The 108,612-nt window shown below is 40.9% G+C and overlaps 1 protein-coding gene across 6 annotated transcripts; it reads left to right on the forward strand.

Moving 5' to 3' along the window:
- Nucleotides 1-548: 548 nt before the first annotated feature.
- CCDC88C (coiled-coil domain containing 88C) lies at nucleotides 549-98,715 on the forward strand. 6 transcript variants are annotated; one of them, XM_050337030.1, is made up of 31 exons: nucleotides 551-892; nucleotides 999-1,099; nucleotides 9,113-9,221; nucleotides 40,389-40,458; nucleotides 50,245-50,303; nucleotides 51,897-51,980; nucleotides 53,262-53,402; nucleotides 54,102-54,286; nucleotides 54,858-54,939; nucleotides 55,357-55,515; nucleotides 61,836-61,982; nucleotides 63,251-63,395; nucleotides 66,532-66,713; nucleotides 70,229-70,366; nucleotides 71,791-72,861; nucleotides 75,077-75,204; nucleotides 76,080-76,221; nucleotides 76,827-77,015; nucleotides 77,388-77,549; nucleotides 78,431-78,708; nucleotides 83,215-83,358; nucleotides 84,719-84,905; nucleotides 85,129-85,274; nucleotides 86,473-86,562; nucleotides 87,330-87,571; nucleotides 91,522-91,704; nucleotides 92,077-92,145; nucleotides 92,918-92,986; nucleotides 93,749-94,050; nucleotides 95,020-95,235; nucleotides 96,433-98,715. In XM_050337030.1, the coding sequence occupies exons 1-31, from the start codon at nucleotides 833-835 to the stop codon at nucleotides 97,444-97,446; spliced, it is 6,294 nt and encodes a 2,097-aa protein (XP_050192987.1). In that variant the 5' UTR covers nucleotides 551-832; the 3' UTR covers nucleotides 97,447-98,715. The 6 variants fall into 6 exon arrangements, 5 of the variants coding, with proteins under 5 accessions (XP_050192992.1, XP_050192991.1, XP_050192987.1 ...); XM_050337033.1 differs by having other exon boundaries at nucleotides 95,128-95,235; XM_050337034.1 differs by lacking the exon at nucleotides 95,020-95,235 and having other exon boundaries at nucleotides 550-892.
- Nucleotides 98,716-108,612: the final 9,897 nt, after the last annotated feature.

The raw sequence follows: 108,612 nt of genomic DNA on the forward strand, positions 1-108,612 counted from the left end.
CAGCGGAGGAGGGCAGGGCGCCGGGCGGCTCCCGGCAGGTACCGCCGCCCCCGGCGCGGCCTGGCCTCGCCACGGGGCCCCGCATCGCCCCGGTAACAGCGGGGGAACGAGGCGCAGCCGCGGGGGGTGCGGGGCCTGGCCCGACCCCGCCGGGGCGGGCAGAGGCCGCGGGCCGCTCTCGCTGCCGCGGGCAGGGGACGCCGCTCCTGGGTCCGCCACGGGCGGGGGACAGCGGGGCGGGCAGCGCGCCCCGGCCCCACACCGCGCCCCGCCCCGCGGCCGCCCGGGGCCGCCGCCCATTGGGCGGCCCTGGCCCCCTCCGCCCCTGCCATTGGTGGCGGGCCGTGCCCGTCACGGCCGTGCCGCCGCCCGGGTGTGATTGCCGGGCCGAGGGCGCGCCCGCCGCAGGTACCGCTGCGGCCGGAGCGGAGCCGGGGGAGCGGCTGCGGCACCGCTCGGAGCCGTCCTGAGGGAGCTCCGCGCCTCTGCTCCCGGCCACGGGGCGTTCGCCGCGGACGGCTCAGCCCTTTCGCCCGGCTCTCGCGGCGCGGCTCGCTCCTGCCCGGCGAGCCCCTCTCGCAGCCGCGGGGCGAGCTCGGCGGGGCAGACCGAGCCTGTTGCCGCTGGGAGGAGGCACCGCGGCGGCGGCAGCGACCGGCCCCGCGTCCCCCCGGCGCGGGGACGGGGGAGCGATGAGCCGCGCATTGTTTGCCCTGTAGGCAGCGCCCGGCGGGCAGCGGGGCGGCGAGCCATGGGCTCCGCGCCTTTGTCTCCCGAGTGAGCCGACCCCGCGCCCGCAGCCTCCCACCGCCACCGCCCCAGCCCCGGCGACATGGACGTGACCGTCTCCGAGCTCCTGGAGCTCTTCCTGCAGAGCCCCTTGGTGACCTGGGTGAGCAGAGCGGGGAGCGGGGGATGCCGCCGGGGCAGCCCCGTCCTGCCGGGGGGTGGATGGGTCCGCCCGCCATCCCCCAACCCCGCTGTGCTTCCTCTGGCAGGTGAAAACCTTCGGGGACCTGGGGAGCGGGGACCAGGACAACCTCGGCGTCTACATGGACCTGGTGGATGGCGTCGTCCTGAACAAAATCATGCTTCAAATGTGAGTGGGCTCGGGAGGGGGATGCGAGCCGGCCCCTCTCCCCCGGGCGGCGGGGGCAGAGTTGCCCCTTCCGACGGGCGAGCGGGGCTCCGGACCGGGAATCTTCCGCAGCCGGACGGCTGGAAGGGCGGCGTGGGGCCAGAGCGACCTTCCTTTTGGTTGCTCCTCGAAATTAACAAAAGGGGGGGGGGGAAGCCCGAACTAATCCAGTTCCATAAAATATTATTTAGCTTTTTTTCCTAGGTTTTTTCTTTTTTGGTTGTTCGTGTGGTTTTGGTCTTTTCTTTTTTTTCTTTTTTTTTTTTTCCTTCTTTTCTCACCCCCGAAACAGTTACAGTTTCTCAGTTGTTCACACGTGCTGCAATGGAAGGTGTGTGGCAGTACAAAGAAGGAAATGAAAGTACCGTGTCATATAAATCTTTACTGGAGAGATTCATCTGAACTTTGTCTGCTCTTGCGTAACTTAGATACTAAATACATAATTTAGAAAAAACTTCTCAACTTAATGATACTTCTTTACGCAGCACTGGAACGCCATGTGTTGAGGGAACTTAGAAATTGGTTTAAAGATGAAGTGCTAAAATACTATAATGTCGAAGTGAATTGCTGTTAGGGCTTGTACTGTGTTTTTAACCACATCCTTTCCTGTTGCTGATCTGCTGCATGTATATCCTGACTGTGTTCTCTTTGTGTATTTGCTTTTAAATATCCTGAAACATATCTGAGAGAGAATTTGTAGGGAGAAGTATTTGACTTTCAGATTAGGAGACTTTGCAAATCACTCAGTTTTGGTACTGTACTCTTCTAAGTGACGGAAATCAACTGAAGCTCGACCAATGATTTGGAGTGTTAGGCCAAGCATTTAAATGAAGAACTCATATTAGAATCTTTTAAATTATTGAAAAATAACTTAGTCTGACAACCCATGCCTCACCCACTCAATTTGCCAAGTTTTGTTATCTTCTGGTACCTGGCTGCTCCATGTGAGAAAGTAATGAAGTTTGCTTTTGGTTTGATGTTACCAACAGTGAAAAAATTGAACTGGAACTGAATCCAGATCAGCCAGCTCACAGGGAGATAACAAACTAGTGGTGCAAAATGTTAGCTGGGATGAAAACCTGTTGTAAAGATATGGCATAATCTCCAGCATTTCTTAAGGAAAAATGACACTTTAAAAAGATAACTTTCTGCAAATTAGAGCCTCGAGTATAAATGTTTAGATCCAGGCTTGTAGCTTTCCAAGTTGTGGGAAATTAAATTTTGATTTGTGACCACTTTGTTTGGCACAGAGATGACCAACCAAACTATCAAGGAACAGCAGTTGAGTCTGCTACAGGTTTATTAATTAATTATTATCTAATACATTTATCTGATTACATGTGCAACAGTGTTCTTATTTCAAAACAAGGAAAAATTAACTTAGTCGCTCATAAATTCATGAAGTTACATGGCTTTTGAGTGACTGTGGCATTCGTATGAGAAATATACTTTAGAAGAGCTTTGTCAGGTGGTGTGGGCAAACTTGAGTATTTTGTAATTGGCCATTGAAATATGTCTAAAGAGATACAGAGTCGTTAAAGTCTAAGGAGCAACTGAACAATGCTCTGGGGACAAGGAGTGAATGATAAGATCTCATGGAAACGGCAGATAAGCATATAGGCTGGCTGAGTGCAGTGACACTAGCTGGCATTTGGTCTGATCTCAGGCGTATGATGAGAAATGCCCTGGCATATTTACTTGTTTTAAGCAGTCCGGTAAATAAGTTGGTGGGGTTTTGGGTTTTTTTTTGTCTGGTGGTTAGTTTTTTTCTCTGGAAAACATCTCTGCCAGTAGCGTCTCAGAAAGTGAAGTGTGGGAAGCACAAGTGGTGTGGAATAGGAAACTGTCCCGTTATACACAATTGGGCCTTTTCCCCCCATTTTTAGCAGCTTTGGCAGTGCTTCTAGTGGTGTCTGAGGAGTTTGAAACCAAAAGCTTTGTACTGAGAGCCCAGGACTCTTTAATTTAGGAAGGATTGCAAATTTATTTATGTATCCCGACTCAGAAAAGTGTTCAGAAGAGGTGGTGACTGACCTTTACTTTTCCCTGATTTCACGTTTAGAAACTGCAGTGTAATTACTGCTTGCCTGTAAGTCAGGAAAGCCTTGCAAGGCGTGCTTCTGCCCCACAGAGCTTTCAGAATACAAAATTAATGTGTTCTTAGAAATGCTTGCTCATCAGTTTTGTGTTTTTTTTTTTTTTTAAGTCCTGGTCCTGAAGATGGCTTTCAGTGCTTGGCTGGAGATTTCTTCCTGCTGAAATTTTATCACTGAGGGAGGGTCTTTAGTAAATACGCCAGAATTTGATATGCCATGCCATGATAGTGTTGATTGCTTGAAAGCACAGATGCAGGCATGCACAACATGTAGATAGCAGGGGGTAGCAGGGTGAAAGAGTTGGTCTCCTGAGGTGGATAGCTGTCTCATCACTCGTGTGTTATTTCATTTTTACTTTTTTTTTTTTTTTTATCCAGCTTGCCCGATTACTGGAACAGAAATAACAGGGGCACGTGAGCTTGCATTTAAACACCAGGTGTGATGTGGTGCTTTGCTGCAAGTCAGCATGTTTCTTCAAAGGTTTTGGAAGCCAGATTCTTGGGAAATTCATTACTAAAAATACAACACTTTTGTTCTGCAGCTAAGCAGATTTTAAGTTTAATTCAGGGTAAAAAAAGGTGGATGTGTGAAGAAATCCAGATATACCTGTTGAGTGGAGATTGCTGAGTAAAAGTAAGGCTTTAGCTGTTTGAGGTGTGGGTGGGCTGTAGGAGTTCAGTCAGCCTCTAATTTCTGTTGTAATAGTTTGGATTTTCCCCAAGTGCTGTCTGGCAACTTTGGGTGGAGAAGATCCCAGCTGCTTAAAGTTACAGCCAATGTGTTTTAGGCGGTGGATTCGTTTCAGTGGCTGTGTCACTAGAGAGATGGGTGACATCTATCACTTTTCCTGCCTGCCAGGTCCCTGCTGGCTCTATGAGAGGAGGTGAAAATAGGACTGTGTCTTTATTTCATCCTTTTCAGAAATGAACTGCCCCCAGGAATGCCAGCCCTGAATAAAACGTAGTTTGCTCAGGAGTGCCAAATGTAGCCATGGTGCAAGAGTAGGGGAAGGGAACCTTGCCTGGGCTTAGGCAGATTGTGGTCGGTAGGTAACCAGCTGTTGGGCTTTGCTGGTGATCCCTTTGCTTCCTGGTGACCTCTAAAGAAAGCAAGAATGTTTTTAAGAGAATTGGGGATTGCTTGGTTCCCAGTAGGGGTGCCTAGCTGTTCAGTGAGTTAACTTTAATAGCAAGAGACAGCAGTGTTTGGTTTCCCCACTCTAGATTTTAAAATGAGGCATACAGTTTTTCAAATTATTTTGCTGTAAATGAGGGGTTTCCTTTTCCTGTGTCCTGTTCAAGTGTATATCCCAACCTAATCATGCATGAGGGACACGTTGATTTTTGCAGACTCACAATACTGACTGAAAACTCTGCATACAAAAATATTTGTTAATCTTCAAAGTGGAACTGCTGTGTTTCAAGCTTCCCGGTTGCCGGTACCAGGTTAATGAGCTTCTCTGCAGACTTTCTTTAGAGAACTTTTTTCAGATGTCTGTGTGTCACTTCCTGGTACGAAATTAGCACGTGGCGACACTGCATAGACTGCCTTCAGTGCTACACTTGCAGCTGTGGCATAATACCTACAAGCATAAGCAAATATTTGCCCCATATACTTCCCAAATAAAACTTTCTATAAGAAATCGTGGGGGTTTACACACACAGGCACATAAGTGTTTTCACATTGGCTTGTTCTAATTCTTTTAATTGATAGTAAACCCTGCTTTTCTGTCAAAACATTTAGCAAACAGGAATGTGTGTTAGGAATACAGCTGATAAAGCCACTTGTGTTGAAGCCCCATTATAAAAATGCACAATAATAGGTTTTTCCATTTCAATCGCAGCTGTCATGGTTTGTGGTGCTGTTGATCTGTCTTCTTTAATTTAGACCATGTGACAGGAACACAAGTGCCCGCTTCTTGTGGTTTGCAGCAAGTGGCATGAATACCAGAAGGCTAGAGATGTGCATCTGTTTAAATTAAAATCTTATTTAGAGGTGCATTTTTCTACCATTTTCTAGGCAATTTAGAAACCCTGCCAGCCTTAGTGACATTGTTGCACTTGATGATAGAGGAAGAGGTTGGATGATAGGAGAGTCAGAGTGGTCCAAGACTGGTGTATTTCTGGCTAGCACAAAGTGCCACAGGAGACTGGGCATGCCTGTTCCTTCTGGTATCTCAGAACCCTTGGGCCAGAACTGTGGGCCTTCCCCCTTGCTCATCAAAATGACTTGTCAGAAGTGGTAGGAATAGGATTGTCATTTTGAATTTTTAAATTTAAATAATTTTCTTGTTGTTTGTTTTATTAATTGGTGACATAAGGGGTTGCATCTTCATGCACTTGTGCTGCTGGCCCCACATGTGCTGAACTTGTCACTTACCTCTGTCTCCTGACCATTACTTTCATCTCTCCTTCTGTGAGAGTCATGAATGTGTACAGACCAGAGGACTTCTTTAAAATGTTCGGGTATATAGTGAGGTTTGAGAGTTTTTGTATATTTGGCTTGGGTGGTTTTTAACTGGTTTGTGGAGTACCTCCTGTAGTCACACCTCAGCCATGCTGTCTCAGTCTTATTTAGATAACTGTTTTGATCTGAGGAGTAGGTGGTTTTCAAAAAAAGAGAAATTTAGTTTTCAGTATATTTGTAAGGGAAAGACCAAACATCAAAGGACTGAAAAGGCATCTGAGGTTCTATGCAAGGTTTTTTCAATACACTCAGAGAGGAATTTGTTTGGGTTACCAGGTTAGTGTTGCAAAATAATCTCTTTCATTTTCAGTGTGATGGAAAGAGTTTCTTTGTATAAAATTCTTCATAAACAAGTTTCACCAACCAGGCAGGTGCTATAATGTGCAGAGTGTGCTACCAACAGCTCTTTTTTCTTTAAGATAGACACGTCTTTAAGCACTGAATTTGCTTCTTACTGTGTAATTTTATTTGGTTGCTTTTTTTCCTCTTGAGGACTGTGCTTCCCCTTCCTGCATTTCTCTGCTGCAGATCAGGCTGTTCCAGTTGTAGTGTTTGGAGTACCTCGATCTAGCTAGCTTTTTAGCCTTTTTCTTTCATTTCTCCTGAGATGGCTTAGGTTGTGTGGCTGTGGGTTTTCAGGGAGCTCGCTCCTCCCCAGAGTACGGCTCACCTCAGGATGTTGCCCCATTCCCCGTTGGAAAGGCCTGCCTGCCCTGGGCTGCTCTCTGCTCCCTCTGCAGGAATGCAGCAGGTGGGTCTGGGGCTGCTCCTGCACCAGGTGGGTGGCTTGCTGGCTCCCCTGGCTCCTCCATCTCACCCCTTCCACATCCCACTCCGGGTGAGTGTCCTGGAGGAGGGAACATCAGCGGGAGGGATCCAGCTGACCTCAGTGGATTCATTCAAGGCAGGAAGTCTGATGCGGAGAATGTTTGAAAAATGCAACAGATATATTCTTTCTGAGTAAACACATGCATCAAACCTTTGGAAAGAACAAATATATATGTTTTGGAGGGTGAGAGGGGAATCCTCCCAGTCCTTCCAAGAACAACTTTCTGTTGTTGGAAGTTCTTGTCTGTGGAACAAAATCAGCTGTAGTCAGTATTTGAGCTTACCTGATCCAGGATTAAGAAAAAAATATGGTAACAAATGAAGAAGAGATGAGATGTTGCTTGTTGGGAAGGAATTGTTTAGTTTTCCCTGGGGAACGCAATAAGCCCTGTGGTAGTTTAAAGTGTAGGCTGTGCTGGCCTTTCGTATCTTGTGCAGAGGGTGCTCTCTGAAGTGAGCTGAGGTGATGTGTGAAGCTGTTACACAATATCTCCATCCAGGAAACATAACCGTTGGGTTTTTGAGCTACATTCTATTTTCAGGGAAGCTTTTAACTTTATGGTGAAGAGGTGGCAGGAGTGCCAGAGTGACGCTGTGTGCTGCGGCTTGGCTGCAGGTTAAGAGGGCCCTGAGGTCAGTGGCATTAAGGGCTCTTGGGGCAATCAATTACCCTTAACGAAGTTGATGGGATAAAAGCTCTGGAATTGCTTCTGAGGGCGTGGTTCTGCCAGTGCTTATGTTCTTGTAACACTATCTCCTCTGTGCAAAGATTTGCAGGTCCTGTCTGGGAAGGAAGAATTGTTCTGTGTCTTAACCTCATCCAAGTGCTGCAGTTCCACTGCCTACAGCTTTTAAAGACATAACGTCTTCCTTCCTGTGGCTGGGGGGTGTATTTTGTGGATTTTTGACCCATTTTGTGCCGTTCTAGACAGTGTTGTGGAGTAGTGCTCTCCTGTACAGTCAAAGCTTTCACTTCTGGCTGTAGGCTTGGGACACTGCCAGAGCGTGGCATGGCAGCGTGCTGCCTACATGAGCTTTCACATGGAAACTGAAGAACTGGGAACTGCAGCCTGAACCTCCTGTTTGGCCAGTTTCTCTCTACTGAATGTTTCTTCTCTTTTGGCTTCACAGTTTGTTGTCATGACCTTGCCTCAAAAGGGCAAATGTGTCCAGCTTCCTTCAGGGTCCAGCGTCTGCTCAGAGTACTGAAGGCAGGGTGCTGTCTGAGCTCAAGCCCAGGTGGCATTTATGCTCCTCCCAACTTGCAGTGTTGCTGAGGACCCATACTGTCAAACTGTCGTGGGTATGGCTTCTGCACTGCTGTATCTGAACATCAGTAAAATAGAATACTTATTACAGATTTTACTTTAAAAGCTTGTTGCAGTTGTCTCTTTTTGTTCTTTCTTTCATAATTTATTACAGTGCCAATCAGTATACAAAGTGCTTTGCTCCTGTGAAGGCTGTGTAGTGTCTTGCTAGTTTATGCCAGTGGCAGTATTGGTCTTTTGTACTTCATATTGCCTGAGTCCTAGTACATTAATACTGTATCTGAGGCAGCTTTCCCTCATCTCCAGAAATCTGTGTGTTTTTTCATACTTATAGCACTGCTTTCACTCAAAAGGTGCTCTGGAATGGTTGTGCATTTAAGAAAAAAAAAAAAAGGTCTTTGACATACTTATGTAAATGTTGGCAGATATATTTTAAAAGTAAATATTGGATCAGTTCCTTTTTTATTTCCTTGTCAACGCCCGAATTCGATATTTGGCCCTGGAAGAGCTGTGAATGGCTTAATTAACAGCCAGAGCAGAGCTCTGGGAGGCAGGTGTTTGGATTGTGTAGGAGTCTGCTGATAAGAGCCATTATTAGAGGGGAAACACAAAGCTTTGATCTATGCTATTGGCAGATAAAGATTTTCAGGTTCTTTTTTTGTAACATGTTAGGGTGTACATAGAGTATCTGAAGGTATATACTCACGTTAAAATATTTGCAGCTTTTCCCCTATGTCTTATTTTTTATTTTAGAAATAAAATTGCTCCAGGTACAATTTTATTTTATTTCCTTTAAAATCGAACAAAAACACAGCGGGTATATGAGAGAGCTAGTTAGATGATATGGGTGTAATAAGTGCAGTATTCTTTTTTCCCTTCATTTTGTAATACATTTGTTTTTTGCAGTTTTCACAGTGATCACTGATCAAGTGTTAATACCCTCCTCTTGTCATAAAACTCTAAAGCCAAGGAAAGCATGGTAGTATTTCCCAGGCTTCCTTTATTTGAATAAGGAAAACCCCTTATTATCAGAGACTGTGCATGCTGGATCAAAGCAAACTAGATATGATCTTTTTTAGGGGACATATGGCTAAGGAGGAAAGCTACTCTGAAGTGGTATGTGAGTTAAAGTAGTGTACTTTGTAACATGGAGCAATATTTCCAATTAATACGTAGGTGCAAAACTCATTCTATCATTAATGTTTATATATACCCTGTAATTTGTATCAGTTTTCCTATTGGTGCATTATTGAGATGTTAAATCTTAACACCAGGTAAACTAGTAATATTTGATTTTTCTCTTTCCTCTTCAATAGAGATCCTCGACCAACCAACCAACGCGTCAACAAGCACGTAAATAATGACACCTATCTTCGGGTTCAAAACCTGACTATCTTAGTCAGAAACATTAAGACTTACTATCAGGTGAGATTTCTGCTATCTGTTGTTGATCTGTGGTGATTGCTATACTGTTTTAGCCAGTGCAGTGGCTGGGGGCTCGAAAGAAGCTTGCTGTAGGAAATGGAGAGGAAACTGTAAAAGTACCGTCAGCCATACTTATGAAAATGGCAATACAGTTATCTTCTCTATCTATTCCTCCTGGCCAGAGGCTGTTTCCCTGCTTTCTCTTTTTTGAGGAACAGTTTGTGCTCAAAGACTGTGATAGAGGTTTGAGGTGCATGTAGTAAAAAGACTCTTCTGTGGTAGGACTGTGGGTTGTGTACGTGAAGAGGTTTGGTGAGATTGAAATAGTGTTTCTAGATATAAAATTTGTTTAAAACAAGTAACCTTCTTTTAAAGGGGCTGCTAGAAAATAAAATGCTGATGAAGAAATGTTTTTAACGCTAGAATATAAACCTTAAATGGATAGGAAAAATAAATCTGCTTAGCTTCAAGGTAGACTTCTTACACTCTGTACCTGTTCCTGGTGTTAAAGCAGTTGTTTGTTTAGAACTCCTCCACAAAGTGAGTGCAGGAACGACTGCAGACTCACAAATAGTGCATTTGTTAGGTGACATCCTTGAACTGACTGTCAGTGTTCCTCTACTGTAACAGTGCTGCTCTGAAACCACAGTGGTGACAGCTGAGCATTTTTTTAGACTTACATGCATGTTGGCTGCTGCTGGAAAGCTGTAGCAGTGAATTCACTTACTCTAAATAGAATTTCTGTATACACACAGTTGGGTATATTTAGACTTCTTTAGCAAGGAGGTAGCTGTTCTGCTGTTTCCTTCCACACATCTTCTGCCAGATTTGAGTGCTGTTCAGTATAAACCAGACTGTAAACTCTGAGGACTGTTAAAATGCTCTCTGCATATGTGTCTCAATCATATAATGAACAAGCCAGCTATACTCTAGGAGTGGATGTCAGTGTGCTCAGAAAACTTTGTTTTCTGTATGTATAGAAGAGCCTGTGTATTTGTTGCCTTCTGATGCCGTTCTCTTCCTAAGCTTGCCTACCACTGTTCTGTGTTATTGTCACAACTCTGTTCCTGGACTTGCTTAGGGAAGCCTGAAAGAGGGACTTGTGAAAAGTGACAAATTCTGATGGGGTGTATGAGTCATCCGTGTGAGTTTCAGCAGCCTGCTAGAAAAGTGAAGTGTGTAACTCAGGTTTGAGATGGTGTAGGAGGGTATCAGGCATTTCTGAAGACAGCTGACCTGTGTGTCTGTTGTTAAGAAGTGTAGATGCCGATGCAATGTGGTGTCATTCCTGAGACTTATGATTTCTAAGGGGAAATTCCATTTGATCATAACTAGAGGATGAAGTTGGGGGTTGGGGAGGTGTGTTTTTTGTTTTGTTTTTTGTTGTTTGTTTCTCTGTTACTTAGTAAATAGTCTATATGAAGTCTACAAGAAAGAAGGATAAGACTAGTCTTTTTCCCTTTCTTCTCAACCCCACAAGATTTATAGTCTCAAGAGTCTGGTCCTTCAGGAGTTGAAACTCTTTTTCCTTCACATGCTTCTTTTGTCTTGAAGTTGATACTTTGACCTCTTCAGAGTACCTGAAGAGAGATCAGAGTCAGGAAAAAAGAAAAGAGACTCAGAGTCGTGTTATGTTGCTTGTTGACCTGGCTGTTGAGCTGTGTAGTCGTAATCCCATAAAGCCAGCAACAACTAAAATAGGTTAAGACATGGAGCTTTCAATGGGAAACACTAGTTGAGGCTTTCAGTAGCAGGCTTAACAGTGATGTTCCTATTGAGTCCATAAAATTGTCTACTGAATCCTGTCTGAGGACTAGATATACTGTATGTAAACAAAGCAGTCATGGGAGTTTGTCATTCTTTGCTTTTAGTCCTGAAAATGTAATTACAACAAAGTTTAAAAATATTTAATTTTTTTTTTATTGATAAGACTATATAAGAAACTTATTTGTCCTTGCCACAGTCATATCTTCATCCATATCATAGAATCCAAGGTCTTGATGCTAATCTGAGATTGCCTTTCATGTGGTGGTGTGCAGCCTTCAACTCTCCATAGTCTGGGGGGAGTTAAGGCCATCTATGCTGTAACCAAGCCCTGCGTGTGATTGGTGCCAAGTATAACATTACATCTGTACTTGTGTCTCTGTTAGATGTTTGGAAGGTTTCTTGTTAAGGATATGATTTAAGTAGCTTTTACTGGCGTTTTTTTCAACATGCAACCAAACAGGTGCTTTGGAATATTAAATATTCATAATAATTAAATATTGTTAGGCTACTTCTGAATATTAGAGATGTTTCTAAATAGGCTGAAGTTGTGGGCATTGTTTGATGAAGTAGTATTAATACATTAGCTTAAGTTAAAATGAGGATACTGTCTTACTGACTGAAAACATGGTTGCAGACTGGAAGTGGGAGGGAAAAGTTCCTGACAATCAATAGGAACACAAATATTCTGCTTCCTCAAGAGAAACAAAGCTCTAAAAATACAGTATTCGCCTGACATTTTACATTCTTTTTTGCTTAATGGACCCAAGTCAGGTTTGCAGCATAATTACTGAATTTGGTAGACCAGGTAACCTAGAATGAGGAAAATGTCACTTCATTCTTTATTGAAGGACATTGATAAGTATGAAAGAATACTTCTCTGTACTGGGCAAGAGCAATCAAGAATGTGACATAAATTCATGGTACTGTAAACTGTATCTGAGGAAGGTGACATAAGTGCCTACTAAAATTAACACTGATATTCAGAAGGTAGTTGACATTTCAGATCATGTCATTGTCTAGTCTGTCTGTATCTAATGTCAGGTTTCTCATATATCTGTGTAGCTGTTAAAGCAAAATTCTCATTAATACAGATAATATTACTTCAGAAAACAAGGACAGGTCTGATCTAGAAGCATGAATCCAGGTGTTACAGTGTTGGAACTTTCCTGATCTCATAAGCTGAGGGTCTGTGCTGGAAATGGCTATGAACAAACCACATTACTGGTGGAATTCAGCTTTGATTTGAACTATAAAGATCAGCTCCTATCTGTGCTTCAACAGGCATAATTTTGGAGGGGTAAATGCAGTGAAGGAGCCGTTTTTCAATTTGAATAACCTTGTTCAGAAATTTGTTAACTGAGTTTGTTCATTAGCAATTTTCTGAAGAGTTGCCATCTTGCAACTTCCGGCTGCATAAAACTGGATTGCTGATGGCTGCTAAGAAAAACAGTGTCAAGACTCTTAAAATGGGGGACAGTATTGGTTGCTGCAGGCTTTGGTGTTTTCTAAATTTGTTTATTGGCTATGTAGTATTTGTAACTAGTGGTAGCATGCAACATCTCTGCATTTGCTGCTCTCTCAGCAGTTCTATCTTTGCAGATCTTCTATTGACTTGAGAGGCACCTCCTTTGAAACTGAGCAAATGACTCATTTTGCTGTGGGATTTCATAAGAATTTAATATATCATTAATTGCATTTAATAACTGTCACACTACTGCTTCACTGAAGGAACAGCTGGTCATAAAACTTCTGGAAGTGGTGCCATATCTTGGAAAAGGGCTGAGTACAGCAGAATGTTTTCATTACTCATAGTGTGAGTTTTATGTGGCTCTTCTTGCTCTAACTGAATTCTGACACTTGGCTATCTTTAAACTGGAATTCAAAATGGTTTTGTAGGGAATAGGACAGAAAGTTATGGGTTACTGTCTGTTACTGCAGTGAGGATGTTGATTGAAGGGTTCAGTAGAGAACTGACTATGTTGGAGAAGAGATGCTCATCCACTTCTCACTGGTGCAGGTGCTGTGTGTCCTGGTGAAAGGGTGAAGTCTTTACCACATGCTGCAGCTCACCCGTGCATCTGGAACAGCCTGGCTTCCAGCTGTCATCTGATGCCTTGTGTTGATGACATAGTTTGGTCCTTAAGCTGACACTGCCTAGCCCAATGCAGCAAAGGTGAAATTATCTTGCCATTCCTGAGCTCTACCTTCACTTTGAAATGCTCTATTGTGAGCTCTGCGGAGGCTTTTCTACTGGTCTGGTTAAATGGGCTTGAAAAGAGTTTAGGTGTGAGTAGTTGAGGCTGAAGGATCTTTGGCTTCAGTAAAAAAGCACTCTTGACAGTGAGCAGTTATAGCCTTAATTCCCTGTGGCCTTGTGCTTCTTTTCTAAATGGTGGTTAATCCCAGCAGTGGCAGCTGTCTTCATGGTGCTGTTTCAGTGTCCCTGCTTCTGTAAGAGAAGAGACAATGTTTAGAAAAACCCGAAGTCAAACTCCTTGAGCTGCAACAAGCTGTGGAAGGGTTGATTGGTTAAATCCTGTAGGTGCTGCTACTTGAAGTTTCCACATAAGAGCGGCTGTCTGGTATCTGCAACACTGGGTAACATGCTCACAACCTATGGAATTTTGAAAGAAACCTAAGCCAGGCTGACAGGGGAAGCTTGAAGTGGCTTTGTTGTGCTTACTCTGTCAGTGGGTCAATCTTTGAGTTTATTGTTTTTTTCTAAGGAACAAAAAAAACCCCCACTTTGATAGCAGTTTATAAAAAAAGGAATTTCGTAAAAGGGCCTGTTTTGATGTCAGGTAGCTTCCCAACCTTCAAAAAATGCCAGTAATCACTCCCAACAGGATATACTGCGCTCTCAAGCAAAAAACCCTACCATTTACATGAAAAACTTCAGACTGACAGAGAGAATGTCATCCCTTGGCTGCTTCCTGGATGGGTATTATGGTCACATCTGGAGTATGTGGATGAGAAATGCTGTTGGAAGAAACGCTGCAATGTGGTCACGGCTGTATTTTTGTTGCTTCTGTTCCCTACAGTTGTGGCCACTAAATACCTAGCAGATTACTTCATATTTCTAAAAAGGTTGGAAATATCTTTCAATTAAAAAAAAATTGTACTGAGACAAAGTTCTGAAACCAAGTTCTGTGACTGTGTGGCGTGTGCAGCGTCAACAAGAAACTCAGAATAAGCCCTAGTGTTCTTATTAAAGTGACATTGGTGGGAGTGTAAAGATGAAACAATTGCATTTTTACAGACTGTATCACCACAAATCCTATTCTTCCCACCTAAATCAGTTTGCTTGCTCACTTCATGGTGAGCAAGGATACCTTACTTTCTAAGGCATGTTTCTTCAGACCTGTGTCCTCTTGGCTGCTCTATAATTGTGTAAAACAAGTAAAAGCAGCTGAGTTTTTATCAGGTGTGTTAAGGGATGTTAGCTACCTGTGAGTTTGGCTGTTGTGAGTGATTTGGTGTTGGTGCTGAGGCTGTTTCTAACCTCTGGAAAAGAGAACTTTGTTTTCAGGCTGGGGCAAATACTGGTTCTCCCTGTGGGTCAGCAAAGGTCTTGGCAAAACCAGTAGTTTCTAGAGCAGTAAACAACTCCCACTTCAGTAGCTGAAGCATTTAGTCAGGTTTAGAGCTCTTGACTGGACTGCAAAGAGGAATTCAGACTTGGAGCTCCAGATTTGGGTACAATTTATGGACTGGCAACTGTACTGAAGCTATAAATAAAGTTTTGGAAGGAGCAATGTCCTCTTATATGAGCTGGAATCTTTCCCTACTAGGCAGGCTAGTTCTAGTGGGCTAGTAATCCAGTCTTTAGCAGAGTAAACACCAAAATGCTAGAAATGCACATAAATGCACACACCCACAAGTCAAAAAGCATTCCTCTGTTCTGAGGGGGAAAGTTTGTACACACAATGGCCTACTGAATTAGGTAAAACTAATAGTTTTTTTGCTAGCTGTGTCAATTTGGTGTCTTAAACTGCAGTATGCCTGAGTGACTGACTGCTTTCATTTGATTCCTGTTCCTTAGAGATCTTAATTTTGGCTCAAGGGTAAACTTTTGTTATCTTGAGCTTTCAGTTTCAAGATTATTAACTGAGAATGTCAGCTTTCTCAAGAACAAGGTATCAGAAGCTTCAACAGATAAGCTCTTTCTGATTCAAATACTTTGCTGATCTCAAGCACTAAAGTGCAGTTCTCTCCCTTTTTTGTGCAGTTGAGTGGGCTGTGTACATACAGTCTCCCAAATTGTTTCTGTGTTGGAAATTGTATTGTTGCACCTACCAAAGGTAGTGTGCATGTTCTTGTGGCCGTAAGTTACAGCTGCACAAAGGAAAAACAATGAGCAGCCACTGAGCCTTTTTCACAAGTCTACAATAAATAAGCTAGTATGACAAGTAAGTTACTAGTAAGGCACTGTTGTGGAGATGCTCTGTGTTTCAGTAAGGCAGTGGGCCTTCAGGACTGGGGAGATTCTGCCACTGGCACAACCTGGAGTAGGACCTTATTAGCTGTGTATTTGTTTCCGCTTCTATTCTCATTTGACTTCCAGTTAGTTTGAACTTGCTACAGGCACAGACTGTCTGTATGTATTTATGCAGTACTTAGCTTAACAAGGCTTTCTTGGTTCTGCAGTGATAAAAATGTTTTGAGTTAGGCTCTGTGTTCTGCAGTTAGCACGATCACGAAACATGTAAGACTCTATTGTGAAGATATTCACAGAGGTGGGTGCAGGTCAAGGGAATGGCTGACCTTGGTGCAGACGTTCTGGGAAGTGTACAACCACTGATGTTAGTCTTTGATTTAGCTCTTCACCTGAAAACAGCGGTACCACTCTGCTGCAGTGGAACAATCACAAAAATACTGACCATTTGTATAGGTCCTGCTATCAAGTGTTTCAGTGAGGAAGACTGAGACAGGTGACTCATCACTAACAGCCAGACTGTCTGATGCTTTGTCAGTGAAAATGCTCTTGATCATTTCCAGAAGAACTAGACAAACATTTCTGCCTGAGAGTTGAAATAAGTTTCTGCAGACATCAGTTTTAAGTGTTCCCAGGTTGGTTAGAGCTGCCGTTCCAGATGATGAGTAGCATGCTGTCGGACACCTGATTGAGATTACTGGCTGTGATACTGGGATGCATTTTGGCTGATATATTGAATTCTGTCTGGAAGTTTGAGAGGAGTGATCTTAGAAACATGTTTTTTTTCCCTTGAGGCTCTATGTGCATTTTAATGCAGAATGAAATAGTGACCTGAAACAGATGGAAGAGAATGGGTTGAGTTTTAAGCTACTTTTAATTTCCTGGAGCTAGAATATAGGAAAGGGCAGTACTAGTAGGCTGACATGTGTCTGTATTCTTGTCTTTGTTTTGCTTAATAAGCTAGAGGGGTGTGAAATCTTTGTGCAGACAAATAAAGAAACTGAGCCAAGAAAAGAGAGAAGCAGTGTCCTAAAATACAGAGGCAAATGGAAGTGACCTGTAAAAATTTTACAGTATGAAATAGCTGTTTGGTTCCCACACAGCAGCATTTACTTAACCTCTGACATGTTAATTGAAAGCAATTCTTGGGACGTCTGAATTTGTAGAACACATCCACAGTATCCTTTATATGGCTTAAAAAAGAGTAATGTGAGAGTGTGTGACTTTCCTTAATGAAAGCCAAGGCCTAATGTTAATCTCCTAGACTGTTGCTGTGATTACCAATGCTAAAGCCACAGACTATTTCAGTCCTCTACTACTTGTATTTTTGGTTATTAGGTTTAAGATGTAAATTACTGTTCAGACAGGCTCATCAGACAGCACCATGTTCATGCTGCCTGAATTTCAGGCAAATGTCCTATTTTTGTCAGCCGAAGCTTTGCAAAGGAGGGAATTAAGTTTTGTAGAGCCTACCAATTTTGGGTAAGTTAGAAAACAGCCTGCATGCCGCTTGTAGCTGAAAATAGCTTTGAGGTTTACTTTTTGCTAAAAGATAATAAAAAAAGAAAGTTAAAGATTGCTTTATTGCTTATGTTTCTGTAATGTATTCCATGTCATTTAGTACTTTTCATGAAAAGTCTTTAAAGAGAAAAGAAGATGAATTCCACAAATGCATAAAGTGTGATTGTCAGATAATCCCCCAAATTGCATACCAGTTCCCAAAGCAAGTAACGTATGCTTTTTAATGGCAGGTAGTAAATGAAAGTTATTTATGTTCTTCTTTTATTGGCATGTTCTATCTCTGAAGGTGTTATTTAACTTGTGATGACTCTTATTGAGGTTATTGTTGCATACTGTATTGTGACACATGGGGTTCAGTCCACAGTCTTGCTTTTACACAGCTCTGACTCTGGATTAAGGTTTGGTGTCAAGCCTTGTTCCTGTCAGTTCCAGTGGCATCTGTGACCCTGTGGTGCAGAGAGTGAGTGTCTCTTTGTGCATGCCTGGAACTCAGCTGGCCTTGGCTTTCCACTCCATCAGCATCCTAGTTAGCTTTTGTTACAGAGCTCTGTAATGAACTCTCACCTTTTTGCACACTGCTTTTTTTAGTGACTTGTTAGACCTGTAGGCAGTTCTTCCACAGTGTGTTTTCATCTGAGACAGGTATTTGAGATGTCTTTTCAAGTGGTGCTTCTCTGTCATTTAGAGGGAGTAAGTATCAGTTTCAGGAATCTGTGGGAGTTCTCAGACAGTGCACTGAATCTAATGCAGAGTTGTATTTAATTCTGGAAACTGTGGTTTGCATTGTAAAAGTCTGCTTGAGCTTACGTTGACCTCCAGGACTTTTGGCAAATGTGAGTGCTCTTGGGCCAAGAAATGGGCATGAAGGTTGTGGAGATACCTATGCTGGTTAACAATGATGGGATTTATCCTGCTGAACAGGCCTCTGGACCCGAGAAAGTAACAGACCTGGGAACAGGAGGGAGCTTTAATGTGCTAGTTTCTTTGCTGAAGACAATTCACAGGAAAGGGTGTATTTCCTACTTTACATGGTGTATGGACTTTGCACCAGCACAAATTAAGGCACCTGCTCATGAGTGCTCAGAAATTTAAATGCTGTCATTTGCTCATGCATGCATCTCCCATCTGCACACATGTTGGTTTATAAAGGGAAGGATTTATGAAATGATCAAATAAGACAGCAATTTAAAGTGTGTGCACGTTGTACTTTAGGTAAGCAGAACACCTTTTTTTTTTAATAGCTGTTTAGATGGGCTGTTGGAATATAAACTGTGTGTGAGCTGGTGCCTCTCCTGTTTCCCATTTTGATTGAGAGAGAGTTGAAGGAAAGTTAAGTGTTTAAATTCTGCTGGGTCCTCATATGGCCAGTAAAAGTGCCTAAATAAAAATCTACTCAGCAGACAGAAGTGGCCCCTGTGGAGCTGTCACTGTCTGTTCTTTCATAATTAGCTTTATTAAAATATCTAGATGTTTATTTAATTTTTTTTTTTAGACATGGTTAGTGTGTCTTAGGTGATCAAGATAACAGTGAAAGACATCTGCTCCTCAAGGAAGCATTGGGAAAGGCTTGTCTTTGCACAGAAAAAAAATACTGTGTGAATTCCACTTAATCATTTTCACAGGACGGGAAGGTATTTATTTAGTGGGATAGTAATATTTTAAAACTACAATAGGCAATCCTCTTTCTCTAGAAAAGTCACTTTTATTTACCTTATATTAACGAACTGGCTTCAAAAACATCATAAGTTGTTTGCTGTAAGGTTGAGAAGCAAAGGAAGAAAGGTAAGTTCCCTGTGAAACCTTAAAATTCCTGGGTGTTATGGTTTTATCTTCTTATTTTTAATGGTGATTCTGTCTGTAATATGTCCACTGAAAAGATATTTGTAAGGGAGTGCAGTGTCAAATTTGTATCACAGAAAGACCTGTTAGGTGTGCAGTGTGTGTTAAAAGAGGGGAGGGTGGTACTGAGGTTAATGTCTGGTTTATTTTGGAGCAACTGTGTTACAGTAAAACTAAGTGAGCAGAGTCCCAGGGGAGGCATGAGCATTTGCTGCTAGAAACTGGAAGGAGGTGAATTTCTTTTTAAATTTTGATATTTAATGCAGAATTACTATATATGTCAAAAGGCTCATTTGTTTCAAAGGAACACCATCAGTCCCATAGTTACCCTAAGAGTAAAGCATGCTTCACTTAAAAAAACAACCAACCAAACAAAAAAAGCCCATGCAGATTAACAAAAAACCCACAAAAAGCTGCACTCACCAAAAAAACCCCTACAAGCAAACCCCTTCTAATTTGACTAGTTACCTGTCTGAGTTATTTAGAGTCTGTCAAGACTGTGTAGTTACTTCAAAACAAAGCAACAAGTAAACTACAAGGAGTTGTCCTTTAGTGTAATAAATGTCTCAAGGTCACTTCTTCAATCTTGATATTTAAAAAAAGTGAAAGAAAAACCCCAATAACTAAACCAAAAAAGGCCCACTCTGGGTGTTCTGTGTTTTCCTGAATATGCAAAAGCTGTTTGTCAGGATCGAAGGCTTTGTCTTTGTTTTCCCAGTTTGTGGCAAGTGCTTATCTGAACAGCATGAGGATGTATCTTTACAGTTTTACATGCAGGAGGAATGATTCTGTAGTAGAGGACCACAAAAGCTGCCATTATTAGAAGCCTTGCTTACACTTCAGTGCTCTGGCACTTAATGTAGCTCCCAGCTTCCAGTCATGCAGAAGAAACTAAAGTAGAGAGCTCTAATTCTCAAACTTGGTTGAGCTGTCTCGCATTTCTTCCAGTATGCATTTCCTTTGTAGCCTGAGCCAAAATGTTGATTGGAAAGGTGATTTTGATCTCCCTTTTTTCACCGAGCTCATTCTCTTTATAAATTACTGGGTCCATATTTGGTGCAATCAAGGGATTCAGATTTCAAATAACTTGTTATTGCTTGAAGACTTGTCTCCCTAAGACGCAGTTTGGCCTTTTCTTTCCTAAAATATCTCAATTAACTTGCGATTGTGCTTTCTTTGTATTGCATAGGACTTGATTTTAAGTGTCACTGACATTCTCAGACTGACTTAATACAACTAGAGATGCTGAGCATCCTGCATGGCAGAGTCCTTAAGCAGTTTTGCTTTGATACCCTTGGATATTGTGAGACCAGCACTGTCTGCCAGATCGTGATTTGTTTTGGCTCTTTTCCTTGGCAGCACATTGCAGCTTTTACCAGTGTCAAGGTATTTATCACACTTTATCAGTACTTAGAGGTTTTGCAGTGTTTATGGCAACTGCTTGAATATCTGCAGAAGATACACTGGCTTGCTTTCCCAGTCTTGAGCTTAGCAGCACACCTTGTTTTGGAGGCTTTGAGCACTCTGCCAAACCTGCTGGAAGAGAGACACACATACCCAGATGAGAGAGCTGAGTTGGCATGTCAGTAAAAAGCAGTTGTTTTTATAACACACGGAACTGCTGTGCTCTTTAGCACACTGACTTTGCAGTCAGGCTTGGACTGTCACCCATTTATAAAGGACAGATCGCTTAAAGTTTCTTTACAGTATGTCTATAAACAAATAGAAATACACTTATAACCAAGTTAGATATAGACTTACAACCAATAACTCTTGAGACGCTAAAGGAATGATCTTAAATATCAAATACATTAAAAAACCCAACCCACGAGCCACCTTGACTTTTAATGATATCCACACAAGTCTCTCTCATCAGGTGGCATTAATCTTAATACTTCAAAGTGTTTTGTAAGTTAGGAAAGTTAATAGTGAAGAGTGATTTAGTTTTAGTTGGCTAAATGCCGCAGGATGGTAACTTAAAGTACAAACAAATTCCTGATTACTTTTTCTTTCTGCAACAGGTAACCTACTATTCCCAGTTTAAAACTTACCAGTAACTTAAGTATTGGCTGCTTACACCAGCCATTCTAATATGCAAAGGAGGTGAAAAGCAGATTGACATTCAGCACATTTGTTTTAAATAAGCTTTTCTGTGTGATACTTTGAAACTGAATCTGGGATTCTAAAGCAGCTGCCTGAGCAGCATGCAGAGGAGGCTACTGGGTTAAATTTTGCTTTTTCTGTTGTGTTTTTAATATATAGTGTTGCAGTTTAGGAGTTTTGTGTTTGTGTAACTGGTACAGAGGTGCTGAAAGGTACATCTGCCTAAGCAGAGAAAAGGCTGGAAAATACTCGATCCTTGCGTTTTTCATCCCCAAAACAAAGCCTTATTAAAAACCTAAACAAAGATAAACAAAAAAAACTACCCCCAGCACCAAAAACCAAACCAAAACATAAAATCACACACACAACCCCCCCTCATAAATTTGCATCAAAGACTAACCTTTTGAACTGTAGGTTTCATTTCATTTGTGTGGTAGTTTTTGGGGTGGTGGTTGTTTTGTTTGTTTTTTCTTAAAGAGTAAATGCACTCTGCAGGTATTTGCTGTTACCTTGCAGTTGGTTCCCTGTTTATCTTCCTTGTCTGCTGGTGCCAGTGATGAGTAGGGTTTGACTATCACAGTATTCTTTTGTTGGGGTATGTACAACCATTGTTTCTTAGCTGGGATGATTAGGAATGAGTCCTGCCTAACATGGTACCAAGAAATTGTGAAAGGGACAAATGTACAAGTCTGGAGATAGATACCTAGAACTCCTTTCTCACCATGGAGATTTCGTGTACTGTCAAGTTAGTCTGGGAGTTATAATGAAGGGCATTTGAGCATAAAGGAGGAGAGATGGAACTGCAAACAAATACTGCTAAATATTTCATACTGGTCAGTTTAGATATAAAATGTTTGACATGTTTAATGCAACACTTGTTTAATAGTTCAAACATCAGTTTGATTCTACAGTAACAAGAATCACATATGAATACCTAGGATGGATTTTTAAACTATTTTTATGTAGTGTGATAGTTTTAATTGTTGCCTTATAACACTTTCAACTAGGGCTTTGATTTTTTTTTTTTTTTTTTTTAAATAAAAGAAGTCCTCCTTTCCCTTCCCTACCTTCCCAGCCACTAGGTGAAGTGTTTAACTTGCCCAAAGGAAAGAATTAAGGCCATTTGTAAGAAAAACAGAAAAGCTACTTTTACAAAATGAGAAAAAGCGATATCAAAGTACATCTTTGTGTCTTATATGAGATAGATTAAGAATATGAAGTAAATGGAACAGTTGTCAGAGGAAATGACTGTGAATGCCCTGACTCCTGAATACCTGCACTCTAGATGTTGATAGATTTACTTGGGAGAAGAGGAAAATCTCAGAGATGATCTTGTTGGTTGGATTTCTGGCAGTTATGGCACTGACAACTTCGAAATCTCTGCTTTATTGCCAGACAGATCTGCTGACTTACCTAAAGCATGAATCCATACAGACTGAAAAGTGTGGCTTCCCAGATTGCCAAACCTTGCAGCACAAGCCTTCTGTCAGATGAGTGCCGGGCTCTAAGAACTGTCTCTCTCCATCTGTAAGGTGTGTTGTGACTGTGATGGGCACGAAGCCTTTCCAGGCAGGGCATATGACCTAAGGCAGCAGGGAATGCGGCCGCAGGAGCCCTGACCCCTGGGGAGGTTCAGTGAGCTCAGTTTGGATGTGTTCCCCTGGGAGTTGCCTCCAGAAACCCGAGCTTTGCTGAGGGTGTTTGCCATCTATCCTGGCATCTTGCAATACAAAAGGAAGTTCCCGTTGAATAAACTTTCCTCTTGCACTTAATGGCTTGAATTTTTCCACAGTTAACAGGGCCATCCACAGTGACAGAAGCGATTTTTTTTTTTTTTCCCCTCATGTACAGCGTGGGGGTTGGGAACTGTAGCCATGGTCAGCTGCTTGAACAAGGCAGTTCCTCCGCACCGTATCACAAGCCTCAGAGTTTCTTAATATGCACCGTATTTAGCTGGCTGGCATTAGTCATGTCATGTAATTACTGTGTGTATGTGAAGGAGTGTTCAGGTGTTGTGCTGGAAGGGCAATGCTTTTTGCTGGGTGCTCTGAGAAGTCTCCTAGAACGGTGTTCTGGGCTCCTTCTGCTGGTCTTAAATGAGGAAAGTACGTGAAAGGTTTCTGTATGCTGTGTTGCAAATCTCAGGGCCTCGGGGAAACTGTGTTCATAAACAGGCGGAATTTGGCTCTTAACGTTAACTGAGATCATCCCACTGCACTTACTGGAGGGGTGTCGGGGGGGTCAGGGAGAGAGGTTTTTGTGTCAGTTTAAGCACTCCCAGTTTGTTTAATCATCATTTGCTCTGTGTCATAGGGCCCTTTTTAGTTCCACATATTTGGCACACACTGCTGCTGTATCAGAGAAATTATGAATGGAGTGAACCAATTTCCTGGCACTTGGGAAGCCATCAAAGTTTGTGCTTAACCGAACAACCGTGCTGACTAATGTAATACAATATTAAATATGCAGCAGCCTAAAATCACTTCTGTTTTCGGAGACAAGCCTTTTTTTGTTTATTTTTTTAGCATATCATCTAAACAATCATTAAAAGGGAAAAATAACATTTAAAAAAATTATTGTCCTTCTAAGGAACTAACTCGAAGAGAGTAGAGTTTAACTACCACTTCTCACCTTTTTAATGACAATTCATTATTTTTTCTTTGATATTCAGAGCAAGTCTGTTCCAGTTCCCAAGACATATGCTGTATGCCCTTGAGGGGTAAAGCAATTAAGAATTACAAGGAGTATTATGCATCGTAGAAATAATCAACCTGCTGAAATAATAACCAGCCATGTGCTCCTAAGCCTCTCTGTATGAATCAGGGCATTAAAGTGGTGACTGATATATGAGGAATATGTCATCTTTGAGATTAATAAGACAGCTGCACTGGAGAGAGGAGGAATACATTTATTTTTGCGTTCTGTAACACTGACCTTCTTTGATTCAAGAAGATTCTGACTTGAGTAACTGCTTAAACTGTTGCCGCAATCTGTGAGATAATGTGGCGCTTCTGCTGAGACAGAGCAAGGTACTTGTTTAGCTGAACATACTTTATTACACTGTAGCCCTTATAGCACAAAGTCTCACTTCCTGACTGTATTAGCTGCCTGATATTTGTTTCTGAGACTTCCTCCATTACAGAAATAGTCCACTTAAACTCAGTCTTGCTTTCTTGGGTAACTGTTCTGTGTAATGATTTCTCTAGCTTTCTCTCAGTTGGATAAGTAACCCTGGTGAAACGGTTCTTATGAAGTTTTAATACGCTGTGGTAAAGCAGTACCTCCTGCTATGGAGTAAATGTCTCATTCTTGGCCACTTGATTTCATGCAGACCAGTTTGGGAAGAGCTTGGGAACGCAATAATTCACTTTGAAGAATGGCTGTGGATCTGTTTCATGTCTGTCTGGACTCTGGAATTCAAACGCTGTCTTCTGCATTAACCAATTGACTGCTGTCTTCCTCAGTTAATTATATATATATGAAGAACAGAACACTTGATGAAGTAGATGCACTGGAAACACACATCAAAGTTTAAAACACACATCAACATTTAATTACAAATTTACCTAGTGAAAAAAGGTAGTGTTAATTAAAGAGTACTGAGAATTCAGAATTTAAAAGTTCATGTTTTTTGGCTGCTAAATCTTACAAAAAAATTCTATGAGATGTCCAAAGAGCAGGAGCTTACACATCTAACTCTGTCTGAAATATTTTTAATCCATAATGAGGAGCGGTGTGTTACAAAGCAGTGGAAACCACTTTACATTATGTGCATTCATAAAGAGATGCTCATTAAAAATGCATTTTTAGTCACCACCTGTTATTTGTTTAATTTGGTGCTTTACTGCAGTGTTGTATTATTTTTGTCATTCTTCTTTTCCAAAGTGCATTATTCATCACTTTGAACCATATGGGCAGCAATGTATTCTGAACATCTGATTTCTGCACTGGCCATTCCCTGAGGAAAGACCCTAATGTCCATGTTTATGACCAACCAGTGAAGCCTTTCATGTCATCTTTTCAAGAACATTTCTTACCTTCTGCATACCAAGGATGCAATTAGGAGAGTCACAGCTGTGATGCTACAAGGCAACAAGGGGCTGAACTTGATTAGGCAGCAAAGGCCTCTGCTCAAATTCATAAATGAAAAACAAGTATTATGGGAACAGGGGAAAGCTTTCTGTGGATCCTGTGTCCTCCACCTACCTTGCTGTTTTCCCATGGCTTGCACATGGCTGTAGGCACATGCTGAGGTGTGCGTGGAGCGAGGTGTGTACTGACATGGCTGCTGCCTGCTATTGTAGCCTCTGCTCTTTCCTTGCCAGGGCTGATACCCAAGGGATTTTCTGTCAAAATTTCACAGAAACTTGTTAAAGTTTGATTTCTCTGGTTCCATCTCATGAAAATGAGGCTGAAAGATGCCTGTTGAGTTACTTTCATTCTCTTTCCTTGACTGCTCTGAATCTTCTGCAATGTGCAAGTGTAACTGGGAATAGAACCCGACTAAATGTTGCCACAGCGCTGCATTTCAGCCACTCTGATTTTATTGACTGTGCATATCTCCTCTGTTTGGTGACAGAATGTTTGCGTTGTGCTGTTTCCCTTATCCTTCATGGTAGTGGTGTGTCCAGTAACGCTTGCATGGGTTGTACATGGAGTATGTGTACAATGTACTACAGGGTATTGTCACTTTAATGGGGGGCAAGGGCCCATTATATTATATAAATAGATGGCAAAGTGTCCTTTTCTTTCAGTGTGGTGTGAAATCTTTTATTTAACATGACTAGTGGGCAGGTTTCATTCTTATTTTTCTGCCGTGTGCACATATCAAAAACCTGCCATGCAACCTGGTGTAATCAGCAGTCTGCTCACAGGAGGCCCCGAGTGTGAAACAGCAGGAGTTTTGCAGCGTGGAGCTGAATGGTGTTGGCAGAGCTGTTTGAAGAAGTTTACTTAGTTCCTGCCTCCATTGTGCTGAGTCAATTCCAAAGGGGCTGTTGCCTCTACCTCGTGAGAATGACTTACAATCAAAATTCACAAGGAATCATGTATCTACTAGTCTGAAATGCAGCAAATGCTCTTTTTATTTTCAGTTTTGGTTGTGCCTGTTTCTGTATTGCTTCTTAGAAAGCAACATTGGTGACTGCAGATTTTTAGTTTGGGGGAAATTCTGTTCTTTACTACTGTGTGTTTATGTTCAGTAGCAAATTTTGGAGACTGAGCATATCTTATATTGACAGTGCGTATTTACAATGTCAATAGAAATTGCTTAGTTTGGAGATTCAAATTAAAATGCCTGCTTTTAGCACCTTATATTTACCATATGTCTTAATGTTGTGGAAATGCAAACATTAGCTTATGCTGAGATTTAGAGGAAAGGTGGATTTGGGTACTGCTACTGAGGTGCCAGGGAACTTAGAATTATGTTAAGATACTGTATTATAATTGCTGGCTTTTCTCTGATTACTTCCTCCAGAAAATAAGCATCTATTTCTCTCTTTAAAGTTTGTGGGAGCTGTGTGACTTATGATCACCAAGAAGTAAGATCATTAGCTTGGATTTCCAGCTTCAAAATGCAGCCTGCTTCTATAGATCTGAAGAGCACAATTTGTTTTACTGTAACATTCTTCTGGTGAGTGTGCCAATTCCCATAGAGCTCCAGTTTCTCATTGGCCATTCATCACTCAGATAATTCATGATGCTCTGAGCAAGAAACAGGTTTGTCGAAGTAATTCAATGCCTCCACCTGAGTATGTTTGAACAATGATGCAGAGCCATTTTAGTAAGTTACATGAAAAGCTGTGTGTAAACCAAAGGAGATGGTCCTTACTCCAACACTTAACATCACTGACATTCTGGAGTTTGCAGTGGACCTTGCATTGCGTCTTCTCCTGTTTTACAGCTGAATCTCCTTGCCAAGGTTTTGTGCGTGACTGAGGTGAAGGGTGTAAGAACTCTGTCTGCTGATAAAATACTGCTTGTGCTACCTTCCTCTAATTGTAGTGTCCCTTAAAATTTCATCTGAGGCTGCTTCTAGGAGTCAGACTTCATCCAGACCACCAAGGAGGTTCGGCATGCTTTAAGAGATACTAGGCTTAGATCTGGTGCTCAGTAGATGCAACAACAGTATAAACTTCTGGGCAACCTGTATCTTTTAGAATTCTAATAATCTTTATTTTTACAGAGCAACACAGCCCAAATGTGCTAGATGTGGGAGGCCTTGCTGCTCCCTGCAGCCTGAGGCTTGAATTTCACTTGCCTGGAGCAATCTTTCTGGGGATTTACCCTCCCTTCCTCTGCTTCCAGCTCCCTGAGAGGCCAGCCCATCACGCTTGCACTGCTGTTGTTTTGTGATCTGGTTGATAGGGAGCTCAAAGTCACTTGATACTTCATATTAGGTTTCCCTCCATTATGTTGCTTAAATAATAAACCTGAGCTGTGCTGATGGAGGTAAGGGATATGAGCCACATGTGAGGCAGTTTGGAAATTGCAAAGATACAAACGTGCCTGCCACCTTCATGTGCTGTGAAAGGGCACTGAAGATTAAATATAATTGAAAAATGACACAAAAGGGTAATGATAGTGTGCGTGGTTCTGCTTTTTCTGCCTGTAGCCAGGGCAGCTCCTTGTGTTTGGGGGCTCTTGCTGATTTTGAATAATTTATGACCATTTTTAAGGTTTTCCTCAATAAATACAAGGACTTGAAAGTTGCTTTTTATTTCACCTATGGATGAGCTCATGATAGATGACATTTGCTTTCAGGAAAGCACTAAACGTCACAGCTTAAAAGGAAATTGTGTTTTGTTGACAGAAAATCCAGTGGTCAGAATCCTTAAAACTGGCATAGTAGTATTAGAAGTTAATCTTTCCTGAATGTTAATAATGTCATAGTGACAGAGCTTACTTCTGTTTCTCTCACAGATGGCATAAAGAAAGGATTTTCTAGGATGTAACAACACCCTTCACATTCTTTCTTGTATCATGGCTATTTCCAGTGTGTTGTATGCATTAAGTGCTGTGACTACTGGTCAGTACTGATGAAGAGAGGGATACAATATACAGAAAAGTCTTCTCTGAAAATGCATAATTATTTAACTGAGTTTTCTACATCAGAAGCTGGCCATTGCTGCTTAACTCTGCCTCAGCCATCTGCTAAGGCTGTCGTGAAGGAGAACTCCTAAATTGAGGGCTGTGGTATGAGGCCAGTGGGGGAGCAAGAAGGGTAAAGCTCTGCTGAGTTAATTAATGTTAGCAGTTATGAGTTATCTGCAAGATTCACAGTAGATTACACAGATTGTATTAAGCAGGGTTAATCAGTCCTTTCAGATACTTAAAGGAGCACTGTTAAGAACTGGCAAGACTGAAAATTCTTCTTGAGAGAGTGTTTGCATGTGCAAGTATGCATATGTGTATAAATGCATAGCCTGGATTACCATTGATAAGTAAATTTTACCTGGCAGCTACACACAGAATTATGTTGACGTAGAAAATCCTGTGGTCAGAAGCCTTTAAAACTCGTAGAGTAGTATTTAGAAGGGTTATTGGCTATTTCCTTTCTGTGTAGAGGTGAAATTTGGCAGTTGTTGGAAGGGACTTTTTTCCTTTTATCTATTTTTTTTTTTGGGTCATAACGCTTTTTGAACATGAAATATTTCCCTTGCTGTGCAGTTGCAACCGTAAGGAGATCTTTGTTATCCTGTGATGTTAACTGAATTAATAATACTTGATATCAAATATATTAACTGTGTTATTACTTGGTATTAAGTGTGATATTACTTGAATTGTGGACTTAGTATTGCTTTGTAGGTTTTCACCCTTAATTTTTAATGGCTTTCTCTTGCACGTGTGCCACAGAATGTGGAAGGTGATTGGGATTTTTAAATGTGTAAAGGATGAGTCTGTCATAAGGGTGAATTTGATGACTGTATATGTAAAATCTTAATGGACTACAGTACCTTGTGTTGTTATTTTCCTTATTTGTTCAAAATGTTTGAATTTTTCTGCTGAAGTGTTATAGCAACTACTTTTTGGTGTAAATTCTCAGACTAAAAAACCCTGTGAATAATGGAACTTACCTGACCCTGAAAGACTAACCTTAAATTTTATCAAGTATATAACATGTGACTGTTTTTATGTATCACTTTTGCAGACTTTTCATTATTGTGTGTTTAAGAAACCATCTTGTTGTTGTGTGGTGTGAGATGAAACCCCTCATGCTGTTGCTGCTGAGTCACGGGGATTCCAAATGCTTGAATGTGGGACAGTCTTATGTATAGCAAATCTGATGGTGTTTCCAGAAGGATTTTGCTTGTCCCAGGTTTGAGCAGGTACAGTAATCCCAGAGTAATAGTGGGGGAAATAACACAAACATATACACGTGAGTCTGTATGTGAATATGCATTTCTTCTTAGAGTGCAGTATTTGTGTTACTGTGTGATGTCCAGAAGGCAGGGACAATAAGTGAACTTGGCTGAGATGGGGATGGCACAGGATGGGTCCTGAGCCCCAGTGTCCTGGGGCTTCTGCCCCAAGTCCCCTCCTGGATCCGCTTACTTTGTGTGGGTGCTGAATGGTAAGCATCATGAAACACCATCCCTTTTTGTCCTAGTAGCTCCAGATTGGCAATTTACAAAGGAATCAGATGCCAGTGAAAGGCCTCCTTGGAACGGGACTGAGCAGGAGGCTCTTCTGTCACCTCCTCGGTGGCAACAAGTTAGGAAAATCAGGGAGGCAGTTCTTGGCAGTTTGAGCTGGTAATTTCCTGGGGATTACTGGCTGACCTGCCTTTGCTGAGGTGCAAATTATTGACAGTAAACTCTCTGAATAGCTGAGTGTCAACATCACTGTGTCTTCTCCCTATAGATAACTCTTGGAGGGGGATGCAGTAACTCTCCAGATAGAAAGATTGTTGGCTATTGAAAACGAATGAGCGTAGAAAATCCAAAAAGGGAAGGATGAGAGGCCCAGAGGCTATTTTGAGGGCACGGCCCCCATTTCCTTTTCCTTCCCTCTCATTTTATTCACTAATAGTTTTTACCACTGCTAGATTCTGTGGTCGTCCTTTTTCTTCTTCTCTTCTGTTGTGACTGCAGCTCAGCACTAATGGTAAAACTGGTGACTGACACAGGAAATGCTGGGAGTGTTTTTTTTTCCCAAAGCTGTTTGGATTACCTTGGAAAAGTCACATGAAATTTACTGCAGCTTCTCCACCTGTACAGTGCAAGAAGGGTTGACTGCCTTCAAAATTCCCTGCACGTTACCTGCTTGGGGCAATCTGCTGGCTAGGAAGAGAAACACTGCTGCAGATTTGTGTGTGGAAGAGCTATCTGGTCTGACTCAAAGCCTCTCCCTTTACCCACCTTAAGAAAAAATTTACAGAGTGTTGCTACAGTGGCAGATCTCCTGGCTAAGGACTGCCTGTGCGTTTGTTGAACTGGTTGATATTGGGTAAATTAGATGATAGTGATAATGCAGTGATATATTGAAGTAATGAAGTTGGATACAAGTTCTGCTTGAGAATAATTGGAAAGCTCATAACATTAATCTGCAATGATGCCCTGTAGAGTTTTCTGTGAGTGTTTGAGAGGGGCATGCTTGAACTGCAAGGACTCTCACTGCATTACTGGTATTTGAGATTTTAGTGCCTCTGGTAACAGGAGTTTTAGTGCCCTGCTTGGTAACAGGAGTTTGCCTATAAGAGAGGGCTCCAATGATGAGAAGGTCAGGTTGTTGCAGGAGAAAGCAGCTAACATAAACAGATGAGTAGCGTGTATGAGCTCCTTTGGTTTTGTTTCAACCTACTGACCTTATAAATAAAACCTTTCCTTCCCTGTACTTCCCCCAGCCACCCCATTTGTCCTGTAGCACTGTACTGTCTGATCAGCCATCCTTGCAGGGTGGGATAGCATCTCCCTGTACCCTCTCCTCTTCAGACCAGCTGAAAGCTTCCCTCTTCTATAAATCCAACATGGATTTTTGCATGGTTGTCTGCAAATGCCTCAAGGACCTCTCTCACCCACGCTTTGTCCTCTGTTGCAGTTAGATAATAAGCCGATGGCATAGTGACTGTGTGTGCTTTCTGAAACACTAATTTGCTGTCCAATACTAGGCTGCCTGTAAGCTGCCCAAGCACAAGTTTTAGTCCTGTTGGAAACTCATGGTTAAAAATCTTTAACCTTTTGGAAATTAATCTAATTTAAACTTAATTGGTGTCCCCCCCCCCCCCTTCAGATTTATAAACATGTTAGGGGGGCAGGGAGAAAGTAAGGATGAGTGCTAACAGACCAGTTGTTCAGTTCTCTCACTGGTGTTCCTCAAGCATTATCACAACCATTTCCTCACTAGGAGGAAAAAATTGTCTTGCTGTTACTGTTTTTCCAGTGTTAGAGATAAAGATTGTTGTGCGTTTCAAAGCAAACAATGGTAACCAATAACATATGTGTTTATCCCATAAAATTCCTGTTGGTCATCACCACCTGCATAACTGCCCATGTATTTACAGTTCTTTAGTTTCTATGTGTCATTCTCTTTGTTTCTCCAGTACTATCCCTTTGAGTTTCTCTAAGTGGTTTACCAGTGTAATGTGAATTAAGTCTTGTTTATTCAGGGAGTGTTATCCTAGAAAGACTGAACACGTTTGTGATGGTTTCTAGGTATTTAACTACCTTATATTTGAGCAATTCTGAGGATGTTGTTTGGATGTAGTGAAGGTGAAGCATGGCACCTTTTGCCAACAAGAAGTACTTTTCTCTGTGAGCTGACCCCATGGCAGTCAAGAGGGCTGAGACAGTAAGGTATTACTCAGCATTAGTAAGAGTAGCACAGTAAAGCAGCTTGTTTCTTTTGGGGACTGAAAGGTAAATTGAAAGTTTTTAGTGAGTTCCTGCTTTGATCAGGACATGAGTATCACATTGGTAACAGCAAACCTAAATGTTTGGTTTACTTCTGTTACCCTTAATCACTGATGAAATTTGACTTATAAATTGGCATTAAACTCGATTGCATCTGTTAGGCCTTCTGTTAGCTACTAAAATATTTTTTCATAACAAGGAATACCTTTGAAATCCTGAAAATATCCTGGTTTTCTGTGTCCTCTCTTTGCTTTATTAATTTTTTTCTAGTTTAACAGATTTGTTTTCATATTTAAACTTTGGCTTTGATTTGGCTTTTCAATATTTGTACTAGAGAACCTCAAAATGATTCCTGTCACACATGTCCCTGTGCCCTCCTTTGACTGTTTGTTTTACAGAGCTTTCCCCAAGAAAATGAGTCATTCTCTTTAAAGCAACATTTATACTAATACATTACTTGATACTGTTAAAAATGCAAAATGTGTACATTTATATCACTTAGCTTCTGCTTATTATTCATCTTTGGAAAAGAAGTATTAGCCGTGATGTATAACTGGTATTCCTAAATCTTCCCAACTCCAACTCCTTTGTTCCTGTACTTTTGACTGCTGCTTCTTCGGAGTTTTGGCACTTTTTCAGAGCCTGGAACTCTATTGCAGTGTTGAAGTTGCAATGCAGATCTGTAGGTTTGAACCTCTAAGTAAGCCCCATAACTGCCATACACCTACCTCAGGTTAATTAATATTGCTCTTCATGGTAGTATAGAAATTGTGTTAACACATTCTTTGTGTTTTATGTGAACTGGTATCATGTGCCCAGTTAGGTGTCTATTGTGTGTGTTCTGTATAAACACATAAACCTGCCAAGTTTTAGAAATACTTGTAATAGGATAAATGGCGAAAAACAGACCTTACACGTAGTCTTCCTTAGAGAAGCTTTTATTAGATTGGTCTTTGTTTCTTGATGTCAAGCTGTATTTTAATATTGTAAATTTTTTCACTCCAGTGGTCAAGGGCAGTGGAGCAGAGTTTGTACCTTGGAGCTCTGCATGGCTAATCCATTTTGGTATCAGGCTTCAGTGTTAAGCTGAAATATAGTTGCTCAGTTTTAGAGTTTGATGTGAATTTTTTTTACTTTATTATCCTAGCAAAATATACTCATTTTATGGGGAAAACTGACTTCTTTTTAAAACAAATGAGTGTGCTTGGTGCTGAATTTCAGGGAATTCAGTAGTGCTTCAAGTCTGTTTTGATGGCCTGTGGTGTTTTTTTTACTGTGTGTTAAGGTAAATTGTTATGGTCCTTCGAGACCACCATAGATTAGCTGGAAGTGTGTTCAACAGATGGATTGCATTTTAGCTGGTTATATTTGTAATGTCAAGTGACAGGCCTTTAGCACAGCACGTTTCATGTTCCCTGTTACTGCATAAACCACCCCAGGACAAATATAATGTGAAATAAAATAGAAGTCGAGAGTAATTTGTCTGGATCCTATTATAAACATGTGTAGTCACTTGTACATGATATGAAGAGAGAAGTTGAGGATAAATCAATAGGCTTTTTATTTGCAGCAGAAGTAGGTAAATTAGTCAGAGGTGCTGCTGGCGATAAAAGCAGGAGAACACAGTGCTCCACAATTGGATTTTCTCCTCTCTGGGTCAAATCAATATTGCCACTAGGCACAACCACAGAGCTGTATGTTTTATTAACATAAGTGATTCATCATGGACTTAGTGAAACTAGGATAAAAAAATCTGCTGCTGTACAGCCATTGAACATTTCATGTTATAGTTCAGAAGTAAATGTGCACTTATGTATTTAGTTTGATTAAAAAATAAAGTTCCTCTCCAACTGATGTGTTGGCTTTTCCATTATTTAATCCACTGGGCTGGAAGTAAAACTATTTGTTTCCTAGAAGGCTTTTTACATATATAAAAGTACCTTTACTTAAATACATATAGAATATTTATGTGATGTAAACAGTGTGCATTGTGAACAGTTTCATCTTAAAGTAAATGTGTTTATCAGGACTTGCCTTGCTTGCCGTGCCCTGTGATGTGTGGAGTGACTTAGTTCTGTCCAGCCTGGAGGATTTGATGTAACCAGTTCATAAAGCAGCAAGAGTGCACACAATGGATCATATTATAACCACGGAATCCTATTTTCATTTCCTTCCTCCATTGCTTGTTACTATTTTTTCATCAGCCTACTGATGCCTTGGGTATATATGACAAGCTCTTTGTTGCAGGGATGCCTCACTATGTGTTTGTACAGCTCCAGCGGACGAGGTTTTGCTCCTGGCTGGGACCTCTGCACTACTCTAATACAAATAACAAAACCTGAGCCATAACAATGAATTGGGTGGATAATTGTGGTTGTGCCTGGGTCCTTCTAGTTGATTTTTTTTTTTGTATGATGCTCTATTATGTGCCATCCAAATTTCATTTGTCTATTTTTTTTTTAATAAAACCTGATCTTACATAGTGTACTTCTATGTGGTTTATGTTTCTGTCATTTAGAGGGTTATCTGCACCCTGTCCAGGCTGGCCATGGTTAAGACTAGGTATGATTCCTTCACATCCCCTCCCACTGAGATTCCAGTCTACGATTGTCAGAACTGATTATTTTCAGCAGATGAGGCAACAGTTATTTTACTGGCTTTTGGGTTTCCACTTGAAGGGTCTTTAGAAGTGTGCTTTGTAATTTGCTGGTTTTCAGAAGACAAAAAATAATCCCTTTAAAGACAGCTAATCCTGTAGTTGGTCACATAACAAGTACAATTGTTACATAGATGAGCGAAGTTCTTAATCAAATTTTGTCATGTATATAATGTGTTGGCAGGGAAACAGTGAATACTGAGTCACACACATGGTGTCATCAGGCGTGCTTGCATGGTAAGATGTACATGGAAAACATGTCAATAGAAGATCTGTTTGTGTTTCACTCTCTTGTCATTCCCCTGCAACAACTTGTTTCGTCTTGTCTAATCTTTTGTGAGACCCTGTCATACAGTTCACAGATTCTTGCTCTAAGTTATTTCCCTGACAGCATTAATAACTCCTCAGATAATTATAGCAAAACCCCCAACCTTTACGAAGTTTATACTTATTGGAAGACAAATATATTTTTCTTTTAAAACATAACCTCCTTGTATGCTGCAAAATAGTTTGTTTTCATTATTTTATTAATACAAAACTGGAAACTTTGAAAAAAACATATTTAAAAAACAACCCTTGTGCCCCATTTTGCTGTTAAAAATGTTTGAATTATAAAGCTTTTTCATTTGCCTCAGTATTTGCTTTTCCTTAGAGTTCTGATTCCAGAAAAGCTTGCTTTCAGTTGTCCCTTGGACTTGGAGTGCTCCTTGTCTGGGAAATGCAGCTCCAGCCTGTCTCTGTGGTAGCATCCAAAGGGACCTTAAGATGTGTAGGGGCAAAGCTGTCACCCCATCCTGCTGCTGGGAGGCTTTGGGCTGGTGCAGATGGCCACTGATTCCTGCTGAGACCTTATCTAAGCATTCAGTGTCTCACCAAATGTTTCCCACTCCAAGGATGATTGTGAGATCAGATCCATATTGAGGTTATCGGGAATAAGATGTTGGCTGCACAGATAGGACTCTGCTGAACTTTTCTTACTCTGTTGGCCTGAGATGCAGCTAAACCTGGCTGGGTACTGTTTGTTTTTGCTGGCATAAATAAAGCTGATGATGGTTTTTCCTCATGGGCATTTTAAGCAGGAAAGCACCATTTGGCTTCCAGTCAGCTGGGCAATTAGCATTTTATAGCTAAGCAATATACTTAAATGGAATTGCTTGGCTTGAGCATTGAATTACAATGACCGGTAGACTGCCTCTCTCCTTACATAATTTATTTAGTACTCTTGTTTAGGATTCAGGCAGAGGTTAATTTAATTCTGCATGAGAAGCTAGTACTTACTCTACTTTAATGCTGTGCTGTATGGCAGTGCAGGGAAAGGTTTTTGTGTAAAGCTTGTATTTGCCTGGTCTCTCAGCCGTGGAAAGGACAATTTTACCTACTCCTTTCCTAGCAACATGTACTTCATAAGAGCTGTTGACACACTTAAATGACACTAAAAAAGTACATCCAAGAATAATACCTTAAGACCATTTTATTCCATTCTGTCGCACACGTAGTTTTAAGAAGTAAATGTGCATTGAAGGGGACTTTGTTCCTGCAAAATTACAAGGGACCCATTTACCCTGTCACAGGTAAATAAAACGTTAATATGTGACCATGGTGACTCGAGAGGGAGAGCTTCCACTGCATCTCTTCTGATGATCTGAGGCAAAGAGCAAACGTCCGGTGTGTGTGATCTTGGAGGGATAAAAAGAGGAGATAAAAAGTGCCTTGGCACTCCAGAAATGATTAGAAACTTTCAGATGGAGGGAATGAATATGTTTGCTCATGCTTTTAATAAGCCTAAGTGCTTAACTCGGTGCTTAGAATTTTATCCTGAATCTTGTATGTCTTGATTTTTCCTAAAACCCTTGACTGCTAGAATCTTTGTGGGGAAATTTTGGCTTTATTTTGTCTTAAGCTTCTTTCTTTAAAAAGTGATTTCAAAAAGCTTGCAAACGTGAAGCAAGTGCACAACAAGGGCTTAGACACCAGAAGGCTGCTAATGAGAACACAGCATTTATTTATTTATTTATTTATTTATTTATTTATTTATTTATTTATATTTAACCAAGTGATTTCTAGGTAATTTAGTGATGTTTTTGAATCCTTGATATACCAGTCCTGGAGTGCCTAGTAGCTTTCAGCAAAACTTGCCTTTGGCTTAGGAGGTATCCTTGTTGTTTGGGTCTGCCCATTGTCCCAGCCTCCCTCAGACTCCATGTCTCTGGGGGCAAGGGCAGCAGAGGGAGTGACCTTCACTTGAAAAGCCCTCCCTGCCAATATGGGCTCATGCGACTGCTCACTGAAACTTGTGTGGGCTTCGTCTACTGAGTTTGGGGGTCTGGCTCAAGCAGTGTAAGACTTGGCTGCTGATCTTTATATTTTGTGAAAGTGGTGTTGATGTGCTATGTAGAAGCATCTGTTCTTGAAACAATTACTTCTGTCAAAAGATTTCTCACAAATCTCTTCAAGCTTAAAACATCCTGATCTTTGGCAGAGGAGCATTTCACAAACCTACAGGCACTGCACTAAGGCCTGTACTAAGGGGATTTGTTTTGATTCCTTAAATAACACTTCTGATACCAATATTATTTTTTTTTCATGGCAATCTTATTAGCAACAAGAAAATAAATAGAAAAGGCAAATTGTAGTCTGAGGGAGGTACTTGCTGACCTACAGTAGCTGGCTTCTGAATTGGTTAATGGTCTAGCTGTAAAGCTGGCAACTCAGACCCTAATGGTTCTAATAATCTGGGAAATTGTAACCATATGCTGTTGCTGTAACCTTTACTGTTTGAACCAAGCTTTAGTTATGCTGTAAAAATTATTAAAAGGTTTCTCACAGGAGGCATTTAGATTTTTTTGCTTGTACAGTTGCTCTCCAGGGTACTGTGGATTGTTGTAAGCTATTTAAAATGTTTGAAAACCCTGTTTTGCTCTCCAGCAGCTCCTGCCTGGATGTGTTGCCTCCAGCCATGCTGGTTGCCTGAGGGGGAAGGACACACACACACCATCTCTGCCTCTGCTGCTGTGTCTCACTGCTGTGTTTGAATCTGAGCATAACAGCAGCCTTTTATATAATGCAATAACATAACTTGCTGTCCCTGGGGGGAAATGTTGCATTTTATCTACCATTTCTTTTGCTGTCTGGGCTTCAGTGGTGTGTCCAGGTTAGCCCCCGTGTCCAGTGTAGCTGCAGGCTGAGAGATGGTTGGGCCTGTGGAGCTGTTTGGTCCTCAGTGCCAGTTCACAGGCTGGAACAGCACAGTTCCCTGCCTGAAGCCTAAGTTTGACTTTGTAGGGTCTTCAGGGAGGAGTGGTAAGATGTGAGGGAAGCCAAGAGGCTGGGCTGAGGCAACACTTTGCTTGTTAACCTGTGTTATTGCTGCTTTAGAGAAGGAAAACCAGAAAATGTTGATAATTGATAAAAGTTGAAAGTGATAAAAGAAGAATTCCTGATTTGCTCTTAAGAGAAGGGGGGACATTAATTGTACTTCCAGATGTGAGATTTTAAGCAATGGATTTGAGACATGGACTCATTATCACAGCTCCTGAGTGTGACACTGGGTGTCTGCTGAGCCTCACTAACTTTCCATGGTTTCAGCCCAGCCAAAATGTGAGCTGAATTCATCCATGTATGAACTTTCCCTTAACACATTTTATCTCACACTTGCAGCTGTGTGAGTGGCACGTTGGTTCACAGAGAATAGTTTATTAAACTGAAGTAACTCTGTTTCTTTGACTCTCTTTCCTTAACTTGAAAAAGAAGGGCAGTGACATTGACCTTCCTTTATAAAGTGCTGAGATCTGCCAGTGAGCTGCACTGCATAACAGCCAGGTGTCATCATCACAAGGACTAATCTGAAGGTGAAGGCTTTTAGAACAATAGAGTTATCTGTTTAAATATTTTATTTTAAATATAAAAAGGTCAGAGTATCACCTCTTGAAAGAGTTGTAATCTTTCAGTCTGAATTAACAAATCATTCGTCCAGGCTTGGGGCTGGTTCAGCTTTTATTCAGTGACTGTCAGATTCTTGCCAGAAAATACTGAGCTCAAGCAGTTTTGTGGGCATTCAGTCATGGTTATGTTGGATTGTATACTCAAATAATTTTGCAGAAGGAGCTCATGGGAATGTTAACATCATAAAGGTTAGCTCTAATGTCTTTTGTGTCTGACAGTTAAATAGCTAGTGATCTGATGATTACACAAAGACAACGAAAATTCCTTATGCATTCCTGCCTCAGTGCTGCTCCACATGCTGGGTGACTGGAAGCACAATTCTTTCTCCTTTTCTTTGCCATGGAAATTGCTGGTTAAAGCTCACTACTTCAGTATACATAAAGTCTGATTTTCTTTGTTTAAAGCCTCAGTGCCATGCTGTATTGTCATAGCACATACTGCAGTCAAGCCAGGTGCTGTTAAATCCAATAGGTTTTGCACCTGTTTTGGTAACAGATGCAAACAAACTTTATTTAATTCATCTCAAATGCCCAAAATGTAAAATCCATTTGGCTAATGAGTCAATAAATGTTTGGTCTGCATGAGCTAAGCTTCACATTACGTAGAGGTCTGTAGAGCCTTTTTTTCTTAACAGCACCAGAAACCCCATCAGCTGTGACACAGATATTTCTGCTTTACCCAAAAGAGGAACTGTGGAGGAGTATGTTTTGGTATGGATCAGAGGAAAAAAATGAAATGTGTTACGTCCAAAACATTTTTTTAGAATATCCACTCTGATTGCTTATCAAATGCTGCAGGCTCTCTGGATTGTTTCCTCTTTCAATCAGGCTTAATTTTCTTCCTGTGGTGTAACTTTGAAAGCAGAGAAATAACAATGGGTAGCTTGGAGAGGAAGTGTTTGGGTGAATGGGTGATTGTTTCAGGAAGTGTGTTTCTGTGCTGGGCTGTGGTGCTTTTTCCCCTGGCTGTGAATGCTCTGCAAGTATCAATGCGTGTGCCCTTCCAGTGGCCTAGGGGTGGGTTGGGAAGTGGAGACAAGCTGGGAAAAGGCACCTGCCAAACATTTGGTAGAGTTGTATCTGTGAACCTTTGTTTCCTGAATCCCAGCACAGCGTTTCATTCGCACAGCCGTTTTCCTCCCAGGCTTCTTATGTGAAATAAATACTTGCCTGCAAAATGTCTTATTCAGATCGTAACAAGTGAGTGCTGGTAACTGCAGGTCAAAGCTAACAACTGTACTCCCGTGCTCTGTGTGTTTCTGGGGTGCATGGCTGATCATATGATTGTGCAGAGTCCCCAAGGTATTTATTTCTCCAACTTTAAGCATTTTACCTGCACTAGGGCTTGTAGCCTTTCTTCTCCCTTAAGCCATTCTGTCACTTCAGAGCTTCTTCAGGCAGCTGCCATTTAAATGTTGAACCTGATGCACCTCCCTTCTGTCACCTCCTCCAAAATAAAATGACCTTTAAGTGAGGTTCATGACCTACTTAAATCTGTTTTACTCCCCATCAAAAACAATGCAAACAAATGTAGAACTTTATATCCAGTGCCAGATGCTCGGTCAAGAGCTTTTCCTTTGCACTTACTTCCCCAGCCCATCATTAAATTCTCAGACCCATGAAATAATTTGACCAATTATTTGACCAAACTTCACAGAATGGCTTAGGTACCTTTGATGAACCAGCTGCACTTATACGCCCTGAAACATGACATCAGCTGTATGTTACACGTCAGATGGATACAGGTCATACCTGGGGTAAAGGCATGAATGATTGCTGTGCCTGGCATGGTCAGGCATTTATTCTGATTAGTGCCATGGGACCCTTTAAGTTCCATATTAGCTGTAGTGAAAAGAGGTGATTAGTGTATGTTAGCTGTGCAGCCTGATGCTATCTTCAAATAAGGATTTCGCTCTTAAGTGGGGCTTCCTCTTGTGACCTCTGACCTGCCAGTATGTTAAAAGCTTTGTAATTGATGGAGCTTTGTATTCTTTGTGGTGTGATTGATTTGGATTCCTTCACACTGAACTTTGCCTGTTGTTCTCTTTTGTTTAGGAGGTCCTGCAGCAGCTGATTGTGATGAATTTACCAAATGTTTTAATGATTGGCAAAGATCCTCTTTCTGGTGAGTAGTTTGTTTGGTTCTTCATCCCTCTCCTCTGTAATGCTAAATAAAATGTCTTTTGTTTCTAAAGAGTTCTGTAATTCTATTCTAGTTTAGGTTGGAAAACACCTTTAAGAGTCCAACCCTTAACCCAGCACTGCCGAGTCCACCATTAAACCATGTCCCTAAGCACCACATCTGTGTCCTTTAAATACTTCCAGGGATGGTGACTCAACCCCTTCCCTGGGCAGCCTGTTTCAATGCTTGACCAACCTTTTAGTGAAGAAATTTTTTCTAATATCCAAAAAAAAATTCCTAAACTTCCCCTGGTGCAACCTGAGGCTATTTTCTCTTGACCTAGTGCTTGTTATTTGGGAGAAAAGACCAACCCCTACCTCGCTACAACCTCCTTTCAGGTAGTTGCAGAGAACAATAAAGTTCCCAGAGCTTCCTTTCCTCTAGGCTAAACAACCCCAGCTCCCTCAAGCTGCTCCTCATAAGAATTACTCTCCAGACCCTTCACCCGCAATGTTGCCCCTCTCTGGACATGCTCCAGCACCTCAATGTCTGTCTTGAATTGAGGGGCCCAGAACTGGACACTGGGTTCAAGGTGTGGCCTCACCAGGTCTAGCACAGGGGGACAATAACTGCCCTGGTCCTGCTGGCCATACTATTTCTGGTACAGGACAGGATTCCGTTAGCCTTCTTGGTCACCTGGGCACACTGCTGCCAGCTGTTGAACAGCACTCCCAGGTCCTTTGCTGCTGGTCTGTTTTCCAGATGCTCTTCCCCCAGCCTATAGCATTGCACAGGGTTATTGTTACCCAAGGGCAGGACCTTTACTGCTTTGAACCTTGTACAACTGGCTTCAACCCATCAATCCTGTCTGTGCAGATCCCCCCATGGAGCATTCTGACCCTCCAGCAGATCAGTGCCCCTGCCCAACTTGGTGTCATCCTCAAATTCACTGAGAGTGCACTCAGTGCCCTTGCCCAGATCACTGATAAAGATATTAAACAGGGCTGGTCTCAATACTGAGCCCTGAGGAACACTACTTCTGATCAGCCAGTAGCTGGATTTAACTCCATTTGCCACCACTGTTTGGGCTGAGAGTTGCTCTTAAGGAACTCTGGCAAACAAGTCTCCTAAACAGGCCATATTACAAATATACTTTTTAATAAAATACATGTATTTGTAGGCAAACTAGAAATATTTGGTCACCTCTGAATCTCACAACTTTGTCTCTAGAATATAACACTGATGTATTTATATACCTGTACATATAAATATATATGATACGTGTGTGTTTGCAGGGCATACACATACATGTGTGATAAATGAGTGAGCTCTTGTCAAAGCTGGAAGAGCAACCGGTTTGTTGGAAGTTGTCTCTTCAGCCACTGCTGCAACTCGCGTGAGGAGGGACTGAGGTCACTTGGTCTGTTCGGTCTGGAGAAGAGGAGGCTGAGGGGAGACCTCATTGCAGTTACAACTTCCTCATGAGGGGAAGAGGAGGGGCAGGCACTGATCTCTTCTCTGTGGTGATTAGTGACAGAACCTGAGGGAATGGCCTGAAGTTGTGTCAGGGTTGGTTTAGGTTGGATATTAGAGAAAGGTTCTTCACCCAGACAGTGAAGAGCCAAACAGGCTCCCCAGGGAAGTGGTCACAGCACCAAGCCTGACAGAGTTCAAGAAGCATTTGGATGATACTCTAAGGCACATGGTGTGGCTTTTGGGGATGGTCCTGTGCAGGGCCAGGAGTTGGACTTGATGATCCCTGTGGGTCCCTTCCATCTCAGCATATTCTGTGGGTTTGTGAAGTGACCCAGGATGCAGTGTGCTATAGGACAATCATGTGTTGTCCTCCACGTTTTCTGTCCTGTGTGCCTGTTTAATGAGTTTAGTTCTGGCAGTATGTGCACACCCAGAGTGTTGCAAAATTACCATAAGGTGTGAAGTAACTGTTGCAAATGAAATGTGGGAAGAAAATGGAGGACGAAGAGAAAAATACGTGTATGAAAATATAAGGAAAAATGTGGAAGAGAATGGACAAAGAGGAGAACATTTGTCTAGATAACATGGCCAGTCAAAACCCATCTCATGAGGCATCACATCAAAAGTAAGGTGGAAGCACATGAGCTCTTGTCTGGAGTCCAGTGCATTCGGTGAGACAAAATGAAAACTGTTTAGCCTGAAAATGAAGTTGACTTCTTTGAACCACGTTTCTGAAATGAAAAGTTTTGTTGCTGGTTGGTTTGTTTTTTGGGGTTTTTTTGCATGCCTGTTGTATCTCTGCCTTAGCCCTATGCTAGTGCAAAGAACAATGTATTTGGTTTTACCAAAGAAGGTAAACTGAATGAACACTGTCAGCAGTGATGGGGAGTGACATGGTAGTCAGCATCTCCAGAACAAACAAATGGCAAAAACCTTGGCAGAAGATTTTATTTTGCTGCTCTTAGCAGCAGTAGAGCGCATATGTACTAAAAAGGATTTGTCAGAAAAGAATATTAGCAGATGTTGGATCACTGAAACTCATAGTCTTGGCACTTTTGCATTAAAATCAAGCTGAGAGTAAGGAATTCGCTTCTTCAGCAAGCAGATTTAAGACCAGAAGTCTTAACTCTGCTGTACAGGCTGCAGTTATGGGCAAAGAATGTCGAAATACAAGAGCTGTTGCTTTTCTTGGTCATATGGGCAGTGGGCTGCTAGCATCAAGAATGCTGCTGAATAGAAGTGTCTGGGCCAGCACGGCAGTATCTCTGCTGGCTAAGTGTCAATGGAAAAGGCTGGCTGGTTGTCACAGCCATTCCTGAGCGACAGCTGGCAGGAGACTTACAATGTGGTAACTGCAGCTTTGGTTCCTGGGAAAGCTGCACACTCAAAAGCTGTCCTGTATTGAGCCATAATTTCCAATCGTTGTCCTGCTGGTTTTTGTCAGCACTTCAGATCTCTTTCTTTGAAGAAAGTATACCTGTGTCTTTTGTAGGAAAGATACTGATCATGCATACGTTTAACTCTTCTAGCTTCTTTAATTACAACCAGAAAATTTGCTTCTCTCTCTGACATCTTTTAAAATGTGGTGGCTTGGGCTTTTTTGTTTATTCTCTCCTTTTTTTTTTTAATGTCTTTTTAAATTTGTTTTCTTTATTGCTGAGTTTGGCATTATTCAGAACATGTGAAGAAAGGATAAAGAATGTAAAAATGTAACCTCTGGATGACTAAAGTTGATGGGGTATGTGTGTATAAAAAAATACAAATTTCGCCCTATTATATAATGACTTTTGAGGACCAGTCCCAGCTTAGATGCTACAGAGAAAGGCAGTGAGCAGAGAAAGACACAAGATGTGTTTGCTTTAAAGAATGTATTCACAGAAGAGAGTGTCTAAGGGATAGGATTTCAAGAGGAGCTCACCTTAATTGTAGATGATCACTGGTAAGATGTGCTGAAAAGATGGTCAGAGAAGTGGAGAACCAGAACTTACTTCAGGAAGGAAATCCTGTCTGAGGGCTGGTAGGAAGCTCAGAAGGAGGAAACAGGGAGGAGAAGGCTGAGGAGAAGTTAGTAAAACCAGTACAAAAAGCTGAATGAAGGAAAAAGCTGTGATGAGCAGTGTGAGGGAATGATGACCAGGTGATGATGTCTTTGTTGCTGTCTTGCAGAGAGGAGTCAGAGAAAGGCAGGAGCACTTGGGAGGGGAAAACCAAGCAAAATAAAGATATTCTCTCTCTGACAGTAAGAGAGAGCTAAAGAAGGGCTGCAGATGAAGTGGAAATGTGAGGACTAAGTAATTATCTCTACCAGAGAGGTAGAGACAGACTGAGAAGGAAGGAGGAGAGTCTTGGAGAGGACACCTGCAAAGACAGTGCTGGGCAGTGGGGGAGCAGTAGCAGCTGGAGACCAAGGTGCAGGTGGTCTGCAGGGCTGGGCTGGAGAGGCAGTGATGAAATCCCAGCCTGATTTGATGAAACCCCCCTCCTGTAGGTAAGTTACCTGAATAAAAGGTCCCTCTTGATCAGAGGAAGAAAAATCAATCCCATTATCACATTCCTGGAACAAATCCAGTGTTGCTTTGTACTGTTTGAGCTGGGAAGGCTCCTAATGACTGTATTGACTCTATGGGTCCAAGACCAGAGAGCTGTTAGATCATTCAATCTGATTCACTGTGTACAATTTCAGTGGTTTATTCCTTGTAATAAACCCACGTGATGTTTTACTATGCAAGTTTTTCGGAGCTGTGTGTTCACCAGTGGTATCTGCAGATTTTATGTTTTCCTTCTAAAACACAGCCAAAAAGTGCTGTGCATGCATTAAATTATAAACTGGACAGCTCTTAGGCTGTGAATGCTGTTCTTGCTATTTAGCTTCCATTTGGCACTCATCATTTGGGACTACTGAGGGCTTCTGCAGCTCTGCTTTGAACATGAGATTATTGGAAAAACAGAGCTGCCACTGCTAAAAGAGCAGTTGGGCTTTTGCATAGGAAAAGACACAGGTCTGCTGGGTTTAGAACCTTTACTTGGTTTCATGTCCTCTCAATAGTTTTGTACCAGGCCAAGGGCAATTTTGCTTCCTTCAGTTCATTCAGCCCTGAGCATAAAAATACGAAAAACATTTGTAAGGAGATGAAGGCTTGACTGTTTTCTAGAATACAGGGAGCTGAAAATAAACTTCAAAGTTTAATTAAAGGAATTAGAAAATTTTCCCAGGAATTTGACTTGCAGAACAATGCAGCTGATACTACAGGATTTGTTCTCTTTGCTGCACCGTATGGTAGACAGCTACTACCATTAAACTTCCTCTTTGGTTTTGTCTTTTTTTTTTTTTTTTGGTTGAACAGTTATTTCAATTCATTACTGCACCACAAATTCCCCTGTGCTCAATAAGAGAATCATCAGCCTATTCATCATCTATGACATTGCTGTAATCACCTTTTCATATTACCTCTGGTTTTAGTGTGCCTTATAAATGGCCACCCATTCATGTGGCCTCACAGGGAATATCAGTTTACAGTACTGGTCACGAACTCTATTTAGATGTGTTATTTAATTTCTTAGTTTCCAGACATTCTTAGTTTAACACTGCTAGTGAGCATGCTTGGAAACTGTTGGCAATTAATCTTTTGAAACAGTCATTGTGGGGGAGATTTTGACATTTTTTAGATCAAGAATGGAAATGAGGTTTTACTTGCCTAAAGTAGGCTCATTTCTGCCTCCTCAAAAAACTTTGCTAGTTAGATTCGCTTTTCAAATTATATGTTCAGTTTGAGAATGAGAGAGCTCAAAGTCCCTGCTAACAAGTGTCTAGAGAAACTGTTTTCCATTAAAATTGTAAAAGATGTCTACTCTCACTGGGGTATTTTTCATGTCTGGTTTCCTTCCTCGTTTTGTTTCACAGTCCTCCAGAGGCAGAAAGGTTCATAAAATGTACAGTTAATAACAAAACCCTGCCTCAATAGTGTAGATTTAGCATTCAAGCTTTTCTCACTCAGGATGTTGCTACAGTTGGGAGAAATTGCACTGGTGCATTTCACCCCTTCTCACCTTCCCTGCACACCCACCAGTTGCTCCGTGTGGCACTGCACGTGCAGGCACTCCCTCTCCTGTGCTGGAGTAACATCAGAGTAGAAATATGGAGAGAGAGGCAACAAAAGCTCAAGATTGCACATGCTTGGACCCTCTCGTTCCCACTTCCTCTGACATTTTTTCCATCCCCCTCTCATTTTTTTCATTGTCTGTGTTCTCTCTGTACCTTGATCTTCTTTTTTTTTTGTTGTTGTTGTTGTGTCTCCTAATCCCTCTGCCCGCCTTCGCACTGAGTCCTGCCATCTGTTTCCCACCCTCCATCCCTTGTGAGAGCAGAGGGCTCTCCTGGCTCTGGCACAGGGAGGTTCCCAGGATGCACAGGTGGTGCCCGGGCTTTCCCTCCCTTTATTTTCCAGAAAACCTGCTGGCCCTCTCTCATGGTTGGGAGCAGATGGGCTTTCTGCAAATCCCCCAGGTGTCTGGCTCCCTTGCAGGCACAAACACATGGCCTGAGAGCAACTGCCCTGGAATTTAAAAAAAAAAAAGGTAAAAGAAAAGAGTTTGTTTTTCAATTAGCACCTTTCTGTTTAAGTGCTAATTTGAATCCTGTTCATTCAGCTTGTGGGTACCTCTGGCAGGAACTGCCTCAAATCACAATGTTTGCATCCTAGGTCATAGCAGAACACTGTCTTGGTAAGATCAACTAATAAGCCTGAGTAGACCCAGTAGACTTCCTTCCCAGGTGTTTGGGAAGGACTTGTCATCCCAATGAGCCATCCTAGAGGAGCGGGCACAAGGAACTTTACCATCTTATTAAATTAGCACAAGTCAAGGCTTTTGAAAAACACCACAAAATCATTCAGTGTTTAGAAGGCACGGTTGAATCGGGCATAAGGATTGCTTGCATGCAGTGCAGGATAGATGCACTGTCCTGAGTGCAGAACTCAGCTGCTGCACTGTGTAATAATCCTGCAAGTGCTTCTGATTCACTTTGTCACCCTGGGCACTCCACTTAAGTGTGTGATAGCTCTCCTGTGGGTGAGATGAAAGGGAAGTGGGATAATTAATCCATTCCTGGGTTGTTCTGAGGTTTAATTGAAAACTCTCTCTAAAGCACTTTAGACTGGTAGAGAGGTTTTTTCATACTCATACGCTATTTCTTCTAAAAATCTTCTGTAAATGTTGTTAATCTACAAGGCTTTAAAATGTAACTCAAACCTATCTTGAGTATGAGTGATCTGGAAGTGCCTTAATGTCAACAAACTGTCTCTCCTCACGGGAAACAGCTTCTGAATGAAAGCCTAAGGAATTGAACTCTTTAAAGTCACACGTGATCTTCTGAAACACTTGTGTAGCTGGTAGATCTGCTAAGTGGACCTTTCAACTTAAGAAGTGCTTCTAGTGGGTAGTACAATCTCATTTTCTTCACATGTCTGCAAGGATAAAATAATTTATTAAAAAAGAAACCTTGGAAAAATACTGACAGCTAAATTTTCAGTGCAAGCTGCCAGTGGGGAGACCAGACTGCCAAATATTATGTTTAAAACAATAACAAACTAAAAGTCTCATTATTACCATGAGTCTTAATTTCTCACTCCTTTCTGTAAGCTCTAGCTTGTCTTTCCCTGCCATGACTTGCCATGTCTGTCTCAGCTTCTCTTCCTCATGGGAGGACTGGGGTGGGGGTAAGGTCTCAAAGTGTTGTTTCCAGGCAAGGTCAGTCCCTGTTGGGAGACCAGGGTTGACCTTGGTAAGTTACTTTGCAGTAATAGCTGAAGGTATTTGACCTCACAGGGGTCATGCAGCATCACCCATGCCCATCTGTTATCTAGAGAATGGGAGAGAATAGCAAAGCTTTTGATGCAGAGAGGTAGAGTGTGGTTTGAATGGCTTGAGTAGCTCACACACCTTTAGGATGGTATAGATGCTGTCACTGTTGGGAAGTATTCCTGGTATTTCCTAAAATGAGTGATTTCAAGCCACTAGGCCCACTCTGAGGGATAGCTGTGATGCCATGGTGCATGAATTGGAATTTATGGTCAACAGATGAAGGTGACCAGAGCACACAAGGGTTAGAGCATTTGTCTGGTATGATCTAGAGCAGCAGCCTGGTGGCTACTCCTTCAGTCTCTCATGGAGATGTTCTGCCCTGAGTAAGTTTGGGAGACATACTCGAGTCACTAGTTCTCCTTAATAACTTAACTTGCTCTTGTGTCCTACAGGCATGCTCTGCATTTAATACCTGGTCTGGATCTGCTTTGAAGCTGATGCAGACCGAAACCTAATGCTGAAACTCTAATGAGAATTTAGTTTCTTGAAAATATACCTTCTGACCAAAGTAATTGTTCCTAGTAGTGCCCTCAAAGGAACTGTTCATGCAGTAACAGATTTTTTGGGGTTTTTTTTTTGCTGTTGCTGAAGGGGCTTTTTTTGTGTTGCTGTCTAGGCTTCAGATCATGTTACTGAGATTCATACAGAACAATCAGACTTTCACAGACCGAAATGTAATTTGTATATTAAATTGTAACTTTTCAGGAAAGAGCAAGCCTTATATGCTGCTAGATACAGGAAGAAAAATAAGAATGATTGTGCATCTTTCAAAACCGGTTTTTAAATATTCTGGAAGGAAATGAGCTACATTGTATATACAGTGTGAAGTCTGAACTAGCATGTTTTAAATATGGCTGTTTCTGTTGAAGAGAAGATTTTCTCCTTGTAAAATCTTAATGGTTACTAATGTGAAACTTTGATACTGAGAGCTGTGGTGTTCATTTGTGCAGACTACTGATAATTTCTGTCGGGTATTCTTGAGACATTTTGAAGATGAACATTCCCAGAAGTTGTTAAAAAAATTGTTTAATAACTAAGGTACGTTTATAGACTGGTTCAGGGCATTTGTGTGCCCTGAAATCAGGAAATTGGAAAACAAGTTACTTCCTTAGCTGCCTGCACGTGGCCGTGCTGGCTGCAAGGTTCTGTGAATGGCAGGAACCCCCGCGGTAATTTAGGTCAGTGTGTCTTTGTGTGGCTGTGGGGCTGCGGCAGCTTAACTGATGAGTCAGATTAACTCCCGTTCCCTGGCCTTGGGTCCTGCACATGCCTCTGACTTGCTGCCAGTGCAGCCTTACAAGGGCATGGTGTTGGTGGAGGAGTATGATTGCACTCAGAAATTAGTATCTATTTAGTGATAGGAGCAATTGAACACCCAAGTAAAGCAGGGTGTATGAAATGAAAGCGTTAATCCTGCAGTTTCACACCCCGTGTCAGGAAGCATGCAGATGTATAGGGATGAGAGAAAACTCTATATGACCTGATTTGTTTCTCTTTTCTCATCTTCCACTGGTGTGGATGAGGACAGGCTTTTCCTGAACCTAACTCTATAAAGATGTTGTATTTCCTCATTGAAGCTCCTTGCCTCCCATCTCCCTTTGCCTAACTTGGATATGCATAAACTTTCTTTATTACCCAACAATCCACATTCACTTTGTTGAAACAAGCTCTGAAGTTGGCTCAGAGCTGCACCAGTTCTTCTTGTGAGCCTCTTTCCTCACCTTAAGCTGCTGGATTCCCTGCAGTGACAACTGGGATGTGTCCTCTTCCCCCAGGGCTCCCCAGCATATGGTCAGCTCCACAGTAGCCCTTCTACATCGGTCATTCTCTGTCCCTCTTAGCACATGGGGTTTACGCTTCAAAGTGTGAGCAGGCTTTGATGCAGAACAGAGGCAGAATTTATATGCTAAAACATCTCTCAGAGAGAATTTATGTGCACAGAATGGTATTCAGCTTTGGGAAGTCTGAGTGGCAACTGTTTACAGAAAGGGAATTTAGGGCAAATTCTTCCTTTGAGAGTAACCCTCATTTGCTCTGCCCAGGATGTTTTTCTTTTATTTTGGTGGTGGTTTTTGGCAAGAGGAAAGAGGTGTTAGTGGTTTGGTGGGATTTTTGCACCCTTGTTAATCACAACACTAGAGACAAGCATTGGTCATATGCACTGAATTATTTAAAGGAATTTTATTTTGATGTATGATCAGAAAAGCCTTATTAAATAATTGGTGAGGGTAACACATCAAGGAAAAAACATCCTGCTTGATTTGGGATTTTTAAACTAATCCATAAGACCTGTATTGTTATTTGTAAAATATGATAACTTTATAATTGACATGTATGTATTTCAACCACTTGTTCAAAGGTCGTATTTCTCTTTTCAGGCTTATACTTTGGAGAGAGTCACTTGCAAGTACTTTATCTGTCACACGTGTACTGATTACCTTTTTTCCTCTCTAGGTAAAAGTATGGATGAAATTAAGAAGCTGCTGTTGTTGGTTCTGGGCTGTGCCGTGCAGGTGAACGTTCATGAAAAATAAGCTTTCTTTGAATCTGTGCTGTATGAGCAAATCTCGAGTTCAAGACCACTTGTGAGCTAAATTGTGAGAAACACAATAGGTGAAGGGAAGAAATGCAGGGGAGAGGAAGCACACTGTGTGATAGCAGTACCCTCAATTTGTTGCCAATGCTTAATCATCCACAGGATGTGTACTTTTGCAACTAAGTAATGCACTTGGATAACACAGTGGGAAGAGATAAGCTTTGAACAGTGTTCTTGATATCAAGATCGTTGTTGGTTTATTTTCTTACTGTTTTAAAATAAAAGGGAGAACAGCACGTGTTAGTGCCAAACAAATAGATAGTCTTAACAAGTCTAAACATTTGTTTAATGAATCCTGATTTTGCTTGCATAATGTTTTGATTTAGTATTCTGTGTAGAAAATACAAAATTAATAGATACTTTGTATGTTATTGTGGGGATCTTTGTGTGGCATTTGTTAAACTGAGAGGCAATGTATATGGGAGACTGCAGAAATGCACAGCAGTTACTGGATAAAGAAATCAGTGTTCTGCCCACCAAACCTCTGAGGCCGCAAACAATGGCCGCGTTGCGGGCAGGCCTTTGCTGATAATTGACCTTGTTTGTAGGTCTGTCTAGTGTTTTTGTCATGCCTTAGGATACTTACCCTGCTCGGCTATGTCAGCTCAATTATGTCAGGGTAAAGCTGTCTGTGTATGGCCACTCTGAACTACGTTAGTGTTGCATTGCAGCACAAAGAATTGTTTTGGCAAGCTGCTGTGCATCCTCAGTCCCATTTACTAGTTCTTCCCAGTGAAAGAAATGGTTGAGATTCAGAACCAGGCTCCAAAAGGACACTGTAAATGAGTTTAAAAAAAGCCTTTAAGTAATGCTTAACTTATCCACAATGCAGCGTTGTTACGAGGAGGCAATAATGTTAGTGCACCATCACAGATATACAGATAGCAGATGTCTGCCTCTTCTAAAGCCTTAAGTAAAAGATTTACTAAAATCTGTTTGTCTGAAATGTCACTCATTTTTATCCAGAATGTTTCGTGTTTTTTATCTAAAGCATATGTTGATTTAGTCCAAGAAGCAACGTTGTGCATTAATGTGAATAGTACCTAAGGTGATGCATCTCTTTTCATTGCCAAAATTAAGCAAAATGCAAACAGCAAAGCAGGCAGGTTAAATGATGCAATGTAAATGTAGGTTTACATTTGTGCAGCTCCATTAATGAAGCCGTGATGATTTCCTCCGACTGTTGCCCCATCTCTTGATCTCATTGCATGTTGAACTTGTTTTTAAAGAGCAAAACCAGCCATTTAACTAGGCCTTAATTGTACTGACTGTAAAAAATTTAAATAATTTAATGCATAATTTGGTTCATGTTCCATATGGAGCAATGAAGCGTTATACCTTCCAGTGTGACAAAGAGTAGATCTTGAACAGTCTGTTGTTAGCAGTGTGGGTTGTTTGAGGTTTTGTTTTGTTTGAGTTTGGGTTGGTTTTTATTTTTAATTTCAATGAAAATGATGCAGTAAGTTTTAGGGTATGTAGTGCTATTTCAGGGTATGCTTTCTTTTAACAGTGTGAAAGAAAAGAAGAATTTATTGAAAGAATAAAACAACTGGATATTGAAACCCAAGCTGCCATTGTGTCACACATACAAGAGGTGGGATTCTTTGTATTGTCTGTCTTGTATCTTTCCCTTCCTTGACTTAACAGGATTTTTTTGCTGTAAAACATTAACGCTTGGAATTTCATAATGGATTAATGAACATTACAAAAAAGGAAGATGGACTGTGTTACTGCACTCAGACTATAAGAAGAAGATGATAAGTGCTGGGAACATTGCTTAGCTCAGTGGTCTTTTAAAGAGATGCAGTGGTAAATGAAATGCCTTGTTTGCCACTTACAGGCTATGTAGAAGGAATTGTTGTAAGGATACATGTGTAATATTTACAAAACCCATGTATGTCTTAGGAGCTGCAGTGCCCCTTGCACGATGGTGTAAGCACTTGGTCCTCAAGCCCTGTGGTAGGTGAGACACAGGCTCCCCAGTGACTTGCTTCAGACAGTGACTTCGGAGCTTAGATGGTCTTGACAAGTGTACTCTGCAGCTGAAAGTGGATATACACTCTTTTTAAAAAGAAGCTTGATCCAATGACAAACATTCTTGGACTTCCAAGGTTTCTGTAGAAGGAAAAGAATATGAGTAGGTGTTAGGAGCCATCTTACTTTGGAGAGCCTAAGGACAGCCATGTGGAAGCACCCCCTCACTGGGAACAGGCACTGACTGCGACCAGGTGTCAGTGCATGCAGGAACTTTTTTCTTAGTACTTGAAAAAATAGTTCATTAAAAAAAATCATGATGAACTAAGCACATGGTTATGACAAAAGCCGGAACAGTCTTTAACTGAGCTTGATAGACTTGCCTGATGCTTCTGCTAAATGATTCAGAGGAAATCAGTGTGGGTAAGGTAGCAGTTGAAAGGTACACTGCTAGCAGCAGAGACATTTCTGCTAAAGGCAGCTCTTGCCAGCTGTATCAGCTGCAAACTGCAAATTTATTGAAAGCAGGTGTTCTACTGAGTGAGACATCAGCCTAACTGTTCAGTGTGAGATCAGTCCCTTCCCTGTGGTGACCACCTCAAGGTCAGTAAGACAGTTGCATACTTCTCATATGCAAGCACACATGCTATTGATCATAATATTTGTCTGATCACTTTTAAAAATCAGAATTAATAATTACAAAAAAAAATCTAAATACCAAAAATTACTGGGCAGTGTTACAGTTAGGGTAGTTGCATGTGTTATTTGCAGCCTGGGTATGGTGAAATGTGATATGATTTTTAATTTATCGGTAGAAGAACCTGAGGGATGCAGTATATACAGCAAACAAATTTACAAATCAACCAGTGAAAAGACACACTTTTTTGTTCCTCCTTCCTAGGTGACTCACAACCAGGAGAATGTCTTTGACTTGCAGTGGCTGGAGCTCCCAGATATGGCCCCAGAAGAACTAGAGTCTCTCTCCAGGAATATGGTTTTCCACCTCAAGAGGCTCATTGATGAGAGGGATGAATGCACAGAAGTACGATGGCTTATCTTTCCCATATAGAGCCCATGAGAAGCAGCAGATTCCAATCTTTTGTGTCTTGTTTGTGCAGGTTTCTATTTCTTCTGAACCTTTCTACTACATCTTTGAAAATCTGTAGAAGTGTTTTCACTTTTCCATTAATTCTTGTGTAAACACTGAGATGTGGTGAAATGATTGGTGAAGAGGAGCAGCGCAGTCTCTCCATGAAGTGGAGAGACCAAATATCTCTGCATGTCTGTTCTGTCACTCATCTTCTAGTGCTTGTTAGTCTCTCCGTTGGTATCTATCTATCATCATGGGCTCCACTGTCTTCTCTAGGTTTTTTGATTCATCAATTCCTTTTCCTTCAGATTTCTGGATGAGCCTTCTTCCCTTCCTTTAGCCTTCTAATTTTCTGTCATGCTTTTGACTGTGATTTTGTTAGTTAAAACTGTTAGTTGTTGCAGATTTTTATGAATCCTTCAAGAAAAGCAGACTTATTTTGACTTACTTTGAGCATTGGAAGGGGGGAATTTTTTAGTGGTCTGAGTATAGTGGAGATTCCTTCTCTCCTTCACTCCTGGCTATCACTTGAAAACTGTATAATGCCAGACTAATAATATTCTAAATTTATAAATAATTTTTAGATATTTTTAAAACAATGTATTAATATACTGTTATCTCTTGACAGTACATAATCTTCTCTATTTTCAGGTCATTGTAGATCTCACTCAAGAGAGAGATTATCTGCAGTCTCAGCAACCACCAAGCCCTCTGAAAGCACCAAGTCCAGAGTCTTCACCAAACCCAGCTAACCCTCTTTCCAATGAAGACAAGCAGCACCTCACAGTTGAGCTGGCAGACACGAAAGCTAAATTGAGAAGAATCCGGCAGGAGCTGTGAGTCACCAGTGATTTGTGCTTCTGGGGAGACTTGTATGTTGAGTCTTATGCATCCTGAAAGTGCAGGTGCCTGTCAGCTTCAGTACACTGGCCTCCACAGGTGCTCTCAGAATCACATCTTTCAGATCTTTTATTCACAGCAGTAGGAAGCTTGTATGTGTGTTCCATCTTTTCTTCTTTCTTAATTAGTCTTTAAACACAGAGTGATGGCTACTTCCATTCTTCTTTTCGTGTCTTATCTCTTCCCCCCTTCAAAATGCCAGCTGCTAGCTCTGCTTTTTCAGTTCTGGTGGTAAGTCCAGAGGCCAGTGAAGCTATGACAGCAGTAGCACCAATGAGATTTAAACAGAAGAACTTGCTATAAAATTGGAATTGCAAACTCAGATCCATGATGTGTGTATAGTATCATAAGAAAATGATGGAGCTGGCATGACAAAGAAGCTCTGTGTTCAGAATATACTGGGAGATCTTTGTCTTCCTTTACAGGTTCCTAGCAGCATCCACATAATCAATATTGTTTCAGGAAAGGAAAACAATTACTTACTAAGGTTTTTCTAATCCTTTTCAGGGAAGAGAAGTCTGAGCAACTTGCAGATTCTAAACATGAAGTTGAGCAGCTCACCCTAGAGCTGCAAAAAGTAAAACAAGAGGTAAGATGGGCGCTGTTTAATAAAATCCCATTTCAGTGTGAGGCTAAAAATACTACTATGCCTGTTTTTTAAGGAAGAAATCAAGGTACTCCAGCAATCTGTTTGATGATTATGGCTATGGCATAGCAGTGCTATGTTTTTCACTTAACTGTTAAGAGCAGTCTCATCTGCTCACCTTTCAGATAGCCTAGTAATGCCTGAAGCTTATGCAGTATCAGGCATTAGGTAGTGTCAGAGGTCCAGCAGGCTGAAGAACCTCTCTGTCTTGTTTTTACTGGCTAGTAAGAGAATTCTCTTACTCCTTAATGAGAAGAAGGCTGTTTGTCCATGCTTAGTAGGTAAACGCAAAAAGTTAAAGTACAGGCTTAAAAGTGTTAATGAAGATTTTTCTCCCTGTTTGTTCCTCACTTCTCGCAGAATATCCACCTTGCCTCAGATGCTCGCTCTGCCCGAGCATACAGAGATGAGCTTGACTCTCTGAGAGAGAGGGCAAACCGTGTGGAGAGACTTGAGATGGAACTTGTTCGGTGCAAAGAGAAACTTCATGATGTGGATTTTTACAAAGCTCGCATGGAGGCAAGTGAAAATTAGGAGAAAGGTTTGCTGAGTAATCCCTAATGTTTGGCTTTTGTTGTGTTACAATTCATGTGTCATTTGTTATTGAGCTGACCATAGCAGAACATCAGAGCAAGTAGAAATTTCACAACATACCTGTTGACTGAGCAACATTAAAACTTCTTACGGTGGAGAAAGGACTTGGTGCACACAAAACAAATACTCGTTAGTTTTAAAGAACTGCTTAGTTCAGCATTGTGTGGCTAAATAACATAGACACTTTCTGGATGCTTTTTCTGGAGAGTCCAGGTCTTTAGGTTAGCTTTAGGTAAATTCCCTGTGTTCCAGAGTTGTTCCTTTGACCAACATTTTAAGTGTCATGTATAAATTAGCTAAATGAATGTCTGGGTGTTTTTCCTTAGGGGGTTTGTAGCAGATGCAATTGTTGTTAAAATGGCGTTTTTAAGGATAATCTCAGATGAAAAATGCTAGCCACTCCTTTATGCAACTGTTGCATGGGGTAGAACAGAGAGAAAATTTGGATTTTCTCTTGTGCCATGAGTAGGGTATGTCAATGAGAAATGTATGGCTTTGTTCCAATAGTAATGTCAGTTACTCAGCTTAGTCACCTGCAGCTATGCCCATCCTGGAATTATTAACTGAATTAAATTGGAAAGGACCTTGGAGATCATCTAGCCAACTTACTGCTTACAGCATGGCTGACCTTAAGTTTGGGTCAGACTGCTCTTCCTTTCAGTTCTTTCAGTTCTTTGAGACATTCACACCAAAACCCCCAATAATACACATACATAGCACTTCAGCCAAACTCGAATAAATATGCAGACTAGCTGAACACCCTCCCTATAAAATTAGATAAAATCCCAGGTCTGAGGGAGAGGGGTGATGTTGCCAGGCCTCTGTCTGAGAACACAGAACCTTATTTTTCTGCTCTATAAACTCTACTTTGTAGGTGGTTTTTTTCTTTCCCCTCTCTAACCTAAGGGTTCAGCTAGCTGCTGCTTCTTATGAATAGGTTCACTAAAATGGATGGTTATTAAATGTAGTAAATAGACTACAAAAGCCTGTCTTGCCTCTCGGTAATTCCCAGTTTCCATTAGGAAGTATGAAGCCCTGTCTCTCTATATTTTCCTCCCTCAAGCTGGCAAATAAGTCCTGTGCTAACGTGGCGCACCAGCTATCAGTGTGCCATCCTGGCTTTTCCCTTTTGACTGGCACTGGAGATACCGAGCTTCTACCTGCTGCTCAGATAATTTAGCTGGAGCTAGGAGAGGCACTTTTAGTGTTGTCTTCATCTGAGATCAGGGGAGTAGCTATTTGTGTTCTTGAGTTCTCAGCCTCCTTGCTTGTCCTAGAGCAGCAGATTCATGCACTGCTGTCTGCATGCTGATCTTGCTTAGCACAGCGTTCAGTAAAGAGTCCTTCAGTTTCAGATTTCTTCTCCAGCTTTCCTCCCTCCCTTTTCTACCCTGTCAGTTTTTGGTGAAACTACTGAACATCAGAAGTGAGGCCTGGCTCTCCAGGGATACCTCCCTGGAATACTGTTGTGGTTTAACCCCAGCTGGCAACCAAGCCCCATGCAGGCAGTCATTCACTACCCCACCAGTAAGACTGGGGAGAGAATTGGAGGGGTAAAAGCCAGAAAACTTGGGAATTGAAATAAAGGCAGTTTAAGAAGGAAAACAAAATCCCCACACACAAGCAAAATAAAACAGGGAATTAATTCACTGCTTCCCATGGGCAGGCAGGTGTTCAGACATCTCCAGAAGAGCAGGGCCCATCACACGTAATGGTTAGTCAGGAAGACAAATGCCATCACTCCAAACGTCCTCCCTTCCTCCTTCTTCCTCCCACTTTATATACTGAACATGATGTCATATGGTCTGGAATATCCCTTTGGTCAGTTTGGGTCACCTATCCCAGCTGTGTCTGCTCTCAACCTCCCATGCACCCCCCACTTCCTTGCCAGTGTGGCAGAATGGAAAGCAGAAAAGGCCTTGGTTCTGTGTAAGCCCTGCTCAGCAATAACAAAAACATCTCTGGATTGTCATCACTGTGTTCAGCCAAATCCAAAACACAGCCCCATATTAGCCACTGTGAAGAAAATTAACTCTACCCCAGCTGAAACCACTACAAATACAGTTGTGGGACAAAGAATATTTCCCATTAATATGGCACATTTCTAATTTGGAGCCACAGTGAGGCCTCTAGCAGAAGTTCTTACTGTTGGAGAGGCTGAGCTTTTCTAACATGCAAGAGGATTTCACAGCTGTCTGCAGGGTGCTCTCTGGTCTAGAATAGCCAGGGAGTTTCACATTCTCACCGCTCCCTCTTCCGTCATTGGTGAAGTTTTGACACAGCCATGGACTCCCAGCATTGAGCAGTAGCAACAGCAGGCAAACTCCATTGGTCTCAGGCTGATGCATTCAGAGGATTTCAGAGGGCATGATTCTGGTTTTTTTTTTGGTCAGGGAGTAGCACAAAGGCTGTGCATAATAGCCAGTGTCCAACTTCCCATGGGCCCTCAGTTTTGTGTCAAATGTGTCTCAAGTTTTTTGCCACTGGACAGTACAGTGCTGATTCATCTCATGGCATTTACTGGTTGCTGCTGCCTTCCTAAGCTCTAACTTTTAAGACCTGAATCATGCAGAGCACAGCAGTGAAATTGTAGTTGTGTACAGCATCAGCCATTTTTCTACAGTGATGTGATACCTTAAGGCTCATAGGGTCTTGACAAGGTTGTTAATAAACAGTGCCAAATCAGTAAGTGAGAAGAAAAAGTGGGTTTACTGTTGTGCATCAATGCAGAAAGCTATTAATTGAGCACTTAAAATCTTTTTTCCTTTATGCTATTGCAGGAGAAGTGCAAAAGGTTCAAGTCAAAGTTTATGTCAGTGTAACACGTTTAGGCTTGTGTGTTGTTTTCCTTCTCTGTATGTCTTGACAGATTGTTCAGGAATGACATTTTAGTTGGACCACCGTTCAAGGAACATGGAGATGAATATGCTCTGGAGCCTTCCTGCTGGGGTGGCTTAATGGGGTCACAACTGTGAATGTGAAGGAGCAGGCTTAACACAGAGCTTCCTCCAAGGAAGTGCTTCTCTGCAGTGTAAAGCTCCCTTCTGGCATTCCTCTCCACTGAACCTTGTGCTGCTCCAGGAGATTAGATTATTTTCTAAAGCCAGTTGCCTTGCCTATCTTTCTCCTTCTCACCATAATCAGATTTCTATGCAGGATGATGTGAGGAATCTCTGTGAATTAAAAAACAAACAAACAAAAACAAAAACTAAAAAACAACAACAACAAAAAAAGAAAAAAAAAAACCCCATGAAAGCAAAAGCATCACTTGTATGTTTTCATATGGCTGTTGAAGGCAATGTTTGATTGTCACAAGATGTTAACTGTCAGAGCTCAGTAGGGACAGCTTCTGAACTGCCTTAAGTCAGGGGTTTGAACTAGGTTTGGATGCATGTGCAAATTCTCTATTTTCAGATTTAAAAAATCTCATTGCTTCTTTAGTTTCTGAAAATGTTTTCCAGTAGCAACATACCTGTGATTGTGCAACCACTTACCTCCAGGTTAATTGTAACTATCTGAATGCACAATGCACATTCGTATTTCAGGTTACAGTTGATAGGGCATCAAACCACAATATGTAATTAATTTTAAAAACTGCAAAAGCAGAATTATATTCAGTGTATTTAAAAATTTCCACAGCTGAATTGTTTTTGTTGCTGATTTAAAAATAAACTTAGCGTTACAAAATAATGTTGCTGAATTTGTTAATTAAATTAAAAATAAACCTTAATCCCAGTGGAAGCAGCACCATGATCACCATCTGCTGATAGCCTAACAAATGCAATTTGTAGCCAGATACATTTTTAGGTCAACTGTGTTATCCCAGCAACTTCTGGGAGTTGTTAGTGCTTACATGTTTTATTTAGGACAGCTTTACTTTCCAGGCCTTGAGCTGTAGCTCTACAAAGCTCCCACGGACTAATTATTTAAATTATATGAATTTTTTGATATTAAGACAACCTCAGATCATGGTGATCTGTGAGTGAGCAATGTTTAACTCGTCATAGCAGGCATTTCCACCAGGTTACTAATTTAAGATTTCATCAGAACTGCTTTGAACTGGCGTGACTGCCCGTCCTGGGTGCTCAGTGGGAAGTGCTTCAGTCTTCATATACTGCAGCTCCCACTGATGTGTGGTTTGTACCAGAGCCTGGGTATGTATATGCACTTGGCACATGGCTCGACTCTTTATGAGGCAATAAAATGACTGGTTCTTGCTTGGTAGGCAGTTTTATGGGTAGTTCTGAGGTCATGTTTTTGAGGTCAGACACCACCTTACTTCTTAGGGCTGTGGTCCAGATTGAGTGTGATGATCTAGCAAAGTAAACTCTTGGCAGGTTGCTGTTTCATTACAGGTATGCTGGCAGCTTACATAACACCCAGCAGTTTGTGCCATGTACTTCCTCTGGTCTGTCATCTGATTATTTTCAGCCTTTTAAGTTTGCCCACCCTGAAGTGACCCTGTTAGATCAGACTTGGCCCAAAATGCAGGTTCTATAACATTAGCGTTTCAGTATTATTGTTATTTTAGTTACTTGCATACTCAGCTGTTTTAATTGAAGATGAACCTCTTCACAAGCACTAACATACTTGTCCTTTTAATGCTACTGGAGTAGAGAAGTTTTTTCTCTCCTGATTTGCAAGTTGGTAGCTGACCTACTGAGAGATCAAGGGCAATATGGTACTGCATAAGGTAGACTGTCCACTTTATGCCATGTTCAATCAAGGTGCAACAAAAAACTAAGATTACTAGCTATAAAAGGTTTTTAAATCATGGCCCCCTCTGTGGTATCAAAAGGCAGGGGGAGTGACTGTCATCAAATACTGTTAACTTGTTCTTTACATCTATTTTCTTTTCCTTTCTTTTTTTTTTTTTTTTTTAATAACAGAGCCACATAAGGCTTCTTAAGGTTGATTATATCCCAAAAAAATGAGAAGGTACTTGCTGACTAAGCTGTGAAAGTGATTTGCTCATGCCTGATGATCTTTGAGGAATCTCCTTGGTTTGGATGTTTGTGGTCTGAGAGAGCAGACATGAACACTGGTGTCAGCAGAGACATCACATTTTGAAGATAGTTTTCCAGGAATAAACTTGTCAAGCATTTTGTCCTGTCTGTTTGCACATTTTGTGCTTTTGCATATATCAGTGGAATAGCAAAAGGGATGGGTAGAGGAGGGAGTAAAGAATGACAAAAGAAGTTTCTTTAAAGAATGAAATAATCTGTTTTTTACCCAATTGTAACTCTTTTTGGGAAAGATCCTTACTGTGTCCATTTAATCTTTGAAATGCCTGTCAGTTCCTACCATAGAACATTTGTCTTGGACTCAAGACTTATCTGAGAATCAACAAAAGTAAAAGCTAGCCATGAGGTATTGTAGCTTGAAATAAGACATATTTGATACATATATTTAAAACATAACCAAGAATACATGGTGGGATTTTATGCTTTGGACATTTCATGTTTCCAGAGATAAGATACTTGAATGCACAGAGTTTCATTTGTTGTTTGCAAGGAACCTTTAGAGTGCAATATAATAAACTTCTTTCTAATGCTGTGACTACAGTAAAATAATAAATTAAACTTTTACTCAGTAAAACCATATCCAAAAGGTCTAATGAGTAAGCAACATGGCTTGTGCAGTTAATGCTCATGTGTTTAATAGGGAAGTGGCAGGGAGTGTTAAGTGGAAAGTATAAAACAACTTCCTCTGTTCGAGTGAATTAAAATTCTGTTCATGAGAGAGAGAAACCTTATTCAGACATTTACACAGAAGGTACTGAAACAGGGATGTGGGTATCGTATGTATTGGTGGATAGTGTTCCCCAATGTGTTTTGAATACACTGTCCCTTGTAAGTAAATAATTTATTTTGAAGCAGAGTAAACAGGGGACTACAGTAAGTTGGCTAAGCAATTGGTACTGTAACAGTGGAATTAGAATTGAATAGTTGCTCTTCTGTGTCTTAAGTCTCTTTGGTGCACCTCTTGATCTAGCCTCATATAAAACAAAAGGACCTCTATTAAACTTCTAAAATTCAGGTAAAAAAAAAGAAATACTGGATTTACCTGCATTAATGGCCCACAGTTAATGAAACATACTATCATCTCCCATTACAATATCAGGTAAAAATTTTTATGAAACAGAGAAACATGTCAGATTTCTTTCTTGTGTTTTGCAATGTCAGTTTATGAAAATCACTTAGTTATGAAAATTAAGAAATTAACATTGTTACTTTTTCCCTTAGGAATTAAGAGAGGATAACATTGTATTAATTGAAACAAAGGCCATGCTAGAAGAACAGCTAACATTGGCAAGAGCTCGTGGTGATAAACTGCATGAATTAGAGAAGGAAAATTTGCAGTTGAAATCCAAACTTCATGATGTAGAGCTGGTATGCACTTTCTTTTTCATTATACTAATTTTTAATTCTGTTTTTATACTAGGTTACAGAATTAAGTCACAGAAACCGTTGGGACAGGCAAATAAATCAGCAGTGCGTTTAAAGAGTTTTTAATATTAGGCTTTGTGTATGTGAATTCTTTAAATATTGCAATGTTAACAGTGTAAAAATTGCCAGTGCTACTTTGTGTGAGACTGAATTTAATTTTATGCAGGAAGGTACATCAGAATTCTAAAATACAGATTGCTTTTGTATGTATTGATAATGGAGATACTAAAATCTGTTAGTTAAGTAGAAATTGCTAAGATGTAGGAAATGAAATCTACTGTAGTAAATAAGAGTAGGTTTAGTTTAGATTTTAGGAGGAAATCCTTTACTGTGAGGGTGATGAGGCACTGGAATAGGTTGCCCAGAGAAGTTGTGGATGCCCCATTCCTAAAAGTGCTCAAGATCAGGTTGGATGGGGCTTTGAACAATGTGGTCTAGTGGGAGTTGTCCTTTCTCATGTCAAGGGGGTTTGGAACAAAATGATCTTTAAGGTCCCTTCCACCCCAAGCCATTCTGTGATGTTCAGGGCATTAAAAGGGTCATGTCACGCTCAGCTTTTCCCAGGTGGCTGAAGATTTTGAATGATAGTTTCCTAAGTGACTTGATGAATTTTTGTGTAATGCTATCTGAAAATTTGGGAACAATTTTCCCCTGAAGCGGGAGGCATCACTTCAGCTCTCACAAATATGAATGGCCCAAATAGTTCACAAGAAGGAGCAGTAGATTTGTCCTCCAGACCTGTTTCCTGGAGTTAAACTCAAATTATGAGGCAGATGTTACTTGCCGGTCCATATGACTGCATCCAAATTTGACGCCACGAGTTGAAGCTCAGCAGAATTCGGGATTCTATCTGCAGAGTTTCCAGGATGTCAGTGCATGATGCTACTTGTTTTTGAAGAGCTTAGCTCTGGAGACAGCTTGAATCCAACCTGCCTTACTAGTCCTGGCTTGTACTGGCCCAGTCATCACCTGGTAGGTTCTCATTGCCATCACCCTCCCTGACTCTGAACAGGGCCACTTGGTTGTCTCTGCTCTGCATTCTGTGGCACCAACCCACAGCAAAGATTTAATGCTGTACATGTATTTCAGTGTAAAAATACAGTGTTTAAGGAGATTCTTCTACCCTGAACATATATCATGCTCCTAGCAGTTAACCTAGAATCTTCTAGATAAGCTGAACATGCATTTTCATTCATGTGTGTCTTGCTCAGGACCGGGACACGGACAAAAAGAGAATTGAGGAGCTGCTGGAGGAGAACATGGTCTTGGAGATTGCACAGAAACAGAGCATGAATGAGTCTGCACACCTAGGCTGGGAACTAGAACAACTGTCTAAAAGCACAGATCTTGCAGATAGTGAGTACCAGCTGGGGCAGCTGTTGTGTTTGTGTTCTATTTCAGAACAGACAGGTTGGTTGATTGAGAACAGAAGTTGAGTCCAAGTTTGGAGAACTTCCCTCCTTCAGCCACTTGACTTTGACTGTAGTTTTTTAGAACTTCTGAAACATATTCCTCTACTTTATTTCACTTTCTTTTGATGAAAGCATCAAAATGTTTTCCTTTTGTTTTGTTCATCCCTGAGAGAGTAATTTTTAAGTAAAATAATAATTTTAAAAAAAGAAAGCTTTGTAAATGACACAGCAGAAATGTCACGCTGGATATTTCTAACTGAATGGTTGGGAGGAGTCTGTGATCTTTAGTATTCTTTAGTACAATTAGTACAGACAATTAACTGGTCTTTAAGTCCCAGGAAGTAGTGTATGCTGAAGTCATTTATTTTTACTAGATACTGAAAAATGTGTACAGTTAAAATAACTGGCTGATTTTTTTTCTTTGAATGGTTGATTTGATTTCCGTAACTATCACAAACATAACTAATTCTTTAGTTTCTGTGTTTAACGTTCATTCTGTCTATTATAGCAGCCTAAATAACAATGCTAAATGGAACTTGGGAAATACAAGCTATTTCCTCTAAATTCAATGTGCAGCTTTTATTGAGTGCTCACCTTATTTCTGCTCAGACTTGCATGTTTGACTTTGTGTACCAGCAACAGTTTAACTTGAAGACAGAGGAATAAATTAGAGTAATGAGGTGTTTTCAGTAAAACTGTCTAGAATAGTTTTGTTTTGTAAAACAACTGAGTGTGTGCCTGACACCAATTCTTAAATCTTGCTGTCTAGGATCCTCATTCTCTTCACTAAGATTAATGGCTAGGTAATTGTTACTTTTAAATAATAATCTTGCAAAGCAGGTTATGTTAGCCTGAGAAGAGAATGGCACTCTATTGCTCCTTCTGTGTAATCAAGGATATTGCTTATTGTGTTAGTCAGGGGAAAAAACCACCATTCTCTCAAAGCTTACAAATTTTGATAGAGAGTATTTCAGGAAGATGTAAAAATATCTAATTTTCTGGCCTGTTTAAAATACCAAGTTTTGCCCCCTTCCTGATTTTGTTTCACTAGTGATGTAGTAGAAGAAAGGATACTAGTTTTATTTTATTACCTCTTATTTATTAATTTCTGTCAAATATAACTTAGAAAATTTGCTTGAGGGATTTAAAAAACGTGAAAAAAATGAAGTTCCTTCACAGAACTGATGCTTAGTATTTCAGCAGTGGAGCTCCAGAAATTCTGATTAACCAAAGAAAAGAATAAGAGGAACTGAGAACATAAGTAAACTTCTATATTCAGTAGAAAAAAAATAGTAGTGAAAGAACCTCAAATTTAAAAAAAAAAAAAAAACAAAACCAAAATCATTAAACTTCAAACTTTTTAATTATTTCATGGAAGTGCCTGTCCTACTTTTACAATAATTCTCTTTAAGAAGTTTCATTTCAATGCATGTTGCTGTTCTGAATGCAGCTTCTTTGTAGAAATAGAGCCAGACTGCAAAGCCCTTTTGGAAAATCTCCTGTTCTTGCATTTCAAATTGAGTCTGCAGGGGTGACAGGTAGCAGAAGATTTTACCACATAGTTTGGAATTTTTTTACAAAATAAATAAAAAAATAAGTAGGGGAAAAAGTAATTTATATGGACTTTGCTTCAGAACAGAACTCAACTGGAGTATTTAGCTAATGTTTACTATTTGAGTTTTCACTTGACCAAAATTCTCCAGTTGATGTTCTATAAAAGAGACAAATAGGGTTTTACCATTTGAGAAAGTTGCCAGAGTGAAGTGTTCAGTGTGCTGTATGTAATAGTGCTGATTATTTAGAAGGAGTCATTAATTTGCTTAGACTTCAAGACAATGTTAAAGTCAATTTTGCATGAAATGTGGTTTTGAGGTGATGGGCAGCAATTTTTCTGTGGGAAACAGAAGTTTGCTCTTGTAATTATTCAGATGCTGAGCAGAGAAATTAACAGAACAGTGAGGCTTGAGTGGTGGATTTTAAGGTTGAGAGGTACTGAGACTTTTGATCTACAAACATTTAGAGTGAAATAACATCTGTTGTAAAACTTGAGTAAATTTTGTTAGTTCTGAAATTTTAACTTCAGACACTTCTCTGATCAGCATTCTGATGGATGTCCTGTACCTGGGTACCTGATACTAAATTATCCTCCCTGATTCAGCATATTCTTGATGAAGTAGCTGTGAAGATAAGCGTAAGAATTTTTTCCATGACTAAATATGATTGAATACCTGAGTTTTCACCAACTCTTTTCCAAAGGAGGACAACAAAGATGGTGAAGGGCCTTGAGGGGAAACCGTGTGAGGAGCAGCTGAGGTCTCTTGATTCAGCCTGGAGAAGAGGAGATTGAGAGGAGACCTCATTGCAGTCAACAACTTTCTCGTGAGAGGAAGAGGAGGGGCAGGCACTGATCTCTTCTCTGTGGTGACCAGTGGCAGGACCCAAGGGAATGACCTGAAGTTGCATCAGGGGAGGTTTAGGTTGGATGTTAGAAAGAGGTTCTTCACCAAGAGAATGGCTGGGTGCTGGAACAGGCTCCCCAGGAAGTGGTGACAGCACCAAGCCTGAGAGAGTTCAAGAAGTGTTTGGACAATACTCTTGGACACTTGGTGTGACTCTTGGGGATGGTCCTCTGCAGTGCCAGGAGTTGAACTCGATAATCCTTGTGGGTCTCTTCCAACTCAGCACATTCTGTGGTCTTCCTGTTTTAGCAAACACTTTGCAGTGGTTTACTTTTTGCCTCAATTTGTTTCCTCTGATGAAAAGTATGAGATAGTATGAAAGTATATTTTGCTACTAACATTAGACATACTGCTAACATGACTAAAGCAAATTTAAGAAGAGTTAGGAAAGTAAGTAACTGTATAGATGGCTATCTGTTCAGATACTACCCTATTTATTAAAGGTCTTAATGGTTATCTGAGAAAATGGGTTCTCTTTTTAACAAAGTGTTTATTTAGAAATCAAGCTGAAATTAGAAGAATCTGACTGCAATAATCTTTCTACAAGTGAATCTTAGACACCCCATAAGGAGATATTTGTGAATTGATTAGTGCCATCTTCTGATTCTCATGTTTCAACAGCCAGAAAGTCCTTTGTGTTTGAGTTGAATGAATGTGCTTCGAGTCGCATACTGAAGCTAGAGAAGGATAATCAGAGCTTGCAGAACACCATCCAAGAGCTGAGAGATGCATCCCTGACCTCCAAAGAGAGCAGCCTAAAGTTTGTGGAACTGGAAAAGGAAAATCAACAGCTTAGCAAAAAGGTAATTTGCTCACAGGAACAGAGCTCTTCAGTTTTTAAACACAGTGCATGAAGGGCTGCACAGCATTCCTGAATGATGAGGGATTGCAGGGAATTCACCCACGTTCCCCATAAGACTGAGCATGTTTTTGGGCCCATCTATTTAATTACATTGTAATGCAATTAAGTTTTAATAATTTTATTCTGTTGCCTTCTACTTCACTACCTGCTTACTTACACCACTGTAAGCAAAAGTATTTTTTGGTGCCTGTTTGCTCCTGTCAGATTGTACTGTTGATTGTGTCCCATTTTGTCATCTTAGGGCAGTCACTACTAGGCAGAGAAGCTGTGGTCACACTGAACTATTTTTGTTTTTTAGAAAGTTTTAATAATGTTTCCCTGTAAGTCAAATCACACAGGTGAATTCAGGTTATTGTTTTTTAAATGTCTTTCTTGCTGTCCAGAGTCCTGGATCAGCTTTTTCTTTGTCTTGTCCTTTTGGCTATTGTAAATTCTCTCATGTGTCTCTCTCTCTCTGCAAAGATCTTGTTTCTTCTAGTCTTCGTAACATGCAGGTCATCACTTTGTAAATTTACTTATATATGTGTGTTGCACTCTGTTATTAACTGTGATTGCATTTAACTCAAAAGCCAGCTCAGTGCTCGGCCTTGTGAAACACGCTGCTCAGTTCACCTCTAGCAACTAGCCTTATTTTTGTCTGACCAGTAACTTGAGTTAACTATGATTAATTGAACCAAGTGCTGCTGGGGAAAGAGAGTGTTTGCTACTCTAAGTATAAAACAATTTAACAATTTTCATATGAAATTTTTCCACGTTCCTACCTTGGATAAATTATCCAGAACATAAGGCTCATTTCTCCTATTGCCATTACTGCTGTAACCTCTGCGTGTGTGAGACATTGATGCAAAGATTTCTGTTCTTTTTGGCTTACCTACAAACTAAGTGAATGCTTTAAAGGACAAGGGGAAAAAGAATCTAGATAGGAAATGCTTATTGTGGATTACCAGATTGCAATAAGCAGAGTGCCCATTTCTCTGCCAGGAAGAACAAGTATCCATCATCTTCTGCAGAGATTCGTTTGCCAAGTAGAGACCAGTTCTGCTTCTTGTCATTCCTTTGTGAACAAGGAAAACTGGAAAGGTTCAATTCGCTATGGTCTTCCTTCCACACTTCCATTTATGAGCTGTTGGGTATAAGTAATTCAATCCTGCTCTAATTTACATGCTTAAAATTTGAGATGGAGGCATAGAGAGCACTCAGCAGATACCTGTGGTGTACAGCAATGTAAGTCACTTGAACAACTATGAACCTTTGGCTTTGCCCCGGGCAGATTCCTGTGAGCACCTCCAATTATGGCACTGTATCGGTGCCAACAGTTGTGATTCCAGAATTAGTCTGATATTTTTGATGATGATGAATGCATTGACATGGTGGGATCACTTACAGGTCTGGCAGTTCTAGAAGACAAAAAACAGTAGTGGGGAATGCCTGTGTGGTGAAAGGAGGACACCACATGTTTCAAACCAATTAAGAAAAAAGTGGCAGGTAAAAATACTATTGTTAAGAGCAAGTAAAATGCTTGAACTCTTCACCAGAAAAACACAGAATATGATGGAAGCTGCTGACTAAATACCACAGGCCAGTTGAGTTGAAGAACTTCACCTCCCATTCAGGAAAATTTTGGGAAAAAACCTGGTAGACAGCATTCTGTCTGTGCAAGACAATGTGCCAGTTTACAGAGACCTGAAGTTTGAATTTGTTTTAATCTTGCCTTTCTCAAATATGTTTTTGTACTCCTCTCACACATGTATCCTCTCAATTACAGGGTACCCACATCCACAGCAGGGTGTGCAACTGGGAAAGGGAAAATAATAGGCAGAGTCTGTGTGATTCATTGCAACATGGTTGCTACAGTAGGCAGGGGAAAGTGCAACAGTTCTTGAGGATTGTTAAAGTCAAGCATGTATAAGTCATAGGACAAAAGATAAAGAAGTGTTTTTCTCAAATGTTGTATGCCCTTGTGGTTTTTTTTTGTTGTTGTTGTTGTTTTTTTTTTGTTTGTTTGTTTTTTCAATTTTCCTGAGATACCTATAGTAAAATCTTGCTTCTCTAAAGTTATTTAACTGGGTGGAGATTTCATCCACTATTTGGGACTTCCAAAAGTTGTTGTTTGAGTATGGTTGTCTATATACTGATCTAGTGCTTAGAAGCATCATGTAGCCAAAATAGGATTATTCAGGTAGTACAACAGGAGATGTTATGAAGGAAAAGTCATGTACATCTTTTTTTCCTTTCTTCCAAGGTTTTCAGAGGAGCTAATAATAGAAAACCCTCTTTTTGGGCACAGTTAAGTAGTAGCAGTCCAAGTACCTGTCTGTTTTCTCTGCCTTTCTGACTTACTGAAATAAGCTGTAAACAGTAATGCCTTACTTTGCCTCCAGTTTTCTGTGAAGTGCAAATGAAGATCAGCTATTGCAGAGCTACTGAGTTTGTTCCAGCTTTCTCTGAACAGCTCCTTTGAGACCAGTGAACCTCAGCATGGTTACATTTCTAACTGTTAAGCCCTCCTTATCTCCAATCTGGGCAGCCCCTGCTTGTTTAAACACTTCCTGTAATGAGGCGCATGTTGACATAGGCAGAGCCCAGCCTCCAGCTATTTCCCACTTGTAAGTTATGTCTAATGCCTCTTTCCCTGACATTTTCACTGTTGGCAGAATTCATAATACCAACACAAAAATGAGCTGATACTTGTGCAGAGCTGTAGGTGCTCACAGAACCTTATAAGCTTAAAAAGGAGCACTTCCTGAGTTGGGGAGCCTCGCCTAGCTCTCTGAGCCTCTGGGCTCTAAATACTGAAGAGCCACTGCTTTTCAGTTCTTCATGCATTGTGAGTACAACTTTAAAAAGGAGTAAGTATGAAAACATCATTCATTGTAGGACTGGAGCCTTATTCACAGATCATTCAAATCCAGTATTGTCACCTGCAGGGGAAAAGAGGGCCAAGAGAGCACAGGGAGAGGGAAGGTCAACTTGGTAACTCCAGAGCTTTACTGCTTTTCCTCCATTCCTGTTTTAGATTGGTGTTTTGGTTTTTTTAATGCCGTTGTTCACTGAAGTGTCCTAATAACTTTCTCTGCGTTCACTGGTAGAGTAAGACCATCAGTAATGGAGAGGCTAGGAGGAGGCAAGTCCCTCAGAAAGGTGAGCACCAGAAACTTAATCACTGTTGACAGGAGCACAACAGGGCATTCAGGCAGGCAGGTGAATGAAGCATTTTTTGCTGCTATACCTTGTATATTCTGATCTTAATAGGCATGAAGGAAGTTCCTGGCACTGTGAAAAAAACAAAACAGTCCCTCTCCTCCTCTGAGACTGGCAAGTTGCAAAAGGGAAGAGTTTAATCTTTTAGCCATAGTCCCATCTCATGTCTCTCTGGTCTTCAAAATAAGTTAAAAGTGCAAACAGTCTTTGTGTCAAACTGTGGATGACATGGTTTGCTTTGTTCTCTCCACACAGATTGAGAAGTTGCAAAATCAAATTGAAAAAGAGAAGCAAAGTAATCAAGATTTGGAAACCTTGAGTGAGGAGCTGATAAAAGATAAAGAGCAGCTACAAGTCGTCATGGAGACTCTAAAAGCTGACAAAGACAGACAGGTGCAAACTTCACAAATATAAAATAACAACATGTACTCAGTAGTGGTAATTTAATGATGACATTTAGAGCATGAGGTTTTCTCAGGGAGATAGAGCAATTTGAGAACTATTAAGTTCAGGTTGAACTTGTTCAAATATAGGTTAAAGGCTTCTTCAAGTGAAAAAGCCCAGCATGTTTTGCTAATTTCTGCTCTTGTTAGGGGACTCTGTCCTGTTTATAAGGACAGATCATCTCTCTTTGGGGAAAAAAGCCTCTGGATCTTACTAAATGGAATAACAACTGGGTTTGGGATGTGCAAATTAATCCCCATTTTTTTGCAGAAGGTTGGTCTTTTGCCAGCTGTATGACCTGATCAGGTTAGTTGAGTTTTTTTAGCCACACAGCCTCTTTTGCCCTGTTTAAAAAAGATGCTGAGAAAGCATTTGTGTCTTCTGGATTGATATTTTAAATGCCCTTCAGATTTTACTTCTGTGCTGCAGTTCATGTGCAATGCCTGGAAACTCTCTTATTACAGGTTTGTGCAAGGTATCATCTGTATTAATTTGGCTAATGGAGAAAACACAGACACAGATCATTAGGGACTGGTCTGAATATTTTCAAACCTGTATTAAAATTTACTCTTAAGTTTTTGTGAGGGGAAGATTAAATAGCAAAATGTCTTATTCGTGTAGTGCTTTTCATCTTGAAGGATTCTTACCTAGACTTCTCCCTGGGAAAGTGCACTTTACCACCAAAGTCTCACATTTCAGTTTAAACAAATACAGACTCTCTGTGGCAAGAATTAATAGATGCTTCGAAGGTAGGGCAGGAAGTAAAACCAGAAATATCCTCAATTGTCAGAAAGGGGCAGATTGGGATTTTTTCAGGTGTAAGTCCTTTTGATTTCTGTGGTTGTTGTCTAGTATAAGAATCAAATACAAATTGCAGTCTAAATTTCAGCATTAGCTGAAACTTGACCAGTGGGATAAATGTACTGTCCTTATAGAAAGTGTGTCCTTAATGACATCTGTAACTGCTCTACATTTTCAAGCATTCTGAGCTTTCTGACACTTTATCAGAGATAATTTCAGTCTTCAGATCCCAAAGATGAAGGTAAAATTGGACAGAAAGATAACCTTTATTAGGAATGATTTGTAAGAAAGCATGTTCTCCAAGTGTTCTTTGAAGGTCTTCTGTCTCCTTGCTCCTTCTGCCTCAGCCGTCTTAGCTGGTAGCAAGAATATAGCACTATTTTCAAGTTATGAAAATCGTGGGTTACTGGAGGTAATAAGTTTTTTCAGTAGTTTGGGTTCTTGGTTATAGTCTGGGAAAACTGTTGAGAAACTTGTCTTGAATTAAATGGACATAGTTTTGTCTGCTTTAGGACTAATTTGTACTGCATTTGTAAGGTAGATGAGTAACATTTGTGTGACTGTTTATTTAGATACAAGACCTTAAACAAGAAAATGATCACCTTAATCAAGTTGTCTTATCCCTGAGACAAAGATCACAAGTGAGCAGCGAGGCAAGAGTGAAAGATATTGAAAAAGAGAACAAAATCCTTCATGAAACAGTTACTGAGACAAGTAGCAAACTGGGCAAGCTGGAATTTGAGAAGAAACAATTACAAAAGGATTTTGACCAGGTTAGAGAGAAAGTGGAAAGAGTGGAAGAAATGGAAAAAGAACTCCACCGGCTGGAGAGGGAGAATGAACAACTCACAAAGAAGGCAGCAGTGATGAAAATAGTGACAGAAAAAGTGGAAGTTCTTGAACAGGAGAATGGGGATCTAGAAGTGGAAAACAGGAAGCTAAGAAAATCCTTGGACACGCTGCAGAATATTTCCATTCGGCTTGGGGACCTGGAAAGGGACAACAAACAATTGGATGAAGAAAATCTGGAGCTTAGAAAAGTGGTGGAGACCATGAGGTTTACCAGCACAAAAATGGCACAAATAGAAGCAGAAAATAAAGATTTGGTGAGGGAGAAAGAGGACTTAAGAAAGAATGTGGAAATGTTGAAAGCAATGAACAAGAAGTCAGAGAGGCTGGAGCTAAGCTATCAGAGTGTCAACTCTGAAAACCAGAGACTTCAGCAAATTGTGGAGAACAGCAGTAAAAAGATCCAAGAGTTAGAGAAAGAAGTACAGGGAATGGAGAGTGAAAATCAGGTCCTCCAGAGAAACCTCGAGGAGCTAAAGGTTTCTGCCAAACGGCTGGAGAGGTTAGAAAAGGAGAACAAAGCCCTAGAACAAGAAATGTCTCAGCTTGAGAAAGACAAAAAAATGCTAGAGAAAGAAACAAAACGGCTTTGGCAGCAAGTGGAGCTGAAAGATGCTATTTTGGATGATAGTACAGTAAAGTTGGCAGTTGCTGAGAAAGAAAACAAGACACTAGAAAAGGAAATTGCTCGATTCAGAGATTCATCTAATAAGCTGAAAGAATTTGAAAAGGACAATAAAGATCTCCTAAAGCAAGTCACAATTGATAAGAGAACACTAGCTACATTGAGAGAGGTAAGCAAAATAATTCTACTGGGTAGTATGATGCTGGTTTTTTTCAGGTCTGTAAGGTACCTGAGGGAGACATCTGTCCCATAGGAGATCTTCACAGCCTGAACAATGATCACTGGATAGTGTTGCCTTGGGGAATGAAACGTGCCAAAACCTGCAATGTACTGCTTTGTGTCCACAACAGTCTCAAAATGACATCTTTTTTCATGCAGAATAAGGTTTTAACACAGCTCCCATGTAGCATCTGTAAACCAAATACTTTGGTACTTTCTCTAAACCTGTGACCACAAAATTGTTTGCTAACATGAGAGCTTCACTAGCAGAGATTGAATCTCAAACCTAGAAGTTAGAGCACTTGTTGAGGACCCATTGACATCCCTGTTCTGAGACAGACAAGAACCATCCCAGATGACCAACCTAACCCTTTCAGTAAAAGCTGCACCGGGTTTCTGCTTTACAGCTCCTGTGTTTTTCCTCAGAAACTTCCCTGCAGAGCGAGAGCGTGCCAAGCAGCAGTGATCTCTTCCAGGACTGAGCATTAGGACATTGTCAGTCTAATGATGTGTGTACTACAACCTGACACTCTTATATGAGCAGATTCAGGTTATTGCAACTTGCTCTCATTGCCTGTCCCAGCTGCTGATGTCCTGCCAAACCCAGGTTTTCCTGTGAAAGAACATTAAAAGGAAAAAGGTTTGTGCTGCAGCAGCTCAGTGAAATAAGTACGTTTGGCAAGACTAATGCAGTAAGTGATTACTTATTTGAAGGTTTAGTTTTATTTTAATTTTTTGAAGCATGAGTGTAATTTTGAGAAGGATAAATATAAAGTCTTATCAGAAACATTTGAAATAGTCCCAAGTTATGTTTCTATCCAACTTTCCTTAAATAAAATAATAGCGTTTCTGAGAAGGCTCCTTTTTAATCTTTCCCTTCTCAGGCTTTTGCAAATTTCCAGTGTTGCAGACCCATGCAGTAGCCCATCTTCTTTTCCTTAGTTACTTGCTATAGGTTCTGCAGGAGTTCATGGATATTGAAAGGACCTATTTGCAGACCATTGGGCTGGCACTAACCTAAAACCATACCTTTTTTTCCTTGCCATGTGAATGAATGCATGGCTAAATTTGTGCTATCAGAGGGCTATGGAATACCTAGATTTTAATCAAGTATTTAAAAAAATTTATTCTTCCTTCTACTTGATATTCAGGATGATCTTTTTTTCTTTACTTGCAGTGTTTCAGTAACTTTGTTGTTCTTTCTTCCTGCCTTGTTTAAAGAAACTTTTAGCAGAAACACGAGCAATGTAGATCTCTATGGTACACTTGTATTTCAGAGAATTTTGAATGGTTGGGATCTTTGCACTTAGCCATGCCCCAAAAATAATTTGTTCCTTACAGAAATGCAGGTTCATGTTATGTCTTCTCAGACCATTTCCACACAGACCACTTCACTGACATAACAGCAAAGCATTGTCCCAATATACCTTCTGGTACAGCTCCATCAAGTCTCCCCCTTGTATGACTTCCTTGTCAGGTTCTGCTTAAGTTTCTTCCCAAAGGAACCTTAATGGAACCAGATTGAATTCAGTAGATACCAGAATAAGTGGCCAAGCTCTCCTAGTCTCCAGAGTTGTCCTGTTTCTTGGACTACACTGTAAATATGCTTTTTAAATTTTGGGCAGTAATTTACCGTATGTGAGAAACTCAGTGTGCTGTTCACTATTGACCCTGTTACCAAGTCCCTCAGAAATATCATCTTAGCCATATTATCTCAGCAAACTTTCATCTTGAAGTCCTGTCACTCCTCTCTGTATGTGCCAGTGCTGGCAGGGCTTTTTGTCTTAGCTTAGAGGTGGGAACTCCCTCTGCTGGTGTCCCTGCGCACATCCCTCTGTGGCACGAAGATGGGGTGTCTCCTGGCCCACACACATTCCTTCTTTTGGCAGGTGGGCATGGTGCCAGCATTGGCTGAAGTAATTCAGTACAGTGAGTGACACAAAGGCCAAAAGAAGCGTTCTACAGATTCATTTCAAGTAACCTGTAAATAAAAGCAGTCAGTTTTATTCTGCTTTCAGCTGTCACTGATGAAGATTTTTAGCAGACCTGCTTGAAACTAGGATTTTATCCTATGACTTTTTCAGTACTTTAAAAAATGCATATATAGTGCTGGATAATTATCATCACCCTTTGCAGAGCAACTAATCATGTTAGTGCTGTTACAGGATTTGGTCCTGGAGAAGCTGAAGAGTCAACAGTTGTCTAGTGAGCTAGACAAGCTGAGCCAGGAACTGGAGAAGATAGGATTGAACAAAGAGCTGCTACTAGAGGATGACAATGGCAATGATGACACGTAAGGAAACTGAGCTTTCCTCGTCATTCTTTTGAACTCAGCCTAACTCAAGCCCTTTACATTTCTTTTTGGTTCTCATCTGTCTTGTTCCAATTGCCTGTAACAATTTTGGATATTTTTCTGAGGCAAGCTTGGCAGTATACTGTAGGTTTTGCAAACTGTTTTCTTGGGTGGAAGGAAGAAATGCCATTTTCTCTCTCCATGCTAGCAGTGTTTCTATGTTTCCTCTGTACTCCCCAGCAGAGTAGCTATTTCAGTGTGTATTTTTCTTCATAGTCTCTTTACAAGTAAGAACAGTGTCTATTCAACAGTGTCTGTCATTAATCCATGTAACTGGTGATCCAGCCACCTGTTAATGTAAACATAGATGTTGCCTCAGAAATTCCTGATTGCAAGAAATTCCTTTGCAAGTCTTACAGTGCTGAACAAAGAAAACCCCAACACAACAACCCACGTGTATATAGGCTTCTTGGTAAGACCTAATTAGAGAAACATACTCATCTCATAGGAGTCTTTAGACTGTGAATTTTTCTCCTTGTCAAGAATATAAAAAGAAGAAATTTCTATAAGGTAATTAGGGCAAAAAGAGAAAAACTTTTTTTTTTTTTTTCAAGTTATTTAACTCTTTGAATTTTCTGTACAACCATGCTGGTGTTACCTCTATTAAAATTGTCTGGATTTTCCAAAAGCAAGTTCTCCAGCTATAATCTATCAGTAACAATCTGCAGCAGTAGAGGAAATAATTTTCCTGAAGAATAGAGCCCATGTAATTTAATATGGAGTGAGATTTAGAATGGATAAAGGTGAAGTCTGCTATGTAGACGGTGGCTCATATCCTAGTGGCAGAATTGGAGAGCTGTTCTTGTGTTTTTCAGAAAATACAAGGTTTTGGAAAGCAAAACTGAATCGGCACTAAAATCAACACTAGCTTTGAAAGAGGAAAAGATTGCAATGCTGGAAGCTCAAGTGAAAGACTCTCTGAACTTGAACCAGCAGTTACAGAATGATCTAAATATGGTAAGAGGTTAAGTGACTTTTAATTGTACGCATTGCAGTTCTGCACATTTACATGTTTGGGGATTTTTTGAGGGGTTTTTGTGGAGTTTCTTGTTTTGTTTTTAAGAACAGGTCAGCTCTGTCCCTCCCCATACACATGCTTCCCAAGAACCTTTTTTGACTGAACTGCCTTTTCTTGTCCCGTTCTATATAATGACACCAAATTAATAAAAAATTTCGGGCTAGGGGCACAGCAGAAGGGAGTTTTTGTGCAATCACTTGTTGCAGGTCTGTTTTCCCATGGGGCTTTTTTGTTGCCGTGGTCTTGTTTCTCTGCCTTATTTAGTGGAATCATAGGCTGAGGAAGGCTGCATTTGAAACATCTCACGTAAGAACAGCCTATTTGTTAGGTGACAGTGACCTTGAGTCAAAGGGCACCTGACTGGAGGACAAGAGATGTGCATTCCTCTACCTCTCTGTGTCTCAGTTTCCCCATCTGTGCAGCGAGTGTTGTTGAAACTTTGAAAGTCTGTACAGTGCAAGAGAGGAGCATCATATCCCTTCATTATTAACACATAATCCCACTTCACTCAGATGTTGAAGGTTGTTGCTTGTTGACTTTGTAGATGAAGAAGGACTTTGATGCACTTAAGCAGACTCAAGAGGATGGGCAATATGACCAGAAGTCACTGAGGTGTTCAGCAGAGGAACTCATTCCCAACCAGCAAATGAATGAGAAATTGGAAATGGGGCACCAGGAGGCTACCACAGAGCTGCTGAAACTGAAGGACAGGGCAATTGAACTGGAAAGGAATGTAAGCCTTCTCCTTTTTCCTCTTAGCTCATAGACTTCTCTTTCAATCAAGAATGGGTTGCTGGAAACCGAATTTATGAGCTTAAAGGAATCTGGTGGGTTTTCTGGAGCACCTAAGCCTACCAAATCCCTTCAAAGTCTCTTAGGACTTCATGGGACTTAAGTGCTTCATATGTTTCATGTCTCTTTGCAGGGATTGATCCCGTGTATAACATCTGTCCTACCTTCATTTAGTGCCGGGGAGAGTTTGCTTTTGCACGTTTGTTGCAGAATGGTCATCACTAATTGACTCTTATCTTTGATAGGACTCCAGATGATCAGAACAGCTGTTTCTTTTCTTCTTGTCACCCCTTCAATGCCATCTCTCTTTCAGAATGCAGCCCTGCATACTGAGAAGCAACTCCTTAAAGAACAGCTAAAGCATTTGGAAACACAGAATGTCTCCTTCAACAATCAGATCCTGACACTACAGAAGCAAAATGTCTTCCTTCAGGAGCACAATACTACCCTGCAGACGCAGACAGCCAAACTCCAGGTCAGGATAACCTTGCACCTCTGTGCCAGGAGACTGGATTTGATTATAGTAGTGTAGAAGATGATAGGTAATAAGTAAATGTTTGTGTTGGTAGGCTGATGTAAAGGTAAGGCCCATAAGGTGGAGCTTTGAGGTCTAAACGTCTCCAAACTAGGAGGGAAATTGACTCTGTAGCTGATACCTGGTAGCTGTCCTCAGCAAGGTGTGGAATATAGATACTCTTAAAACTCACTTGAATTTTGAAAAAATAACCTTAGCCTAGGAAAGAGACCAGTTTTAAAGGACAACATTGGATTAGCTCTATTTTTTTTTTTTTTGTCGTGACTTTCACTTTACAAGCTTTTCTTCTTGCATGTTAGAGATTTTTTTGTTGTTATTCTCTTTAATTATTTCTCACCTGTATTTGAGTTATATTAGCAACATATAAAATCAGTGCATTACTGTCTACTGAAACCGGACTTGTTAGAAGTACTGTCCACATACATAGTGATGCAGTTAATATTTTTGAGTTTAGGTGAACTTAATCTTTTATTACTTGTACATAAATGTGGGGTAACTTTTGACTTTGTACACCATTGTCAGAGAAGCAATTGAGTTGTGAGTATTCCAGCTCATCTTTGTCTTCAGGCTCAAGAAGTTCTAGTAAAACAATTTGGAGGTTATTGTGATAATTTTCATACTGCTGGTAGTATGGTTTTATACGGTGCATAATACCAACAGTCATACCAAAATGATGCCAAATTTTCAATAGATGTCTTAAGTCTACAAGGCAGTGGATGCATTCTTGACTAACTCTATGTGGATACAAGGTTCTACAAAATGTTTGTATCTACCAGTAGATGTGAATAAGTAATACTTTCTTTTTATTTGAGAAACTTTAGGTAGAAAATTCAACTCTCAGCTCCCAGAGTGCTTCACTGATGGCCCAGAATGCTTTACTCCAAAATCAGCAGACAGCCAAGGAGAATGAGAATGAAAATCTACTAAAACAGAAGGAGCAGCTGAAAGCAGAGTATGAGTCATTGCTTCAAGACCACGAACACCTTGCTTCACTGCATGAACGGCAGTCTGCAGAGTATGAAATGCTAATAAACCAGCACAGCTGCCTGAAAACATTACACAAAAACCTGGATCTGGAGCACAAAGGTTTGGGTGAGAGGTAGGCTCACTGCTCAGTGATATAAGTGTAGCCTGAATGTGCCCATGTTATAAATTTTTTCTTAATTGTTGGTCTACACTTTCAAACAGAAATTACTAAGTTGTTCCTCTGAAAAAGTGCCTACTCATTCTTGCTGTCATTAGGACATTGCAAAGCTCTAGCCAGTAGATTTTAGACCTCTAAAGGTGGCAGACCAGAGGTGACTGGTGATACTTAGATAACCATGGGCTTGGGTATATGTGAATCATTAGTCAGAAGTAGCTTAAATGCCTTTACTGCATTTAAGGATTTGTGCTATAATAATGTGCAGCTTTAAAAAGATTTTCCCAGTTCTACTGTGCATGGTATCTCTTATCATGAAGTCTGCAAGTCAGATAGGTAGTTGCCCACATGTGAGTAGTATGTATCTTGAGAAATTTAAATCATCGAAGTTTTTGTGTGGCATCAATGGTCATGTCAAAGGAGGCTCTCTGATGGAAGCCATTAACCCAGCTATGAGATAGTGATGTGTTACTTATTTTCTTCTACTTCTCACAATCTAAAGCTTTTCCTTCAGGCCCTTCAATTGAATTAGGGAATTGGTAATCTGTTTATTGTTTAGTCTCTAGTCACTGTCATTTTCTGACAATTGTGTGTGGATTGAACAATATACGTAATGTTCTACTACATAAATTCTGCTCTGCTCGCCTCTCAAAACTTTTCTTATACATTTCAGTGATTTTCCTCCAAACACCTGTATTTAGGTTTCATTTCCATGCAAGATCATGAGTTGGGTTCAGAGCAACTCAGTAGTGATCCTTGATGGTGGACTGAAAATTGGCACTAAACTTTTCTTTCTCAAGGACTAAGGAGCTGGCAAATACAATGTGTGGTAGATTTTTATAAAGTACAGAAATAAACCTGTTGTGATTAAAATATCCACTGGGGCTGTGTGACAGGACAGCTGCTTGGCTGTCGACTAAATGAGCTGTAAGTGATTTCACAGACACTATTCCTGCTTACCAAGTCTCTCTCAGACTGATTAATGGTTCTCGTTGATTCGGGGTTTGCTTGAGATTATCACACTGCTGCAGTGTGTTAAGGCAGTGTTCTTTCTTTGCTTGATGAGTACCAAATATTAAACAGTTCTAGCTTAAGGAAAAAGCATTTCTCAAAGAATAGGTTATCTGTAGCAATAAGGGCTCCATCACCACTGTAATGAATAGCAATTTGAACTCCTCTTTCTGAGATGTGACTGCCAGTGAGAGATGTTGCAGGGGAGCAGATGGTGGCCTTCTCTACATTCAAAGCAGGTTGAGTTTGGCAGTTTTAAGAGTGCACTGTCCTCCTCAGCAGATCAGCCTCAAAAGATACTTATCAAGGTGATTTGTCCAAGGACAACCTGTGTCTCCATTTGACTGTCAGGAAACAGCCACGTTTTTGAGTGTATGTTTTGTTCTCCCTTCATCATATGCTATGCTGAGGGAGCAGAAGGGAGAAAGTTAAAAAAAACTATAAGAAAACTGTTTTCTTATGCTACTCTAAGGCATTTAACTGCTAAAATGGAATATCTCGCTTTCAACTTCAACTAGAATGCACCACCTGCTAAATTTTCCCCAGAGCAGCTCAGTGCAGCCAAGAAGTTTTTTTGTGCGGTGTTCAAGAGAATGGTTTTGCTTGTCACAAGTCCAAGGTAATTGTTTTTTCTCAGTTGGTGACAGCACTATAATCATAGTTCTGGTGCTTAAGGCATAATTACACTTCTGCACAAACCTGTGACTGCAGCTCATGGAGAAAAATCCACAGCAACTTTAGCTAGCGTGTGGACACCTAGCACTGTGTACAACCAAGGTCCCCAAGGTTTGTGCAGTTCACTCTGATGCATTCTAACCACAGAATATTTTCTGCACCTGAGCAAACTTCATCAAATCTCTCTTGGTTCTGTCTGCACAGTATTAACACCAAAATGTGGATTTAATAATGGGTTGTGTGTAACTGCAGTGAAATGGCCTGTCATAGCCCAGCAAACCACAGATGTGTGGGTTTTGACTAAGCAATAAAAGGACAGTTAATATGCTGGGCTCTTTTACCGTTAGTAGCATTTTTTTGACTTTGTGGTGTTTGGCTGACAGAGAGGCTGGCCTCTCCTGCTGCATTTTAAAATTGCTTTGCATACTGCACGTTACTAAGGGAAGGCAATAACTTGCTAGCTATGATTGATTAACAGATCCTTGAGCATTTCTTTGTAGTTTACTCTGGGGAAGTCTAATCCTGCAGAGACACTGGAAGAACAATCCCTGCTGTGGAGGGTTGCATATTGCATGGAGTTGTGTTATTGTGTTACCAGTGCTGACTGGTAATTGTTTTTCTGGGTTCCTATTGCCATATGCCTTTTATCACAGCTGACCATTTTTTAAGTTCTCTCAGTCACAAATACCTACCCTCCTAAAAAGGCAGCAGAAAGAGTGAAAACCGAAAGGAGTAAAGAGGAATATGATTGTTCAATCCTAGGAATGGATTGTATCAGAGCAAAAGTGGATTCCATATGCATGTTTTTTTTAAATCCTTCTGTCCAAGAGCCTGAAGCTTAAAAAAACACATGAGTGTTGAGTATTTGACAGGATGGGTAAGCTTGGTGTTAGAGCTTGTCAGGTTGCACAGGTTGTGCTCAAATGGTGGACTCTGGTGCTGAATCTGGAGTACAAGAAAATGTTGCCTAATGATTTCATTAGAGCTCTGGAGATGCAGAACCATGTGCATTTTTGCACAGTCTCTTCTTTCTTACTTTTCATCTAGCAACTAGGAGAGCAGCTGTGGTCTACCTCAGGCTCAGTGTGGCAGCCTGTGGTGCTGGGCCAGGCTGGTAAAACTGGACCAGTATACTGCTTCCCTGTTGGTAACCCTCCTTAAAAATCAGAGAGCTTGGATAAAAGTGAACAGAGTAGCCCTATCATACAGAAATGGCAGAAGAATTTACAACACAGTTTCTGCAGAGGCAGCCGTGATCATCTCTGCCAAAGGACTGACTGCAGAGTTAGTCTTCTCAGACTCTGGATTGGCACGCAGTCTGTCTAAAATCCTTCTTGGAGCGGGATGTGAAACCTTCCTCTGCTTTCAGGTTCTTCCATTTGTTGTACAGACATTGAATTTTAAATGTCCGAGAACTGAATGGAGGAAGAAAACAAATAAATAAGGTTAATTAAAGTCTACTGCTGTTACTAGGAATGAATAGCATAAAGCAGCCTTTGTCTGGGAGACAGGTACTTTTCTGTGTGGCCCTTCAATGGACTGGAATTTGGGACAGGCTGTAATTTGACCCTGGGATGAAGGGAATGGTAGCATGAAAGAAAAACAAGTTGGCAGGAGTCAGTGTATTTGGTGCTGTCTGCTGGTTTTGGTTTTGTTTTGGAGTTTTCATGACTGCAGAGTAACTGTGCTCTGCATTCATCCCTGCTGGCATGAAAAATTATGAATATGATGCTTGTTCTCCTTAGCTTTTTAAGCAGCTCATTTCTGTTTTAAAATTGCTTAGAAGAATATTTCTCCATTACTGACACGGATAGGGTAATATCCTTTTATCACAGTCACAGAAAAACGTGCTGATGACTTTTGACATTCACTGCACCAGTGTCCCCAGTGGCCTCTGCTGGTGTGTGTATGGGCACAGATCCTGACAGAGGCCACCAGAGTTAAAAACATCTGGGAACAGCTTGCTGTTTTGTGATCTCAGTCCACCTCGTTCTTTGCAGTGTTTTCTGGAAGCAGGTGGCGTAGCACCTCAGGGAGGCTGAGCCTGCCTAATATTTGCCTGTGCCAAATATCAGGGGAGTTGTTCCACACCTCTGTTACTTTAGCATTCCACAGGTCAAAATTAAAGACAGAGTTGATGGCATCAGCCCTCTGTCTCTACCCATCTCCTAGGGAGTGCTTTATGCACAAGTTACATAAACCAAATAACAGTGGCAGCCTGGATGCAAGCACCAACACTGCTCTTGGTTTTCTCACTAGTGAACAAGTAGAGCCACTCAGGCAGGTGAGTCAGCCCCTGCTTAAAGGTGTTTTGCTGTCAACTCACTGATACTCTCCTCATCATCTGTCTGGAATATGCAGGAGATTAGTAGCTATGCAGGATGCTATTACCTGTGCATATAAACTAATACGCATTAGGTTGTTACTTAATAAACTCACAGCACTACTTTCTTGTTGCTTTTTGTCTACTGCTTTTTAGTCAGGTTTTTGACACGTGCCACTGACAATTATTAGTGAATGGGATTCCAGTTTAGTGGTGCAGTTTCCACTCACCCTGGAGAATCTCCTATTTTTTACCAAATGGCCAGAATTTGGAATTGAAGGAAGATTCTGGCAATTTTGTTCTAGTTTGCTGAAAAAAATACTGCTTTTTTGATTATTTTTTTTCTGAAACTCTCTCTGCTGACTTGTTTACTAAGCTGAATTCTCATGCATAGTGTGGAAATCTTCAGCCTTGGTAAATGTTTAACCACAAATGTGCTACTCTTCCTTTTGCAGATACAACAGTTTAATGAAGCACAAGGCAGAATTGGAAGAGTTGGAATTAGTTTTAAAAACTGAGAGAGAGGTTCTGCAACAAGAGAGAAGATCAAATGCAATAACTACTGGGGAAAACCAGAAGCTGAGGGAGGAACTGGACAGGTATGGTTCCTTCTCTAATTTCTATAAGATTAAAAAGTCAATTATGCAAACAGTGGTTGTTTTGCTGTGTTGACTGTAACTCCAGATGTTGACTGTAACTCCAAAGAATACTTTCATTAATGTGTCTGCTTTTTTCTCAATTTGTCTTACTAATTTAATAATTTTAACTCATTTAAGGTTTATCAGCTTCATTGAACACTGTCATCAACTACTGTTATTTGGTGCTTCAGACATGGTCTGATTCTGGGACCTTTGTTCATACAAAATAGGCTTCCACGTGTGGTTCAGGTCCCAGGTGTTTTCTGCAATTGGCTGTTTCTAAGTGCCTTTAGGTGGAACTACAAATGCCCAACCACGCCCGATAATATCTAGAATTCTGTGAAGTGGTTCTTACCCTGCTTTTTTTTCCCTTAAGGAGAGCTAGTTTATGGGTTTTACACAATATGATTTAGCTCTAGAAGCTGCCTACCATTATTTATTTTCTTCTGCCCAGAAAAAACCTGCCGTTTCTGTTACTAAAAGCAGGCTTAGTGGCTCATGATCACTGGGTAGCTGGTAACTCATGGCAGAACCCCTTTTGAGATCCAGCATCCAAACTCTACATAATGCAGCAGTAAAACACCAGGATCCCTATATCCTTGCCACTGTTCATGCTACAGAGGTGTTTTGAGAAACAGTTTGGTACAAGTAAGGGGCCAAGACCGTATCAAGTTAAAGCAATGTCAGGTTGAATCATATTTAAAAGTCACATGTTGAGTTACAGTTGTACAAGTGTACTTCAGAACACTGCAGAGGAGGTTTCCTCAGGTTTGCTGTTTCTAACAGGGGCAGAGGAAAATGTTGCAAAGTGTTGATTGCAGTTCTGGCAAAGAGCCAGGCTTAACTGACCTGTCAGCAGATACAGAAGCTAATCTTTTTTAATTATCTATTTATTTATGTCTTCATGATTTGTAGACATTTTTAGATTTATCAAAAGCTGTAAAAGAATGCCACAATATCATCTTAGAATACTACAGTGTTTCACAGTTCAGGACACTTAAATGCTCATTTTTTATGCATCAGGAAAAGAAAAATAACCTGTGAGTGTTTATTTTTGCAAAACAGAGCTGCCTTTCTATATATATGCTCTTAAATACATTGTACCTCAGAAATTTGTGATGTGTTTCTTACATATTGAGGAAATAGTCACTATTTCCTAATAAAATTCTATTATATACTTAGAATAAAAAATGTCCTTAGGAGTTATTCTTTGGAACTAGATTTGATTCAGTGACAGCTGCAAACTGGTGGTGTGGTCTTTAAATGTGAGGTCCTTTCTGTGAAGTGTCCTTCACAAGCATGCTGGCTTCTTCATGTTTAGGGTGAATTTCTTGCACAGCCAACTAAAGGCAGAGTATGAAGGGCTGCATTCACACACTAAAGAGCTGAAAACTTCCTTGAATAACTCTCAGCTGGAGCTGAATCGTTGGCAAGCTCGCTACGATGAGCTGAAGGAACAGCACCAGTCCATGGATATCTCTCTGACCAAGCTGGACAACCACTGTGAGGTGAGTAGCTATAGGTATGCAGCTACTGCTGCATTTCTGTTACAGAGCTGACTGTCATCGTGTGAAGTTTTTGACATGCTATGTATGGAAGGTCAAACTATGTGGCAACACCCCAAAGTTTATGGATTTTTATCCTGAGTTGCCATGCTTTTGTGTTAGCTTGATTATAGTGCACTCCAGGGAAGCCAGATCAGAGGAGAGATTCATTTGTCTTGTTTAATAGCTGCTGTCACGTCTAAAGGGAAATCTGGAAGAAGAAAACCATCACCTCCTGAGTCAAATTCAGATGCTGAGCCAGCAGAATCAGATGTTACTGGAGCAGACCATGGAGAGCAAGGAGCAGTATCATGAAGAACAGAAGCAGTACATGTAAGCAAAAAGAGATTTGAATTGTGAAACCTAAAAAAGGCCATTTAGGCAAACATAGAATACAAATCATCTATTGGGAGTAGAAGGGCAGGGAGCAGAATGATAGGTCTAGCTGATATCTGGCTGGAAGAGGGGGTGTTTAAGTGGGAGATACATGTAATGGGAGAAGGCACAAATTTTCTTCACGTTGTCTTACTGCAAAGGAATGTTCAGGAGACACCTGGGCAAGCAGAGCTCTTTTCAAATAATATTGATCAACCTATGTGGAAAACTTAGTTATAAAAGATGGAATGCTAAACTCAGTGGTGCTTCTCAAAGAAGAGTGGTTTTGGAAAGCTTGGGAAGAGTTTGAAAAACAGCTGAATTGCAACGAAAATTTAGTCTTATGAGAATCATTTTATATTTAGTTCGTTAAGAATAGCAAATATTCATTCTCCTCTAGTTTTTGTCATTTGCATTTTAAGAAATACCTGCTTTGATGTAGTTTTTAAGGATGCATGTACGAACGTACGTTGCTGCATCCTTCATGTACAGTGTGACCCTGCTTAAAGACACTGTACATTTAGAAAAGAATCCTATTCTCACTGCAAGTGAATTTCTGTTGTTGGTATGGAAGAAGGAAGAAAAGCATTCTTAATCCTAAGAATTTTAGTCTACGCACATCAGGATGATGTGGGAGTTACTGAGTTGAGTTTTGTATCAGTGCTGGCTTATGTAGTTGAAATTTTAGAAATTGTTTGCTGAAATTGGCTGAATATGGTTTGGATATATTCTAACATGTTTATCTCGGTGTCTGACAGTTCTGTGGTGGAGGTACATTTGGCCTACTACCTGAATGAAAATAAGATTTGCTAACTTCCACTGTGGAGGTTAATAAAATAATGAGTAAAAGATATAATTGGTCTTAACACCCACCAGACAAACTTTGACTGAGGTATTAGTGAGTAATCTAGCACCACCATCTACTGTTGTTCTTTCACTCTTCGTGCTTATGCACAAAAGTCATCCATCAGCAGATTTGGTAGTCTTTTGCATTTGCACTTTCTAAACAGAGTGTGAATGAGTTCAGTAGGATTCTGAAGGTTTGGGATAGGAAGATATTTCATTCTCTTTCCTCTCTTGGATGCTCTTGGTCTTCAGGTTTTTGATTGTGCTTAATTTCATACAGTTGATTCAGAATACCTTTTCCCCCTCACAGTGACAAATTGAATGCCTTAAGGAGACACAAAGAAAAACTTGAAGAGAAGATAATGGATCAGTACAAGTTCTATGATCCTGCTCCAAAAAAGTAAGTCCCACATGGGTTCAGTTCTGCTGTTGTACAGATTTGTGAGAGCAAGAAAGGGCTTTCTTTAACTGGGGATAAGAGAAACTTTATCTAAATAAGGGCAATCTTCACTCTAACTCAGCAGGTTATTCCTGAAGCAGCAGGTTGTGTTAATGTAGAGCACGGGACCTCATGTGGGCCCTCTGTATTAGTACAGCAATCTGAAACGGTATTAATTGTGAAAGAGCCACTTTGCTCCCAATATGGTGACTAAGCAGCACTTGGAGCTTCCAGAGATGCTCTTTCAAAGGGGATAAGCAATCTCTTGGTGAGAAAGGACTCTAAAAATTATATTAAAAGCAACAAAAAAGAGCCAAGCTAATTCCACCATACGTAGCTCTGACTGGTAGCCTTATCAAAGAGAGGGATTCAACTTTAAAGCGGTTTAGATTTCTTTCCTCCTCAGTCTGTTCCTGTAGTAGAGCTTTTCACACTGTTAAAATGTCTCATGTGGGTCCATATGTGTAGTTTAGAATTCTAGCAGAGGGAACAGTTGTCCTTCTCACATTTCTCATGCTGAAAAATATTTCTGTAAAGTACTTTTGACTTCAGGGGAGAAATGGATCTCAAGTTCTGTGAAATTCGTGCTGCATTTTTTTAACTGATTCATGACAGTAAACAAAGAAGAATGTAGGATGGCTCAATGTTTTTAGCACAGCTGTAAACTTCTCTGGGGAGTATTTCTTGTAGAGTTTTCTGAATTCCATTCACAAAACCTGCTTTATCAGAAAAAACCACTGGATTGGAGCCAGAGCCTTAGTCAAACTAATCAAGCCAAAGAAGGAGACTGCAAGGGAGCGGTTGAAACCAGCAGCAGAAAGCCCCACATGGCATTCTGAATCCCCAGAGATGGTAAACTCTCCATCTGCCTCCCAGAAATTGAAACATCAACACGAGTCTCAGGATAATACCTCTCAAGGGTCAAACCCTATGGAAGAGAGAGAGAACCCTGGGAGTTCTTCAAACAAAGGTAAGGAATGCCCAGCCTAAAATCAGGAGCTGAAAAATATTTTAAAAAGATTTAATATATAGGATATGTTAATATTCAGTCACATTATATTTTATGGGGGGTTTTAGTGTTTATGGTTTGTTTTGTTTTGTTGGGTTTTTTTTAGTAAAATAAAAGTATTAGTAAGCAAAAAACTAAAGTAAAAATTGGAGTAAAACGAGAAGGTAGGAGGTTGGTTTTAATTTGATTTCTTCCTTTTATCTAGTACTTCTTCCTTCAACTTCTGTATAAAGTTCTTAGTTTGCCTGAATGTATTGCATGTGATTGAATAAGCTGGTTGAAATATTTCATTTAGTGGGGTTTTGCAGCAGAGCAGTTTCAGTTTAAAGCAGTGTGTGGTTCAGGAGCAGAGGCTGCTCATTCAACAGGCACGATCTGGCTGACAGCCACTGCCAGCAGGTGGTGCACATGCAAAACAAATAACATGGCAAATGCCAATTTAGTGTAACCTGGTTATTTTGGAGGACTTTGCCGTGTTTTGACTTCGAATCAGACTAGGGATTTCTTAATATAAAGTGTTGAAATTATTTTTTAACACTAAGACAAACGTAAGGAAGATGGAAGGATTTCTTTTTCTGTTTAGTTAGTTTATACAGTAAATCAGGTGTTCCTAATAATAGGAAAATTAAATGAAAACTCCTCAAAATAAATACTCTGTCATCCTTATTAAAGGCAATGTATACCCTAAGCTTTGTTTATTCTATTGAGAGCACTGCTGTCAGCTTCTATATATAGATTATTGTCCTCCAGGAATACTTTTCAAGAGCCAATTTTGATATTTGATATTTGACTTGAATAATAATTCCTGTCTTCCCACTGCGGAGTGTGGGAAATGGAAGGGGAGCAGCTGAAAAAAGTAGAACCCTTGTTATAAACTACTGCAAGTATCTGTCTGTCTGAAGCTTTTGTTTTGACTGGATTTTGTTTCTCTCTCCCCATTCTAATTCTTTGAGGTCATTTATTCACTTAAAATAAAAGCACATGTCTCAGATCATCCATGTGATTCTGGATGTTGAGGGTTTAACACACTTGCAGGTTTCAACATGGGAATTTGGGCTTGGGTTTCCACAGAATCACGAGCCTTGTGAAGTGCCAGAGAAAACAAAAATCTTTGAGGCTTCATTTGTTTTGATGTTCTGTGAAACACACTTACTTATGTGAAACACACTTACTTATGTGAAACACACTTACTTATGTGAAACACACTTACTTATGTGAAACACACTTATGTAGAGTTCAGAAGCCATCAGTATTCAAGCCTAGAAGACGTCTAGGACATTTGAGTATGTTATCACTGAGTAACATGCACATCTATTTGATTTTATATTTTTAAGTAAAAACATTTTGGGTGATCTAACAGTAATTTCTTAAAGGACTTGCTTATATTTTATGTGTATGTGTTAATCTATGCATTAATCTGAGTCAGATTAGCTATGATTAACTATGCATTCATCAGTCCTCCAATATAGGTGTTAGTCATTGTTTAGCCTTTTCGTTTTTACTGGTTGTGTAGTCTTTGATCTGTGTTAAGACACTAAGTTTTATTTACAATGCTTTCATTTTACCTTTTTTCTTCTTCTTTTTGGGATACCTGGGTGATAACAATTTAGCTGCACTGCGCAAAAAGATTGCCTTTTTGAGAAGCAAAAGCAAGGATAAAGAAAAGTCTCCTAAGTCTCCATCGAATCATCAATCTTTCTCTAATCGGCTCCGGTTCTGGTCTTCTTCCGACATCCCATCCTCCCCTAATGAACCTCTTTCTTTCCCGGAATTGGGAGTTTTCTAACACCTTCTCTTTAGCGTTTTTCTTCATTTATTTCTGACAAATATTAAAAAAAAAAAAAAAACACCCACAAAAAAATCCCACACGCCTTAATAGAACACGCACATTGATAGAAACACTCAGCATGTCTTTACAATACTCTAAATACAAGCAAAGATTAGTGAACATGGACTTAAGTTTTCCTGTAGAAGATGAATCACAATTGCACACTGTGGATCATTTCTTCAATGCAGCACACTTTTAGGGGACTTCATGGCATACAGTTGGCGTATGTATATTGGCTGTGGTGCATATTGTAAGTAAGTGAAGTTGCTGTTTGCTTTGATATTTTCTTGCAATCACATACTTGCATTGTGTCCAGTTGAAGTGTTGAACTGATTTGCTTTTGCTATGCTTTCTACAATGTTGTAGTTCTACTAAAATACAAATACGGTCTCAAATACTAGAGACTTTTCCAATATTCTGTGCCACCAAATGATTACAAAATGCAGGATTTTTAACATCTTTGTCTGCTTTTAAATAATCTAGCTTTGAATATAGAGTGGAAGCTATGGGAAAAATTATTCTCAGCCAACTGTCTTGATGTTTGCATTCAAACCTGATATTTAGTAAGGTTTTACACTTCCAACTATGAAAATTCATCTTGAATTGAGATGAAGTTTCAGTTTCTGCTGCTTCAGTTTCAACTGATTTTTTTGGAAGAAGGAATTAAATTTGTTCTCTTAAGACAGGAAATAACCTTCATCTCTGATCCATTGCCCAGAATTCTTGTTGCCTCACAGTCATGACCTGGTGGCTTCTGAAATGAGTGTACAGGTCCAGGACAGTATGCTACAGCAAAGAGGCTGAAAGATCTCATCCCCCTTCTCATTCTGAGAATTGTCCCTCAGTCCCTCCCCAGCACAACCAGGGACTCTGGCAGAACAACCCATTTTGGGATTTGTAGAGAATGTTTGTTTCCCAGGCAATTAATATTTTTGGCATCTACAGAAGGTGTTAAGTGCATCTACAAAGTCCATTAGAAATACAGGTTTGCATGACAAGCTTTAGCCAGTAATTGCCCCTCCAGGCACAGCATAAACTTCAGTTCTGAGAGCAAGTGCTGTTGAACCCACACAAACTGTGGGAGAAAACATTGTTCTTGAAGTCAGCTTCCAGGAGCCATCTAAGATGACAGTAGCTTGATCCATTTGTCTAATACAACTTTGCAGCTGCTCTGTGCTTTGAACTGTCTGTCCATTGTCTCCACAAGCTGTTGATTTTGACTGCTGCCCTCTGCTGTGTTTTCAACATTTAGTTTCTATTATTTAATCAAGTATTCCATAGAAATGTACAAAATAGTAGGATCTTGCATCTCATTTAGTGTGTTTTCTGTAGTAAATTCTTCAAATTTTGTTCTACATGTGCCTTAAAGTATTAACATTCACATTGCAATAAGTGAATTAATTTACTGCACCAGTAAAAAGAATTTTTCAGCTTTCTGAATCTAAGTAATATTCTAGCAGACAGTTTCTGTTGTTCTCCTGCTAAGATCCCAGGAACTCCACTTAAAAATCATTGCACCAGAACATCATAAGAGCAGCAGAGTTTCAACCTTGTAAAGACTGAGCTCTTGCCCACAGCAAAGATCTAAACCCGAAAGCAGTTAGCTTAGTGAGTGGATCATGCTAGATAATTTCCAAATCAGTATTAGTTTTCTTTGAGTAAGAGCGTGACTACTGTCAGTCCTTCCTTATTCTATTTTATTACTGAAGTGCTTATAAAATGTACCTACAAGGAATAATGTTATGGGAATTTCACACCTCACTTATCTTTTCTGGATTCATGTCTTTGCTCCTTTTCTTCCTCCTTTCGTGGTAATTGTTGCATGTATAATATCAACCCTCCCACCAGCACTAAGCAGCCCTTGTCACTCCCACACTTTATAGAGAGCACACATGATTGACAAGCTGGTGGCAGAAATTTCCTATCCACTACTGAACTGTTTATGGAAAAGCTTGCAAAACTAAGCGCCTCTGTTGTGCAGTTTCTTTGTGCCTGCTTGTCATGTTTGTATGGGCAGATAAATAAAAATCCTCTAATGCTATTTTTTCATTGAATCTTATTCATTTACCTCTTTCCCCATCAGTGGTAATGGACCTGAAGCAAAAAAGGAATTCCCATCATGGAGGCAGCAATGATAATGCTGAAATCTCAGCAGACTCTGCGACAAAACCCTGCTGTGTGGAAATGGGTCCCAGGACTTACTCAACCTCAGCTATTCACCTGCACACTTCCACCCCCATCTCCAGGCTCCAGAGCAGACCAAAAGGTGTGTGGTGCATCTGATACACCAGCTGTTAGTGCCAGTCAGGCACTTCATAGTTCCTGCAAGGCTACTAGTGACATTCAAGTACAAAACCAGAGCACTAGTATTTTCACTCCTACTTTATGTGCGTAGTGCTTTAATTGATCAGATACAGGGTTACCTCAGTCTTGTAATGTCACCAACCTGACAGACCACATTTGAGCGTCAGTTCTTCTCTGGTTCCCTGCCCAGTGGATAGAGGGTGGCTGCTCTTCCAGTGTTGGGGTCTATAAAACCTCAACCACCTCAGCCTTCTACACTGCTAGAATGCATTGGAGACTGACCTGAAGGGTTAACTTTTCTGTGTACAATGTTACCTTTTATCTTCTTTTCCAGGCTATAATTCAGAAGATAATCTATGTGAACAGTCCCCTGAGGTGGAGTTGGCAAGCACCAGGCAGCATGGTAAGCTTATAGCATAAATGAGTGCTCTAAACGTCTGCATTAAGACCGGTTTCATTGCATCCACGTGAACTGTCCTGGAATATTTTAAATTAACATGATAGAAGGAGATGTAGTAATGCAGCACCATTTTGGGAATGTGAGTCTTAAATATTTCTGGTTTTCTATTGAGAGGCTTTTAATGGATGTTTTGCCAAAATAAATTTTGAAAACCAATGCTGACATTGAGGCAAGTTACCTTGCCCCACCAACAGACTTTTTAATGCATGTCCTACAGATTTGTTGCTGATTTTTCTAGACAATGTTCAATTCCTTTCTTAAGGGAGTAAATCAGCAATATGAAAAATCTGGCGTGTGGATGCACAGCGGGAACACTGTTGAAACAGCAGCACTGCCTGTTTAGAGATTTGTGGAAGACTTAATTTGCAGGCTGACTGCCAGCTCCTTCCAAAGAAAACTGAGAAAGAGACAGCAACTTATTGTTGAGCTTTTTCAGTATTTACATTACTTTACAGTTGCTGTAAAAAACCCAAAACATATTTATTTGTGCAAAAAATAACTGAGATAAACAAGATGGATGGTAAACAACTTTAAAAATGAAAATGGTTTCTATTCTGTCCAGATTTTGGCATCCTCTAGATATTATGCTGTTCATGTTTTTATAGTGACTTAGTTGCACAGGTCCTATTTTAGAAGGCAGGCTGTAAACCAAGTCTTTTAGGGAATCAGAGGAACTTAAGATCTGTTTGTTCTGTGCTTGATTTGTTTTTTTCAGTGTCCAGGCCAAGCAGTTTAGAGAGCAGTAGGAACGCTTCCAGCAGTAGTTCACCTCTCAATTTAAAAGGTAAAGCTTTTACAGCTGAGTTGTGACAAACAGGAAGTGAAATTCCATGAAACTGTATGCAAAATGCCATTTTCTTTCCAATTAATTTAGAAGACTGTTGTTTTGAAATTGTAATGATTATGAAATCTGGACATGGCTGTCTGGGGAATCAAAGCTGCTTGCTAGAAGTACTTTTCTGAGATTGATTCTGGCAAGGGGTGGCTTTTAAGGCAGGCAGTCTAGTTTTACTTCAGTCTGACTGGCATCAATATTGTGGGAAGTATCAGGCCACTCTTACTCTTTACAACACTGGATCTCTGTGGTTCTTACTGTGTGCGCCACTTGTGTATGGAATCACGTGCTCTGAAGACTTCCTTTGCTGAAATTGTGCATCCTTGAAGGATGCCTGGAGACCTGACACTGGAAAAATCTGCTTTCTGCTTTCCCACTGTCAGGTGCTGGCTTTCAGATCACACAGCCAAGACTGGGAGATCTTCTAGTGACACAGAGGTTGTAAAGAGGCTGCCAATTCTATTTGTGTTATTCCTTGGAGAAGTAGTTGTGTTTAACATAGAGGCTCAAAGTACCTGCTGTAACACATTTACTAGTCCTGATCTTTCCAAGTTCTGATTGCCTTGAGCTCTGTAGGAGAAGTAAGGTAAAACTGCCACCCAGTCTGTGTTGAAATAGCCCTGAATGATAAAATTTCTACCTCAGTGAGAAATCTACTGAAATGAGGGCAGAGAGAGCAGTGTCATTGATGATAGTTATGCTTCTCCTCAGGTTCCTTAGACCATATGCATGGTAGAACGGAGAGCCTCAGCAGTGAAGATACGGTGCCAAGCAGAGAGGCACCAGCCTTGCTCCGAGACACCTATCCCCTTCACTCTGCTTCTGCCATGTTAAAGCCCAGCAGCAGGCAAGAGTCCTCCTCCCACCGGAATGGTTTGATCTCTTACGATAAACCTCAGAAGAGTAACCCATCTCAGTCTTACCCAGGCAGGCAACGGGCTGCCTCACCTGGCAGTGAGATGGTAACTTTGGAAGAGTTCTTGGAAGAGAGCAACAGACTGTCTCCACCAAGTGTAAGTAAAGAGAGCTAGATTGTCCATTCCAGATGTCAAAAAACTGTTCAAAGCTGATTCAGGAGGACGAGGGCATAGGGAAACAAGGAGAGACAAGACGAACCTTGTTCATATGCGTAAGTACTGTCAAATCTTGCAAAATGAATGAACAGTTTCAATAACTAAGAGAAGATTAACTTTCACATAACACTCTGCTCGTTTATTTTGGTGTATCATCTATGACAAGTCAGGCATATAATTCACTGCAAGTGCTATGTGTTGGACTGCTGGGACTTTTTACCGGCAAACACATGTGGTCAGGGTTTTGTTTTAAATCATCGTCAGTTCTCAGGTCCTGGTAAGTTTTCTATGTAATTTTCTGCTGCTAAATCTGTAAATAGGACCGAAACCTAAAATAGTTTTCAATTAAAGTGCAAAATATGCAGTTGTTAAAACCATCTCTTAATCTGAAAATATCAGTGCATATGAGAGAGAATATTTTTATTGCCAAGCATGTTCTCGATACTTTCCTCGTGCTGCACGTTTATGTTTTGACTGGCACTGCCCTGTTGGTTCAACGACTGCAGGAATATGTCACTCACTGAAGCGATCAGAAATGAAATGTTTGTTTTCTAAGATGGCATTTGTCTTTCACTGTTCAAACGTGCTGTACAGTAGTGAGGCGGTGCAGTATTGAGCATGTTAATATCTTAAGAACAATTAATTGGTAGTGTAAATGAACAGATGTTTCTGTTTCATGAATGCCTTGGTAGAAGTATTGAAATCAGCAGAGCTGCACTATTTTATGGCACCAGTAAATTTTGGTCCTTGAATTTTCAGAGCAATGTTTAAATGTACCTCCTACTCCTTCATTATCCTAAGTACAATTCCTAGCTTATAGAGATATGTAAAATTATTATCTTTGTGTGTCAGTAACTGCCTGACCATGTCTCCATTTTCATTCTTTCTGACCTCCTTGTTCCTTTTCAGCATCGGCACAGTTTAAATGAGAGTGAAATGATTTCATTGCAGCAATTTCTGTTAGAAGCTGATGCACTGTATCCCTCTTGCTACTCCCTATGTCCTTCCATTCGTCAGGAACACTCGCAGTCACTCGAATCGCTCCTCAGTCATTCATGTCCCGACAGCGTGAGGCACAGGACAGGCAGGGGGAATAGGAGATCTGCTTCACTCTATATCTCCAGGGTATCCATTGTTCTTGTTATGAAGGCAACAGCTCCAACTTACTGCAGCTTTTGCTAGCATATTAATACCTATAGAAGCGTTCTGTAACTCTTAGTTGTTAAAGGCTGCCAGATCACTTGCATTAATTGCTCATAAAGTATTTCCAGTGCTTGTTCATACACGTGCGTGCTTTCGGAGGACTAGTCATTCTGCAGTGTTAATATGTGTAACAGCTATTTAAATTGAAGTTAAAAATAACCCTCATGCTTTAACACTTAGTTGAGCATAGAAATCTTCACACTGCACTATTACCATTGCTGGTATTTGCTTCTGGAAAACGATTTTTTTTGACTGGAAGAAATATTTTGCACACTAGCAAAGTGAATATTTCCTAGAGAAATTAAGTAAATTTCATGAGCTTGTTGAGCACGTTTTTTGTGAAAACAGCATGGCTCTCAGCTATTCTGAGCATACCTTGTACTAATAATCCAAAGGCAGTGTATCAAACATCACCGTTTTTGGATTGCATGGACCATCCCCATGAACTATTCGTTGTATGGGTTTTTTTACTGCCAGATTAATTGTCAGACTTAAAATTTAAAAGTTCATTGTGGGCAAACAATCATATCTCCATTTTTGTAATGATGTTTTGTACATTTTATTATATTGTACACACAGCTTTTAGCATATATAATATATTGTCTGGGAGAGGTGAGGGGAATCAATGGAGAAGGAATGAAACTTTCTTGTAATGCTAGCACATCTGCCTAGGGCATGGTCTTCTGTTACGTTCCTGAAGTTGTAGTAGAGTCATCCAGATGAGCTGTATTCTGGAGGATGACAGACATCGTTGATATCTGCTGATACCAATGCTGATGTCATTACTATGATATTGATGTTACAGTGACAGTGGCTGATGTAAAAGGAAGCAAAAGAGCTGCTGTCCAGCTTGCAAGTGAAACAAAACTTTCAAAAATTATGACAATTAACCTGGCAAACATGGCTGTCACAATCTCAGTATGATGAGCACGTTATTCCTTGATTTGGATTGATACCCATTGTAAACATTTATCTCTTCCATTCCCCACTTTAAATATAAAATCTATGGTTGTGTTTGGTTTGAATTAAGTGGGAAGGAAGATGGCACAAAGTCCTGCATGATTCTTTAAACACAAAGTGTTGTCATTAATGTGACATGTACATATTTTCTCACACCAGGACACCTCCAGTAACAGAGATGACTTGCTCAGCGATTATTTTAGGAAAGCAAATGAGCCTTCAGCTACTGGGAACTTGCTGGTTCAGCCACCCAGAAAGGAGGCTGCTAAGATATCCCCTAGTCTTGTTGCTCCAACTGCGAAGATGACCACTGTCAATGAAGAAGGAAGAACAGCTAAACCTGGAAATTACGTGAAACCAAACCTCAGACAAGTGGAACCCGCTCTGGCAAACTCCCAAGGGGGGTCCCTTAAGCCTCCTCACACACCACAGCACCAGCCTGGCAGCGGGATGCGGCAGATGGCACAGCCTCAGCAACCTGGAGCCACGAGCAGGAGGAGCACGTCCCTGAGCAGGGCATTCAGCTTAGCCTCTGCAGACCTCCTCAGAGCCACTGGCCCAGAGACCTACAGGCAGGAGAGCGCTCAGAAGTCAGCAGCAGAGCTGCACGGGGGCAAGGATGTTGTCAGTCAGAGCACCAGGGCTTCTGTGCCAACGAGCTCCCAGGTAATCTTAAGAGAGAGGCCACAGTCTGCAAAGGTGGCAGGTTCCTTGCAAGGTGTCGATTCCCGCTGTCGGCAGCTGGACGCGAGGCGCCTTTCCCTGGCCCCACCGAAAGATGAGAGGCCGCTCTCCTTCCCTCAGTTCTCTGCCTCACCCACTGCATCCACCAGCAGTCTGAATGCCCAGCAACCAGAGCGTGTGAACCCGGGGCAGCACTACTTGTCTGCATCGCACACTCCTTCAAAAGTCAAACCCAAACCAGCCCCTCGTACTGAGGAGGTGGCCACAGGGGCCCCTGGCAGAGCTGTTTCCAGCAGCACTGAGGGAAATACTTCCTTAGGGCATGGCCAGGGTGATGCCCTACTTACTAAGTGCCAGGGTAAGCTGCAAGAAAGCAGCGCTGAAGCTGTAGAGGAGCCTGTGAGAGGAAGCAGCTCCAACAGCACTCCTGGGTCTCCTGACCCCCAGGGGGATCAGCAGACGGTTTGGTATGAGTATGGCTGTGTGTAACCCACAGGTGCAGCTCTAGTATGTGTGTTTGTTATGGCTGTCCAGGTAACATTTATCTAGACACTGTCAGGTCTTAAAAGGCATCACCTGCTTGCTGCTCTGAGGGTTCTCTGGGTGCTGTTTCCTAGATAGACAAAGTGTGATTTTAGAGAAGCAAGGAGCAAAACCCCAGCCCTTCTTCTGACACTGTTGTGCCTAAAATGAAGTGGAAGTCTGGCCTAATCTCACAGGAGACTTGACACCTGATTCTCATAGGTGCTGAGCATTCCCCACTCCAGGAGAAGCTTACCAGGGTCCTCTGTCATTGCTGCACTGTGCACCCTTTTTGCCTGCATTAAAGAAAAATTTCACAGGTTGTGTGTGTGCTAAACCCAACCCCACCATTGATAAATAATTTAACCATACTGGAAAGGTAATATAAAAGCCAAACTTCTCCCCCAAAACCAGAACCAAGTGCTTGGCTTAAGTAGTGTAAAGATAAAGCTGAAGAGCAAAAGTGCGTGGCTTTACCCACGGATCTGGTAAAATCAATTCTTTTTGCCACAGCAACATGTTATAGATATTGTATGGACTTCATGGGTCACATCTCAACCTTCCCCTCTGAGACTGTATAAACACAGAGGCCAGCCTAATGACCCCACTGCCTTCACTATAGCTGCAGCTCAGTGGATCCTTGACTCTGCAAACAGAGTGGTGCTGCCTTTTGAAACTTGTTATACCTTTTATACAAACACTGGAACTAATGCAGCCTTTCAGGGGAGGTGCCATTTCAATTGCAAAGGTGGCATCTCGTGTACAGAAAGTGTCTTGTAAGTATGTATATAAGAAGCTCAAGTACTGTATAGGAATGCTGTGTAAATTGTGTTATTACATCCTTGTGTGCATGACAGCCCACATCCTAAGTGGTATGTGGGATTTTGTCACTTAGAAATCCTTGTTTATGTCTCCAAGAACTTTTCTCAGTATAGAAAGCAAAATAATTTTGTACACATGTGAAAGAAATATACTTCTAAAAATCTATTTATGTGCAAAAAGTTCCTTGTATGTTTCTGTCCGGAGTGTCATCAGCTGCTTATGTATATATGATCAAATGTGTATCTTTAATTCCATGTTTGTAAAGCTGTTTTTCTTGCAATAGACTAAATCCTTTAAAAAATACTTGTTTTGCTGGTTCTGATTTAATTTAGTAAAAGCTAAAACTGATTCGTTTGATGTTTTTGTTATCTAATATGTAGCAATCCCATGCTGGAAACTACAAAATTGTTTATAATAAAGCTTAAATAAAATAGATTGATGTTGTGCTTTTTCTCCTTGGAAAAATTAAAAATCCCACAAAAGTGTGATTCATAGTGCTGGATGGACATCTGTCTGCAGTAGCTCTTTGTAAGCCTCAGTATTGATTTACATCTCTGTGTGGCAGAGCTGCATTCATTTTTATAATGTTGCCATGGAAGGTGCATCAGAAATCTTTTCATTTAATTGTGACCTCTTTCTTCACTCAAGACTTTAGGAGGGTTGATTATGCAAATTAAATGACTTCCAGGCCACTGTAGAATCAGACCATTAAATTTTTATGTTTCTCTGACCACTTCAGGCAAGGCCAAACATGCTGTCAGTTTTGACCAAGCTTGCATTTTGTACAATCGTTTTTGTGCTTAACTTTCAGGATGCCTTATAAAAGTGAGAAATTATTCATCTTTCAACATGAAGAGAATGGCAAAAGGCACTTTCTGTCTTCTCTCCTGTGTTAATTGTAAACCACAGTTTTGCAACAAATTTTAAATTATGTGCTATATGACAGTTTTAGAACATGCTGAGTGATTTTGGTAAACTGAAATTCTTCTTCCAGAAATTTGCTCTCAAAATGGATTCTTGGCCAGGCCACTAAAGGTTCAAGACTGGTGTTTGTCCTTTGTTTCAGCTCCTTTTTGGAGGGTGTGTGCAGGCTGGACTGCTGAGGAACCGATCTGTGAGCTGTCAGTTACTGTAGATCTGCTTTTGCTATAAATACCTGCCCAGTGACACACCTCAGTTGTCAGTTTATCTTCTCAGTTCTAGTGAGTTTGAATAAAAAGGCAGTAAATACTTACATAGAACCATTCAGGTATGGGAGGATTCTAAATTCAGAAGTCATAGAGTGGAACAGCTGTTGAAGCTCACAGTGCTGTGAGGTGCCCAGAGCAGTTATTGGCAGGATAAAACATGTTTTGGTGTGTGAGAGCTCACGCAGGGAAGAAGTCTATTGTGTTTAGAGAGAGAGAGAATAATCAGCAAATCCTTTGTGCTGGTGGAGGTGATGTGAGGCGCCAGCTTGTGTGAGGTGGCAGGAGCTGCTGGGAGAGGTTTTCCTGTGGTGGAAAGGGATGTGGCAGAGCTGCTAGACCATTTCTCGATTTCTTCCAAGAAGTGAAGGTGAAATAGGAGGTGTTTCAATTTGCACAGCTTTGAAGGCCACTGAGAACCCACCGTGCATGGGCAGCCGGGCCGGGCTGTGGGAAGGCCACAGGTTGAGCCTCCAGCTGCAGCTGTGCTCCACTGCCTGTGGGACATCAGGCAAGAGGGACCTCTGCAGAAGCCCTGGGAGTCAGCACACTGGCTTTTCCCAGTTCTGCATGGGAAAGAGGATGCTGACATTTCCTGACAGGGAGGGAAGCTCTCTGAAGGTTGCTAAGTAGTGCTTTGAATGATTCTGGACACAACACTTCACGTAATGCCGTTCAGTGATGGGAGTGCCTCAGTTTGTGTTTGTGGCTCATTAATTCTCTAGATGGTGTTTTCTGTTACAGGACAGATTTTGAAGGAAGCAGCTAATAGGTTTCCAAGAAAGCCAAGTGGATGTGCCTTTGGCAGTACCCATACCCTGCACTCTGAAGTCAGGGAATCTGTTTGACACAAGGAAACAAATTTTGCTTAAAATTGCATGTGCTGCATGATGATGATGTTGGTTTGAAGTAAAATAAAATGGCTGCTGTGGAAATTGCTGCTAGGGAGTTGGTGTGCTTTGCAGTGACAGAGTAACTCCTTACCAAAAAATCTGATCCTTTACAGAGTCACAATGTCATGGAAACCTTTTTCCTGTTACATATTCTTCAGCAGTTCCTCAAACGTGGGACTTGATAGTGAAGTGAACAGACCTTTTCTGATTTCAGTTAATTGAGAAGAATTAAAAAGTAGAATTTGCTTTTTTTTTCTGTAATGAGGAAAGTTCTAAGTGCTAAGAGTGGTATAAAAATAGCTACTGCTTAGCTTAGAAAAATAGTGCATCGGGAAACAGCGTGTGGTTGGAAATTATTTCTGATTGTCCAGATGTTTGGAGGCGTATTATTTCAGCCACAGGTAAATGGCTTTAAGACAGAACATGGCAGAAATCCTCCAGAAATCATTAGTTCGCAGGAAAGGATTACAACCTGGATGTTAACCTGATGTGAAGATATCAACACAATTTCACTCTTTTTTTCTGGTTAAACATGAACCCAGCTGTCCTGAGAGCATTTGAATTGTGGATTTGCATTTTTAAATGAAAAGGGGGCGGGAGGTGGAATCAGTTATAAATTTCTCCAAAAATTTTATCCTAAAAATTGCTTCTTTGCCCACCATAATAATAGAATATCAGTTCCTAGCAGCACTGGAGATGTTCAAGGCAAGGTGGAAAACTTGGGAACGTTTTTTACAAAATGCCAGTACTATGGCAAAACTAACCTGACCTAACAGTGTCGAGTGAAATAGTTCAGTTACTAAAAGTAACAAATGAAGTTATCATTATGAAGGGTTGCTATACTGGAAAGTTAGACTGGGATGTGAAGGTCTGTCTTGAAAGCTGGTACTAGAGGCTGCCATAAGAACTAAGAGAGAATGGAGTCAGCTGGAAAAGGGTGAAAAAATTTATGCTTTAAGAGAATACTGTGACAGGAGTTGTAAGGGACTGGGAGAGGCTATGGCAAGTTTTGCAAAACTAAATGGTGTTTTTCCAGTCAGAAGAATTTTTTCAAAAGTATGAAAAGAACAGTAGAAAAGAGCTGCTGTTCAAAAGCTGCTCAAATGGGAAAGTCCTTAAAAGGCTAACCCTATGTCCTAAAGACTGAAATGTAAGTTGATGAAGTGTGAAAGAAAGTTGAGGTTTGTTCAGATTTGGAGGATTGTGAAGAATCCCATTAAAGAGTAACATGGATGAGTGGGGACCCCAGTGGGGTGCTTACCCCAACTGAAACGTGGAAGGGACAGTTGACTGTTGGGAGGCTTACAATATAGTGGTAGGGAGGAAAATTGGGATTTTGCTGACAACAGGACAATGAAAATGTTATTCCACAGAAACGAGGAACATAAAACATGTCCAAAACAAAACACAGAATGCCATGGAAACTGTCAGCTCATCATTCCCAGATGTTCTGATCAGCTCTAGTTAAAATACTTGCACATTTTTAACTAAAGAATATCGTAACTGAGGATTATGTAGCTCTGATGGTGAGGCTGTGCCAAAATACAGACTGTGTGTATTGCATACCAGAATGAGGAAGAGCCATGGGTCTGAGCACTGGCACTAGCCTCTGAAAAGCTGTTGTTGCACAAAGGGAAAGCAAAAGGAGCCCAGCTCCCTCTTCTGTGACATCCTATGGCGTGATCTGAAAGTCGTACTAAAGGAGAGAATGCTTGGGAAGGTGAAAATGAAGCTGTTGGTGAAACTCATTGCACCAGGCTCTTAGGAAATCAAATAGATTCATGTACTATCATAGTGTTATTATGGCTTCGACTTATGATGGTTTATGGGAGAGCTAAACAGCCTCTGCTTTAAGAAAACATTATTAGGTAAAATATAAGAGCCTCCCTCTTCCTCTCCAACATCGGGTGCTGGCTGCCTTTGGATCCAGGATAGAGCTGGACTGCCACGCTTGGAACAATGAGCACCTTCTCCATGTAAAAATCCCTGAAATTTGCAAGTTAAAAATGACCTCACTTTTCCAGTAGTTGACTGCTCTGGAAGTGTGAGATACATTACTGGCAAGTAAAGCACAGTTTGCATTTGGAAACACACTGCTGAGGAGGAACATGAGAGTTTGAGAAGGATATTCCAGCTGGAGAAGCACAACTTCCCAGTGGACTGCTGAGGCATCTCTAGAGACTTGCATTGGAGAAAAGAGGGAGTTTTCTGCAAGAAGTGGGAAAGTATGTCTTGAGGAACTGAAGTGAGCATTTGATAGTGCTACTGCTCTGATTGTTTTACCATTCAGCAGGGTATTTTGGAGGTTATGGGGTGTGAAAGTCTGTTCCCTTGCTGTTTTAAATATCTCTGACCAAAATTATCCAATTCTTGTTAAACCCATGAAAAATGCTTCCTTGCACCTTTGCAGGAGGATTTTTTTTTCTAGTTACCTAAAACTTGGACTCAGTGTGTGCACTGAGCCCATAAAATACCTATTCCACAGATGTGTGTGTTTTAGAGCTGCTGGTTACCTGGGGATGTTCAACTGCAGCATCTCAGCTTCTACAGAGATGGAAAGCTCCCAGTCAGTTTGAGAGTGCTTCTGTAGGATCCTTTTGGCTGTTTGTAAGTGAAAGTAGAAGAAATTATGCAAATCAGGGAAATGTCTGTGAAGGGAAAATCTTGGAAATTTTTTTTACAGTAGCAATCCTCTGAACAAGGATTGCTTGCTCATAGCAGTGCAAAAGCCCGTCAGAGTTCAAGGAGCATGTGGATGATGCTCTTCATCCTGTGGTTGAGTGTTGGGTAGTCCTGCAAAGAACAAGGTGTTGGACTTAATCCTTTATGGGTCTCTTCTAATGCAGCATACTCTATGATTCTGTGAAAAGGCAGATGGAGAAAACAGGCAGGCACAAACTGTAGGGGATAGACCTTAATTTCCTCAGCCTCCTGAGCTTGCTTGCAGCTTATTTGGTCTGTAAGTCAATGATAAGTAATGATTCAAAGGGGTAGAATGCTTTAGAGGGCTGTATTAACAGCGTTGTGTAAGCAGGACTGTACAGCCTATGTACTCCATTTCCATCATACCTCCCAGGCATCTGATAAAGTCATTCCTTCTCCATGTAGACTAGTTTTGGATCAGTTAGGGCACAAAAGGTTTAGATTGGCATCCAATGAGGAACCATTATGTACTCTCCAGAATGCAACTTTGGTGCCTTCATTGCCTAAAGGATCTGCCTGCTGTTGCTACTTTTGCTCATGTTTCCACACAGTAGCGTCTTGGTCCTGGATATCTGAGGCTTAAAGGAGGTGAGTTATGTGTGTTTGATGGGAAACAGTATATTTTTAATGTATTGGTATGCTCTTAAAACCACTTCTTCCAACAACAATTATGTGTGTGTGTTAGTAGAAATTCTTTGCATAAAATGTTCAAAGGAGCCTTCTTGCCAGATCCTGTCCCACAGCTCAGATATTGCAACCAGCTACCACAGTCTGGTCGAGTCCACTTCATCTCTAGTGACTTTCCTTCCTCTGTGACTTCTCCTTTACAGCACTAGACACCTTTCTGTTCTTCAACCCAGAGTGTTACCTTTAACTATTTCCTACCCCTGAGTTCACTTTTTTTATCTTGTTTCCCTCCAGATCTAGCTGCAGCTTATACTTTCCATGTCTGCTTCCGTCACTAAAGATCACTGTTCAACCAGCGTTCACATTTTTGCCATTTTTTCTTCCTGTTGTCATGTCTGTATACAACTGTCCCCTTGCCTATCTCTTACACAGTCCCATCCTCACATCTTGAGGTCAGTTTGTAGTCCTGATCCCAGTACCTGTTCTCAGTGCTTTCTGATGCCTCCTTAGCTCCTCATCTGCTGTTGTCTCAAATGTTCCCCACACTCCCTTGCTTCATCTTTCTTCAGTCTGCCCAACCATTTTGCCCAAATACACCAGTGCAATCAGTACAAGGGGCCTTTCTTCCCTCTCATCCCTCCACAGTGACCCTGCAGTCACTGTCTTCTCATTGTGCCTCTTCCCACATCCTCCTTTAACTCATTTTGCTCTGTGTGGCAAATGATGACTAAGCCTTGAGGTAGCAGATCCACCACATGCTGCAAACCACTGTGGGTGTTTCTGATGCAGAAGGTGCACGTCTGCATGAAATCTAGAGCCAGTCTTGTTTTCAGATTTCAAAATTTTATTGAGATGTCTTTCAAACATTTCTTCATCACAATAAATACAGAATTCTACAATCTGTGCAGAGTTTTAATGCAAGATCTTATAATAATTTCTAAGCTTGTTTGTTACACATTTTAGCACCAGCAGATAGCTTTGATGGCTAAAGCTTCTTGAAAATCAGCTAGCACTTAAAAATACTAATAGGGTGATAGATGCATTTAAGAAGGTCCGTATCACTTTTTGTGTATTGGGGCAATATTGTTTCCATTAGTCTTCAGTATTTGTAACAGTACGAGTTTCCACATCGATTTCATTGTTTTCGAATTTCCTTCCTTGCTTATTTTGGCTTCTTTAATTAAATAAAAAAAACAACTTGGAATTCCTGAAGCCCAGTTCTGCTACCCACATTTAGCTCCCATGAACAAAGATCCTTTTCCTTGTTTATTTAACCAACCATATCAATGGCAACGGAGTCCCATTTGGCAGATTCTGAGTTCCCCTCAGCCTCCCACCCTATCCTATATGAACAAGTGGTTGTTCTCTTCTTATGTAATCAGGCAAATGAATGAAAACAGATATCAACAGGACTTTATTGCATTAAATTTCATCCACATGAAGTTTTGTAACTAAAATCAGAAGAAATGTTACCTTCATTTGTTAAAATCTAACAGGTTGTATTGTTTAACCCTGTTTATCCAGGAAAAGGAGAGTATACTTAAAAGGGAATATAAAACTGAAAGTGAGAAGGAAAGAAAAAGTGAACTCAGTGACCCCTGTCTATTGTTTTTAGCATGATGTCTCTGTAGCAATGTTTTATGGCAAATACCATTTTCTGAACTATGTACAGCCATACTTTGACTGTCTACTGCAGTTACTGAAGATCAGGGACTGTTTTGTCCTTGAAGTATTGGTTCAAGGGTGTTTATGCCCCTTCTTCCTCGCTGCACTGGGGCACTAGTACATGGGCCACCTTAGGACAACAGTTCTTCTCAAACTGAAATTCCCAGATCCACATTAATAGGGGGAAGAGCAGCAGCACAGGAGTTCAGGTCCATCCTGAAGAACTTCACTTATCCGTGACCAACCTTCTTTTCCATAGCTGAACTGAAGTTCATGCATACATCTGCAGTGGTCCAGCTGGTTATTCCCTACACATCCCCAATCATCCACAGGTACTGCACACAACCAGTAGTTGCAAGGCCACACATCAAAGCCAGGGTCTCTTTAGTGGCATAATAGTTGGGGAAAGAATTAATTCAGTCTTTTCTGTAAATAGCAAGAACAGATGTATTCTAGCCTGGCTCTGGAGTAGCTGTGATGACTACAATAATTTCACTGCCCTTGCCTCCTACATTTTTGACAAAACTCTTTATTCATTCTGATAGTCTTTGCATAGAAACTTCTACATTCTCAACTTCCTTTGTGTCTGTGTATTTGCATTGTTCAGTACTGTGAACAGAAACAGGCAGAGCTCCAGGACGGATGTGTAAGGTTTATATCACTTCATTCTTCACTCTTACTGTAAGAAGGGGGCCTTTCTCCCTTTATAGGCAAAGGGAAGAACCAGGTACCTGCAGCTGTACCACAGGGCACTCTAGAACAAGCCAGCTGCCCCTCTACAAAGCCTTAGTCCTCTGCAGATGATGATTGCTAATCCACACGTATTGGTAGGGCTCCAAGTTTACCCCCATGAAGCCCATTTCTAGTGTGCAAAACAAAGTTCTCTGTGTTGCATGTTTGCAGTCTAGGTGCAAAAAATTGTTAAATTATACTTTCAGTGGAAATGAAACACGTTCCCTGTCTCAGGGAGAAAACAGAGAGGCAGATGCTATCTAGCAAAAAACCCCTAACAACCCTGTGGGGATGGCTTGCTCTCCCTAACTAGATTACTGACTCCTTGCTGCCCTTCTAGGTACCTCTGCTGAGGTGGGCACAAATAGGAAGTGTTGAGTGCTTTTGAATTTTCATTTTGAAGGAGCAGCCAGAGTTGTGCTGGCCAGTGTGAGATAGAGCTGAGGCACTAACTCACAAAATCAGCTGAAAGGTGCAGCTCATTGTGAGTGGAGGCTGTGAAAGGGATCTCCTTCATGTCCTGACTCCATCTCTTCCTCTGTGGGGCATGACGGTGACTGGGATAAAAGTCTGGTCAACATGTGTTATGAGCAGGAATGAAAGTTTTTAAAATAACTGATGGTTGGGTACATCTCCAAACAGTCACTGTTCGAAGGATGAAAGCTCCCAAATAGCCGGTGTCACATGTGAGAGACCTCAGGAGGATAATCAAGGTGCTGCTGACGGGCTCACGTGTTGTCATGGTATCAGCAGCAACTCTTCAGGATTGGTGCCTTAAATCAGTGCTGGCTTTCCCGTGCTCCTGGCAGTGCCCTGACACACACGGTGCTCTGCTTAGTGAGCACTTTGGCTCTTCTCTTCTTTCTCAGGGATACGAGCTTGGTGCTTTTCTGTTGGAACACAGAGCTGAGCTGTGTTGAGTCTGGAGGAGTGGGAATCCTGCAGGCTTTGAAGGGAATCTGGGAAATCCATGAAGTCAGGCACCGAGAGGGAGGAGACTGTGTCTAACCTGACAGCTGTCAGCACAGTGGCAAGAGCAGACAATTGATGTTTCTTCTGGAGGTAGAAAGGTGGCCTGGGTGATTGAGCTTATTTGTGAGATGTGTGTTAGGCAATAGGATTTTTCACTGGGAACTCCTGAAGCCAAGCTCACTGCTTGGGGCGCATTCTGGGCATAAATTCTAGAACATTGGTCCATGCATCCTCCAAAAGCACCTGGAGTGCAGATCTGAAAACTGCTCATGTGCTCTGCAACAACCTGTTTCCCTTCTAACCTGTGGAAAAGGTTAATAACACATAGTGCTGTACAGACTGGGACAACAGCAGAAGCAAGGGAAAATAGGAGGAGAACAGCTACCTAAAGCAAGATGCCTGGCTGCAGTGAAACCTCTGAAGCAAGTGAAGCTTTGTGTTGCATGGCCACCCCTCGGGGCAGTGTGAGAGCTGGCCCAGCAGGGGCTCTAGGGTGGTACCAGGAAGAGCAGGAGCAAGTCTTTGTTTCTGAGCCACACGAAGCGGGAATGTCTGTGTGGCCTGTTACTGCGAAAGAGAGAAGTTATTTATTTTTCTCCTTTCTTCATCAAAATGGGTCCTTGAAAGGATTTAATGAAACTTTGTAGGAAAGTTGACCCTCATAAGCAAAGAGTAGATAGGGTAGTTGGAATCAAACAGAGCCAACACTGCCAGAACGGGCCTCCACTGGAATACATTTAGAGGGGGATGCTGATGACTGGAAATGAGACCAATGTGAGTGAGCAGAGGTCTGGAAAATGTGATCTACAAAGAACACTGGAATGTGGGGTTGCTTAGTCTACAAAAGCTAAGAAGGACAGCGTGATTAATCCTCAGACATTTAAACGATATTGAGAATGGTAGCAATAAATAGACTGGTTTTCATGTATATTCACAGAAGGACAAGAAAAAGATGAATGAATTGGAAACATAGAAGATAAACATTTCTGTATTAGTGCAAGCTTTTTTAGGAACAGTCCTAGCCAGGGGATGGAGATACTGCCAGAGGAGAGGCAGAATCTTCCTTAAAGGCAATTTAAGAGAAGCTAAAACTCTGGAGGAGGTAGTTTAGCTTTCCTCAGTGTGTAAACTAAGGAGATGGTCTAAATGACCTCCTTCCTGCTGCATTTGTGTGGCGTCTGTGACATTTATAACACCAGTTTAGCTCCATTCTTTTTGCAGCTTGCTGCTTCTAGTTTTGACACATGCAAGCCAGGAGCAATTCCATTCAATGGAGTTACTTAATCACACACATTAAAATGATTTGACCAAAGTGAGCAAAAAGCGGGAATTGCCACTTACACCGAGTAATAGCTATTTGTCTGTTTTAATAACTACTGCATGATTCATGCAGATAAAAGGCTACAAAAAATGTTATTTCTTTTCATTTTTAGAGTTTTAAGTATGGCCCAGTATACAATTGCTGAGTGTGTGTATGTGTGATGAAGGTGGCAACAGATGGTTCTACTCCCTTGGAAGTGATGAGGGCAGGT

Source organism: Myiozetetes cayanensis, unplaced genomic scaffold (genome assembly GCF_022539395.1).
Source record: "Myiozetetes cayanensis isolate MyiCay16 unplaced genomic scaffold, myiCay2020 scf6-25, whole genome shotgun sequence".
Classification (NCBI taxonomy): Eukaryota; Metazoa; Chordata; class Aves; order Passeriformes; family Tyrannidae; genus Myiozetetes; species Myiozetetes cayanensis.

Excerpts from the sequence above, each read along its gene's own strand:
- CCDC88C (XM_050337030.1), top strand. The coding sequence starts at position 833 with ATGGACGTGACCGTCTCCGAGCTCCTGGAGCTCTTCCTGCAGAGCCCC. Across the intron at positions 77,550-78,430 it reads CGCAGACAGCCAAACTCCAG|GTAGAAAATTCAACTCTCAG; the intron begins GTCAGGATAACC and ends GAGAAACTTTAG. Across the intron at positions 92,987-93,748 it reads TTCACCTCTCAATTTAAAAG|GTTCCTTAGACCATATGCAT; the intron begins GTAAAGCTTTTA and ends GCTTCTCCTCAG.